Source organism: Lucilia sericata, unplaced genomic scaffold (assembly GCF_015586225.1).
Source record: "Lucilia sericata isolate MDLA Ls3-8-SP2 unplaced genomic scaffold, ASM1558622v1 Contig001321F_arrow, whole genome shotgun sequence".
Classification (NCBI taxonomy): Eukaryota; Metazoa; Arthropoda; class Insecta; order Diptera; family Calliphoridae; genus Lucilia; species Lucilia sericata.
Window position 1 is genome coordinate 1 of NW_023995266.1, and position 133,285 is coordinate 133,285.

The window sequence follows — 133,285 nt, forward strand, 5'->3', positions numbered from 1 at the left end:
TTTTTTGAATGAAACCTAAAAGGGCCATGGGCCTGGCTAAACGAATAAGACATGGGGACCAAAAGAATGAAAATCGAATCCTGGTGAGAACTACTTGGAGCCTACTTCTAACCAAAATTCGATTTTTGGAGTGAAAACCTAAAAAGTCCATTTTGCGGGCTAAACTATAAAGAGCGAGGGCAAAAAGAATGAAAAATCTGTGAGCACTTCTAGTTCCTTATAAACGAGAAACGATAAGAGCTAGGACCAAAAGAATGAACATCTGTGATCACTTCTATTCCTACCAAAATTCGATTTGTTGAGGGGAAACATAGAAAAGTCCATTTCTTCCGGCTAAAACTAAGAAGCTATAGGCCAAAAGAATGAAAATCTGTGATCACTTCTATTTCATACCAAAATTGCGATTTTTGAGTGAAAACATAAAAAATCCATTTTCGGGCTAACTATAAGAGCTAGGGCCAAAGAATGATAATCTGTGATCACTTCTATTTCCTACCAAAATTCGATTTTTTGAGTGAAAACATAAAAGTCCATTTTCTGGCTAAACTATAAGAGCTAGGGCCAAAAGAATGAAAATCTGTGATCACTTCTATTTCCTACCAAAATTCGATTTTTTGAGTGAAAACATAAAAGTCCATTTTCTGGCTAAACTATAATAGCTAGGGCCAAAAGAATGAAAATCTGTGATCACTACTATTTCCTACCAAAATTCGATTTTTTGAGTGAAAACATAAAAGTCCATTTTCTGGCTAAACTATAAGAGCTAGGGCCAAAAGAATGAAAATCTGTGATCACTTCTATTTTCTACCAAAATTCGATTTTTTGAGTGAAAACATAAAAGTCCATTTTCTGGCTAAACTATAAGAGCTAGGGCCAAAAGAATGAAAATCTGTGATCACTTCTATTTTCTACCAAAATTCGATTTTTTGAGTGAAAACCTAAAAGTCCATTTTCTGGCTAAACTATAAGAGCTAGGGCCAAAAGAATGAAAATCTGTGATCACTTCTATTTTCTACCAAAATTCGATTTTTTGAGTGAAAACATAAAAGTCCATTTTCTGGCTAAACTATAAGAGCTAGGGCCAAAAGAATGAAAATCTGTGATCACTTCTATTTCTACCAAAATTCGATTTTTTGAGTGAAAACCTAAAAGTCCATTTTCTGGCTAAACTATAAGAGCTAGGGCCAAAAGAATGAAAATCTGTGATCACTTCTATTTCCTACCAAAATTCGATTTTTTGAGTGAAAACCTAAAAGTCCATTTTCCGGCTAAACTATAAGAGCTAGGGCCAAAAGAATGAAAATCTGTGATCACTTCTACTTTCCTACCAAAATTCGATTTTTTGAGTGAAAACCTAAAAGTCCATTTTCCGGCTAAACTATAAGAGCTAGGGCCAAAAGAATGAAAATCTGTGATCACTTCTATTTCCTACCAAAATTCGATTTTTTGAGTGAAAACCTAAAAGTCCATTTTCTGGCTAAACTATAAGAGCTAGGGCCAAAAGAATGAAAATCTGTGATCACTTCTATTTCCTACCAAAATTCGATTTTTTGAGTGAAAACCTAAAAGTCCATTTTCTGGCTAAACTATAAGAGCTAGGGACCAAAAGAATGAAAATCTGTGATCACTTCTATTTCCTACCAAAATTCGATTTTTTGAGTGAAAACCTAAAAGTCCATTTTCTGGCTAAACTATAAGAGCTAGGGCCAAAAGAATGAAAATCTGTGATCACTTCTATTTCCTACCAAAATTCGATTTTTTGAGTGAAAACCTAAAAGTCCATTTTCTGGCTAAACTATAAGAGCTAGGGCCAAAAGAATGAAAATCTGTGATCACTTCTATTTCCTACCAAAATTCGATTTTTTGAGTGAAAACATAAAAGTCCATTTTCTGGCTAAACTATAAGAGCTAGGACCAAAAGAATGAAAATCTGTGATCACTTCTATTTCCTACCAAAATTCGATTTTTTGAGTGAAAACCTAAAAGTCCATTTTCTGGCTAAACTATAAGAGCTAGGGCCAAAAGAATGAAAATCTGTGATCACTTCTATTTCCTACCAAAATTCGATTTTTTGAGTGAAAACCTAAAAGTCCATTTTCCGGCTAAACTATAAGAGTTAGGACCAAAAGAATGAAAATCTGTGATCACTTCTATTTCCTACCAAAATTCGATTTTTTTAGTGAAAACCTAAAAGTCCATTTTCCGGCTAAACTATAAGAGCTAGGGCCAAAAGAATGAAAATTTGTGATCACTTCTATTTCCTACCAAAATTCGATTTTTTGAGTGAAAACCTAAAAGTCCATTTTCTGGCTAAACTATAATAGCTAGGGCCAAAAGAATGAAAATCTGTGATCACTTCTACTTCCTACCAAAATTCGATTTTTTGAGTGACAACCTAAAAGTCCATTTTCTGGCTAAACTATAAGAGCTAGGGCCAAAAGAATGAAAATCTGTGATCACTTCTACTTCCTACCAAAATTCGATTTTTTGAGTGAAAACATAAAAGTCCATTTTCTGGCTAAACTATAAGAGCTAGGGCCAAAAGAATGAAAATCTGTGATCACTTCTATTTCCTACCAAAATTCGATTTTTTGAGTGAAAACCTAAAAGTCCATTTTCTGGCTAAACTATAAGAGCTAGGGCCAAAAGAATGAAAATCTGTGATCACTTCTATTTCCTTATAAACTATAAACTATAAGAGCTAGGACCAAAAGGATGAAAATCTGTGATCACTTCTATTTCCTACCAAAATTCGATTTTTTGAGTGAAAACATAAAAGTCCATTCTCTGGCTAAACTATAAGAGCTAGGGCCAAAAGAATGAAAATCTGTGATCACTTCTATTTCGATTTTTAGAGCCAAAAGAATGAAAATCTGTGATCACTTCTATTTCATACCAAAATTCGATTTTTTGAATGAAAACCTAAAAGTCCATTTTCTGGCTAAACTATAAGAGCTAGGGCCAAAAGAATGAAAATCTGTGATCACTTCTATTTCCTACCAAAATTCGATTTTTTGAGTGAAAACCTAAAAGTCCATTTTCTGGCTAAACTATAAGAGCTAGGGCCAAAAGAATGAAAATCTGTGATCACTTCTATTTCCTTATAAACTATAAACTATAAGAGCTAGGACCAAAAGAATGAAAATCTGTGATCACTTCTATTTCCTACCAAAATTCGATTTTTTGAGTGAAAACATAAAAGTCCATTTTCCGGCTAAACTAGAAGAGCTATGGCCAAAAGAATGAAAATCTGTGATCACTTCTATTTCGATTTTTAGAGCCAAAAGAATGAAAATCTGTGATCACTTCTATTTCATACCAAAATTCGATTTTTTGAATGAAAACCTAAAAGTCCATTTTCTGGCTAAACTATAAGAGCTAGGGCCAAAAGAATGAAAATCTGTGATCACTTCTATTTCCTACCAAAATTCGATATTTTGAGTGAAAACCTAAAAGTCCATTTTCTGGCTAAACTATAAGAGCTAGGGCCAAAAGAATGAAAATCTGTGATCACTTCTATTTCCTACCAAAATTCGATTTTTTGAGTGAAAACCTAAAAGTCCATTTTCTGGCTAAACTAGAAGAGCTATGGCCGAAAGTATGAAAATCTGTGATCACTTCTATTTCGATTTTTAGAGCCAAAAGAATGAAAATCTGTGATCACTTCTATTTCATACCAAAATTCGATTTTTTTAATGAAAACCTAAAAGTCCATTTTCTGGCTAAACTATAAGAGCTAGGGCCAAAAGAATGAAAATCTGTGATCACTTCTATTTCCTACCAAAATTCGATATTTTGAGTGAAAACCTAAAAGTCCATTTTCTGGCTAAACTATAAGAGCTAGGGCCAAAAGAATGAAAATCTGTGATCACTTCTATTTCATACCAAAATTCGATTTTTTGAATGAAAACCTAAAAGTCCATTTTCTGGCTAAACTATAAGAGCTAGGGCCAAAAGAATGAAAATCTGTGATCACTTCTATTTCCTACCAAAATTCGATTTTTTGAGTCAAAACATAAGACTCCATTTTCTGGCTAAAATAGAAGAGCTAGGGCTAAAAGAATAAAAATCTGTGATCACTTCTTTTTCCTTATAAGCTATAAACTATAAGAGCTAGGACCAAAAGAATGAAAATCTGTGATCACTTCTATTTCCTACCAAAATTCGATTTTTTGAGTGAAAACATAAAAGTCCATTTTCTGGCTAAACTATAAGAGCTAGGGCCAAAAGAATGAAAATCTGTGATTTGATTTTTTGAGTGAAAACATAAAAGTCCATTTTCTGGCTAAACTATAAGAGCTAGGGCCAAAAGAATGAAAATCTGTGATCACTTCTATTTCCTACCAAAATTCGATTTTTTGAATGAAAACTTAAAAGTCCATTTTCTGGCTAAACTATAAGAGCTAGGGCTAAAAGAACGAAAATCTGTGATCACTTCTTTTTCCTACCAAAATTCGATTTTTTGAGTCAAAACATAAAACTCCATTTTCTGGCTAAAATAGAAGAGCTAGGGCTAAAAGAATAAAAATCTGTGATCACTTCTTTTTCCTTATAAACTATAAACTATAAGAGCTAGGACCAAAAGAATGAAAATCTGTGATCACTTCTATTTCCTACCAAAATTCGATTTTTTGAGTGAAAACCTAAAAGTCCATTTTCTGGCTAAACTATAAGAGCTAGGACCAAAAGAATGAAAATCTGTGATCACTTCTATTTCCTACCAAAATTCGATTTTTTGAGTGAAAACATAAAAGTCCATTTTGTGGCTAAACTATAAGAGCTAGGGCCAAAAGAATGAAAATCTGTGATCACTTCTTTTTCCTACCAAAATATGATTTTTTGAGTGAAAACGTAAAAGTCCATTTTCTGGCTAAACTATAAGAGCTAGGGCCAAAAGAATGAAAATCTGTGATTTCCTACCAAAATTCGATTTTTTGAGTGAAAACATAAAAGTCCATTTTCTGGCTAAACTATAAGAGCTAGGGCCAAAAGAATGAAAATCTATGATCACTTCTATTTCCTACCAAAATTCGATTTTTTGAGTGAAAACCTAAAAGTCCATTTTCTAGCTAAACTAGAAGAGCTAGGGCCAAAAGAATGAAAATCTGTGATCACTTCTATTTCCTACCAAAATTTCCTTCCAAAATTCGGTTTTTTGAGTGAAAAGCTAAAAGTTAATTTTTTGGCTAAACTATAAGAGCTAGGACCTAAAGAATGAAAATCTGTGATCACTTCTATTTCTTACCAAAATTCGATTTTGTTTTCAATAGTTGTTTAAGATAGGTTGAAGTTAACCTCTGAGGGAAAGTAGAGAAAATTTCTACGAAATTCAGTCTTCAATAACAAACAAAGTTCATTTTTATAAAACTTATTATAGAAAAAAATGATTACACAAATAACGCGTTAACAAATTAAACAAAAACTTTCTATTGACAGGCACACATGTTAAAATGACGTATTACTTTTTTTTAACATGCAACAGTAGTAGTGAAAATGTTGGTGTATTTGTTAACGTTATATTAAACTTACACTTTGGGTGTGTGTGTGTGTGTGTGTATTTAAGGATTTGCCTGCTTTTCCTTTTGAAACCCAAAAGACAAGAACAGCCTGCTATGACTTGTAAGTCTTAAAGAAGGGGTAAATAAATGTTTTTATAATATTATTGGCATATTACTCATGTTAGTGACATTTAGTTTTATTATGTTTTCCGACCAAGAAAATGTCGAAAAAAGTATTAAACTGTAAGTAATAAATGTGTTTTTTCATTTTTTTAGCAACAGGCTGTAAAATTGTTTTTCTTTTGATATTTAAAGGCAAAACTGAAAATGTTGTTTTAAAATTGTAAAGAAAGAGTTTTTTTTTTTTGCTTAGGATTTCTGGGTATTTACAATACTCTAGAGATTTTAGTGAATTTATTTTACATTTCCTTTTTTGTTAACAAATAAAAGTTAAGATCTCTATATGATTAAGTAAAGGCTGCAAAAGGAAGAAAATAAGACTTGCTTTTACATAACAATTGTTACAACACAGTATTTACAATGACTTTTTGCAAAGAGGGTAGAGATTTTTAAAGATAAATTGCAAAAAGCGAATAATTTGATTGATGTATTGATAAAGTATTATTTAAGACATTTAAATGCATATAAATTCCCAAGCAAATCTTTAATAATGAAAATTAAACTCCCCTAAACTCCCGTCAAGGAAGAGTTAAGAAGGAAAGACAGAAAACCTATTTAAGTTGAAAACATATTTGATGTTGAAAAGGACTGAAACAAACCGTTTGGATCCAACAAAATGAATGATAAGTCTTAAAAAAAATCGATTACATCTTCTAGTTCTGTAAAACAATTCCAACTGAAATTGATTTCAATAAATCATCCAACAAAAGCATTTCTTTCACATAAACTTTAACTGCCCTACACGTCAAAAAAAGAACCTCTTCACCTTCAATTTTAACAGTCTTAATTTTATTGTCATTTAATAATCTTGCTCAACTGTACGTGTTTTTCTATTTAAATATATTTTTCTACTAAAAAACCCATACAATTCAAAGTATGTTCTGCTTCAAGCCAATAGAAAACATTTAATAATAATCAAATTTCATTTTCAATTTCAACACACGCCTAAAAGTATACACCATAAATGTTTATAGCAATTTTGAAAGTATTTGTTTTTTTTTCCAACATTATTATTTTAAACACACTTGCAGCAATTGTTTTAAATATTAAGGGTCATTTAGTAAATTGAATTAAATATATTTTTGCAGCCATAACCAACATATGGAAAATAAATAACAAAAATCATAGCCTACCTTAAGGCTAACTTAAAGATTTTTATGTCTATTTCTATCTGTTGCCCCTAACGTTAAAATCACCTTAATAACAATAATAATTTTTGTGGGCTTTTACCACAAAACGTTAAGGATTTGAGAACACTTAAAGGCTAATGGTTTGGTTTTTAAATAAAACCATTAAGCTACAAAAAACAGGAAAATAATAGATAAAAATTACATATGAACCAACCACCACCAGGTATTGTAAGCATTATCTATAAAAAACAACAATGCCTAAAAGCTATAAATTTTGAAGATTTTATTTAAGTATGTTAGAAGAACAGGGAATAGGTCTTTATAAGGGAAGTATTACAGTGAGATATTTCTTAACGATAATTGAAAAAGGTAATCAAGATTTTAAACAATAAAAAGTATTAAAGAAATTATTATTACAAAACAAGTTAAGAATGTTTTTACAATTATTATATCCCCAAGTTTCTAAAGGAAACTGTCGCAACAAAACGCCCTAAAGAAATCTTCCATTTCTGTTCACTTCAGTTTTAGTTGAGTTCTAGATGAGTTCTAGTTGAGTTCTAGTTCAGTTCTAGTTGAGTTCTAGTTGAGTTCTAGTTGAGTTCTAGTTGAGTTCTAGTTCAGTTCTAGTTGAGTTCTAGTTGAGTTCTAGTTGAGTTCTAGTTGAGTTCTAGTTCAGTTCTAGTTGAGTTCTAGTTGAGTTCTAGTTGAGTTCTAGTTAAGTTCTAGTTAAGTTCTAGTTCAGTTCTAGTTCAGTTCTAGTTCAGTCTAGTAAGTTCTAGTTCAGTTCTAGTTCAGTTCTAGTTCAGTTCTAGTTCAGTTCTAGTTCAGTTCTAGTTCAGTTCTAGTTCAGTTCTAGTTCAGTTCTAGTTCAGTTCTAGTTCAGTTCTAGTTCAGTTCTAGTTCAGTTCTAGTTCAGTTCTAGTTCAGTTCTAGTTCAGTTCTAGTTCAGTTCTAGTTCAGTTCTAGTTCAGTTCTAGTTCAGTTCTAGTTCAGTTCTAGTTCAGTTCTAGTTCTAGTTCAGTTCTAGTTCTAGTTCAGTTCTAGTTCAGTTCTAGTTCAGTTCTAGTTCAGTTCTAGTTCAGTTCTAGTTCAGTTCTAGTTCAGTTCTAGTTCAGTTCTAGTTCAGTTCTAGTTTAGTTCTAGTTCAGTTCTAGTTCAGTTCTAGTTCAGTTCTAGTTCAGTTCTAGTTCAGTTCTAGTTCAGTTCTAGTTAGGTTCTAGTTCAGTTCTAGTTCAGTTCTAGTTCAGTTCTAGTTCAGTTCTAGTTCACTTCTAGTTCAGTTCTAGTTCAGTTCTAGTTCAGTTCTAGTTCAGTTCCAAATTTTGTTTTTACCAAAAATTCAGCTTTTCTTAGAAAAACTTACTTTTTAATTTAATTTTCTGTTACAACATCATCATGTTTTTTGCTTTAACCTTAATATATTTTATTAATATTACTTTCTACTGACAACAAAAAAACCTATTGATCTTAATAAATTTATAAATTTTTAATTTTCAATATTTAGTTTTAGCAAAAAATAAAACTTCATTTCATATTTTTACAAAATTTTCATCAATCATTTATATAAATGAGTTTTAGACACATATAGACTTAAATAAACTGCCTTAAAATATACTTTACTATTTTTTCCACCCCTCCGACTAAAAGTATGCTTTAGTTTATAACATTTAAAGTACTCAAGATAAAAATATTTTAGAAAAAAGCAAATAACTCTCATAGGAATTAAATGTTACCTTTTTTTGGACAGGCAGAAACATGTTTTATTTCTTATTTAGGAAAAGAAGAAATAAAACTAAGTTATGTTATAAATCAGGGTGAAAGAGATTTTCCAAACCAAAATAAAAGAAAGTAAATAAAAACATATTTTAAAGTATGAGTGACGTTTATGATTAAGTCTTTGTGTCCAGCAAATAATAAATATTTTTTTACAACAAACCAAAGAAACATTAGAAAAATCTTATTTACAGCCTCTTCTTGCAAGTACTAAGAGGCCATTCCTCACCCCGCTGTTTAATATGATTTCTTATTTTTTCTGTTTTATTAAAATGTTTAACAAATATGCTCTTTATTGTATTGTGTAAGTCAGCCTGTCTACCTTTCATCCTGTTTTTTTTTTATATTTAAAACTTTTGTTTGTATTCAGAGTTTCTTTTTTCTGTTTGTTCATAAACATCTTGTGATGGACTTGTAAATGTATTAAGTTTTTTTTTCTACGTTTTGTATTTTTTGAAATCCTTGAAAGTCTAAAGTATTTACAATTTACTACAGTTTGTTTTCAAAATCGTTTTAAAAACGAAACAATGGAAATTTGTAATTGTGAGTTATTTGGTTGGTCTGTTTATTTGTGTGTGTCCCTCATTCTTCATCCATTTTGGCTATTTAGCTATAGCAGTTGGAACAAAATCTTAACAAGTTTAAAAAAGTAAAAAAATTTAAGAAAAACTTTTTACATTAGCCATATGTCAAAAACATAAATAGATTTTAATTTTTGTATATTCTTAAGTCACCGAATTAAGTGAATTTGCTTTTTTCGGTTACTTTTTTGGAAGACAATATAAAAATCAGCTAAACGTAAAAGAAGTATTTAAGAAACTTAGAACTGAACAAGAACTGAACTAGAACTGAACAGAACTGAACTTAGAACTGAACTAGAACTGAACTAGAACTGAACTAGAACTGAACTAGAACTGAACTAGAACTGAACTAGAACTGAACTAGAACTGAACTAGAACTGAACTAGAACTGAACTAGAACTGAACTAGACTGAACTAGAACTGAACTAGAACTGAACTAGAACTGAACTAGAACTGAACTAGAAACTGAACTAGAACTGAACTAGAACTGAACTAGAACTGAACTAGAACTGAACTAGAACGACTAAACTAACTAAACTGACTAGAACTGAACTAGAACTGAACTAGAACTGAACTAGAACTGACTAGAAACTGAACTAGACTGAACTAAACTGAACTAGGAACTGAACTAGAACTGAACTAGAACTGAATCTAGAACTGAACCTAGAACTGAACTAGACTGAACTAGAACTGAACTAGAACTGAACTAGAACTGAACTAGAACTGAACTAGAACTGAACTACGAACTAACGAGGAACTGAACTAGAACTGAATGAACGGAACTAGAACTGAACTAGAACTGAACTAGAACTGAACTAGAACTGAACTAGAACTGAACTAGAACTGAACTAGAACTGAACTAGAACTGAACTAGAACTGAACTAGAAACTGAACTAGAACTGAACTAGAACTGAACTAGAACTGAACTAGAACTGAAACTAGAACTGAACTAGAACTGAACTAGAACTGAACTAGAACTGAACTAGAACTGAACTAGAAACTGAACTAGAACTGAACTAGAACTGAACTAGAACTGAACTAGAACTGACTAGAACTGAACTAGAACGAACTAGAACTGAACTAGAACTGAACTAGAACTGCACTAGAACTGAACTAGAACTGAACTAGAACTGAACTAGAACTGAACTAGAACTGAACTAGAACTGAACTAGAACTGAACTAGAACTGAACTAGAACTGAACTAGAACTGAACTAGAACTGAACTAGAACTGAACTAGAACTGAACTAGAACTGAACTAGAACTGAACTAGAACTGAACTAGAACTGAACTAGAACTGAACTAGAACTGAACTAGAACTGAACTAGAACTGAACTAGAACTGAACTAGAACTGAACTAGAACTGAACTAGAACTGAACTAGAACTGAACTAGAACTGAACTAGAACTGAACTAGAACTGAACTAGAACTGAACTAGAACTGAACTAGAACTGAACTAGAACTGAACTAGAACTGAACTAGAACTGAACTAGAACTGAACTAGAACTGAACTAGAACTGAACTAGAACTGAACTAGAACTGAACTAGAACTGAACTAGAACAGAACTAAACTGAACTAGAACTGAACTAGAACTGAACTAGAACTGAACTAGAACTGAACTAGAACTGAACTAGAACTGAACTAGAACTGAACTAGAACTGAACTAGAACTGAACTAGAACTGAACTAGAACTGAACTAGAACTGAACTAGAACTGAACTAGAACTGAACTAGAACTGAACTAGAACTGAACTAGAACTGAACTAGAACTGAACTAGAACTGAAACTAGAACTGAACTAGAACTGAACTAGAACTGAACTAGAACTGAACTAGAACTGAACTAGAACTGAACTAGAACTGAACTAGAACTGAACTAGAACTGAACTAGAACTGAACTAGAACTGAACTAGAACTGAACTAGAACTGAACTAGAACTGAACTAGAACTGAACTAGAACTGAACTAGAACTGAACTAGAACTGAACTAGAACTGAACTAGAACTGAACTTGAACTGAACTAGAACTGAACTAGAACTGAACTAGAACTGAACTAGAACTGAACTAGAACTGAACTAGAACTGAACTAGAACTGAACTAGAACTGAACTAGAACTGAACTAGAACTGAACTAGAACTGAACTTGAACTGAACTAGAACTGAACTAGAACTGAACTAGAACTGAACTAGAACTGAACTAGAACTGAACTAGAACTGAACTAGAACTGAACTAGAACTGAACTTGAACTGAACTAGAACTGAACTAGAACTGAACTAGAACTGAACTAGAACTGAACTAGAACTGAACTAGAACTGAACTAGAACTGAACTAGAACTGAACTAGAACTGAACTAGAACTGAACTAGAACTGAACTAGAACTGAACTAGAACTGAACTAGAACTGAACTAGAACTGAACTAGAACTGACTAGAACTGAACTAGAACTGAACTAGAACTGAACTAGAACTGAACTAGAACTGAACTAGAACTGAACTAGAACTGAACTAGAACTGAACTAGAACTGAACTAGAACTGAACTAGAACTGAACTAGAACTGAACTAGAACTAGAACTGAACTAGAACTAGAACTAGAACTGAACTAGAACTGAACTAGAACTAGAACTGAACTGGAACTTAACTAGAACCGAACTGTTTATGTTAAATATTTTGACTATTTTTTTGTTTTTTAAAACGATAAATATCATTATTTTGAAATCCATTTAAACAAAATATTTTATTTGTTATTTTTTATTTACAACTTCTTTTGCTTTTTAAATAAATGTTGATAGCGCAACAATAAATACAATATTTCATTTTAACAAAATTTAATTAAAACATTTAGTTGTTTTTTTTTTTTTTTTTACAACAACTACCATCAATATATACAGAGATTTGTTTTAGTTTATTTTCTTCACAGTGTTTTTTTGTTTGTTTTGAAATCGACCATGTTTATCAGGCATCAAACAACAAACACTCATAAGTAAATATTGGTCATAGCAATGAAAGAGCCAGGGTAACAGGGAAAAAGCGAGAAAAAACAATAACAGGGTAGAGAAACAAAAAGAAAATCTATACATGGGCTTTAAATGGAACAATATAGCAAGAGTGGCAGGAAAAATCACAGAAATAAAGAACTTACACAGATACATGCATACGTACATAAACGTATGTATACATATCCACCAACACAGAGGAAAAACTCATTGAAATGGTAACAAATCACCGTCACGTCAATAACAGTTGAAAAATTGTTAAAATTGAATTACTGTCGCAATTCATATTCCTAAGAGACTCAAAGATATGTATATACACACATACATATGTATGTATATAGTAGATACACATTTACAAATGTGTATATGTATGTTTATGTGTATGTATTGTAAATATACAACAAGTGTTCTGTTGCAGTATAGAGAAGGAGTGGGCAGAAAAAAACGCGTCCACATTTGTAACAACAAATATTGAGAAAAAAATTGTAAATAAGAATCCCTGGTTCTCTATAGTTGTGTAGAACCAGAATCAAACCAGGCTGCATTTTTATAAAACATCAACAAAACCACATAAAAATCAAAATCAATGTTGAACAACAACAGCAATACAGATATACATACACATACACATACATGTTTGTGTATCTATGTATGTATGTAAATGTAAGCTCATGCAGGCAACATGATATCCTTGCATAAATATCTACAACTACAGCAACAGTCAGAGCTCTAGCAGTTTGTATAAATCAAACATAAAAGCAACTGTAGCAATAGTTTTTTTTACCAAAAACTCTTACATACACACCAGTTCCGAAGTTTGCATATTGCTTTAGTATTTGTTAGGAGTATCTGTATCTGTTGTGAAACAAATAAATATATGCCTGCATATATGCATACAACGTTATTTTTCTTTCTACGATTTTTTTTTTCGGCGTTTATTTTATTTCCCTTGTTTTTTTTTTCCTGTAACTGCTGCTGTACACAGCCTTAGTTGCCTTTTATTTGTTTTTATTTTTGTTGTCATTGGCAGTAGCAGTATATCAATATGCCGTGCAAATTGATAAAATGATATTGATGAATTGCATGCAACATCTGCTGACAAACTAACGATGAGTAAAAAGTTTAAATAAAAAGATTTCTGTGAAAAAAATACAACACAACAGAGAAAATATTAACCGTTTTCGGGTAAACTCTACGTATGTTCGAAAAAAATACAATCTAAGAGTTATTGATACCATTCATTTATTTCCAGCAAAGGTAGGCTAACATACATGTCCTTTTACAACATCAGAAGTAGAGCCTATAGTTTATATGAGAACCATGTTCAAGGACTAGGGTAGGGGTAGAAGGTCTATTCCTAAGTTTGAAGCCGAATCAACTTTCAAAAACAGTTAATACAAACTTATATTTCCTATCATATTCAAGCTTAAATTTTTTATCGGTTCTATTCTGTTCTAGTTCTGTCCTAGTTCTGTTCTAGTTCTGTTCTAGTTCTGTTCTAGTTCTGTTCTAGTTCTGTTCTAGTTCTGTTCTAGTTCTGTTCTAGTTCTGTTCCTAGTTCTGTTCTAGTTCTGTTCTAGTTCTGTTCTAGTTCTGTTCTAGTTCTGTTCTAGTTCTGTTCTAGTTTCTGTTCTAGTTCTGTTCTAGTTCTGTTCTAGTTCTGTTCTAGTTCTGTTCTAGTTCTGTTCTAGTTCTGTTCTAGTTCTGTTCTAGTTCTGGTCTAGTTCTGTGCTAGTTCTGTTCTAGTTTCTGTTCTAGTTCTGTTCTGTTCTAGTTCTAGTTCTGTTTCTAGTTTCTGTTCTAGTTCTGTTCTAGTTCTGTTCTAGTTCTGTTCTAGTTCTATTCTAGTTCTGTCTAGTTCTGTTCTAGTTCTGTTCTAGTTCTGTTCTAGTTCTGTTCTAGTACTGTTCTAGTGCTGTTTCTAGTTCTGTTCTAGTTTCTGTTCTAGTTTCTGTTCTAGTTCTGTTCTAGTCTGTTCTAGTTCTGTTCTAGTTCTGTTCTAGTTCCTGTTCTAGTTCCGTTTCGAGTTCTGTTCTAGTTCTTTCTAAGTTCTGTTCTAGTTCTGTTCTAGTTCTGTTCTAGTTCTGCTTAGTTCTGTTCTATTCTGTTCTAGTTTTGTTCTAGTTTTGTTCTAGTTCAGTTCTAGTTCTGTTCTAGTTCTGTTCTAGTTCTGTTCTAGTTCTGTTCTAGTTCTGTTTCTAGTTCTGTTCTAGTTCTGTTCTAGTTCTGTTCAAGTTCTGTTCTAGTTCTGTTCTAGTTCTGTTCTAGTCTGTTCTAGTTCTGTTCTAGTTCTGTCTAGTTCTGTTCTAGTTCTGTTCTAGTTCTGTTCTAGTTCTGTTCTAGTTCTGTTCTAGTTCTGTTCTAGTTCTGTTCTAGTTTCTAGTTTCTGTTCTAGTTCTGTTCTAGTTCTGTTCTATTCTGTTCTAGTTCTGTTCTAGTTCTGTTCTAGTTCTGTTCTAGTTCTGTTCTAGTTCTGTTCTAGTTCTGTTCTAGTTCTGTTCTAGTTCTGTTCTAGTTCTGTTCTAGTTCTGTTCTAGTTCTGTTCTAGTTCTGTTCTAGTTCTGTTCTAGTTCTGTTCTAGTTCTGTTCTAGTTCTGTTCTAGTTCTAGTCTAGTTCTGTCTAGTTCTGTTCTAGTTCTGTTCTAGTTCTGTTCTAGTTCTGTTCTAGTTCTGTTCTAGTTCTGTTCTCGTTCTGTTCTAGTTCTGTTCTAGTTCTGTTTAGTTCTGTTCTAGTTCTGTTCTAGTTCTGTTCTAGTTCTGTTCTAGTTCTGTTCTAGTTCTGTTCTAGTTCTGTTCTAGTTCTGTTCTAGTTCTGTTCTAGTTCTGTTCTAGTTCTGTTCTAGTTCTGTTCTAGTTCTGTTCTAGTTCTGTTCTAGTTCTGTTCTAGTTCTGTTCTAGTTCTGTTCTAGTTCTGTTCTAGTTCTGTTCTAGTTCTGTTCTAGTTCTGTTCTAGTTCTGTTCTAGTTCTGTTCTAGTTCTGTTCTAGTTCTGTTCTGTTCTGTCTAGTTCTATTCTAGTTCTGTTCTAGTTCTGTTCTAGTTCTGTTCTAGTTCTGTTCTAGTTCTGTTCTAGTTCTGTTCTAGTTTCTGTTCTAGTTCTGCTCTAGTTCTGTTCTGTTCTGTTCTAGTTCTGTTCTAGTTCTGTTCTAGTTCTGTTCTAGTTCAGTTCTAGTTCAGTCCTAGTTCAGTTCTAGTTCAGTTCTAGTTCAGTTCTAGTTCAGTTCTAGTTCAGTTCTAGTTCAGTTCTAGTTCAGTTCTAGTTCAGTTCTAGTTCAGTTCTAGTTCAGTTCTAGTTCAGTTCTAGTTCAGTTCTAGTTCAGTTCTAGTTCAGTTCTAGTTCAGTTCTAGTTCAGTTCTAGTTCTGTTCTAGTTCTGTTCTAGTTCAGTTCTAGTTCAGTTCTAGTTCAGTTCTAGTTCAGTTCTAGTTCAGTTCTAGTTCAGTTCTAGTTCAGTTCTAGTTCAGTTCTAGTTCTGTTTTAGTTCAGTTCTAGTTCTGTTCTAGTTCTGTTCTATTTCAGTTCTAGTTCTGTTCTAGTTCTGTTCTAGTTCTGTTCTAGTTCTGTTCTAGTTCTGTTCTAGTTCTGTTCTAGTTTGTTCTAGTTCTGTTCTAGTTCTGTTCTAGTTCTGTTCTAGTTCTGTTCTAGTTCTGTTCTAATTCTGTTCTAGTTCTGTTCTAGTTCTGTTCTAGTTCTATTCTAGTTCTGTCCTTGTTCCATTCTAGTTCCATTCTAGTTCCATTCTAGTTCTGTTCTAGGTTATTCTTTAATTTTGTGCTAATATTCTTTCCCCTAACTAATATTTCCCAACTTTATTGTCATGCCAGAGAGTGTTACAAAACAAGCGAACAATTTTTCACAAATAAATGAAAGAACATTATTGACAAAATGTGGTTTTAAATTTTACACCAGCCATCATGGTAAAATATCCAAAAAAAAATTAATGAAAATTTTATAAACCCAAAAATCTATTTGGCAACAAAATATTTGTATGTGTTTTCACACACACACACACACTATCACAATAGCACAGGAATGCAAGTGTATGTGTTATGTTTTAGGTCTTTTTAATGACACTTGTGGATTGTTTACAAAATGTTGTGTAAACAAAACCAACCAAATTTGTTGTCATAGGGTTTGATTTGAACCTCCTGCCATTATTATTTTATACCAGACTTAAATGTTTTCCATTGTTTTCTCTTATAAATACAGTAAAATGAGTGAGTAAATGTAATCAATGTTTGGAAAAAGAAATCATTAATCACTATTTGCTTTAACAATATTTGATTAAATTTAGTTTTGGTTTTTTTTTCATTATCTACAGCTTCTTCTTTTATTTGATTGTTTTTTATAGCAACAAATCAAGCAGCCAACCATATAACATATGCTACAAATTAACAATAATCACACACCCCTAAAAGTATGCTATACTTTTCATTCTTGCTTAAAATGTTTAGCTGTTTGCAGAGAGTGCTGCTAGCATCAGTTGTTGCTTTATAGTTTTCTGTACATTGTTTTATGTTATAATTTTTGTATTGTTTTTAGAATTTTTTCCCTCAATTTTCTCTTTATGTTAGTAATAGTATGTATTGTTTATTTATTTATGTTATTTTGTGCGTGCATGTGTGATTACTCTCACATTCGTTGTATTTGCCATAAAGTCAACCAGTGTCAGCATAAATTTTCTTATTTATTAGAGTTTTTTTTTTCGTTTTAGAATTTCGTTTCATTTTTATCTAGTAGGACAACATTGTTGTTTAAGATTGAGTGGGTTTTGGCAAAAAGAAACAGTCTAAGTTGGTTTGAGACCAGCTATTGGCTGTATAAATACATATCTTTTATATTTAGCGGGAAAATAAAGATTTAAATGCTGATAGTAGAACAGTTTCTTCATAGATTTTTAAGAACTTGTTAGAAATTTTCTGCAACACGTGTGGGAAATTATGACAAGAGATGAAAAATAGGTTCATAAGCTAAATTTTCATAAATTCTATATTAATATTTAATGTTTCTTGTTCCCCAGTTTTCCTAGAATTTGTCATATTTTCATTATAATTTTTACTATTTTATATTTGTTTTGTCCAAATGTATTTCATTTCAACACGTGCGCTCATTAATGCCTTAATCGCTTTTAATCAAATTACAATTCAACTCATAATTACACGGCTCTTTAGACACAAATTGATCAATTTTATTTAAACACAATTTCTATTTAGTCTTCCTAAGCTCAGTACCCTTAACTATCATACATACTAATCTTAATCGTAAATAAAATATTTGAATAAATATGAAAACCATGGCATAAACTCATACACAGGAAACTGTAGTGTAATTATAATTAGCCATCAAAAAATATAAACATTAATGATCAGATTTCGGTGTTAAAATTTTTGGTGAATGACCATCATTACCACTAACAGCAACGAGCACTGAGCGTCAGCAACCACCACCACCAATTTGTCAAAATTGGTTTTGTTTAACAAACTGTCAGTAGTTTATTTTTCTTTAATAACTCATGATTTGAATTTGAAACCCAAAAAAACATAAAAGAAGACACATCAACTCTCATGTGTAATATGAGAGTGAAAAAGTGTGTGGCAAGTTGCAGTTTGTGTTATACAGAACGTCCTTCCGTCCGTGCATCTGTCTGTCTGTCTGTCTTTCCATCATTCATATTTGTTTTGTTTTATAAAACGCATTTCACTTTAAATATTTATTTCTTTTTCCAAAAACTATTTTTAAACTCCTCCACCATACACATAATTTGTATTTTATAGTTTACATATGTTTATGCGGAAGTTACGCATAGAGCACGCAAAAACCTCATGTTGCAGTCAAGCAGAGAAAAGCAGATTTTTATCTTTCAAACTATTTTAGGTTTTGAACGAGTGCATTGTTTTAAAATGTTTCAGGTTATTCTTACGTTCAAAATATTTTTTCCACATGATCTGAACACAAGAAATTTAGGCAACAAATTAACACAGAACAAGATGATGTGTGTGCGGCAAAGGGTTTGTTGCAAAACTATGATTGTATGAAATATGATCGATCGATAAGGATATATAGCGAATAAAATATAATATGGAGAAATGGTATATGCCACGAAATTTAAATGCGCTATTAGGAACACAACTAGAACAGAACTAGAACAGAACTAGAACAGAACTAGAACAGAACATAGAAAAAAACTAGAACAGAACTAGAACAGAACTAGAACAGAACTAGAACAGAACTAGAACAGAACTAGAACAGAACTAGAACAGAACTAGAACAGAACTAGAACAGAACTAGAACAGAACTAGAACAGAACTAGAACAGAACTAGAACAAAACTAGAACAGAACTAGAACAGAACTAGAACAGAACTAACTAGAACAGAACTAGAACAGAACTAGAACAGAACTAGAACAGAACTAGAACAGACTAGAACAGAACTAGAACAGAACTAGAACAGAACTAGAACAGAACTAGAACAGAACTAGAACAGAACTAGAACAGAACTAGAACAGAACTAGAACAGAACTAGAACAGAACTAGAACAACTAGAACAGAACTAGAACAGAACTAGAACAGAACTAGAACAGAACTAGAACAGAACTAGAACAGAACTAGAAACAGAACTAGAACATAACTAGAACAGAACTAGAACAGAACTAGAACAGAACTAGAACAGAACTAGAACATAACTAGAACAGAACTAGAACAGAACTAGAACAGAAATAGAACAGAAATAGAACAGAACTAGAACAGAACTAGAACAGAACTAGAACAGAACTAGAACAGAACTAGAACAGAACTAGAACAGAACTAGAACAGAACTAGAAACAGAACTAGAACAGAACTAGAACAGAACTAGAACAGAACTAGAACAGAACTAGAACAGAACTAGAACAGAACTAGAACAGAACTAGAACAGAACTAGACAGAACTAGAACAGAACTAGAACAGAACTAGAACAGAACTAGAACAGAACTAGAACAGAACTAGAACAGAACTAGAACAGAACTAGAACAGAACTAGAACAGAACTAGAACAAACTATAACGAACTAGAACAGAACTAGAACAGAACTAGAACAGAACTAGAACAGAACTAGAACAGAACTAGAACAGAACTAGAACAAGAACAGAACTAGAACAGAACTAGAACAGAACTAGAACAGAACTAGAACAGAACTAGAACAGAACAGAACTAGAACAGAACTAGAACAGAACTAGAACAGAACTAGAACAGAACTAGAACAGAACTAGAACAGAACTAGAACAGAACTAGAACAGAACTAGAACAGAACTAGAACAGAACTAGAACAGAACTAGAACAGAACTAGAACAGAACTAGAACAGAACTAGAACAGAACTAGAACAGAACTAGAACAGAACTAGAACAGAACTAGAACAGAACTAGAACAGAACTAGACGAACTAGAACAGAACTAGAACAGAACTAGAACAGAAACTAGAACAGAACTAGACAGAACTAGAACAGAACTAGAACAGAACTAAACAGAACTAGAACAGAACTAGAACAGAACTAGAACAGAACTAGAACAGAACTAGAACAGAACTAGAACAGAACTAGAACAGAACTAGAACAGAACTAGAACGGAACTAGAACAGAACTAAATGAACTAGAACACAACTAGAACAGAACTAGAACGAACTAGAACAGAACAGAACTAGAACAAACTAGAAACAGAACTAGAACAGAAACTAGAACAGAACTAGAACAGAACTAGAACCAGAACTAGAACAGAACTAGAACTGAACTAAACAGAAATAGTACTGATTTAGATTTTTTAAAAGCTGAGTGTAGAGTATTTAAAAAGTATATTTTTGAAGAACATTTTTCATTGTATTGTTGTTTGTGGAAAATGCAGATGTTTTATATTTTTGTAATATGCACCATCACCATATGAATACGCACCACATTAAATAACAACATAAACAACAACACTAACACTATAAGGTAATTTCGTTGTTGCACTGCATTTCATGCATTTACTGTTAGGGGTCAGTGAGCTGCTGCGGCTGCATTTCAAACATTCAACACATGTAAATAGACATAATTACATACAAACATCTAGCTATGCACTATTTGGTACAAAAGTGCATTCAAACATACTGACATTATTGCCTGTTTGGCTCTCACTGCATGTTCACTGTTTAGCTGTCAGTCAGTCTCCTCTACATTTGACTGACTATTTGCTTAATTAGTCTTTATGATTTCTATTACAATTTTTTCTCTACAGTTTTGTTATAAATTTTTTTGTTGTAAATTAAAAACTTGTGCTGCATTATTCCTGATACATCCTTAACACAACTCTTATTCTAACCACTAACAAACAAATGCAACTCAAACAGGATGAACTAACAATTCTTACTCTTGTTGTGGATTATTTTTGAAACCCCAGCAAGAGGTTTATTACTGAAAGTGGACTTGTTTATAAAAAAAATGTATGTAAGTGCAGATTTAGCATAGTTATCATGAGAGTATGCTTTCATTCATAATTAATTTTTCTTTTTTTCACTCATTTGTCGATGATTATTGTTCCTCCGATAATATTTTTTTTGTTCTTGCTTTTGTAGTCACTTGTTTAGTTTGAAGAGGTTTTTTGTTATTTCGAGTAATTCGCTATTTTCTTCTCTATTTGTAGTTGTTCCTACACACTTCTTTGTTTTATACAACAACATTTAATGTTTATGTATAACACATCACGTGTTTGTTGTATGTTGCATTGTTTACACTTGATTTGTAAACACAAGAGTAATTGTTGTTGCTTTTGTTACGATTTTTATGCAAATGAAATGTTGTTGGGTATATGTAGCATGCCACATTTCAAGTGTTGGAGTATTTAAAAATAGATTTCCATTTAGTTCTTTCTAATATTTCAGTTGTTTTGTGTTTTTCCAATTTTGTTTTTGCATTTTGAAAAAAAGACTCCACCAATGTATTGATGAGATATTATGAAGGGGTCATTGGTATGTATGTATATTTAGACAGATTTGTGAATTATAGTCTAAATACTATTTAGTAAATTTGTAGAAGATTAGTTTTCATTAAATGGTTTTGAATATTTGAAAGCTAATCATAAATATGGAAAGAATATAGAATTTAATTTAAATTTGTAATAGAAAATATTTTTCTCTAAAAATTTTATATTTAGTGGATGCAGTTATTTTTTAAATATATTCCGTTCTATAAAATGAAATTCTATTCTACTTCTAGTTCAGTGCTAGTTCAGTTCTAGTTCAGTTCTAGTTCAGTTCTAGTTCAGTTCTAGTTCAGTTCTAGTTCAGTTCTAGTTCAGTTCTAGTTCAGTTCTAGTTCAGTTCTAGTTCAGTTCTAGTTCAGTTCTAATTCAGTTCTAGTTCAGTTCTAGTTCAGTTCTAGTTCAGTTCTAGTTCAGTTCTAGTTCAGTTCTAGTTCAGTTCTAGTTCAGTTCTAGTTCAGTTCTAGTTCAGTTCTAGTTCAGCTCTAGTTCAGTTCTAGTTCAGTTCTAGTTCAGTTCTAGTTCAGTTCTAGTTCAGTTCTAGTTCAGTTCTAGTTCAGTTCTAGTTCAGTTCTAGTTCAGTTCCAGTTCAGTTCTAGTTCAGTTCTAGTTCAGTTCTAGTTCAGTTCTAGTTCAGTTCTAGTTCAGTTCTAGTTCAGTTCTAGTTCAGTTCTAGTTCAGTTCTAGTTCAGTTCTAGTTCTAGTTCAGTTCTAGTTCAGTTCTATTTCAGTTCAGTTCAGTTCTAGTTCAGTCTAGTTTGTTCTAGTTCTGTTCTAGTTCTGTTCTAGTTCTGTTTCTAGTTCTGTTCTAGTTTCTGTCTTAGTTCTGTTCTAGTTCTGTTCTAGTTCTGTTCTAGTTCTGTTCTAGTTCTGTTCTAGTTCTGTTCTAGTTCTGTTCTAGTTCTGTTCTAGTTCAGTTCTAGTTCTTTCTAGTTCTGTTCTTGTTCTAGTTCTGTCTAGTTCTGTTCTAGTTCTGTTCTAGTTTCTGTTCTAGTTCTGTTCTAGTTCTGTTCTAGTTGTGTTCTAGTTGTGTTCTAGTTCTGTTCTAGTTCTGTTCTAGTTCTGTTCTAGTTCTGTTCTAGTTCTGTTCTAGTTCTGTTCTAGTCTGTTCTAGTTCTAGTTCTGTTCTAGTTCTAGTTCTAGTTCTGTTCTAGTTCTGTTCTAAGATTTCTAGGTCTTTCTACATCTGTTCTAGTTTCCTGTTCTACATCTGTTCTAGTCCTGTTCTAGTTCTGTTCTAGTTCTGTTCTAGTTCTGTTCTAGTTCTGTTCTAGTTCTGTTCTAGTTCTGTTCTAGTTCTGTTCTAGTTCTGTTCTAGTTCTGTTCTAGTTCTGTTCTAGTTCTGTTCTAGTTCTGTTCTAGTTCTGTTCTAGTTCTGTTCTAGATCTGTCTAGATTCTGTTCTAGTTCTGTTCTAGTTCTGTTCTAGTTCTGTTCTAGTTCTGTCTAGTTCGTCTAGTTCTGTTTCTAGTTCTGTTCTAGTTCTGTTCTAGTTCTGTTCTAGTTCTGTTCTAGTTCTGTTCTAGTTCTGTTCTAGTTCTGTTCTATTCTGTTCTAGTTCTGTTCTATTCTGTTCTAGTTCTGTTCTAGTTCTGTTCTAGTTCTGTTCTAGTTCTTGTTCCAGTTCTGTTCTAGTTCTGTTCTAGTTCTGTTCTAGTTCTGTTCTAGTCTGTTACTTCTGTTCTAGTTCTGTTCTAGTTCTGTTCTAGTTCTGTTCTATTCTGTTCTAGTTCTGTTCTAGTTCTGTTCTAGTTCTGTTCTAGTTCTGTTCTAGTTCTGTTCTAGTTCTGTTCTAGTTCTGTTCTAGTTCTGTTCTAGTTCTGTTCTAGTTCTGTTCTAGTTCTGTTCTAGTTCTGTGCTAGTCGTTCTAGTTCTGTTCTAGTTCTGTTCTAGTTCTGTTCTAGTTCTGTATTCTAGTTCTGTTCTAGTTCTGTTCTAGTTTCTGTTCTAGTTCTGTTTCTAGGTCTGTTCTAGTTCTGTGCTAGTTCTGTTCTAGTTCTGTTCTAGTTCTGTTCTAGTTCTGTTCTAGTTCTGTTCTAGTTCTGTTCTAGTTCTGTTCTAGTTCTGTTCTAGTTCTGTTCTAGTTCTGTTCTGTTCTAGTTTCTGTTCTGTTCTAGTTCTGTTCTAGTTCTGTTCTAGTTCTGTTCTAGTTCTTTCTGTTCTAGTTCTGTTCTAGTTCTGTTCTAGTTGTCTGTTCTAGTTCGTTCTGTTCTAGTTCTGTTCTAGTTCTGTTCTAGTTGTTTCTTTTGTTCTGTTCTGTTCTGTTTCTTTAGTTCTGTTCTGTTCTGTTCGTAGTTCTGTTCTAGTTCTGTTCTAGTTCTGTTCTGTTCTAGTTCTTTCTAGTTCTGTTCTTTCTAGTGTCTAGTTCTGTTCTAGTTCGGTTCTAGTTCTGTTCTAAGTTCTGTTCTAGTCTGGTTCTAAGTTCTGTTTCTAGTCTGTTCTGTTCTAGTTCTGGTCTAGTTCTGTTCTAGTTCTGTTCTAGTTATGTTCTAGTTCTTCTAGTTGTTCTAGTGCTGTTCTAGTTCGTTCTAGTTCTGTTCTAGTCGTTCTGTTCTAGTTCGTCTAGTCTGTTCTAGTTCTGGTTCTAGTTCTGTTCTAGGTTCTGTTCTAGTTCTGTTCTAGTTCTGTTCTAGCTCTGTTCTAGTTCTGTTCTACTAGTTCTTTTCTGCTCTACTTCAGTTCTGGTTATCGATTTCGCACCCTGTTTTATTAAATTTTGTATTTGTAATGACTAAACAAATTTATAGGGTACTTCTAATTATTTCCACTCATCAATAACATATCACAGCTTCACATATAAAAACCATATGAATCCCTCTCAAATCCGAAAAACCAACAACAAATATTACTTAAGAGAGAAAAATTTCATTCCATAAAATTGGAAAATTCCCTAAAATAACAGAAGCTAACATACATAAAGCTATTGGAAATATAAAGAAAATTTATAAACAAAATTTCCATAGAAAAGAGAACAGGAGAGAACAGAAAGGAATAATAGTAACGGTTATTTATATTGTGGAAGGTTGGAAAATTTTATAGAGAGAGCTTTGGGAATATAACACCAACATGCTGGTGAATGAATTGGAATTCAACAACAGTTAGTGTACTTTCCAATTTGGAATTTATGGAAATTTCCCCTTTTATTGGAAACACGTGAATTTTTCGCCGGATTCACAGTAATTGTATTTGAGATTTCCATTAAGAGCTTTTTTGTAGTTTATTACTGAGACTCTTAAATTAATGCTTATTTTGAAAACATTCAAGAGTATTTTGTTATTTTCAAGTAGGGAGTAGGGAAAACAGGCAAATAAGAAAAAAACAAGAAAAACTGTAACAAATCTGTGAGAAAAAGTATCTAATATTATAAGTATGTCATAAAATATCTTACAATATGATGAGGACGAGTACTCAGCCTTTTATATAGTATATGAATGTATATAAAATGTTGTTATATATAAGAGTTTGAGCTTTTATATACAAAAACAACGTTTTTTTTTTTTATATAGAGGTATATATATAATAAATATAGAAGTTTGAAAGTATGTTTTTCAGCAGTATATATACGGTATCCATGTGGATACCACGGGTACCGCCCAAATGATTTTCCACCACAAATACGTAGAAAAATATATAATAAATAGGGAGTCCCTACTAATGTTGTGTGAGTATGAATGTGTATGAGTAGGTGAGCATGTGTGTGAGTTGGCTTGTGTGAGAGTATTTAGGGAATATTTGTTAGAAAAATTAAAACAATGTAAATTCATTGAGAAAATTGTAACACTAAAATCTTTAAAAACTATAGTTTAAAGACTTTATTAAAGTGTTTATTAAGTCTGTTTAAAAGTAAACAGTTTTTTAAATTATATTTATCAATATTTTCTATGGAGTTCTTGTTGTGGCTCTCACTCTCTACAGGATTAGACTCATTATCGTTTGTCATTTTCTTTGAATGAAGTTGTTCGTTTTGTAGTTTTTTTTTTCTTCTACAGTTTTGTAAAAGTCCTTACGCCATCAATTTCATTTCTATGTGTTTGTTTACTAGACAGTTACATAAAATTACACACAGATACTTACACATACACGACAGACATAGACACATTTACAACTACCAATACATTTAGTACAATTGAGGAAAATAACAAAAATCCTTAAAAAATAAACAAGACATTTCGTCATTTTCGCTGGCATTATACCCCCAGACATATTGATGACAAAATGATTATGATGACAAGCCACAAGCCTGTCATCACGTTGCTAGTACAACTACAGCTACAACAGTTGCTGTAGTAGTGACAGACAGAGATAGAGATAAAAGTTTTAGTTTAAAAAGCTGGCACAAGTATAAGATAATCAAATCATATAAAAACTGAATAAAAAGAAAAGTAATTTTATTTGTCTCCGTTATAATATACAAAAAAAATTTTCAGCATTTTTCTCAGCTAAATTTTAAGGATAATTAAGGATTTGTTTGTTTGCCTTTTGTATGTCAGAAGTACCAACAATTATATACATACAACAAGTTGTGAATATTTAACTTAAGACAACCATTGATAATTTATGATAAATTCTTGTTTTCTTTTATTTTTTTTCTTTGTATTTTATGGGACAATGACTTGTGACAATAGCAAGCTTAATGTAATAATGTGTCTTTCGAAAATCACAATTACCGATGATGAGGAAAATAACAAATCTATTAATGATTTAAATAATACAAGGGATATAATGAGGATAATTCAGCACTTTTTTGTAGATAAATTTTTTGAGGAAAAGCTAAAATCAATATATATATGGTGGAAGCCAAATTTGGACAAACTTTTCTAAAGAAAATTTTATGCAAATTTGGACTTTTCTACAGAAAATTTGATGCAAATTTTTAAACTTTTCTATAGAAAAGTTCATGCAATTTTCTATGCAAAATTAGGCCCAAGTTAAACTCAAATTTTTATAGAAAATGTTGAATGTTTTCAGTTCTAGTTTAGTTCTAGTTCAGTCTTATTTCAGTTCTAGATAATATATAGTTCAGTTCTAGTTCAGTTCTAGTTCAGTTCTAGTTCAGTTCTAGTTCAGTTCTAGTTCAGTTCTAGTTCAGTTCTAGTTCAGTTCTAGTTCAGTTCTAGTTCAGTTCTAGTTCTAGTTCAGTTCTAGTTCAGTTCTAGTTCAGTTCTATTTCAGTTCTAGTTCAGTTCTAGTTCAGTTCTAGTTCAGTTCTAGTTCAGTTTTAGTTCAGTTCTAGTTCAGTTCTAGTTCAGTTCTAGTTCAGTTCTAGGTCAGTTCTAGTTCAGTTCTAGTTCAGTTCTAGTTCAGTTCTAGTTCAGTTCTAGTTCCGTTCTAGTTCAGTTCTAGTTCAGGTTCTAGTCAGTTCTAGTTCAGTTCTAGTTCAGTTCTAGTTCAGTTCTAGTTCAGTTCTAGTTCAGTTCTAGTTCAGTTCTAGTTCAGTTTAGTTCAGTTCTAGTTCAGTTCTAGTTCAGTTCTAGTTCAGTTCTAGTTCAGTTCTAGTTCAGTTCTAGTTCAGTTCTAGTTCAGTTCTAGTTCAGTTCTAGTTCAGTTCTAGTTCAGTTCTAGTTCAGTTCTAGTTCAGTTCTAGTTCAGTTCTAGTTCAGTTCTAGTTCAGTTCTAGTTCAGTTCTAGTTCAGTTCTAGTTCTAGTTCAGTTCTAGTTCAGTTCTAGTTCAGTTCTAGTTCAGTTCTAGTTCAGTTCTAGTTCAGTTCTAGTTCAGTTCTAGTTCAGTTCTAGTTCAGTTCTAGTTCAGTTCTAGTTCAGTTCTAGTTCAGTTCTAGTTCAGTTCTAGTTCAGTTCTAGTTCAGTTCAGGTTCTAGTTCAGTTCTAGTTCAGTTCTAGTCAGTTCTAGTTCGTTTAGTTCAGTTCTAGTTCAGTTCTAGTTCAGTTCTAGTTCAGTTCTAGTTCAGTTCTAGTTCAGTTCTAGTTCAGTTCTAGTTCAGTTCTAGTTCAGTTCTAGTTCAGTTCTAGTTCAGTTCTAGTCTTCTAGTTCAGTTCTAGTCAGTTCTAGTTAGTTCTAGTTCAGTTCTAGTTCAGTTCTAGTTCAGTTCTAGTTCAGTTCTAGTTCAGTTCTAGTTCAGTTCTAGTTCAGTTCTAGTTCAGTTCTAGTTCAGTTCTAGTTCAGTTCTAGTTCAGTTCTAGTTCAGTTCTAGTTCAGTTCTAGTCAGTTCTAGTTCAGTTCTAGTGTCAGTTCTAGTTCAGTTCTAGTTCAGTTCTAGTTCAGTTCTAGTTCAGTTCTAGTTCAGTTCTAGTTCAGTTCTAGTTCAGTTCTAGTTCAGTTCTAGTTCAGTTCTAGTTCAGTAGTTCAGTTCTAGTTCTAGTTCAGTTCTAGTTCAGTTCTAGTTCAGTTCTAGTTCAGTTCTAGTTCAGTTCTAGTTCAGTTCTAGTTCAGTTCTAGTTCAGTTCTAGTTCAGTTCTAGTTCAGTTCTAGTTCAGTTCTAGTTCAGTTCTAGTTCAGTTCTAGTTCAGTTCTAGTTCAGTTCTAGTTCAGTTCTAGTTCAGTTCTAGTTCAGTTCTAGTTCAGTTCTAGTTCAGTTCTAGTTCAGTTCTAGTTCAGTTCTAGTTCAGTTCTAGTTCAGTTCTAGTTCAGTTCTAGTTCAGTTCTAGTTCAGTTCTAGTTCAGTTCTAGTTCAGTTCTAGTTCAGTTCTAGTTCAGTTCTAGTTCAGTTCTAGTTCAGTTCTAGTTCAGTTCTAGTTCTAGTTCAGTTCAGTTCTAGTTCAGTTCTAGTTCAGTTCTAGTTCAGTTCTAGTTCAGTTCTAGTTCAGTTCTAGTTCAATTCTAGTTCAGTTTTAGTTCAGTTTTAGTTCAGTTCTAGTTCGGTTCTAGTTCAGTTTTAGTTTAGTTCAGTTCTAGTTCTGTTCTAGTTCAGTTCTAGTTCAGTTCTAGTTCAGTTCTAGTTCAGTTCTAGTTCAGTTCTAGTTCAGTTCTAGTTCAGTTCTAGTTCAGTTCTAGTTCAGTTCTAGTTCAGTTCTAGTTCAGTTCTAGTTCAGTTCTAGTTCAGTTCTAGTTCAGTTCTAGTTCAGTTCTAGTTCAGTTCTAGTTCAGTTCTAGTTCAGTTCTAGTTCAGTTCTAGTTCAGTTCTAGTTCAGTTCTAGTTCAGTTCTAGTTCAGTTCTAGTTCAGTTCTAGTTCAGTTCTAGTTCAGTTCTAGTTCAGTTCTAGTTCAGTTCTAGTTCTAGTTCAGTTCTAGTTCAGTTCTAGTTCAGTTCTAGTTCAGTTCTAGTTCAGTTCTAGTTCAGTTCTAGTTCAGTTCTAGTTCAGTTCTAGTTCAGTCTAGTTCAGTTCTAGTTCAGTTCTAGTTCAGTTCTAGTTCAGTTCTAGTTCAGTTCTAGTTCAGTTCTAGTTCAGTTCTAGTTTCAGTTCTAGTTCAGTTTAGTTCGTTTGTTCAGTTCTTAAACTAAATATTTTATGGAAAATGTTTAATGTTTTCTATGATGAATTCATTCTTCAAATTCTGCCTTTATTGAGCATTTTTTTTTTGGTATTGAATCCTTCATCAATAACACACACACTCCTTAATCTAACAAAATCTATTAACTTCTATATAAATATTTATTTTGTTCGACATTTTATATTAACTATAACTTAAATTAAATTTAATAATGTTTAAATTTAATTAAACTAGCCGTAACCTATATATTTTAAGCTTCAAAATTTAATTAATCTGTTTTTCATACAATATTTTTTTCGTATATGGTGTGGCAGCAACACCCACGTAAACGTAAATTAATATCGATATTATCAAATGTATAAAAGTATGTATATTATTGATGACATAAATGTAATATGTATGTATGTATGTCTATATGTTTGGGGTCTATGTAAGCTGATGATATTAAATTTTCCTGTCAAATTAATAACATTATGTAAAAAGTTTTATTATACGTTTTTTTCTGACAACGTTGTTGTATGATATTTCGCTTTTGTGAAAATACTATGAGCAAAAAAAAAAAACACGAAATCAACACAACGGCAACAACTATAATAACGCTACAGCAACAACAACAACAATAAATTGCATTTTCAGAGAAAAGTTTTTGTTTTGACAACAAAATGAAATTATATAGCATACCTTTAGGCATTTAAACAAGCATAGATGATATGATATACAAATACATGTTCACACACACACTCACTTATGTACATACACACACAAACACTCCTATATATACTAAGTAAATATATACACACAGTCACTTACATATAAACAACATCCATATTAATTAACTATCAATTTCAATAATCAACTGAACAAACACACACACACTCATATACATTCCTACACCTCTTTCTACCACTTTATTTAAATTTTAGTTAGTTGTTGGGGAAAATGTTATAAAAAGGGAATTTGTTGTTGTTGTATTTTGATTTTTTGTTGCTGTATAAAAAAAACTGATATGTTGAGTGTGTTTGATTATAAAATAATTACATAAACAAAGTATTTTGTTGTTGCTACACTCTGACAGATTTCGTAGCTATTTTGCCAAAAGGATCTACTTTAGTTTTGTTGAGTTGTTTTATGACATTTGTCATCATCTATCAAAAAATTTTTGTATGATATTTGTTGTTATTATTGTTGAAACATAATAGTTTTATTGTATGAAACAAAAAATTATGAATAAAAAATTACGATATAACCCAGCAAACATTTTAAAATAAATGACAAAGTTTTTCTCAAATTGGAAGACATACAATTTTCTATAGAAAAGTCTATGCAATTTGCATACAATTTTCTATAGAAAAGTCTATGCAATTTGCATACAATTTTCTATAGAAAAGTCTATGCAATTTGCATACAATTTTCTATAGAAAAGTCTATGCAATTTGTATACAATTTTCTATAGAAAAGTCTATGCAATTTGCATACAATTTTCTATAGAAAAGTCTATGCAATTTGCATACAATTTTCTATAGAAAAGTCTATGCAATTTGCATACAATTTTCTATAGAAAAGTCTATGCAATTTGCATACAATTTTCTATAGAAAAAGTCTATGCAATTTGCATACAATTTTCTATAGAAAAGTCTATGCCATTTGCATACAATTTTCTATAGAAAAGTCTATGCAATTTGCATACAATTTTCTATAGAAAAGTCTATGCAATTTGCATACAATTTTCTATAGAAAAATTCTATGCAATTTGCATACAATTTTCTATAGAAAAATCTATGCAATTTGCATACAATTTTCTATAGAAAATCTATGCAATTTGCATACAATTTTCTATAGAAAAGTTTATGCAATTTTGCATACAATTTTCTATAGAAAAGTTATGCAATTTGCATACAATTTTCTATAGAAAAGTTTATGCAATTTGCATACAATTTTCTATAGAAAAGTTTATGCAATTTGCATACAATTTTCTATAGAAAAGTTTATGCAATTTGCATACAATTTTCTATAGAAAAGTTTATGCAATTTGCATACAATTTTCTATAGAAAAGTTTATGCAATTTGCATACAATTTTCTATAGAAAAGTTTATGCAATTTGCATACAATTTTCTATAGAAAAGTTTATGCAATTTGCATACAATTTTCTATAGAAAAGTTTATGCAATTTGCATACAATTTTCTATAGAAAAGTTTATGCAATTTGCATACAATTTTCTATAGAAAAGTTTATGCAATTTGCATACAATTTTCTATAGAAAAGTTTATGCAATTTGCATACAATTTTCTATAGAAAAGTTTATGCAATTTGCATACAATTTTCTATAGAAAAGTTTGTGCAATTTGCATACAATTTTCTATAGAAAAGTTTATGCAATTTGCATACAATTTTCTATAGAAAAGTTTATGCAATTTGCATACAATTTTCTATAGAAAAGTTTATGCAATTTGCATACAATTTTCTATAGAAAAGTTTATGCAATTTGCATACAATTTTCTATAGAAAAGTTTATGCAATTTGCATACAATTTTCTATAGAAAAGTTTATGCAATTTGCATACAATTTTCTATAGAAAAGTTTATGCAATTTGCATACAATTTTCTATAGAAAAGTTTATGCAATTTGCATACAATTTTCTATAGAAAAGTTTATGCAATTTGCATACAATTTTCTATAGAAAAGTTTATGCAATTTGCATACAATTTTCTATAGAAAAGTTTATGCAATTTGCATACAATTTTCTATAGAAAAGTTTATGCAATTTGCATACAATTTTCTATAGAAAAGTTTATGCAATTTGCATACAATTTTCTATAGAAAAGTTTATGCAATTTGCATACAATTTTCTATAGAAAAGTTTATGCAATTTGCATACAATTTTTTATAGAAAAGTTTATGCAATTTGCATACAATTTTCTATGGAAAAGTTTATGCAATTTGCATACAATTTTCTATGGAAAAGTTTATGCAATTTGCATACAATTTTCTATAGAAAAGTTTATGCAATTTGCATACAATTTTCTATAGAAAAGTTTATGCAATTTGCATACAATTTTCTATAGAAAAGTTTATGCAATTTGCATACAATTTTCTATAGAAAAGTTTATGCAATTTGCATACAATTTTCTATAGAAAAGTTTATGCAATTTGCATACAATTTTCTATAGAAAAGTTTATGCAATTTGCATACAATTTTCTATAGAAAAGTTTATGCAATTTGCATACAATTTTCTATAGAAAAGTTTATGCAATTTGCATACAATTTTCTATAGAAAAGTTTATGCAATTTGCATACAATTTTCTATAGAAAAGTTTATGCAATTTGCATACAATTTTCTATAGAAAAGTTTATGCAATTTGCATACAATTTTCTATAGAAAAGTTTATGCAATTTGCATACAATTTTCTATAGAAAAGTTTATGCAATTTGCATACAATTTTCTATAGAAAAGTTTATGCAATTTGCATACAATTTTCTATAGAAAAGTTTATGCAATTTGCATACAATTTTCTATAGAAAAGTTTATGCAATTTGCATACAATTTTCTATAGAAAAGTTTATGCAATTTGCATACAATTTTCTATAGAAAAGTTTATGCAATTTGCATACAATTTTCTATAGAAAAGTTTATGCAATTTGCATACAATTTTCTATAGAAAAGTTTATGCAATTTGCATACAATTTTCTATAGAAAAGTTTATGCAATTTGCATACAATTTTCTATAGAAAAGTTTATGCAATTTGCATACAATTTTCTATAGAAAAGTTTATGCAATTTGCATCAAATTTTCTACGAAAAAGTTTGCTGGGTTATTGTTTTGAATTCACATGTATGTCAGTATATACATATCTATAGTTTGTTTATCTCCCTTAAGGAATTTTTGGGATTTTGTGTCAAACCATTTTAGTGTATCAGCTGGGGCAAGTATTTATGTGTGTGTGTGTGTTTGTAGGCACATTGATTATTATACTGGCGTCTGATGTTGGGTAAAATGTCATCAAAAAATCTCTTGTGGTTGAAATTAATGAAAATTTCATAAACTTGCCAAAAATTATAAACTCATGCTGATGGTGTTGATAAACAAATACGCATTGGATAGACAGACAGACAAACATACACTCACGCAATTGAACTTACAACAAGGGAACCCAGAAAACCCAAACACACATGAGCCCTAAATTATACGCATGTTGAGGTTGTTAATAACTTAATTATTATCTGCTGTTTGTTTTTTGATAAATTTCTGTGTTGAAAAAAAAACTCCCAAACTTAAGCCTAACAGGAAATAATAAACGTAAAAGTTTTAAGTTTTGATGAAAAAAAAAAAAAAAAAAAACTAAAGTGAGAAATTAAAACCAAATTTTTTTTGCCTTTTGTGTGTTTGACCACAAAAAAAATATGAATAGGAAACATATGGGAATATCATTCATAGTTATATAGAGCCATCAGTTATATGGCAAAAAAATGTACGAAAAGGAATCATCATTAACAACCCTTTGTTGTATTAAGGGTTTTTACAGAAACTTTACATAAATATATTCTGTGTAGTATACTTTAGGGGATTGACAATCATATTTTGTTTTCTTAAAATTTTTCAAACTCTTCAATAGACTGGAAAAGAAAACTTATTTATATTGTATTCAACTTATTTCCACTATTTGATTTATTATATCATTGTATGTGTGTCTCTAAACTGTTTTCCATATGTATATAAGTATGTGTGTGCTATAATTGTGGTAGTTGTTGTTGTAAAACATGTTATAGTTGTTTTTAATAAGTCTTAAGGGATGCGCCACAGTAACATACTTTTTTATATTTGTATTGCTTACTTTAACAACAATAACATTAATAATAAAAAAACCATACGAATTGGAAAAAGGACACTATTACTGATTCTTTTTTTTCGAATTCCTGTTGTTGTTATTGTTGCCTTAGTTGTCATTATTATCATCATCGTTGTTGCCGTTGTTTTCTTCATCAACAACATCCTACGCCTTATGTTAAAGTTTGTACAACTCAACTTTAACCCAAAAACTCACACCACCACCATATGACCATCTCTACCGCCACCACCATCACCAGTTTATAAACTGGTTGTCAGCCAGTGGATTGGTTTTACGAATTGTTCTACTTATTTTTGTTACAACATTGTCCTTCTTTATACTTATTCACACACACACACACACACATATACACACTTTCAGTTCATTGTATTGTCTTGTTGTTATTGTTTGTGCCTCTTTGTGTTTTAAGGACTCACACTACATTACTACAATGTTGATAAATTGGCGACAGCATATAAATTAAGAAATTGTGCACTAATTGCGTAAAAAAAGGATACAACTACATAAAATTATCTTACGTCCTGTAAACAAAGACTACTACTTGGCAGGCAACTTAATATCGTACAGAAATGATAGTAACCACAGGAGGAAGGGGAGGAGATAGGGAGAATAAATTTAAAGTTGATTTTGTTACAAAGTTAGTTGTTTTTTTTTTGGAAAAGGACACACAAATATTTTTTGTAGCCTACTTTTAGGTAACGTTTACAGTTTTGTTACTTAAAGACTTCAACAAAGCTGTTACTGTTTCAGTGAATAAGATTTTCTTTAGACAAGTTGATGAGAATCTTAACCTCTTTTCTATAGAAATGTTAATGAGAATCTCAATCTCTTTTCTATAGAAAAGTTGATGAGAATCCCAACCTCTTTTCTATAGAAAAGTTGATGAGAATCCCAACCTCTTTTCTATAGAAAAGTTGTTTGGGAAACTCAACTACTTTTCTATAGAAATGTTGTTGGGAAACTCAACTACTTTTCTATAGAAAAGTTGTTGGGAATCTCAACTACTTTTCTATAGAAAAGTTGTTGGGAAACTCAACTACTTTTCTATAGAAAAGTTGTTGGGAAACTCAACTACTTTTCTATAGAAAAGTTGTTGGGAAACTCAACTACTTTTCTATAGAAAAGTTGTTGGGAAACTCAACTACTTTTCTATAGAAAAGTTGTTGGGAAACTCAACTACTTTTCTATAGAAAAGTTGTTGGGAAACTCAACTACTTTTCTATAGAAAAGTTGTTGGGAAACTCAACTACTTTTCTATAGAAAAGTTGTTGGAAAACTCAACTACTTTTCTATAGAAAAGTTGTTGGAAATCTCAATAGTTTTCTATAGAAAAGTTGTTGAGAACTTTTACTACTTTTCTTATTAGGAACCTTAACTATAGAAAAGTTCAGTAGAGAATCAGTTTCTTTGCTATAAAAAAGTTGTTCACCATGTTACTAAACAAGTCGAGAACATGTTGCTTAACAAATATGTATTAGAAATGTTGCTGAAGATGCTAAAGGTATTTGAAAAATTTTTGCAAATCGCAAAATTCTTTCATTTAATTTTCAAAAAATTTCCATTATTTTATCTACTTCATTTTAATTCTTTCATGTATTAAAACAAAAATAAAAAGAAATCTTTAAGACAATACCAGTTATTAAGTAAAACCAGGCCTTATTTTAATAACACTTTAAACTCCTTAAAGTATAGCGCGTTGTGTCCTTGGTATTTGTTTATGTATTTTATTTTATTACATTTTATTATCAAATTGTTGTGAGTTTTTATTACTAAAGCGTTACAAAGAAATAAAAAACCAAGACGACTTTGGAACGTAGAAAACGTAATTTAATGGGCATTTTATTAAACTTATTACAACTGACATACAGACAGACAGACAAACTGACTGACAGACAGACAGAGTTAACAGCAAATGACTAAGTGAATGTTTGTCTTTAGGTGGCTAAAGAAAAAAAAAAGAGTGAGTTAGTAGAGCAACAAATAAAATCTTATTACATGTTGCCACAATTTATATACATAAGTATATTTATATGGTTTTTATTTCTCTGTTGTATATAAAGCAACAGTTACGCCTAAATGTATACTATACATTTTCTTTTTTTTTGTTGGTTGTTATATAAATTTACGCACTGTGTGTTGTGAGTATAACAACATAAATTTAATATCAATGCCAATAAATTTGTTCACAAGCCAACTGTCAGCACATAAAGTAGAAAAAGTTATTTACTCTTTTATAAAAATGAAAATAAAACGAAATATTAAGTAAATATTATAGGTTAAAACAAAAAATAGCAAAAAGAAAAATAGGAAAAATTCTACTTTTAAAACGCCTTCTTGGCTGCCACCCACGTTTTTGGTTTATTTTTTTAGAGACTTAAAATTTGTTTGTTGAAAAGTCTTTAATTTTTTCTATATTATCTTAAGGCAGCCTTCTTTTTCCCAGAGATTTTTTTGCCTTAAGAATTTTTATTACTGTTCAAGCTAATTTGAATTTGTGGTTTTTCTTTTAGAAAATCCTTTAAAAAAAAACTTTTTGAAAACAAAATCCTTTTTTTCTTTGGTTAAAAGAAAAAAATCTATATAAAAGTTGTTTTCAACAACAAATTTTCTTGTCGGTGTTTTTTATGATTATTTTGTATTCTGTCTAATGTCTGAAAAATCGATAAATCATGTTTAACATTAACAAGGACCTTAACCAATATACTTTTAGATACCGACAAACACATATATACATAGATTTTAAATTTACTCTCTCTTAAACAATACAAGTGGTTACTTGTAGTAACACGCTAGTTGACTGACAAACTGTATTTTAATGATGGGGGAACAAAAATTGGTTAAAGAGCTTTAGAGTGCCAGAGATAGAAGGGTACTAGTCCTCTAACTGATGATGAGGATGTTGTGCAGAAAGATGAATATGAAAACTACAAAGTGAAAATTTTTAGGGAAAAGAAAATTTGAAGGAAAAAAGTATTTAAGTAAACGTTTTTTTCTATTTTACCCTTTTTTATAGGGAAACTAACAACACAATAAACAAAAGTTTTTAAAATTATTAAAATATATAAATAGAAACAATGTAAACTTTACAAAAATTGCTGACATTAAAAACAACAACAATTACAAACATATACTATAGATTCTCAGTAGACATTCTCATACACTTAAGCATATTCCATAGAACTTTTCTATAGAAAAGAAGAAGACTAATTCATTAACTTTTCTATAGAAAAAAGTCTATAGTCTAGTCTATAGTCTAGTCTATAGTCTAGTCTATAGTCTAGTCTATAGTCTAGTCTATAGTCTAGTCTATAGTCTAGTCTATAGTCTAGTCTATAGTCTAGTCTATAGTCTAGTCTATAGTCTAGTCTATAGTCTAGTCTATAGTCTAGTCTATAGTCTAGTCTATAGTCTAGTCTATAGTCTAGTCTATAGTCTAGTCTATAGTCTAGTCTATAGTCTAGTCTATAGTCTAGTCTATAGTCTAGTCTATAGTCTAGTCTATAGTCTAGTCTATAGTCTAGTCTATAGTCTAGTCTATAGTCTAGTCTATAGTCTAGTCTATAGTCTAGTCTAGTCTAGTAGTCTAGTCTATAGTCTAGTCTATAGTCTAGTCTATAGTCTAGTCTATAGTCTAGTCTATAGTCTAGTCTATAGTCTAGTCTAGTCTATAGTCTAGTCATAGTCTAGTCTATAGTCTAGTCTATAGTCTAGTCTATAGTCTAGTCCTATAGTCTAGTCTATAGTCTAGTCTATAGTCTAGTCTATAGTCTAGTCTATAGTCTAGTCTATAGTCTAGTCTATAGTCTAGTCTATAGTCTAGTCTATAGTCTAGTCTATAGTCTAGTCTATAGTATAGTCTATAGTTAGTCTATAGTTAGTCTATAGTCTGTCTATAGTCTAGTCTATAGTCTAGTCTATAGTCTAGTCTATAGTCTAGTCTATAGTCTAGTCTAATGGTCTAGTCTATAGTCTAGTCTATAGTCTAGTCTATGTCGTAGTCTATAGTCTAGTCTATAGTCTAGTCTATAGTCTAGTCTATAGTCTAGTCTATAGTCTAGTCTATAGTCTAGTCTATAGTCTAGTCTATAGTCTAGTCTATAGTCTAGTCTATAGTCTAGTTTATAGTCTAGTCTCTTGTCTAGTCTATAGTCTAGTATATAGCCTAGTCTATAGTCTAGTCTATAATCTAGTCTAGTCTATAGAGTTTATAGTCTAGTCTATAGTCTAGTCTGTAGTCTAGTCTATAGTCTAGTCTATAGTCTAGTCTATAGTCTAGTATATAGTCTACTCTATAGTCTAGTCTATAGTCTAGTCTATAGTCTAGTCTATAGTCTAGTCTATAGTCTAGTCTATAGTCTAGTCTATAGTCTAGTCTATAGTCTAGTCTATAGTCTAGTCTATAGTCTAGTCTATAGTCTAGTCTATAGTCTAGTCTATAGTCTAGTCTATAGTCTAGTCTATAGTCTAGTCTATAGTCTAGTCTATAGTCTAGTCTATAGTCTAGTCTATAGTCTAGTCTATAGTCTATAGTCTAGTCTATAGTCTAGTCTATAGTCTAGTCTATAGTCTAGTCTATAGTCTAGTCTATAGTCTAGTCTATAGTCTAGTCTATAGTCTAGTCTATAGTCTAGTCTATAGTCTAGTCTATAGTCTAGTCTATAGTCTAGTCTATAGTCTAGTCTATAGTCTAGTCTATCTAGTCAATAGTCTAGTCTATAGTCTAGTCTATAGTCTAGTCTATAGTCTAGTCTATAGTCTAGTATTTAGTCTAGTCTATAGTCTAGTATTTAGTCTAGTCTATAGTCTAGTCTATAGTCTAGTTTATAGTCTAGTCTATAGTCTGGTCTATAGTCTAGTTTATAGTCTAGTATCTTGTCTAGTCTATAGTCTAGTATATAGCCTAGTCTATAGTCTAGTCTATAGTCTAGTATATAGTCTAGTCTATAGTCTGGTCTGTAGTCTAGTCGATAGTCTAGGCTATAGTCTATATTCTAGTCTATAGTCTAGTCTATAGTCTAGTCTATAGTCTAGTCTATAGTCTAGAATATAGTCTAGTCTATGGTCTAGTCTATAGTCTACTCTATAGTCTACTCTATAGTCTAGTCTAATCTAGTCTATAGTGTAATTGTCATAATCTTTTCTATTGAAGAGTTGTTAATGTTGTTCTCAACTTTTCTATACAAAGGTCGTTGATATTATCATCAACTTTTCTTTGAACATGTTGCTGTTTTTTCGCTTTACAACAAGTTGCTAATGGTCCCATAATATTATCTAGAGAATTTTGTTTTAACTTTTTCTTTAAGTGTAAAATTTAATTTCTAATTTCTTTATTGATATTTACAATACGAAATGCTTTATTTATTTTCCTTCTTTTTTTTGCGTCCTTCCTGCTATTGTCTTCCGCTCTCTATACAAAAGGTTAACTATCCTAGTGACACACATCCTTTTGTATTCACAATGATGTTTTTTTTCTTTCGTTGTTGTAGATTCACTAACGAAACTTTCTATGCGTAAGGAAGGAAAAAAAATAAATATAATATAGACAAAAATAAAAGAAGTTGTTTTTTTTTGCACTGTTAACTTAAAACGAAGCATATTAACAAGGATATTTAGTAGAAAAAATAAAAAAACAAAAACTGGTGCGTATTCTGGAACTATGGATTGACATTAGCACGTTCTATTTGACGTCCAGTCGTGCGTTTTTTGGTTTATTGTAGGGAGGAAGTTTATATGTAACAGTGAAAGCGACTAAAAGTGAGACAGTTGGTTGGTATGTTATTTAGTTTGAAATTAAAATAAAAGATAAGATTTAATCTTTAAAGATGTTTACAGAAAGATTAAAGTTTTAAGGGGTTTTGTAAGGGAAAAGGAGTCAAAGGATATAAAAATTTAATTATTTTAAAAACAAACTAAAAACACTTTAATTTGTTAAAACATTTTGCCCTTAGAAAAGGAATTTGATTTAGAAAATATTGATTTTTTCTTGTGATTTTTTTTTATTGAGAAAAAGAAAAAAGTTTCCTTTTTTTATATGAAAGCAGCACAGTGATACATTTTGTACATATTTACTTGTAATGTGTTTTTAAATAAAGCTTTAAATCAGTTTCAGTACATAAGCCGGTTTTTTGTTGTTTTGTTATTTATTGAAAATTGTTGCTTCTGATGTGAAAATAACAACAATATTAACATAAAAATACTCATAAACACAAACTCCTTAAACAAATGATACACACACACACACTCTCGCTCTCTTACTCACACTCAATTTTATTGAAAAGAACAAAAACAAAATATGCGTAAGTTTTCTATGAACAAAAAACTCAACGCATTTTTTTTAGCCCCCCTATAAAAAAAACCAAAGAGAGTTAACGAAACCAGAGAGAGAGCAAGCTTAGTAAAAAATACTCTTGTTTTTAATAACTCTCTACAAAATAGCAGACAGCGAAAACCAAACACATGTTTTTGTTTGTGTTTTTTCCTCTACTCTTTTGCTAGCTGCTCCTTCTGGTTTTTGGCAAGCTGCTGCATGTTTGTGTTTACATTTCGAAAATAGCGGCAAATTGATTCATATTCACAATAATTACATATTGATGTTGTTGAAATTTTTTAAAATTGATTGGAATTTTGCAAACACCGTCAGTATAATTTCTCCTCTTTAATGGAATGTTGCTGTTAATTTTACCCAAAACGAACAATATATTTCAACTAAAAGCTAAATAAATAACGAAAATTTGAAAACAAAAAGGAAATGTGATAAAATAGAAAAAATTTTTTATAAAATAAAAAAAAAGAAAAATAAATAAAACTAAAGTTATAGCGGGTGGGTGTTAATGTTTACTTTAAAATTGTGAATTGTGTGTGAAAAAAATTTCAAATAAAAAAAAGAAAAAATAATATCAAAATCAAAAGGTATGGAATACGCAAAACATCAACTACAACAACTAAATATGGTGAGTATTATTTTTGCTTACATTCTAACAGATTGTTGTTAATGATTTCTTCTAACATCGTAATAAATATGTAATCAATCAATCAAAAAATTGTACGGAAAAATTGTCAATTATTTAATAGCACGAAAAAAAATTTTGAACAGCGGCAGATTGTTTAGATTAAAATCAGTGTTAATATTTTGAGGGATTTTCTTAAAAATCATCAAAAGTCTAAAGTTCAAACAATAATGGTTAATAATTATGTTTTAATAAAAAAATAAATAAAATAAAATAAAATAAATACTTATACTACTCCTACATTCAAAAAATTCTCTATAAAAAATATAAAAATTTTACAATAGTAATATAGCTGAGATTCTCAGCAAAATTGTCTATGGAAATGTTGCCAAGAATCTCTGAAACATTTGCTAAGTGTCTCAGCAGCTTTAATACTGAAACGCCATAGAGAAACTAAGCAAAATGTTCATAGAAGTATTACTGAGAGTTTAAGCAACTTTTCTATAGAAAGAATGCTAATTTTCTATAGATTATCATCCAATTTTATATAGAGAAGAAAATGAGATTCTTATCAAAAAAGATGAAGATATAATTGTCTTGAAATTTTTTGAAAGAAAATTATATTAGTTTCATACCAAGAAGATAAGTTTCTCATTACTTTTCTATAGAAAAGAAGATTACTTTCTCCTCAAATTCTCTGTAGCAAAGAAAATGAGTTTTCATCACTTTTCTATAAAAAAGAAGATGAGTAAGTTTCTTAGCAAGTTTTCTGTAGAAAAGAAGATGAGATTCTCATCAACTTTTCTATGGAGAAGAAAACGAGTTTTTATCACTTTTCTATGGAAAAGAAGATGAGTTTCTCATCAACTTTTCTAAAGTCCAAAAAAGCGATTCTCATCAACTTTTCTATAGAAAAGAAGATGACACTCTCATTAACTTTTCTATAGAAAAGAAGAAGAGATTCTCATAAACTTTTCTTTAGCAAAGAAGATGAGATTCTCATAAACTTACCTTTAGAAAAGAAGATGAGATTCTCATCAACATTTCTATAGAAAAGAAGATGAGATTGTCATAAACTTTTCTATAGAAAAGAAGATGAGATTCTCATCAAATCTTCTATAGAAAAGAGGGTGAGATTCTAATCAACTCTTCTATAGAAAAGAAGGTGAGATTCTCTTCAGATTCTCTATAGAAAAGAAAATGAGATTGTTATTAACTTTTGTGCAGAAAAGAAGACAACTTTTATACAGAAAAGAAGTCGAGATTCTCATCAACATTTAAGAAGACGACATTCTCATCAACTTTTCTATAGAAAAGAAGACGAGAATCTTATCAACTTTTCTATAGGAAAGAAGATGAGATTCTTTTCAACTTATCTATAGAAAAGAAGATGAGATTCTAATCAAGTTTTCTATAGAAAAGAATGTGAAATTCTTATCAACTTTTCTATGGAAAAGAATATGATAATCTCATCAACTTTTCTATAGAAAAGAAGACGAGATTCTTATCAACTTTTCTTTAGAAAAGAAGATGAGGTTCTCATCAAGACTAGATTCTCATCTATAGAAGAGAAAATAAGATTCTCTTCAACTTTTCTATAGAAAAGAAGATGACATTCTTATTAACTTATCAAGATGAGATTCTCATCAACTTTTCTATAGAAAAGAAGATGAGATTCTCATCTTTTCAATAGAAAATAATGAGAATGTCATCTTCTATCCTATAGAAAAGAAGATGAGATTCTCATCAACTTTTCTATAGAAAAGAAGATGAGATTCTCATCAACTTTTCTATAGAAAAGAAGATGAGATTCTCATCAACTTTTCTATAGAAAAGAAGATGAGATTCTCATCAACTTTTCTATAGGATAGAAGATGACATTCTCATCATTTTCTATAAAAAAGAATATGATATTCTCATCAACTTTTCTATTGAAAAGAAAACGAGATTCTCATCAACTTTTCTATAGAAAAGTAGATGCGATTCTCAGTCCTCTCTAAAAAAGAAGATGAGATTCTCATCATCTTTTCTATAGAAAGGAAGATGAGATTCTCATCAACTTCTCTATAGAAAATAATATGAGATTCTTATCAACTTTTCCATAGAAAAGAACATGAGATTTTCATCAACTATTTTATACGAAAGGAGATGAGTTTCTCATCAATTTTTCTATAGAAAAGAAGATAAGATTCTCATCAACTTTTCTACAGAAGAGAAGATAAGATTCTCTTTAACTTTTCTATAGAAAAGATGATGAGATTCTTATCAACTTTTCTATAGAAGAGAAGATGAGATTCTCATTAACTTTTCTATAGGAAAGAATGTGAGGTTCTCATCAACTTTTATATAGAAAAGAATATAAGATTCTCGATAGCTTTTCTATAGAAAAGAAGATAAGATTCGTTTCAACTTCAAAGAATATGAGATTCTAATCAACTTTTCTATAGAAAAGAAGATGAGATTCTCGTCAACTTTTCTTTAGAAAAAAAGATAATATTCTCATCAACTTTTCTATAGAAGAGAACTTTCCTATAGAACAGAATACGAGATTCTATCAACTTTTCTATAGAAAAGAAGATGACATTCTCATCGACTTTTCTATAGAAAAGTAGATGAGATTCTCTTTAAATTTTTTATGGAAATGAAAATAAGTTTTACGGTTTCTCATACCCTTTTCTACAGAAGAGATTGTGGAACACTTTATTGAAAAATTTCTTTGATCCACTTCAATCCATTATTTTCTTCTCAATTAATTTCACTTTATTTAGTGCATCCTTTTTCTCAATAGTAAATTATATCCTTTTTGATTGTTTAGTTTTTCTCATAGTTTTTTTTTTTTATTAATTCAATGTGTACAACATTTTATTTTTAAATTAATTTAATTTATTTATTTAATTTTGTTTTCTAAATAACAATTTAATAAAAATGTTAGTAATGCCAACCTTCTTTCTGTGTTATTTTGTTGTCGTAGTTGTTTTTCAACTTTTCTTTTTTGTTTTTGCACTTTGTGGCAAATTTCCTTTTGCTCTGGTTTTTGTTGTTGGTTCATTCAGTTGTAGTTGTAATGTTTTTCTTTTCAACAAAAAAAAAGAAAAACAACTAAATGAAAAATAAAACTATTGCCATTTCTTTCTAACACACACAAAAAGCCAAAAGGTACTCTTTTAATTTTATCAAAAAGAAAAACAACAACTATAACAGAACGATGAAAAGCAGAAGACCGAACACATGCAAAAAGGAAGAAGCAAATCAAAAAAGTACGGAACAAAAAGAAAAAAACAACAATAATATCAAAAAGTATACTAACATACAATATAAACAACAACGACTACTAGCATGATAAACAACAACAACAACAACAAAAACTACTACAATAATAATAACAACAGAGAAAATTTAACTATAACAGAGATTCATTTTTACGGGTTCATAACACCACCGAACAGCAACAACAACAAAAATTAGAATAACACAATTACAACTACATACAACTACGACTAAGTTAAACAACAACGAACTACGACGACAACAACGAACAACAACGACACCGACTGACGACGATTCAATGAAAATTCTACTACAACTCACATGTATGTGAGACTGGAAAATTCTCTTCTTCTTCATCTATTGCTGGAGCATGTTGTTGTTTTCATTTTTATTATTTTGTTATTTGTATTTTTCCTCCGAAATTCTACAAGTTAGTTTGTCTGTAACATGTTGGGTGTCGTGTGAGTGATTGTACATGAATGTTGCATTGTGCAAGCACAAGAGAATTAGCGAATATTTTCCAACAATTTTCCTTTTAGAAAATTTGTGTACGAGTGGGTGAATGCGTCTGCCTGTTGTTTGATGCATGCTCCAGCAACAAAAATTCTCAACGGCCTCCTCACATCATTAGTTAGTTGTATGATTATCAAGTTGTGTAGTGTCTTAGTAAGGGTTTGTTTGATTGTCAGCTGTTTTTCAGGTTTTTCTTTTTGTTTTTGTTAAACAGGGATGAAAAATGTTTCTCATAGGAAGTGTACCCAAATAGTACTTTCTGCTGAAGAATTGTATTTAACAAACTTGTTTTGAAAATTATTGAAATTTATTACCGGCATCGTTTAGAGCACGTGGCATAAAAATATTTTTGCTTAATGACTTCTCACTTTAGTGAGATCAAATAAAAAAATGTTAAAAAGTTTCTCAACAAAATATTTTATATTCTATAGAAAAGTTGATGAGAAACTCACCTTCTTTTCTATAGAAAAGTTGATAAGAAACTCATCCTCTTTTCTATAGAAAATTCGATGAGAAACTAATTTTTTTCTATAGAAAAGTTTATTAGAATCTCTTTTTATTTTCTACAGAAAAGTTGATGAGAATCTCATCTTTTTTTCTACAGAAAAGTTAATGAGAAACTCACCTGCTTTTCTGTAGAAAAATTGGTGAGAAATTCACCTTCTCTTCTTTTCTATAGAAAAGTTGATGAGAATCTCATCTTCTTTTCTATGGAAAAGTTGATGAAAATCTCATCTTCTCTTCTATAGAAAAGATGATGAGAATCTCATCTTCTCTTCTATAGAAAAGTTGATGAGAATTTTACCACCTTTTCTATAGAAAAGTTGATGAGAAACTGATCTTTTTTTCTATAGAAAAGTTGATGACAAACTCATCCTCTTTTCTATAGAAAAGTTAATGAGAAACTAATTTTTTTCTATAGAAAAGTTTATTAGGATCTCTTTTTTATTTTCTACAGAAAAGTTGATGAGAATCTCATCTTCTTTTCTACAGAAAAGTTAATGAGAAACTCACCTGCTTTTCTGTAGAAAAATTGATAAGAAACTCACCTTCTCTTCTTTTCTATAGAAAATTTGATGAAAATCTCATCTTCTTTTCTATGGAAAAGTTGATGAGAATCTCATCTTCTCTTCTATTGAATAGTTGATGAGAATCTCATCTTCTCTTCTATAGAAAAGTTGATGAGAATCTTACCACCTTTTCTATAGAAAAGTTAATGAGAAACTGATCTTCTTTTCTATAGAAAAGTTGATGAGAAACTCATCCTGTTTTCTATAGAAAAGTTAATGAGAAATTCATCCTCTTTTCTATAGAAAAGTTAATGAGAAACTCATATTCTTTTCTATAGAAAAGTTGATGAGAGACTCATCTTTTTTTCTATAGAAAAGTTGATGGGAAACTCATCTTCTGTTTTATAGAAAAGTTGATGACAAAATCATCTTTTTTTCTATAGCAAAGTTGAGGAAAATCTCATCTTCTTTTCTATAGAAAAGTTGATGAGAATCTTATCTTCTTTTCTATAGAATAGTTGATGAGAAACTCAACTTCTTTTATATGGAATAGTTGGTGAGAATCTCATCTTCTTTTCTATTGAATAGTTGGTGAGAATCTCATCTTCTTTTCTATAGAATAGTTGATGAGAATCTCATCTTCTTTTCTATAGAGTAGTTGATGAGAATCCCATCTTTTTTTCTATAGCAAAGTTGAGTAAAATCTCATCTTCTTTTCTATAGAAAAGTTGATGAGAATCTTATCTTCTTTTCTATAGAATTGTTGATGAGAAACTCAACTTCTTTTATATGGAATAGTTGATGAGAATCTCATCTTCTTTTCTATTGAACAGTTGATGAGAATCTCATCTTCTCCTCTATAGAATAGTTGATGAGAATCTCATCTTCTTTTCTATTGAACAGTTGATGAGAATCTCATCTTCTCCTCTATAGAATAGTTGATGAGAATCTCATCTTCTTTTCTATAGAATAGTTGATGAGAATCCCATCTTCTTTTTTATAGAAAAGTTGGTGAGAATCTCATCTTCTTTTCTATAGAAAACTTGATGAGAATCTTATCTTCTTTTCTATAGAAACGTTGACGAGAGTCTCACCTTTTTTCTATAGAAAAGATGATAAGAATTTAATCTTCTTTTCTACAGAAAAGTTAATGAGAAACTCACCTGCTTTTCTGTAGAAAAATTGATGAGAAACTCACCTTCTCTTCTTTTCTATAGAAAAGCTGATGAAAATCTCATCTTCTCTTCTATAGAAAAGTTGATAAGAATCTCATCTTCTCTTCTATAGAAAAGTTGATGAGAATCTCATCTTCTTTTCTATAGGAAAGTTGATGAGAATCTCATCTTCTTTTCTATAGGAAAGTTGATGAGAATCTCATCTTCTTTTCTATAGGAAAGTTGATGAGAATCTCATCTTCTTTTCTATAGAAAAGTTGATGAGAATTTCGTCTTCTTTTTATAGAAAAGTTGATGAGAATTTCATCTTCTTTTCTATAGAAAAGTTGATGAGAATCTCATCTTCTTTTCTATAGAAAAGTTGATGAGAATCTCATCTTCTTTTCTATAGAAAAGTTGATGAGAATCTCATCTTCTTTTCTATAGAAAAGTTGATGAGAATCTTGTCTTCTTTTCTATAGAAAAGTTGATGAGAATCTCATCTTCTTTTCTATAGAAAAGTTGATGAGAATCTCATCTTCTTTTCTATAGAAAAGTTGATTCCTCTTCTTTTCTATAGAAAAGTTAGGAGAATCTTATCTTCTTTTCTATAGAAAAGTTGTTGGTAATTTCTTCTGTAGGAAACTTTAGTTTGAAACTTTTCCTTGGAAAAGAAACAAACTTCCAACAAAAATACTTTAGGAGTTGTTCATCATACTTTCAGACTTAATGTTATTGCTCTATTAAATTAATAAATATCTTATCAGTTTTTCCTGATAGCATGATTTATTCCCTTAAAAAAATAAAGTACTTTTCATTCATCAACCCCTTTTATTTTTATACACATGATGATGATGATTATCATGATGTAAGTGATGTTGTAAACATTAAGGGGTTTGTATGATTAACAAATGTTGTAAAGTAAAGCCTAACAAAGCAACATCAATAACAACATGTTTGATAGGATTTTCCTTAACATAAACGAACTAGTTGTTATTACTGTAACAACAATTCGTTAGTTTTTTTATTCGTTTGTAAAAGAAAATTTTTGCGAAAATTATTCGTTCGTTTTTGCTTTTACGCTCTAAAACGTTTTATGCTCTCGTTATTTGGCTAGAGGTTCGTTAGTTCGTTTTTGTATACTCGCTGGCTGAATCGTTTGTTTGATTTAATTTTGGTTGGATTTTTGTGTTGTGTTGGGTTGTGTGTTGTTGGCTTTAGCTGTAGATGACTGGTTGGTTGGCTTGGCTGGTTGGTTGGCTGCTATTTCTACTGCTGCTCGCTGCTGGCATGTCTGTGTCTATTTGTGTATAACAACAACTCAACTGGACGACTGACGACTGGCTTTTTCAGTGTTTTTCTTGTTAGAGTTTGCCGTCCTTTTTCAGTATGAAATTGAGTTTTGTGTAGTTAAGTCAGCAAAAGTTTCCGTATATAATTATAAATTCTTAAACATTTTCAACAAACGTGTGAGAATTACAAAAAAAAAAATTAAATAAATTTTCCAATTATAAAATATATTTAATATTAAAACAAAAACAACAACATCAAAAGTTTTTTTCAAATCTTAACAAAAAAACAAATTTAATTAAAATTAATGAAAATATTATTAAAATAAAGTAAAAATATTGTTTAAATATTTAAGTATTAAATATAAAAATATAATTAACAAGCAGTAAATTAAATTTATAACAAAACAAAAAATCAAACTTTAAAAAGTAAATTTAAGATAATTAAATAAAAATTAAAGTGTAAAACTATTTATTATGAAAACAAATTAAAATTACCAAAAATTATTATTAAACTTAATTATAAAAATAAATAAAATAATTTAAATTTAATAAAAAAAAACCTCAACATCAAACAAAAACAAACAAAACAACCTTTTAAACAAATAACGGTATTTACTGATTCAAACCTATTTGAAAACATTTTAGAATTATTTCACATTTTAAGTTATTTTTAACAATTGTTAATTGTTGTTGTTGCTATTGTTTTCAATTATAAACAACAAATCAATTGAATTAAACAACAATAATAAACATTTTTTTTTAGGATTTTTTTTAATATAAACAACAATTTTTCGTTTTTCACTTCAAATGTTTTTTTAAATCTTTAGTTTTTTTTTATAAATTTTAAAATTATTTTATTGCTTTACTAAACTTACTCATAGATTTTTCTTGAATTTTTTTTGTGAGTTTAAACATTTGAAATTGAAAATGTGTTTACAAAAAAAAAGTGTTCTTGTGTTTATATTTTAAATTGTGAGCGAGTGTGTATGTGTGCGTTCAAAAATTTCAATTGTTTATTTAAATTAAAGAATATGTTTGGTTTTTGAAACGTATTTGGAAAAATTTTATTTTAATAGATTTTCTTTTGTTTACTTTATTATTTCATCTTATTGTGCGGGAGAAAAAATCTTGCTTTTCTTTTGTATAAAAATCTTTGGGTAGAAAAAAATTTATGTTTTTGTTAATGGATTGAAGGTAAATGTTTAATTAAATGAAAATTTTGTTCCAAATGAAGCTTAGAGAAAAGAAATAGCATTCAAAATTTGTTTTGTAATCATACAAGTGTAATAAGAATTCAAAATTGTTCACAAAAAGTTAACATATGTTAAGGCTTTTAAGCAATTTTCCCTTAAAAAGTTTTTTAAAGTTGAAGTAAACCTGTTAAAGTTACTTGAAATGTAAAGGAATTTTGTTTTAAATAAGTTATAAAAAGTCCACAAGCCAAACGTATGCTTAGAACTCTTAGAACTTAGAAAAAATGTAGTCTACTTTTAGGCAGAAAAGAAAAATAACTTAAATACTATGAATTCGTAAAGAGCTAAAAGTTATTTAAAGGAATTAAAGGAAAAAGACTTTTGCTTGAAAATCCCACATCAACAACTTGAAAAGTGTAGTCGACTTTTAGGCATAATAAAAGTACGACTTAAATATAACAAATTCTTGAAGAGTTTTCAAGAAAACTTCTATTTAACGGAAATAAGATACAAATTATAAAAAACCCAAAATCAAACTTCAGTTTGAAACCCGAACTTAAACATTTAAAGATATACTTCAGAAATGTAGTTTACTGTTAGGCGTAATATAAACATGATTTCAAATTTATTATTTACTGAAGAATTTTCACAAATTTTTTCAAGCATTTTTGTTTAAATAAGCATTTATTACAAAAATTTTACTATTTAAATGTATTTTTTTAATTTTTGAACTTTTTTCAAAAAGTGTAGCATGCTTTTAGGATTTTTAGGCTCTTTAGTTAAAAATGTATGAAAAATTTTAATAACATCTTCAATAATTTATAGAAATACAAAAATAGCAACATTTTCCATTTTTTAACTGATATTGTCTTTAAAATTTGAGAAATTTTTGAAAAAATTCTAGCATACTTTTAGGTTTATTAGATTATTTAGTCAGTTGTAGGATAATATAACTAAAATCATAAACATTTTGTAATAATACAAACAGAAAGGTAAAAAATGATTCACATAATCAGTACACAAACATTATTTTAAGAATTAAGAAAATGTGAAAAAAACTTGGCATAATTTTAGGCCAATTTTAGAGTTAGCAAAATATAGAATGTTTAAATTGTAGAAATTCCTTAAAAGTTTTAGTATTTTAGTATTTAGTCTTTAGTATTTTAGTCTTTTCAAAATCATAATTTTAAGGAGTTTTTATATGTTTTCAAAAAACATTGCCTACTTTTAGGCCTTTTTGCTGAAAATTAACAAATTTTACAAAATTTTAAATAGTTTTAATAAATAATGCAACTAATCAATAAAATTTTTATAACTTTAATTCGAAATTAAAAAAATTAAAACAACTAGTTTAGTTTTAGGCTTTTAGTAAAATGACTTCGATTTCATTGAAATTCTTTAAAAGTTTTAGTAAATTAAATAGTATTATGAAAACTAATAAAGGGGTCTTTTTACAACAATTACAATTCTTCTTTAAACTAAACTTTATCTTATAAACATTGCATACTTTTAGTTGCTGCACAGAAAATTTTATAAAAACTTCAATAAATTTAGTATTGTTTTTCAAACACTGGTGATCTTTATAAAATAATAATTACTTTTTGCAATTCCAGACCAAAATTGCAATAAAATATTTTAAATTTTGAATTTTTAATCAAATGAAGATATTTTTGAAAAATATGGTATAGTTTTAGGCTTTTTAAAGAAAAATCGTAAATGCAAACTAAGCCCTAAAGCCTTGTAGTAGGATTTGCTTCACAAATCTTTAAAAATTATAGAAATATTGCTTTAGATAAGTTTTCTCTTCATTTCTTTTTAGTTTTTCTTAATAATATAGCATAGTTTATGGCTTTTTGGTAGGGAAAATTTAAAATTAACAAAATATGTTAATGAACAATAAAAATTGAAACAGAAGTTGCTATGAAAGCATAATACATAAGAAATCTTTAGTTTTTAGTAAAAAAATATGTAGCCTACTATAGGGCTTATATAAAATACTTAAATTTAAAAGTAAAAGGTTGCATACTTTTAGGCTTTTAATAAACATTTTAAGCTTAAACTTGCTTTTAGTAAGCAAGAAGTAAAAATTAAACATTTAGACTCTTAAAAGCAATTAGATTTAGTAAGAAGACAAAAGCTTAGGTGTTTAAGTATTAGTTAGTGTTAAAAAACTCCGCCCAAGTTGAGCAGGAAGCGGGCAAATTATGAAAGACTTGTTTTATGACATACTAACTATAATTCACTCTAATTCACAGCTTAGGTTTCTACTTAAATAAAATATTTAAAACATTTTCATCAATAACACTAATCGGCACACATTTAGCTAAAATGATAGCATAGTTTTAGGAGCGTAGATAAAATGTGGATATTTTTAATTTAAATTAGAAAGTTATCAGCTTGTTTTTTGTGACCCAGTAGGTTCAAGATAAATAAAAATAAATATTCTTTGTCCGTCCTTCTGTCTTTCGAAAGTGTGATAGGAGTCAAGCAAAAAGGGCTAGAGAGCCTTAAATTGTTACAAATATTCTTAAGTATTGGTTTTAGGCCTATAGAAGTTGATTTATTATAGATTCTTATTGGATTCTAAGACCATCTAGCCATGTCCGTCCATCTGTTTGTTGAAAGTACAATAGGAGCCAAGAGAACAAGGGGCAAGAGAGCAAACACTCTTCAATATTAGCCTTTACTCTTTAATATTGGTCTTATAAGCTTCTAGACCGATCTAGTCTTGTCCCTACTTCTGTCTTTTGAAATCGCGATAGGAGTCAAACTAACAGGGCTAGAGAACTCTAAATAGTTACACTAACCTATAATTTTGGTCTGAGGTTTACAAAAGTATATTTATTCTGGTTTTTTATTAGATTTTAAAATTATCTAGCCATGTCCGTCCTTCTGTCTGTTGAAAGCTTAATAGGAGCCTAACTTGAGGGGGAAAGAGAGCAAATACTCTTTAATATTAGCCTTAGATCTACAAAGGAACATTTATTCTGTGTTTATAGTAGTGGTACGATCCCAACATGTCCGTCTGTCTATTGATAACAAGATAAGAGCCAAACTGAAAGAACTATAAAGATGAAAATTTCTAGAAGTAAGTTTGTTAAGTTTGATTCTTATTCATTAGAAATTCCATTTAAATCCCACATTTTTTTTCCAGAAAATTCCTTTAACAAAACTCATTAGCATATCAACATGAATTTTCTTTAATATGAAAAACATGTCTACATTCTTAAAAAAAATACTCAAAACACTTTTAATTTTTATTATAAATATTCTTTATCATAAATAAGCTTTATATATTTAAACAAATTATTGTTTTTTCTTTAATTTTCAATTATAAACTTTTGTTGCTTTATAATTTAAATCAATCACTGTACGAAACATTTTCCCAAAAAAAAAAAAATAAATTCAATTTATAATAAAACGCCTATAATTTTCTTATTCTTCTTTCTTTTCATCTGGCTACTAGCAAAAACAAAAGTGTAAAACGACATCAAAATAAGCTGCAGGCAAATAAAAATTAACGTAAAACCAAAAGTTTAATAAAATAAAGTAAATTTGAACAAATACACCGAGAGAAAACTGAAAATAAATCAAAACTTAAAAATAAAACATCAAAATAAAAACTCAGCTTGAAATTAAAACAAAAGTTACAAAAACTTAAATTTAACAAAAAAAAATTAATTGAAAATTATTTTCTGCAAAAACAAAGTGTTAAAAATTTAAACATTTTTAAAGTGTAAAGTGTTTTAAAGTTAAAAAAAAAATCAAACAACCAGTGTAAAAACCAAATAATCTTCACAAAAAAAAAAATTCCAACAAATATTTTACCAAAAAAGAAAGAATAAAAAGTAATTGTTTATTTTGGCAAACGTTTTAACAACAAATCATTCCATATGGTTCATATTATTGAATTGGTCGGTCAGCCGAAGGTTGAGTTTGCTCAACAAGTTACTGTGAGTATAATTTTTCATATAAAAAATATAAAACCAAAAAAAAGCAAAAATTATTAGCAGACAAACAATCTATATAGAAAATATAAAACACAATAGAGATTTAAAAGCAAAAAACACAAACTACTCCCCCTTCTCCAAAAAAGAAAAAAAAAACACTGACAAAAAAATAATGTAATAAATCTTGTGTTTGTAGTCACGTAATGACAACATAATATGTGACTTTTTGTCTCCCTATAATTTGGTTCTCTTACTCTTTATGAAAAAATATGTATTTTTTTTTTTGTCTCAAATAAAGTTATAAACAAACTATAACCCAATAACATTTTTAACAACAACAGCTTTTTTAGTTTGCTTACAAATTAAGGCCGTAGGAGGGGTGCTCGAGGTGTGAGTGTAAATGTTTATTACAATTTTATGAGTTTGTCTACCGGTTCTTTATTTTGGTATTTATCTTATAGGTCCTCTCTCTCTGTCTCTCTACACACACACACTAACACTGTTAGCATATCCCATGTGTATAAGTTTGCCAAATTTTCCCTTAACCAAGGTTATTTTTTTCACATGCATGTATGTAGTTGTTTTTGTGGTTAATGCTGATAATTAATCATTTCATATATTTTTTGTTTGTTTGTGGAAAAAGAGACATTTTTGGCAAAAATAATGAATAAATTTAGTAATCAAAGTTGAAATAGAAATTAAGTTATTAAAGCATATCGTTAAGGGGCGGTAATATAAGATAAATGTAAGGCATACTTTAAGGGATTTTAAGGAAAATGTTCAATTAAGCAAAATGTATAGAGGTTTTCAAACAATTTTCTTTAAGGAAAAGTCTTATAAAGTTGGTATAGAAATTAAAGCATATCTACAGGAGGGCGATAATGTGAAATAAATTTAAGGTATAGTTTTAGGTATTATATGTTATTAATTAAGGAAAAACAAAGGATTTTGACAGGAATTTTCTTAAAGGAAAGAAAGAGTTTCTAAAATGGAATTGAAATTTAAGTATTAAAGGAGGTTTCAATGGAATTTTTTTAAAGGAAAAGTATTCGTAAGTTGTAATAGAAATTGTATTGCCTATCTACAGGGACAGAAATATGAGCAAAATTAAGGCTTTTTTCTTAAAGAAAATGGGTTTCCATGCTGGGTGTTCCATACGGTTGCATTATTTAGAAGGGTAGTTTGTTTGGGGGCTAAATGAAATCGTGGACTAATATAGAATATCTGTAGAACATTTTAGCTCTCTAATTGCTCTCGTTAAGGCGCTACAGTGCTTTCAAAAGGCAGGCAGATGGACAGACAGTCAGTTAGTTAGATGGACGGACAGACAGTTAAATAGACGTGTCTAGATCGGATGTGGCCAGATCATCTTGTAATCCAAAAAGCAATCATAATATACAAACTTTTTTAGGATATACAATATTCGCTCTAATAAAAACAATGTCCATCTATCCATTTTAGAAAAAATATATTCCAAATGTAAGACTCATTAGTAATGAATGATATGTCAGTTCTTGAACAATTAAAAAAGCTTTACAACATCAGCAATATCCATGTCATAATTCAGTATCAATATTGATCTCCAATTTCTTTTAGACTTGTCCGTTTGTCTGCCTATTTTAAGTTCAAAATTGTCCGTCTTTCCGTTTATATAATAAGATCACATTCCTAAGTTCCAAATGTAAAATTGATTTGCAATAAATGTCATGTCAGTTGTTGCAAAACTCAAAAAGCATTACATTACCAGCCTAAATATCAGCAATATAATTGTCATCATTTAGTATCAATATTGATCGGCAATTTCTTTTAGACATGTCCGTCTTTCTGCCTATTTTAAGATCAAAATTGTCCGTCTTTCCGTTTATACAGTTGTTAAAATACATTCCTATGTTCTAAATGTAAGACTGATTTGTGCAAACAAATCAAATCAACTTTTGCACAAATTCCAATTTACAACATCAGCAGAAGTATCACCAATATCATTGTCATAATTTAGGATCAATATCGCTCATCAAATTCTATTAGACTTGTCCGTCTGTCTGCCTATTTAAGATCAAAATTGCCCGTCATTTCGTGTCAGAACTCAAAAAGTTTTACAATATCAGCAATATCATTATCATAATTTATGATCAATATTATTGATCTGTAATTTCTTTTAGACTTGTCCGTCTGTCTGCCTTTTTTAAGTTCTAAAGAGTCCGTCCTTCCAGTTATATGTTAGAATAATCTTTTTAAACAAAGTATTGCAGCAAATTAAATAATATTCAAAAATTTTCACAATTTGGTTCAGCAATAGAGGCCAAACTAAAAGACCCCAGCTAAAAGAAAAACTCATTCAAAAGATTTATTTTTTAAGAAAAAAAAAAAAAACAATTTTGTTGTAATGAAAGTATGTAGAGAATCTTTATAAAGCTGTAATATCCTCTTTCTTTAGTTGGGTTCTCATTAACATTGAAATTTAATTTAAACCTGTCCGTCTGTCTGCCTATTTAAATGTCTGCCATGTCCATCTTTTCATGTGCATACATTTTCAAAGCCAGAGTAATGGTCACATACTTATATATATATATATAAATTTCCTTTAATATATTTCTTTGGATGTTAAGAAATTTGTGGCTGAAAATCAATAAAATCATTGAAGTAGAAAAATAGTTATAAAACGAAATATGAAAAACAACCTCAAAGAAAATTTTGATATAATTTTCACATTTAAATCTCAACTTTAATAAAGTGAGAGAAGCTATTCGTTTTCCTTGCTTCTGATCTGCTAATTGGAATGAGCGCCGTCCTTCTGTCTGGAATTTTAAAGTTATTTATTTTAGAAGTTAAATTATCAAACTCAGTTTAGAACCTTGGAAATATTCCTTAAGATTTCAATAGACACATTTTTATTTGCAACAAATTACTGTTAATATTTTCTTATAACAACAGCTGTTTTATGAATTCAAAAATCATCTTAATTTACACTAACACAAATAAATATTTATATATATGGATACACAGCTTAAAGTCGCCTAAAAATATGCAAATTATTTCTTTTTTTTAACATGTTTTGTAAACAAAACAAAATGAAAAAAAGAAAATTTAAATTTTTGCTCTTTCAACATCTTAGAAAAAAACCCCTTTGGAAAAAGGGATTTTATTCTTTTTACACAACAACAATTTAAATAAAAATCAAAGGCATAACAACAAATGGCTATAAACCCTTGTTAATATATGTTAACGACTTTGCTCTAAATTTACAAACAAAAAAAGGCAACAAAAAACATATACAATACGCTACAACATTTCAAAATCTTACTAACAGGCAGAAGAGAAAAAAACTGACAACAAAAGCAAGAAAAAAATTAGAATTAAACTCCTAACACAACCCAAAAATTGAAAAAAAAAAAAAAATATTCACACACTTTAATACAAAAATGTATAAATAAAATTGTAAAATCCCAGCCACAATACACAAAACACTAACAAAATAAAAGCCAAAGACCTGGCACCAGTTTAAGAGAAGTGGTGGATTTTTAATAAGATAAAAATACTGAAAAAATCCAAACAAACGAACAAACAATGTGTGTCATCGATTTACAAGCTGGCAAGTGTAGCCGGCCTAACAGTTATAACGCCAAATCGACAGACAGACACATACCCACCAAATTTGTTTATGAACGTGAAACATCCCTTAGAAGCTTAAAGAAGAGCAAAATTCTAATAGTGCTGACATACGCACAATGTGACAAAAACAACAACAACAGTAACACAAATAATAGAAAAATCGAAAATGTCCAAATAAACATTTGTAGGCTCTGTTTTGGTTTAGCTTTTTCTGTCGGTCTGTCTGTCTGTATGTGTGTGTATGAGTTTTTCAAGTCTATTTAACAAAAGAAAACCTAGAAAAGAGTATTTGAAAATATATCTAGAAACAAAACTGTTCACAACATGTCAAATTTTGTGTCTATTTTTTTTCCTCCTTTTTTTTTTGTTAAATTTACACTGAAATGCTTTTTAAGCAACTAAAAATAGGCTTTAAATTTTTTTGTTAAGGTTTGAAAAAACGTATGGAAAGATATTTAGCAAAAATGCGTAGTAGACAGTGTATGATTTTAGCCGCAAAAAATCGATGTTAGATAAATATTAGAAAAAAGGTAGAAGAATACAATTTGTAGGGAATTAAGGTTTTTTAATAAGTCTGTAATGAAAGGAAAAAGCCTAAAAGTAGACTATAGTATATAGTATATTATAAGCTTTACATGCTAAAGCTTAATGAGTTTCTTATACTATAAAATTGATTAAGTAAAATTGAAAACTTTTTTTAAATCTTAAATATGGAAAGCAAACTTTATATATCTTTATCTTAAAATTCTTTACTCAAGGTTTTTTGCCTCATTGACACGCCCTCTACTTTTCGAAATCTTTTAATACCCTTAGCTTCTCTCTTTAATAAACATTTTCATATTAAATCAACAGTGCTCACGTTAAAGTAGGGTAACAATAATAATACAAAAAAAATCTCTGTTCTTAATAGCTAATAATTTTAGATGTAAGTACCTTGTTTATTGTTAACACATACACTCATAAAATCCACTAAATATCTACACTAAACAATGGCAAAAACTTAATAAACACAAAACATAATATTAGCATACATATGTGTATGTATGTGGGTTTATATATACGAAATAAAATACATACATATAAAATGCAAAAAAGTGGGAAGTATAACCCTTAAGCGAACTCGCCCGCATAGTAAAAAATCTAAACAGATTTTTGATGAAATATCAGAGCACAGGTCTAACCATTTTGTTAAAACAAACGTAATGATTTGTCTTGAACATTATCCACAGTTTTAAAAAGAAATCTAACTAAATCTTAAACTAAAGCATACTTTGAGGCCATAACCTTAATTTATGAATAAAAAGGCGCTTCTTTGTATTAAACACAAATAATTTCTTCTCACTTAATATTATACCCCAACATTTGCAAGTAAAAATAGTTTAAATTTATTTTCTTTATTTAAATAATTTGCCTTAGTTTACCTTCCCACTTCATTACTTTTCTTACCTCCCATACATACATACCTACGCACATACATATATAGTGTTGATATTTTATTAATAAATATTACATTTTTCCTGTTACACACATTCATTTCATTGCTTTTTGCAATTTATACTTAGTTTTCATTTCTCTTGTTGTTGTTGTTTATTTTTCCACTTTTCCTTATTCCTTATACATTTTCATACTCATTGTTAAACATTACGCTTTTCCTTCATTTACTCTAATGCAAAAAATATTTCTTTATTGTTGTTGCTGTTAATGTGTAAATTTTTCTAAGTAAATAAAATATGTATGTATGTGTATATGAAAGTGTGTGTGTTAAGAGTCCTGTTTTACTAAGATTTTCTTTGAGCAAAAAAATTATAGGCATACAATTTTAAGCTTTAACTACGAGGGTCTTATATTAGAGTTGACATTTTTATTACACTGCTAACGGCCTTTAGTAGAGAAAAACAATAAATATAAAAACACTAAAAGCAAAAATAAAACACCAAAAAGGAAAATTTTTATACTAAACAATTGTTGTAATGTTTGTTGCAAAAAAACGCTTGGCGGTCTTCTGGGTTTTTAATAATGAAAATGGTGATGATGATGGTGGTTGGGTGACTTAGCGGTTGAGAGGAAAAGTTAGAGGTTTTTATTTGAAAAAAAAAATCACCCTTAAATATTTTATATGATTTAAGTAGTTTTTACAACATTTTTTGTTCTTTGTTTTGCTATGAATTTTCATAATAAAAAGTAAGGAAAATTAAGAAAATTTTGTTAATAAAGAAATTCTGGTTATTTTAAAAATTTTTTCAAGATTTCCGTTTTCTTTTAACTACAACAGTATTAGAACAGAACAGAACTAGAACAGAACTAGAACAGAACTAGAACAGAACTAGAACAGAACTAGAACAGAACTAGAACAGAACTAGAACAGAACTAGAACAGAACTAGAACAGAACTAGAACAGAACTAGAACAGAACTAGAACAGAACTAGAACAGAACTAGAACAGAACTAGAACAGAACTAGAACAGAACTAGAACAGAACTAGAACAGAACTAGAACAGAACTAGAACAGAACTAGAACAGAACTAGAACAGAACTAGAACAGAACTAGAACAGAACTAGAACAGAACTAGAACAGAACTAGAACAGAACTAGAACAGAACTAGAACAGAACTAGAACAGAACTAGAACAGAACTAGAACAGAACTAGAACAGAACTAGAACAGAACTAGAACAGAACAGAACTAGAACAGAACAGAACAGAACAGAACTAGAACAGAACTAGAACAGAACTAGAACAGAACTAGAACACAACTAGAACAGAACTAGAACAGAACTAGAACAGAACTAGAACAGAACTAGAACAGAACTAGAACAGAACTAAAACAGAACTAAAACAGAACTAGAACAAAACTAGAACACAACTAGAACACAACTAAAACACAACTAGAACACAACTAGAGCACAACTAGAACACAACTAGAACACAACTAGAACACTACTAGAACAAAACTAGTACAGAACTAGAACAGAACTAGAACAGAACTAGAGCAGAACTAGAACAAAACTAGAACAAAACTAGAACAAAACTAGAACACAACTAGAACACAACTAGAACACAACTAAAACACAACTAGAACACAACTAGAGCACAACTAGAGCACAACTAGAACACAACTAGAACACAACTAGAACAGAACTAGAACACAACTAGAACACAACTAGAACACAACTAGAACAAAACTAGAACAGAACTAGAACAGAACTAGAACAGAACTAGAACAGAACTAAAACAGAACTAGAACAGAACTAGAACAGAACTAGAATAGAACTAGAACAGAACTAGAACAGAACTAGAACACAACTAGAACAGAACTAAAGCATAAAAGAAAATTTTAGATCATTTGTTTCCAAAAATGTTTTTATAATTTGTTGCAAATAGCTTTTGAAATTTATTTGCTATTTCTTAAATTCTTCTAAATTTAATAATTTTTATAAATTTGTTTATTTCCTGTTATATTTTTTCACTTTTATGGTTTTGAAATTTCAAATTTTATTTGCTTTTTGGTTTTCATACACTTTACGCTCTAACCCACTTAAGTTTTTGGTTTGAATATAAATTGAAATAAAATTGTGAGGAAATTTTAAACAAATAAGTAAAATTTCAAGAAACAATATTTCCACTTGAATAAATTTAAAAGATTATTTATAAGTCCAAATAACCAAAAGAAGGTGTTGCTTATATTAAAAATTATACTATACAATTGTTTTTCTTTAATGTTTCTTTTTTTCTGAAATAAAAAATCTTTTGTTTATAAATTTTTTTTATATTTTTGGTTTTGCTCCAAAATTTTTTTTACACTCCAAAGAAAACATTTTTATAGGAAAATGTTTTCAAATCTATAAATAAATTGGAAGAACAAAAATTAAATTTTTTTATTAACATTATTGTGCGGAATGAAAAAACTGGCTATAAATTTGTTGGCGAAATTGGGGGAAATTTTTGTGAAAATTTTAAGCAAAAATATTAAACAAAAATTGCCATTAACTGCAACACGTTTCAAAATTTCTTGAACTTTTGTTTGTTTTTCTTAGCAAATTGCATGGCAGTGAAACAAAGTTGCAGGAAATTTTAAATTTCTAGAAGAAAAAAAAAATTTCCAAAAATTTTTTAACAATTAATTTGTTTAGTCCAAATAGTTCCCTTCTAATACCAAAATACTTTAATAAAATAATTTTCTATTTTCCCATAAAAATTTACTTTTCGTTTTTGGCAAACTTGTCAACAAGTCTTTGCTCTTTAGTTTAGGTCATAAATCATAAAAACACCTTCACAGTTCATATAAAAAAAACATGTGCTAGTACTTAAAGTAACGCTTTTTATTTCAAATTTGTTTTCGAAAAACAAAACATAAATTACCCTAAAATTGCTGCTAACACCTAATAATGCATTAAAGAGTCTAATAAACCTAAAACACTTCCGTTTCAAATCAATCAAAATTTACCAAAAAAACACACACATACTACCAAAAAAAACTCCTAAAAATATAACATAACATGATAAATGAAAACGAAAGAAACCTTAAATATAAAGAAAAATTAGTTTTTAAATAAAGCTGTTTGGCAGCTCATAAAATATAATGTTTAGAACACAATCAATTCCCCTGCTACCAAAGAAAAAGTAAAACACATACACTAGCAAGACCTAATAACAATTGTACAAGACCTTAAATATATTCCTAAATTTTTAGTCTACTTTAGGGGTTTTACCGCACGGTTTAGAGAGGAAGTCAAAACACAAGTAACACACTTACTTCCGTCACAGCTAGTAAACATGTCATATGACAGGTAACAAATAATTTAAATATACTACTTACACACATTCGTTCATAAGTTCGTTCCTTAACTGAAAATCACTTGTTTTATTAAACATAAATTTTCGTCACTGCTGTTGGCTTTAGTTTTGTAGCAAATTGTATAGCAGCGAATGTAATGTTGCTTATAAATTGTTGTGACACACATACACACGATTTGCATGCAACACTTAATTAATAAAACAATATAAGAAAACAAGCTAACTTGAGTGTAATTTCCCTTAACACCCAAACCGCTCTTTAATTTATTGTTGGTTTATGTAAAAAAAAAAAATAAAATTATGTTTATTAGTTTTTTTTTGTTCTACTAGGAAAACTATAGTAAAGAAAATTTTGTTAACATTTAGCTAATAAAATCGTTAATAAAGAAAGTTCTCGTACTTATACAAGGAACATATTACACAGAAAGAAATTTGAGAGGAAATTAATGATCATATTTCAACTAGAACAGTACTAGAACCGGGCTAAAATAGAACTAGAATAGAACTAAAACAGAATTAGAACAGAACAGAACTAGAACAGAACTTGAACAGAACTTGAACAGAACTAGAACAGACCTAGAACAGAACTAGAACAGAACTAGAACAGAACTAGAACAGAACTAGAACAGAACTAGAACAGAACTAGAACAGAACTAGAACAGAACTAGAACAGAACTAGAACAGAACTAGAACAGAACTAGAACAGAACTAGAACAGAACTAGAACAGAACTAGAACAGAACTAGAACAGAACTAGAACAGAGCTAGAACAGAACTAGAACAGAACTAGAACAGAACTAGAACAGAACTAGAACAGAACTAGAACAGAACTAGAACAGAACTAGAACAGAACTAAAACAGAACTAGAACAGAACTAGAACAGAACTAGAACAGAACTAGAATAGAACTAGAACATAACTAAAACAGAACTAGAACAGAACTAGAAGAGAACTAGAAAGAACTAGAACAGAACTAGAACAGAACTAGAACAGAACTAGAACAGAACTAGAACAGAACTAGAACAGAACTAGAACAGAACTAGAACAGAACTAGAACAGAACTAGAACAGAACTAGAACAGAACTAGAACAGAACTAGAACAGAACTAGAACAGAACTAGAACAGAACAGAACTAGAACAGAACTAGAACAGAACTAACAGAACTAGATCAGAACTAGAACAGCACTAAACAGAACTAAAACAGAAACAGACTTAAACAGAACTAAAACAGAACTAGAACAGATTTTGAGAGGAAATTAATGATCATATTTCAACTAGAACAGTACTAGAACCGGGCTAAAATAGAACTAGAATGGAACTAGAATAGGACTAAAACAGAACAGAACTAGAACAGAACTAGAACAGAACTAGATCAGAACTAGAACAGAACTAGAACAGAACTAGAACAGAACTAGAACAGAACTAGAACAGAACTAGAACAGAACTAGAACAGAACTAGAACAGAACTAGAACAGAACTAGAACAGAACTAGAACAGAACTAGAACAGAACTAGAACAGAACTAGAACAGAACTAGAACAGAACTAGAACAAAACTAGAACAGAACTAGAACAGAACTAGAACAGAACTAGAACAGAACTAGAACAGAACTAGAACAGAACTAGAACAGAACTAGAACAGAACTAGAACAGAACTAGAACAGAACTAGAACAGAACTAGAACAGAACTAGAAACAGAACTAGAACAGAACTAGAACAGAACTAGAACAGAACTAGAACAGAACTAGAACAGAACTAGAAAACAGAACTAGAACAGAACTAGAACAGAACTAGAACAGAACTAGAACAGAACTAGAACAGAACTAGAACAGAACTAGAACAGAACTAGAACAGAACTAGAACAGAAGTAAAACAGAACTAGAACAGAACTAGAACAGAACTAGAACAGAACTAGAACAGAACTAGAACAGAACTAGAACAGAACTAGAACAGAACTAGAACAGAACTAGAACAGAACTAGAACAGAACTAGAACAGAACTAGAACAGAACTAGAACAGAACTAGAACAGAACTAGAACAGAACTAGAACAGAACTAGAACTAGACAGAACTAGAACAGAACTAGAACAGAACTAGAACAGAACTAGAACAGAACTAGAACAGAACTAGAACAGAACTAGAACAGAACTAGAACAGATCTAAAACAGAACTAGAACAGAACTAGAACAGAACTAGAACAGAACTAGAACAGAACTAGAAACAGAACTAGAACAGAACTAGAACAGAACTAGAACAGAACTAGAACAGCACTAAAACAGAACTAGAAACAGAACTGGAACAGAACTAGAACAGAACTAGAACAGAACTAGAACAGAACTAGAACAGCACTAGAACAGCACTAAAACAGAACTAGAACAGAACTAGAACAGAACTAGAACAGAACTAGAACAGAACTAGAACAGAACTAGAACAGAACTAGAACAGAACTAGAACAGAACTAGAAACAGAACTAGAACAGAACTAGAACAGAACTAGAACAGAACTAGAACAGAACTAGAACAGAACTAGAACAGAACTAGAACAGAACTAGAACAGAGCTAGAACAGAAACTAGAACAGAAACTAGAACAGAACTAGAACAGAACTAGAACAGAACTAGAACAGAACTAGAACAGAACTAGAACAGAACTAGAACAGAACTAGAACAGAACTAGAACAGAACTAGAACAGAACTAGAACAGAACTAACAGAACTAGAACAGAACTAGAACAGAACTAGAACAGAACTAGAACTAGAACAGAACTAGAACAGAACTAGAACTGAACTAGAACTGAACTAGAACAGAACTAGAATATAACTAGAATAGAACTAGAATAGAACTGGAACAGAACTAGATAAGAAACGGAACAAAACAACGTTAAATTTGAATTTCTCAGTTTGTTAAAAATATTTTTAAATTATATGTATTTATTCCTGTTCGAATACCTCCCCTTAACGACTGTCACTGTTACGACAAATAATCAATAAAATATTGATGAAATCATTGAACCAAAACCACATTCTTATTAAAAAAAGGAAAAAAATAAAGCCAACTACCTTTACTAATACCAACACTACACAAGATGACTACATACAAACGAAAAGTGTCAATAAATAAAACAAACGGCGATAGAGTGTCAGGGAAATAACACATACACAACACTTCAAAATTACCCAAAAACAAACTCTAAGCCCCCACAAAAAAATTTTTGACGAATTCTAACAAAAAAAGGGAAAATCTATTACAATACCTGCGCTAATGATAGAACTACACGCGCGCTACTGCTTTTTTATAAAGTACAAAACATCCGAAAAAAAGGACTTCAAATATGCCATAAACAAAGACAAGCCGGCAAACAGTAGAAGGACAGACGTTTGTTAAAACGGATAGACAGACACTTTACGTTATTTGCTTAAGTATGTAAAGAGAAGACAACACCTGGTTTCGGTAAATTTACAAAATACATACTAACACTCTGTGTAGTAGTAGTAGTATGGATGTGTTTTTTTGTATTGTCAGAGTTTTCAAAGTAAACATTCGGTTTTATTCCTCGTTTTTGCGTTTACCACGTCTGTACGTTTTTCAATGAATGACATTGTCAATGACATTATTGAGTCAACACTCAGGAAATTGTGATTAAAGACATTGGCGTTTGGTTATTATTAAATATTTAATAATATTAAGTGTGTTTTTGTGTTTTTTTGGGGGGTATTGTTTAAAGGATTCTAAATGTGAATAGAGGGAAACTGAATTGAGTGGGGAAATCGATAGGGAAAGAGCTGTTGTTTTAGGAAAAGTTTAATGAGTTAAAATAATTATTTTAAAATAAATTTTTATGGTATAATGAGATCTGTTGTAAAATAAAAATATCGTTTAAAAGTTGGTCCTTCGAACCCAGATTTGTTTCAAATTTTAGCCTCTGTCTTTTAGCTTTAAGTTTGATGACAAACGTTTATTAATTTTTATTAAGAAAGACAGCCATTAATTAAACTGATTAGTCCTACAAGTCATTTGAGGTCTTTTAACTACTTTTAATAATTGGTCCTACGAACCGCATTAAATTTTTTTTTATAAACTCTATTCTACAAAATGTCTTAAATAACATTTAGGAAGAATCAAATTGTATAGGTTTGTTCCCTGTTTTTCGCTGTGTTCTTTTTAGGTTCCTAAAAAAAGCATTTTTCATTTTGCATATTTACAATAACTAAAATAACAACGAAAAATATGAAAAATACACAACAAAATGTATTTATTTCCATCTATAAAAAGTAAAATATTTATTTTGTTGCTTGCTGCTGTTCCAAAATTGTAGGGTCCCAACAAAGGGGGTAGCAGAGCTTTAGATACTGGAAATTTTTGAAAATTTCGTTTACATTTTTTGTTTCTCAATTCTATACACATAGATAAATATTACGGCAAACAAATATTTTGCACATAAAAAACAAATAAATACCCGACAAAATATTTTACATATTTAAACACAAAACACTCACATACAATTTGCTACAAATACTTACACTTGCAGTGAGTCAGAGATACAAAATAAATGTTATTGCAATATATACATACATATGTATGTGTGCACCATTTTCTAGATCAATACATTATTCGATGCATTTGAATTTTTACGTTTTATGCAATGAGAAAAAAAAAAACAACTATAATAAAACATATTGACACTAAACAGTGGGCCTGAATAAAAAACAGAATAAAATTTTTGTGTAAAAACAAAACTAAATTTGTTCATATTTTAATCTTTGTCTCAAATCTTGTTTTCACTCCACTGTTCCTTGCACCTCCTACATTTGTAATCTATCACTTGTAGTATATAGAGAGAATTTCATAGTAGTTCCATTTTCTACTTTTACAGAATTCAAAGAATGAATATTTGTTTTATTCTTTTTTTTATTATTATTATTATTTATTTATTTCCATCTGTATGTATGTTTTGTGAAATAAAAATGTACAAAAATATTTTTCTGTATTGATCTAAAGTATAATAAAACTAAACTTCCATATGGTGTTTTGTACTAGTGTATATAAAAATGTGTACTTGTGTGTGAATTTTTACACATATGTTTATTTAAAGTTTTATATCCTAAACATATACTCACTCATATAAAACTGTAAATATTTATGTAATATTTTCAAGTCATAACTTAAAAATTATAGCAAAGCAATTTAAAATTTATATTAGGAACATTTCAATAAACGCTTCGGCTTATTTAAATAAAAAATATCTTAAAAGGAATCCTTTTTACAGAACTAGAACAGAACTAGAACAGAACTAGAACAGAGCTAGAACAGAACTAGAACAGAACTAGAACAGAACTAGAACAGAACTAGAACAGAACTAGAACAGAACTAGAACATAACTAGAACAGAACTAGAACAGAACTAGAACAGAACTAGAACAGAATTAGAACAGAACTAGAACAGAACCAGAACAGAAATAGAACAGAACTAGAACAGAACTAGAACAGAACTAGAACAGAACTAGAACAGATCTAGAACAGAACTTGAACAGAACTAGAACAGAACTAGAACTGAACTAGAACAGAACTAGAACTAGAACAGAACTAGAACTAGAACAGAACTAGAACAGAACTAGAACAGAACTAGAACAGAACTAGAACAGAACTAGAACCGAACCTAGAACAGAACTAGAACTACAACAGAACTAGAACAGAACTAGAACAGAACTAGAACAGAACTAGAACAGAACTAGAACAGAAACTAGAACAGAACAGAACTAGAACAGAACTAGACCAGAACTAGAACTACAACAGAACTCGAACAGAACTAGAACAGAACTAGAACAGAACTAGAACCAGAACTAGAACAGAACTAGAACAGAACTAGAACAGACTAGAACAGAACTAGACCCGAACTAGAACAGAACTAGAACAGAACTAGAACAGAACTAGAACAGAACTAGAACAGAACTAGAACAGAACTAGAAAGAACTAGAACAGAACTAGAACAGAACTAGAACAGAACTAGAACAGAACTAGAACAGAACTAGAACAGAACTAGAACAGAACTAGACAGAACTAGACAACAGAAGAACATAGAACAGAACTAGAACAGAACTAGAACAGAACTAGAACAGAAACTAGAACAGAACTAGAACAGAACTAGAACAGAACTAGAACAGAACTAGAACAGAACTAGAAACGAACTAGAACAGAACTAGAACAGAACTAGAACAGAACTAGACACTAGAACTAGAACAGAACTAGAACAGAACTAGAACAGAACTAGAACAGAACTAGAACAGAACTAGAACAGAACTAGAACAGAACTAGAACAGAACTAGAACAGAACTAGAACAGAACTAGAAACGAACTAGAACAGAACTAGAACAGAACTAGAACAGAACTGAACAGCAACTAGAAACAGAACTAGAACAGAACTAGAACAGAACTAGAACAGACTAGACAGAACTAGAACAGAACTAGAACAAGAACAGAACTAGAACATAACTAGAACAGAACTAGAACAGAACTAGAACAGAACTAGAACAGAACTAGAACAGAACTAGAACAGAACTAGAACAGAAACTAGAACAGAACTAGACAGAACTAGAACAGAACTAGAAACAGAACTAGAACAGAACTAGAACAGAACTAGAACAGAACTAGAACGAACTAAAACAGAACTAGAACAGAACTAGAACAGAACTAGAACAGAACTAGAACAGAACTAGAACAGAACTAGAACAGAACTAGAACAGAACTAGAACAGAACTAGAACAGAACTAGAACAGAACTAGAACAGAACTAGAACAGAACTAGAACAGAACTAGAACAGAACCAGAACAGAACCAGAACAGAACTAGAGCAGAACTAGAACAGAACTAGAACAGAACTAGAACAGAACTAGAACAGAACTAGAACTAGAACAGAACTAGAACAGAACTAGAACAGAACATAAACAGAACTTACAACTAGAAACTAGCAAGTTACAGGTATTAAACGTGGTCCAGGGAGCCTTCCAAACTATCTTTATTTTAATAATCAATCATGAATATTGTTTGAACTATTAAAATTCTCGCTCTCTTTTTTACTATAAACACCAGTTATTTAATTTTTCCCTGTGTTTATTTTGCATTTAATCCTCGCCACATTTACTTAAGCATATGTTAAGGCTGGAAAATTAATTTCTAGTTTTAAACTAAAGTTCAACAATAATTCATAAATAAAACAATCCAACAAATAAATAAAAATAAAACATGCAACAAACATCTAACTATACTTTACACTTCTTTTTCACAATGTTTCATATTCATTACAATTTACAATTCTTACTACAAAATAATAAAAACATGCAACAAAAATCATACAAAAAAAAAGAAGGAGGAGCGCTTGCAGTCCCTTACCAAAAACTAAAAAAATAAAAAAAAACACATGACCAGAAAACTAGGAGTTTTGGATTTATACATTCATATAGCTTAAACTTTTTTGTAGCATTTTACTTATATTGTATGTAGTTGAGCAAGGACTTTGTTGCTGCCAATGTTTTTTTCTTTTCTTCCTTTTTGCATCATATTTTTGCCGAGTTTAATTCACATCAAATAAAAGCAAAACTATATTTCATGCGCATACTTTTAGGGTAAGAGAAAGAGAGACTCTAAAGTAGAATCCAACCACCACTAGCACAACTAAAACAATTTCTATATACATTTTATTTAATACATATACTTATATTTATATTGTAGTAGTAAAATTTTCTCGTTTATTAAAGATGTTGTAGTTGTTAGCATCCCTAGTTTTATGCTTGTCGTTTATTTCTGTTTATTTTTATGTTTTTCGCTAAGCCTAAAAGTAGACCATCATACAATTTTTATTTAAAAGTAGGCTTTGCAATTTCTATATTTTTATTGTTTTTGTTGCCGTTCTTTCTCTATTTATATGTATGAGCTCCACGTTGTCGTTTCTCTTAATTTTTATGAGCGAACAACGACAGCTAAAACAATTTCTACCGGGCTGTGTGCAATAGTGTTGCTATTTTCACCAGAGTTTATTTGTTACATACTAACACGCCTTTTGTATAGAATGACATGGCGTAAAATATATGCAGAATGTGAGTTTGTGTGTATATATAAAGCATACTTTTAGGTGTACGTGTTGGTAAAAATATGTTGTGTGTATGTGTTTTTTCTTCACACGTTATTTTTTTCCATTTTTTTTTAATAAAGCAACAGGTTTAAAGTGATTTTTTCCTGGTAAAAATTAAATTTTATAAAATTTAAGAAATTGTGTTTAAAATTGTGAACTAGAACTGAACTAGAACTGAACTAGAACTAGAACTGAACTAGAACTGAACTAAAACTGAACTAGAACTGAACTAAAACTGAACTAGAACTGAACTAGAACAGAACTAGAACAGAACTAGAACAGAACTAGAATAGAACTAGAACAGAACTAGAACTGAACTAGAACGGAACTAGAACTGAACTAGAACGGAACTAGAACTGAACTAGAACTGAACTAGAACTGAACTAGAACTGAACTAGAACTGAACTAGAACTGAACTAGAACTGAACTAGAACTGAACTAGAACTGAATTAGAACATAACTAGAACAGAACTAGAACTAGAACAGAACGAGAACAGAACGAGAACAGAACTAGAACTGAACTAGAACTGAACTAGAACGGAACTAGAACTGAACTAGAACTGAACTAGAACCGAACTAGAACTGAACTAGAACTGAACTAGAACTGATCTAGAACTGAACTAGAACTGAACTAGAACTGAACTAGAACTGAACTAGAACTGAACTAGAACTGAACTAGAACTGAACTAGAACTGAACTAGAACTGAACTAGAACTGAACTAGAACTGAACTAGAACTGAACTAGAACTGAACTAGAACTGAACTAGAACTGAACTAGAACTGAACTAGAACAGAACTAGAACTGAACTAGAACTGAACTAGAACTGAACTAGAACTGAACTAGAACTGAACTAGAACTGAACTAGAACTGAACTAGAACTGAACTAGAACTGAACTAGAACTGAACTAGAACTGAACTAGAACTGAACTAGAACTGAACTAGAACTGAACTAGAACTAAACTAGAACTGAACTAGAACTGAACTAGAACTGAACTAGAACTGAACTAGAACTGAACTAGAACTGAACTAGAACTGAACTAGAACTGAACTAGAACTGAACTAGAACTGAACTAGAACTGAACTAGAACTGAACTAGAACTGAACTAGAACTGAACTAGAACTGAACTAGAACTGAACTAGAACTAGAACTGAACTAGAACTGAACTAGAACTAGAACTGAACTAGAACTAAACTAGAACTGAACTAGAACTGAACTAGAACTGAACTAGAACTGAACTAGAACTGAACTAGAACTGAACTAGAACTGAACTAGAACTGAACTAGAACTGAACTAGAACTGAACTAGAACTGAACTAGAGTCAGTATTAGATTATTTAATAAAATATTATAAACAAATACTAAATATTCTTTATGAACAAAACTTTACATACAAATCAGGAGAAAAAAACTAAGGGGACCCGTCGAAATTAAAGAAAACATTGTTGAGTAAACAAAAATATGTTTTGAATCTTTGCTGATTGTTAGCCACATTTAGCTGGTACTTTTTTCTTTCATTTATAAACTCCAATCTTTTTTACTTTTTCTATAACAACATACAGTTTATTGTTAAATAACATCCAGTTTAAAAGACACAACCAGCAAAAAGTAAGGAAAACCCCAGCAAGAAAAAGCACTAAAAGAAACCAAACTTTTTATATGTCTTTTGTACAAGAGTTTTCTTAAGTTTTTTGTTGTCGTTTTCTTCACTTTTTAGTGGGTTTGAACACTGGTAGTTGTTCATCATTAAAAAGTTTTTTGGTGAGTAAATTTTTCTTTTATTTTTTTTTTTTTTTTTTTTTTTTTTTTTTGTTTCTTTTGATTTTATAAAAGTTGTCAATTCTTTCACAAATATGCTGTATGTGTAACTTTTTTTTCTTCTTTTCAACTACACCCCCTTCTCACACTTATTTTAACACACATTTGCGAAAACATGCAAGTTATTTTTACAACTTTTAGTTTTTCTTAGTATTGAGAAGTTGTATGTGTGTTGGTGGCCGGAAACGTTGTAGTAGTTGGAGCAAAAACCTTTAACAATATTTACTAACATGTGTTGCGACAAATTTTGTAAGACCAAGCGAACGACCTCCTTTAGTTTAAGTTTGTGTTGTAGTCTTTTGTTAGTAATTAAGGTTATTCTAAAGGGGATTTAAGGATATAACCAAATAATCAAAATTTCTTAGAGATAAAGTTGTTGATATCCTCCCTGGACACCCGCCACGCCTGCCTGTCACTATGTTTTATCTATAAACACAGACTTAATTGGGAAAATTGACAACCATTTTATTTGTAAAGATAATATACATATAAGAGGGGAGGGGTGTTCTCCTTTTTATATGGAACATAAATGATGATTAATTTTTGTACCTTTCACTAGTTTTAGTTCGATTCTAGTTCAGTTCTAGTTCAGTTCTAGTTCAGTTCTAGTTCAGTTCTAGTTCAGTTCTAGTTCAGTTCTAGTTCAGTTCTAGTTCAGTTCTAGTTCAGTTCTAGTTCAGTTCTAGTTCAGTTCTAGTTCAGTTCTAGTTCAGTTCTAGTTCAGTTCTAGTTCAGTTCTAGTTCAGTTCTAGTTCAGTTCTAGTTCAATTCTAGTTCAGTTCTAGTTCAGTTCTAGTTCAGTTCCAGTTCAGTTCTAGTTCAGTTCTAGTTCAGTTCTAGTTCTGTTCTAGTTCTGTTCTAGTTCTGTTCTAGTTCAGTTTTAGTCTAGTTCTGTTCCAGTTCTGTTCTAGTTCTGTTCTAGTTCAGTTTTAGTCTAGTTCTGTTCCAGTTCTGTTCTAGTTCTGTTCTAGTTCAGTTCTAGTTCAAGTTCAGTTCTTATTCAGTTCTAGTTTAGTTGTGGTTCAGTTCTAGTTCACATCTAAATGTTCTAGTTCTGTTCTAGTTCTGTTCTAGTTCTGTTTTAGTTCTGTTCTAGTTCTGCTCTAGTTCTGTTCTAGTTCTGTTCTAGTTCTGTTCTAGTTCTGTTCTAGTTCAGTTCTAGTTCAGTTCTTATTCAGTTCTAGTTCTGTTCTAGTTCAGTTCTAGTTCAAGTTCAGTTCTTATTCAGTTCTAGTTTAGTTGTGGTTCAGTTCTAGTTCACATCTAAATATAGCTGCTAAATAAGATCTCTCCCTCTGCTGTTATCTTCAGACCTTCTAATTTAAATTTTATTACTTTTCCTCTCTTTTTATATCCATATTTCGGGGTTTCTTTATAACCCAATAAATCACTCTCTAAATAGCCCTCGTTTTTCTTAAACAACCTAAAAGTATACTACGTTTACTCACACTCAACCGACATGATATTCATGTGCCTGATTAGATTATTTAACAATAAAATAAACGAAATTTTATTATACATATTTTTAGACATGCTACAAACTTTCTTTAAAAGGGTATCTTACGAAAGAAAGGGTAAGAAGCATTTTTGCCGATAACATGCTATAAAATGTTTTTTAATGTTTTTATAGCATATTTAAAGGCTCGCTGTATACAACGATAAAATATAAATAAACATAAAATAAGCGAAAAAACAACAAATAAATACAAATATTTTATACTCGTATATAGCATACAAGCCTGTAAATGTTTTATGAACTAATAAAATCAATCATTGTTTAAGAATTTTTGATGTGATATTAAATAAATACAAGAAAATCTAAAGCATACATATAGGGGTAACAAAGAAAATTGATGTTGTAGAGTAAAGTAATGATTTAATGTTAACAATTTGTTTTGAATTTTGCTTTAAGGCTGTTTACTCAATTAAAAAGTAAAGTATACTTCTAGGCTTAACTTGAAAAAAGTTTTATAATTGTATTGCTTTTAATTTAAACTAGTTTCTATTTTATCTGCTTTAAATTTGCCAATCTTTCTATTGTATCTCTTCCTCATTTATAACTTAAAAAGAAAACTTTTGAGTTCAAGCCTTAAAATCCTTTTTCTTTAACATGTTTTTAAACTGTCATTAAACTTTTTATAACTTCTTTTAGCTCGTTTTTATTTTTAACCAAATATTTTATTGCCAAGTATTGGTTGCATTATAAATAAATGCTGTATATTTGTTTTGTCTTCAACTTTTTGTTCGTATTGTGTTTCCATTTTTATTTCACTTTAAATCCCTGCCATCAAGGTATAGAAAAGCGAGAGATGCCGCACAAAAATTTTTCTTTTTGGAAAAATGTCAATGCAATACACAATTGTATTCTTGTTACAATAAATTGTTCAAAAGAATAAAAATTCAGTGGAAAAAAAAAAATAATGAAAACAAAATACTTTGGTAACAGAAAACAAAGTTTACTTTTTTTTAAAAAAAATTTCTCAATTTACTTAAAAAAGTCTTTTCCTTACAATTGCAGAAAATGCGGGTTATTTTTTTTATAAAACAGTGGCAAACGGTAGCTCTGAGAAGCGGCTTTATAACAACATCAAAATGTGGGGTTATAACAATAGTAAATCAGGTTTGTTTCCTCCGTAGTCGTTGTAGTGGGTATTGTGAAAAGTTTTGGGGTTTTTGAGGCTTTAAAATTGTACATATATGTAAGAAAATAAAAATAAAGCCTAAAAGTAGACTTAAATAAGTTTAAATAAAAGAGCCTAAAAGTATGCTATAAAAATTTTACTAAAAAAGAAAGTCTACCTTTAAGGTTTCTAAAGAAATTGTTCTTGTAAAGCAAAGACATTTTTAAAATCTCCCAAAAATTATTGATTTTATTAACACATTTGTACTGGGTTTGTTTTTATATAAAAAATAATATTGCATATTTTTAGGATCTACAAAAAGAAAATAAAACAATTTATGCAGAAAAATCTTTATGGTTTTATTATCATACTTCATTCTTTTTTGAAAACCCACATAGTGTATTTATAAAACATAAACTTATTTTTAACACCTTGAACCAGTGCATACTTTTCTGCACTCTACCAACGATATTTTGCTTTTTTTTTGTTTAGGTGTTAAAAAGGACTAAGGAAATTGTTAATTTTTATAGCATCATAAAATATTTTGCTACGCTTCCGTGATAAAAAATATTAGTCTTTGGAAAAAAAAAGAAGAGTGCGTTTGGGGGTCTTTTTGGGTGAAGCCTGTATGGTATGCTATACACTGGTCTATATATAACTTTGTGTTTTTAGCTCTTAAATCATACTAACACTTTCCAAACAATGTTGCATTTGCTTTTATGGCCCAGGTTATATTTTATATTGGCTGTTTTGTTTTTGTTTCGTTTTATGTATACCTAGAGATTAAAAGCCTAAAGTTTTTGAAAAGTAATAAGAAAAAAATAATAAAATCGGGCAATATTTTTAACTATAGAGAGGGGAGTTACTTAAAAATTCATAAATGAGTTTTTGGGGAGTTTTGGTTAAGAACTAACAACAAATGTGTATTTTTGTTCGAAATAAAAGTAAAGCTTATTTTAAAGGTTAATAAAACTAATAAATTATAAAGCATACTTTTAGGGTTATTTAAGCAAATGTATAAACATTTAAGAAAAACCGTGAAAGAAATTATTTTCTGGAGCTAAGTTTTACTTATTTAAGAAAATCCTTAAAATTTCCCTGAATTTCAGTTATTAATTACAATTTATTATCTAAAGCATATTTTTAGGTGCTTAATCTTGCTAACGCCCTTAAAAAAAGTTACAATTTCTTTCGTTTACTTGAAAAAAACTTTTTCCTTAAGATTAAAGTTTTAATTTAAAAATAAAACTACTTCCCTCTTTTTTCACTAAAATTTTTCTTTTACAGCTTTGTAAAGTTTTTGTTTTTGTAGTTGTTGTATATTGAAAACTTTTTTTTATATATAACAGTTATGAGGAGTTAAATGGTTGTCGATAACTGTTAGCTGTTGTTATTTTTGTTTGCCTAACAATTTCAGTTTTTACTTCTTTGTTGTTGTTGTTGCTGCTATAAACACCCTTCAATGATGAAACACTCTCTTATGAGAAGTGGCTGTTGTTTTTGTTGTTGTTGCTGCTGTTGGTTACAGTATTGTATTGTTAAAAGTGTTGCATACTTCTAAGTGAGTTTATAGTGTGCTAACAAAATCAATCGATACTTAATGGAAAATCGTTATTAATGAAAAAGTTTTCAGTTTATTTTTTTTTCTGTTTTGTATTGTTTTGTAGCAGTTGTTGTTGTTGTTCTTCCTGCTTGTTATGTGCATTGCTGTTATTGTTGTTGTTGTTGCATCAACTAACGTCTACTACGGCAAGTGGCAAAATTGTGTAAATTTTAAAAGGAATACAATTGAAAATGCAGTCAGCCATGCGTTAGAAAACAATGATAAAGTGCAAAGCCAGTGCTGAGTAAAAAGTGCACGTAATTTTTTCATGCTTTTTTTTCTTCATTCGATTTTGTGTTTGTAACTCTGTATTAAAAGCATTGCTAGAAAATAAGTTAAAGTTTTTTGTATTGTTCGACAGGAGAGTGTTCGGAAAGAGTGAGACTAAGAGGGATGCGGTATGAAAAGTATAGAAAAGAACTTAAAAGTTTGCCAAAAACCCTTAACAACAATTTGTAATTATAATATGGGAAGTGTGAAATGTTGTACTATTAAGTGAGTGTTTTTTTTTAAGCTAAAAGTTGTATGTTGAAAATATTAAAGTTAAATAGAAAATTAAAGCATAATTTAAGGCCAAAAAACAGAAAACGTTATTACATTGCATAGCTTTAGGCTGCACAAATTATTAATTTCCATCCTTTCCCCATTTTCTTTAAAAAACCATTTGAAACCCTGGCTTTTTTTATCTAACCTCACCTACAAATATTTATTGAAAAATCATTAAAATTTATATGCAAAACCAAAAATCAACACAATATACAAAGTTTGTGAGAAATTTCTTGTGATTTTTTTTTAAATGTTCAGTTGCGTCAACCACAAAACAATTTGAAAATTTTGTTATAAACCACAAAAACCTCAGGAAAAGTATGCTATGGAAATGTGTAATTAAAAACAATTAAATACAAAGTAAAGAAATGTGTAAGAAAAAACAAAAACAGAATATGGAAAAAAACTATGACAAATATTAATTTAAATTAAAGAATTTTAGGAAATTAAACACAGCCGTTTAGAAATTCGGAGAGGACTAAAGTATAACTAATAATTACAATTTGTGGAGATTTTAAAAAGTTCGAAGAACTGAATTTGGTTTTTCTAAAAACCTAGAAGTAGCTTTATTTAAGCTTAGCAAGGACTAGCCACTCTTGATGCTTACATGCGACAAACAAAACTGTCAAATTAGTCGATAATTTGCTATAAAGGAAATTTACTTTTAATCTTTGTTAAAATGAGATTAAGCTTTTGGATTGAGACTTCTGTTTCGATTAGCTAAAGGCTCTACAAGTGTAATAGACAACAAACCTCAATAATTTTTTAGTTGAGGCAAGACAAAGCCGCTCAATTATTGAGATCTGGTTTGATTAGTATCGCTGAAGACTATATACTAGACAACAGACTAGACTATAGACTAGACTATAGACTAGACTATAGACTAGACTGTAGACTAGACTATAGACTAGACTATAGACTAGACTATAGACTAGACTATAGACTAGGTTATAGACTAGGCTATAGACCAGACTATAGACTAGACAATAGACTAGACTATAGACTAGACTATAGACTAGACTATAGACTAGACTATAGACTAGACTATAGACTAGACTATAGACTAGACTATAGACTAGACTATAGACTAGACTATAGACTAGACTATAGACTAGACTATAGACTAGACTATAGACTAGACTATAGACTAGACTATAGACTAGACTACAGACTAGACTATAGACTAGACTACAGACTAGACTATAGACTAGACTATAGACTAGACTATAGACTAGGCTATAGACTAGACTATAGACTAGACTATAGACTAGACTATAGACTAGACTATAGACTAGACTATAGACTAGACTATAGACTAGACTATAGACTAGACTATAGACTAGACTATAGACTAGACTATAGACTAGACTATAGACTAGACTATAGACTAGACTATAGACTAGACTATAGACTAGACTATAGACTAGACTATAGACTAGACTATAGACTAGACTATAGACTAGACTATAGACTAGACTAGTAGTCTAGTTAGTTAGTTAGTTAGTTAGTTAGTTAGTTAGTTAGTTAGTTAGTTAGTTAGTTAGTTAGTTAGTTAGTTAGTTAGTTAGTTAGTTAGTTAGTTAGTTAGTTAGTTAGTTAGTTAGTTAGTTAGTTAGTTAGTTAGTTAGTTAGTTAGTTAGTTAGTTAGTTAGTTAGTTAGTTAGTTAGTTAGTTAGTTAGTTAGTTAGTTAGTTAGTTAGTTAGTTAGTTAGTTAGTTAGTTAGTTAGTTAGTTAGTTAGTTAGTTAGTTAGTTAGTTAGTTAGTTAGTTAGTAGTTAGTTAGTTAGTTAGTTAGTTAGTTAGTTAGTTAGTTAGTTAGTTAGTTAGTTAGTTAGTTAGTTAGTTAGTTAGTTAGTTAGTTAGTTAGTTAGTTAGTTAGTTAGTTAGTTAGTTAGTTAGTTAGTTAGTTAGTTAGTTAGTTAGTTAGTTAGTTAGTTAGTTAGTTAGTTAGTTAGTTAGTTAGTTAGTTAGTTAGTTAGTTAGTTAGTTAGTTAGTTAGTTAGTAGTTAGTTAGTTAGTTAGTTAGTTAGTTAGTTAGTTAGTTAGTTAGTTAGTTAGTTAGTTAGTTAGTTAGTTAGTAGTTAGTTAGTTAGTTAGTTAGTTAGTTAGTTAGTTAGTTAGTAGTTAGTTAGTTAGTAGTTAGTTAGTTAGTTAGTTAGTTAGTTAGTTAGTTAGTTAGTTAGTTAGTTAGTTAGTTAGTTAGTTAGTAGTTAGTTAGTTAGTTAGTTAGTTAGTTAGTTAGTTAGTTAGTTAGTTAGTTAGTAGTTAGTTAGTTAGTTAGTTAGTTAGTTAGTTAGTTAGTTAGTTAGTTAGTTAGTTAGTTAGTTAGTTAGTTAGTTAGTAGTTAGTTAGTTAGTTAGTTAGTGATTGTCTACTTCGATTTGTTTAAACACTTCTCATAAATGAATAAACAAACGTATTTGTTTATTATATTCAAAAATGTGTTGCCTACTTTAAGGCTTCTTTTAATTTATTTAGTAAAGTTTAGTTATTATGCTTTATTTGTCCCTTTTAAATGTTTTTTGTTTTAATTTTCTTTGATTTCTTACCCTAAAGCAGACAATTCGATAATTATTCATTAAAAATTCATTTGTTTTTGTTTCGAAAATTCTCCAACTAGTACTTACCCCCCAATTCCAAAACCTGTTTCAAAAAACAATTTATTCAAATTGATTTTAGTCATAGCATTTTAGTATTGACCTACTATCAACATTAAAACACCCACTCTGTTTTACATATAAAACTTAATAAATTTATTTCCTTTTTTTACTCTTTTTTTTTGGGGGGGAGGACTATATATCTTGTTCAAAAAGTTGGGAACTGAAAAAACTGCGTGTGGTTTATTTTACATAAAAACTCAATAAAAATAATGATGAGTTTTTTGTTGTTGCTGTTTTCCAGCAACTACGTAGTATAATAATAGCAGTTAAAAAAAGGACATAGAATGTAAAAAAAATATATATAAATAAACAGGTTAATGGACATTAAGAGTCCAACATGTCTGGCCAAAAAGAACTGAGTAAAATTATCGTAAATATCAACAAGATAGCTTTTTTTTAACAACAACAACTGCTACTACGTCAATAATAAAAAACAATTTTTATAGAGAAAACTTTGCTTTGGTTGTTCTATCAAATGTATTTGAATGTATGTTTGAGCTCAATAACTTATTGCTTAAGTATTGGTAACGTATCTTATAATTTTTTTTTTTGTTAAACTTTCTTTTTTTTTTTTTTGGTTTTTATTAGTGTCATGTATTTTTATAGTTCAAAGGACATTTGAATGATTGAATGAGCGCATGATTTCATCCCTTTTGGGGGTTGTGTAGTATTTCTTTTCAGTTTTCTTTTTTTTTCTATAGAAAAAAGTTTCTTGGTTTGGTTTTTATTTTTTTTTTTCGTATCTTTTTGGTTTTGTTTTAGGTTTTTTAATGTATGTGTATAGTTTTCAGCATGTTGGTGTGGTCTTCGTTAAAGTTCATGTTTTCTAGTCATGACAGTATATCAAATTACTTGGCCCACTCCAACAAAACATATATATATATTGGCATACTTGTAGACAGACAGAAGGACGGACACTTCAACAAACAGATACATCAAGTATAAAGAAATTCAAAAAGATAGTGCTAGTAACAGTATTACTAGTACTAGCTGAAAACTCAAGTAACTATAAGTTGGTCCCTCTACTAAGAGGAAAATGCGCTGGTTTCCATAACAGTGAATCTACAGACTTAATAAAACCCAACAAAGCTACTGGTCCCTTTATAATCAAAGAATATTATTTTCACATTTCCTTTTTAACATATTCTTACTTTTGTGCCACTGTCGCTTAACATATACATCTAACTCATGTTTTTATTATCAGGTTACTCACGTTGTAATTTTGATGATAATGATGATGACGATGACGACGTTGTAGTTGTAGATGATGATTGTAATGGTGACGTTTTACCTTTTTTTTCAATCCTCCAACACTTATGTATATAAATTCTTGTCATTTTATTAAGTACATAAAAAATCAATATTTATTAGATTACTTTAGAATATTTATGTGAAAAAAATATTGTAAAAAAATAAGGACAGGCTCTTGAATTTATAAATAATTTCGTTTAAATACAAAATTTAATAATTACTTTTTATTTCTTTTCATTTTAGGTAAGTGTTTGTGATAAACAATTAATGAACTACGTAAGTAATATATTTTTATGAAAATTATTTAAAATTTATTTTTAAATTTTACTTATAGAAATTTTCTATAGAAAAATTTTCATGTCAAGACAATGACCAAAACAATTTCTATACACAATTATTTATAACAAGACGTTGACCTTTACAGTTTCCATAACAATTTTTCATGTAAAGCTATTGACCTAAACATTTTCTATAGAAAATGTTTCATGTTAAGACATTGATCTAAACATTTTCTATAGAAAATTTTGCATGTCAAGACATTGACGAAAACATTTTCTATAGAAAATTTTTCATGTCAAGACATTGACCCACACATTTTCTATAGAACATTTTTCATGTCAAGACATTGACCTAAACATTTTCTATAGAAAATTTTTCATGTCAAGACATTGACCTAAACATTTTCTATAGAAAATTTTTCATGTCAAGACATTGACCTAAACATTTTCTATAGAAAATTTTTCATGTCAAGACATTGACCTAAACATTTTCTATAGAAAATTTTTCATGTCAAGACATTGACCTAAACATTTTCTATAGAAAATTTTTCATGTCAAGACATTGACCTAAACATTTTCTATAGAAAATTTTTCATGTCAAGACATTGACCTAAACATTTTCTATAGAAAATTTTTCATGTCAAGACATTGACCTAAACATTTTCTATAGAAAATTTTTCATGTCAAGACATTGACCTAAACATTTTCTATAGAAAATTGTTCATGTCAAGACATTGACGAAAACATTTTCTATAGAAAATTTTTCATGTCAAGACATTGACCTAAACATTTTCTATAGAAAATTGTTCATGTCAAGACATTGACGAAAACATTTTCTATAGAAAATTTTTCATGTCAAGACATTGACGAAAACATTTTCTATAGAAAATTTTTCATGTCAAGACATTGACGAAAACATTTTCTATAGAAAATTTTTCATGTCAAGACATTGACGAAAACATTTTCTATAGAAAATTTTTCATGTCAAGACATTGACGAAAACATTTTCTATAGAAAATTTTTCATGTCAAGACATTGACGAAAACATTTTCTATAGAAAATTTTTCATGTCAAGACATTGACGAAAACATTTTCTATAGAAAATTTTTCATGTCAAGACATTGACGAAAACATTTTCTATAGAAAATTTTTCATGTCAAGACATTGACGAAAACATTTTCTATAGAAAATTTTTCATGTCAAGACATTGACGAAAACATTTTCTATAGAAAATTTTTCATGTCAAGCCATTGACGAAAACATTTTCTATAGAAAATTGTTCATGTCAAGCCATTGACGAAAACATTTTCTATAGAAAATTGTTCATGTCAAGCTACTGAACTAAGTCTATTCTATAGAAAATGTTTCATGTCAAGACATTGACCAAAACATTTTCTATAGAAAATTTTTTTATGTCAAGACATTGACCAAAACATTTTCTATAGAAAATTTTTTTATGTCAAGACATTGACCTAAACATTTCCTATAGAAAATTTTTCATGTCAACATATTGACCTAAACATTTCCTATAGAAAATTTTTCATGTCAACATATTGACCTAAACATTTCCTATAGAAATTGACCTAAACATTTTCTATAGAGAATTTTTCATGTCAACATTTTCTATAGAGAATTTTTTATGTCAAGACATTGACCTAAACATTTTCTATAGAAATTTTTTCATATCATGACATTAAACTAAATATTTTCTGTAGTAAACTTTTCATATCAAGCTATTGCCCTACACTTTTCTATAGAAAATTTTTCGTGACTAAACTTTATAAGAAAATTTCTTTATGGAGAATTGTCCTCTTTAAGATTTTTTAATTTAGTGTAAATTTTAGTGTTTTCATTAAAAAATTATTTCAAAAATTCTTGTTACTTCATCAACAAAATTCTTTAGACTTCATGAAAAAAATTTTACGCTGTTGTGGCTGTTGGAAAATTCACTGACACCCACTTATGTGTTCTCCACATAGATTTTAAAACTTTTCGGAAATGAACTTTATAAACAGTTTTTATTTTTTTAAAGGTATTTAAAGCGCCTGCACATTTTAGCCTTATTGTAGGTTTTTGTAACTTATTTTTAAACATATGCACTGTTGCCCCCGATAATGGTGATGCCTTATGATGATATTGCTAGTGTTGTTGTTATTGTATGCAATTTATTTTGTTGCTGTTGTTGTTGCTGATGTAGAGTATGCTCGTCGTCAATGTAATAATGATGGTGGTGGAGACGACGATAATGATGAGGGTTGAAGTTAATTTTCTGCCGCTAAATAAACTACACTTTACCACATGCACACAATCCCCAAAAAAATTCCCAAAAAATAACTCGCAACAACACAAAATGCCAGCAACAATAATAAACAGATATAGCAAGCAACAAAAATTGAAATGGAAAATGAAGAACGTATGAACAACAAAACAAAAAAATTGCTGAGTTTAACCAAGGCCCGCTTATACAGTATAAATGCTGTTTTTATAATGTTAAACACCAACCGGCTCACATGTATGCGAATTTTCAAAATCTTCCCAAAAAAATGTTAATTTTCCTCTACAGCAACAACAGCAAAAAATATTTGAAAAAAAATTCTTATTTTTTCTTTAAAAATTGTTTTTACTACGAAAAACACATCATTTTGTTGGGTAGCACACACACACACACACACACAGATTGAAAGTCAGGTAGGTGGTGAGGTGGAGTAAAGAGTAGTTAACAACAATTTACATTTGTGTTTCCCCTTCTCAACCTCTAGAAAAAAAGCAAAGGATAAACCTACACTTCATGTATATTGTTACAGTATATGTAAAGTATAGTTTGGTTGTACCTCTACTCTTGTGATGAAAATATGGCTAGAGGTTAAGCTTGTGTTAAAGTTTGCATACGAGCAAAAGGATATTCTGTTACATACACATACATATATGGTTTTCATTATTTTTCCATATCCATAACATATACACACACATACATATGCATGTATATGAAAATATATTTTGTTTTTTTTTTTGGGAGTATTTAATACAGCAGCTGAAAATTATGCAAATTATTTACACTACAGGAATTTTTATGAAACAAAAATTATAACTTCTTGCCCTGAGTACGACGAGTAAATATAACAACAACAACACATTGCTTGATATGAAAAAAATATTTTGGAAAAAAACAACAAGTAAACAATAACAAATATTAAGTGTATGTAAATAACATACAACAAATATCATTTAAAGTTCAAATTGTCTGAAAAATAAACTGACATTTTGGGCCAAAAAAAAAGCAGACAGAATCAGTCTACGTAAAGGGAAACATAAAAATTCCCAAATAAATTAACTCTTACTTGGCCTTTAACAATTTATAATAGTTTTTGTAGAAACAAATTTCATGTCAATGTCTTGACATGACAAATTTTCCATAGCAAATGCTTAAGTCAATGTCTTGATATGAAAAATTGTCTATAGGAAACGTTTAGGTTAATAGCATAACATGAAAAATGTTCTATAGAAAATGTTTAGGTCCATAGCTAGACATGAAAAAATTTCTATAGAAAAAGTTTAGACCAATGTCTTGAAATAATAGGTTTACTATAGAAAATGTTTAGGTCAATAGCTTGACATGAAAAATTTTCTACAGAAAATGTTTAGGTCAATAGCTCGACATGAAAAATTTTCTATAGAAAATGTGTATGTCAATGTCTTGACATGAAAACTTTTCTAAAGAAAATGTTAGATCAATAGCTTGACACGAAAACATTTATATAGAAAATGTTTAGTTCAAAAGCTTGACATGAAAAATTTTCTATAGAAAATGTTTAGGTTTTGTTTCTTTTTAATTTTTATTCAATTTCTAGCATTAATGGGGAGGAGGAGGAGGTTTTGCTCTTTTATGTTCTTTAATCTTCTTAACCTTTAAACTCTTACAAAAATTGAGTGTGAATAAGTTAAAATATTATAACTATTTAGTTACCTTCTTCAAAAAGTTATAAGTAATTTCATTATAATTTCAATGAATTCTTAAGAATATTTTTTTTTGTAAATCTTTTACTCTGGCCTTTTCTGTTTTAATGTATTTTTTTTATCATACTAATATGGGCCTAAAGAACATTACAACTCAAGGTTATAAATTATACAATATTCTTGTTGTTATAAATAATTTGTAACATTAAAAACAAACAAATAAAAAAAAAATATCCCTAGAATATATTCACATTCTACTCACAAACAAATTATATACAAGAATAACAAATAATAACAGCTGACATCATAAATATAAAACTCTAAAAACACAGCAAAAAAAAAAAAATCAAAAATTTTACATCAAATAAATATATGAGAGGTATACGAAACAACATCATTTGTGCACTGACCCTTGTTCCAAAATGACCTTTAGATTTTTCATTTTAAGTAATTTTTTTTGTTTTAATTTTTTTGATTTTCAAATAAATGAAAACAATAAAGTACAAAAATATAAACAATTTTGCCCAAGTGGTTTTAGGTTTCAAAGAAAAGGAAAAAGGTAAAGGACGACTCTATGAGTTAAAGGTAAAGGGAATAATAAGCAGTTGTAACTTAAAACCACAAATATAAAATAATAAAAAAAGATGGCAGAAATTTAATAAAGCTACAAATAATGCTAACAAAACATTAGCAAAAAAGTAGGCAACATTTTTTGTATGAATATAAATTCATATAAAATTGCCAAAAAAAAAGAAGAAAGAAGGAAGGACAGACAGGATAGAAGGACGGACAGACAGACAGACAGACACAGGACAATAACACCAATGTGAGCTCATTTATATGTAAATTTCCTTAAAGGAATATAAAGGTATTGTTTGCCAACTAACTTAACTTACCTGGCCCAAAAGGAAGCAACTCTCTGCCCACTCGCGTTTAAATAAAAACAAAAAAATTGAAAACATTAAAATTAAAATACTACAATTTAGTGGTTGAGCTTGTATTTTGTTTTCCATCATAAAAATTAAACACAAAAAATCTACATAAAATTTTTAAAACTGACAAAGAACAGACTGTTTCCTTTTCCCTTCTACTACCACATCTAAACTTCTCTTTATTTCGATTTTCTGTCCATTTTTTTACCTAAAATATAAACGAAATTTACTTTGCTTCCTTCGCTTACAACAATAAAAAACGTGGTGTGAAATGAAATTATTAAAATGAAGCATACACCACCCACCCTATAGAAAACGTTTTGTTTTATGAAGCATAATTTAAGGTGATGGCTTAATTGAAAATTGCTTTTAGGCGGTTTTTATTATTATTCTCATGTATTTCGTGCTTGAAAAAAAAAAAACGAAAACCACAAACAAAATGTTTATTAATTTTTAAGTACGTTTTTTTTTGTGCTGCATATTTTGCTTGAACAGCTTAAAGCATTGATGTGAAAATAAGCGCCCCGAAAAATATGCAAATAAATTGTAATTAAAATTTTTTACTTAATCTTTGAGTACAACAACATCAATAACGTAAAATAAAAAATTATAAAATCTACAACTTTTAACTATAATTAAGATATTTTAAATATGCATTAAATATCTGTAATTAATTTTGGAAAAAAATTAAAGCATATTTTTAGGGGATTAAAAATTAAACTTTCTTAGATTTGACTTAAATACAAAAGTGAAACTTTTATCCTGAAAATATAACTTTCCTCAAAATAAAAAATATGGCAATAGCTTGACATATTTTTCATGTTAAGACATTGTTATAAACATTTTCTATAGAAAATTTTTCATATCAAGACATTGACCTAAACATTTTCTATAGAAAATTGTTCATAACAAGACATTGATGTAAACATTTTCTATAGAACATTTTTCATAACAAGACATCGATGTAAACATATGACCAAAACATTTTCTATAGAAAATTTTTCATGTCAAGACATTGACCTAAACATTTTCTATAGAAAATTTTTCATGTCAAGATATTGAACTAAACATTTTCTATAGAAAATTTTTCATAACAAGACATTGATGTAAACATTTTCTATAGAAAATTGTTCATGTTCTATAGAAAATTTGTCATGTCAAGCTTTTGACCTAAACATTTTCTATAGACAATTTTTCATGTCAAGCTATTGACCTAAACATTTTCTATAGAAAATTTTCATGTCAAGATATTGACTTAAACATTTTCTATAGAAAATTTTTCATGTCAAGACATTGACTTAAACATTTTCTATAGAAAATTTTTCATGTCAAGACATTGACTTAAACATTTTCTATAGAAAATTTTTCATGTCAAGACATTGACTTAAACATTTTCTAAAGAAAATTGTTCATGTCAAGACATTGATGTAAAAATTTTTTATAGAAAATTGTTCATGTCAAGACATTGATATAAACATTTTCTATAGAAAAAGCCATTGATGTAAACATTTTCTATAGAAAATTTTTCATGTCACGACATTGACCTAAAAATTTTCTATAGAAGATTTTTCATGTCAAGACATTGACCTAAACATTTGATATGACATTGATATAAACATTTTCTATAGAAAATTTTTCATGTCAAGATATGTTGACATGAAAGCTTGTATGTTTATGTATTTTCCTCTTTAATTTCTTCACTAAATGTGGACCTTGAAATTATTTGAATTTATTTCTTATTTCATATTAATTTTTAAGTCATGACACAAATTATTATCCTTAGATTTTGAGCTAAAGTAGAGTTATCCTTTTTATTACAAATATTTGAAATATTTTCTTAATATTGTGGCCAAACAATTGCTCCCCCATTAACCTTTTTTCTTCAATCCCTTGCACCCGCTCCAATTTTATTGTTTTGGAATTTTTTCTGTTCCACTTTGAGTAATTTTTTCCACAAATAAGTAAATTAAAAATACTTGTCTTAATATCCTGTCTTGTTTTCCTTTTACTAAACTGCTGCTAGTCTTTTTTTCTCCCTCCCTTTCTCTTTCTCTCACACACATTCTGTCGTTTTTAATACACTTAAAGCAGTATGTGTGTTAATATACACAATTGTAATAAAAAAGCAGCATATCCTTCCGTTATTGTTCAACTGTTTTGATGTTTTAGCTGTTGTTGTTAATGTAGTACTGCTTAACTCTCTCTCGCTGTTTCTCCCTGCACTACTTGACTATATTTCATCGTTTGTCATCTTATAAAGATGATGCCACTTCTAAAATATAAAATATTGTAATGTTTATGACTTGCCTTTGCCACTTCTCTTCTATGTTCCACTGCTTTGGCTTCCTCTTTACATATCCTTCGTTTTTATTGTGTTTTGTACTGCATCTATAGTAAATTATGTTGAAACGTATAATTCCTCTGACTTATTTCTTTAGAAATGTTTTACAATGCCCCTTTAGGGTTTGTCACAGAGGTTGGAGGGTACGAGGGTTTTAGGAAATATTTTTCCATATTTATTTATGATATAATATTTTGTTGTTGTTGGAGTTTTTTTTTTAAAAGATGTATGTACTTTTTACACAAAACATACTACAAATACAGAAATATTATATGAAATGATGAAATTTATGCACATACTTCATTTGCAAAAAAAAAAAAAAAATACTTCAACGTACTTGAGAGAGTTACTTACGGCATTACGCTTAAGTGCCGTCATATGTATGAAGGAAGATATAATACAAGAGCTGGGGGTTATAGCAGTTAACCCATGAGGTCGCAAAAAGGTTCACCAAAAATCAGCTTAGTTTCCCCAAAAAAAAAAAAACTTTTACTAATGTAGTGACATGAACATTTTCCTAGAGAACAACGCTTTGTTTATGTCATGACATGAAAATTAAATATTTAGGTTAATAGCTTGACATGAAAAATTTTCTATAGAAAATATTTAGGTCAAAAGCTTGACATGAAAAATTTTCTATAGAAAATGTTTAGTTCAATAGCTTGACATGAAAAATTTTCTATAGAAAATGTTTAGGTCAAGGTCTTGACATGAAAATTTTTGTATAGAAAATGTTTATGTCAATAGCTTGACATGAAAAATTTTCTATAGAAAATGTTTAGGTCAATAGCTTGACATGAAAAATTTTCTATAGAAAATGTTTAGGACAATAGCTTGACATGAAAAATTTTCTATAGAAAATGTTTAGGTCAATAGCTTGACATGAAAAATTTTCTATAGAAAATATTTAGGTCAAAAGCTTGACATGAAAAATTTTCTATAGAAAATGTTTAGGTCAAAAGCTTGACATGAAAAATTTTCTATAGAAAATGTCAAGGTCTCGACATGAGTAATTTTCTTTAGAAAATGTTTAAGTCATAAGCTTGACAAGACAAATTTTCTATAGAAAATATTTATGTTAATGTCTTGTTAAGAATAAATTTTGAAAGAAAATAATACGATCAATGTCTTGACATGAACAGTTTTGTTTCTCGAGGGTTTAAGATTTATGTTTTTAGCAAAAATGTTTGAATATGTTAAGGGGAACATATTCATTGACATTTTTGCTTTTAATAAGACCAAAAGTACATTAATGTTGGCTTATACACAGTAGTTGGAAAAAACAGGAGAATAAAAGAAAACAAGAAAAACAGAAAACGTTTAAATGTACAACACAAAATTCAAAACCAATTTCTTAATATTTACAACTACAACTTATACTTACTATAAAAGTATGCATTCATTGCTTTATACATTAAGCAAGCAACCAGTAGCTTTACTACCGCAAAGACTCCTTACACGTTTACCAAACAGGCCAGCACCACCAACATGTGTGTACTGTTGTTTGGGGATCTAACAAGTAAGATTTGCTCAACCATATCTTTTAAGGATTCAGAAAAGAACACAAAAAGGAGCAGCAGGAATAACCAACCATATTAGTAAGAAATATTTATAACAACAGATATACAATCTAGTATTTGTATGTCTTGTCTCCCCTGTCCCTATTTTCCCTAACATCCTTTTCCTTTATATTTATTTCCTTCTTTCTTATCTTGCTTCTGTGTGTGCGTGTGTTTGTTTATATGATACATGTTATTTGTAACCTTCTGCATTTGTTCAGCTCATATATCAAAGTTCTAAATGAAAAGCGACAGCATGGAATGCAATTTTTAAATTACATTCATTTTATTTGGAGGGGAGTCCTTCCCTTTCCCCCATTCCTTTCATATACAATTTATAAGTAAAATATGGCAAATATGAGGGAAATGTGTGGAACGAAAAAAATAACAACAAAACAACTTGAGAATTACGCAAAATATGTTATTGTTTAAGTAGAAATTCGAGTTAACTTAAGGAAATAAATAAAAAATTTATAAGCTTTTATTATGCCATTTGCGTGTATTCATTTTTTTGTTTTCTTTTCCTTCTCCTGGTTGTTTATTACTTGTACCTTTTCTTAACAAATTATAGAAGTCCTTAGAGTAGAGGGTTTTTGAAAAGAGCATTTTCTTTTAAAATTATATTTATAAGAATATAACAAAAGGTCAAAATTATTTAAAACAAGTGCCAAGTTATTTTTAAAATAAATTGCTTGTTAAAGAAATTGAAACGGCCAGCACTCTGTTTTAGAAATATCAAAATTAAAAGCATACTTTTGGGGTAGACAATATGTAGAACAAAACTTTCCCTAACTATGTATATCTGGACATGTAAATAGAGTTATTTAAAGATGATTTTTCATATCAACATATTGAATTAAAGATTTTCTATAGCAAATTTTTCATGTCCAGACATTGACCTAAACATTTTCTATAGAAAATTTTTCATGTCAAGCTATTGATCTAAACATTTTCTATAGAAAATTTTTCATGTCAAGCTATTGATCTAAACATTTTCTATAGAAAATTTTTCATGTCAAGCTATTGATCTAAACATTTTCTATAGAAAATTTTTCATGTCAAGCTATTGGTCTAAACATTTTCTATAGAAAATTTTTCATGTCAAGCTATTGATCTAAACATTTTCTATAGAAAATTTTTCATGTCAAGCTATTGATCTAAACATTTTCTATAGAAAATTTTTCATGTCAAGACATTGACCTAAACATTTTCTATAGAAAATTTTTCATGTCAAGACATTGACCTAAACATTTTCTATAGAAAATTTTTCATGTCAAGCTATTGACCTAAACATTTTCTATAGAAAATTTTTCATGTCAAGCTATTGACCTAAACATTTTCTATAGAAAATTTTTCATGTCAAGCTATTGACCTAAACATTTTCTATAGAAAATTTTTCATGTCAAGCTATTGACCTAAACATTTTCTATAGAAAATTTTTCATGTCAAGCTATTGACCTAAACATTTTCTATAGAAAATTTTTCATGTCAAGCTATTGACATAAATATTTTCTATAGAAAATTTTTCATGTCAAGCTATTGACCTAAACATTTTCTATAGAAAATTTTTCATGTCAAGCTATTGACCTAAACATTTTCTATAGAAAATTTTTCATGTCAAGCTATTGACCTAAACATTTTCTATAGAAAATTTTTCATGTCAAGCTATTGACCTAAACATTTTCTATAGAAAATTTTTCATGTCAAGCTATTGACCTAAACATTTTCTATAGAAAATTTTTCATGTCAAGCTATTGACATAAATATTTTCTATAGAAAATTTTTCATGTCAAGCTATTGACATAAATATTTTCTATAGAAAATTTTTCATGTCAAGCTATTGACATAAATATTTTCTATAGAAAATTTTTCATGTCAAGCTATCGACCTTAACTTTTTCTATAGAAAATTTTTCATGTCAAGCTATTGACCTAAACTTTTACTATAGAAAATTTTTATGTCAAGACATTGATTAAAGTTTTTTTTATAGAATATTTATCTTGTCAAGACATTAGTTTTTTAGGAAACTTTTCACGTTAAGACATTAGCCTAAAGATTTCCAAGAAATATCATAATTTACCTAGAAAATTATTACATTTTCTTACTAATAAGAAACGAACTCTGCTGTAATTGAAGAAACTTCAGTAAAATTTTCTTATTTCCTGCTAATGACCTTAAAAAATAATATTTCACCTCATTATTGTAATAAACGTTTATTATTAAGAGAAAACAAAACAATTCTTACTTACGCAATTTAGCACTTTGTATGGGCTAAAGAAAAGCAACTTTTTCTTTTCATTACAACTTTCTACTGTTAAAGACAGTCGTTCCGTTCCCTCTCCTTTGTAAAACAAACAGTTTAGTCTTAAAATCTCTCTGAACGCACATTTTCATATATGAATTATTAACGAAAATTTTAGCTACATTAACAAAAAAGCCAGATACTGACTGTATGAGTTACAAACAGACAAAACCAAACCACACATCAACATTTTTCCTTAGCATACATTTGGGAGTAAGATAACAAGTGATTTCTTACATTAGTATTGTTTGTTTGAGAGTGGTGGTGGTAAGGGAAGAAAGGAAATCAAGTGCATTTTAAGCAGCATTATAAAGGGCCGCGTTTAAAAAGCATAAATTTAATAACAACACACATTGTATGAGAGCTTCCACTCTAAAGATTTTCCTTACTTTTTATATGACTTGAGTTTAAGGTACAACAAGTCATAAAAATCTTTAACATGTTATAACAATATCTTTTAACATTTATTTGCCAAATATAAGGGGAATTTCATTACAATGTTAAGGTAACAATGTCTTAATAATTTGAGTTTTTTTAAGAAATCTTCTAAAAATGTAACGTCCTTTAAAGAAAGTGTAGAAAAAAAACAAGGTCATATTGTGGTTTTACTTACATGTTTAGCTAAAATACTAGTCTTATCTAATTCATATAATATTTTAACTTTTATTGTAGTTTTTTTTTCGCCCTATCTCTAGACTTCATATTACTTTATTGTTAACGTGGTTACAGCAGAACATGTCTGTGTTTTACCAACTTCTCCCTTAGAGGTTTTTAACTTGGTTTTATATGTAAGTTATAAAAAGTGACTTACTTACCTTTATTTTTAGCTAAAACTGTTAAACGTGCCCTTAGAATAAAAATTTCGTATAGTATCAGCTAAACCTCCTCGTCCTTTCACTTTAACATTCTACAATCATTAATAAATAAAACGGCTTAAGATGTTTTTCGTACAAATATCTTAACTTGAATTCATATTTCAGAAACGTCTCAACATTTAAGTTTTTCTCTTATTTTCTAACAAAACAGTTTGCTGTTATGTGAAACAATATCTTATTCAGAACATTTGGGAATTGTTAAAAGAAGCTGTAATAAAAATTATTTTTACAAAGATAATAAAATTATGAAAATTGTTTAAGGTTAATAAATGAAGTGAAAATTTCTGAAGTAAGATTTATTGTATGTTAAAGAGACAAAGATAAATTAATAGTTTTAGAAACTAAAGGAATCGAACTAAATAAAGAAAAAGACTTTTTAAAGAATTTTTTCTATATCATAACATTTATGTCAAGACATGAAAAATTTTCGATAAAAAATGTTTAGATCAATAGCTTGACATGAAAAATTCTCTATAGAAAATGTTTAGGTCAATAGCTTGACATGAAAAATTTTCTATAGAAAATGTTTAGGTCAATAACTTGACATGAACAATTTTCTATAGAAAATGTTTAGGACAATGTCTTAACATGAAACATTTTCTATAGAAAATGTTTAGGTCAATAGCTTGACATGAAAAATTTTCTATAGAAAATGTTTAGGTCAATAGCTTGACATGAAAAAATTTCTATAGAAAATGTTTAGGTCAATAGCTTGACATGAAAAATTTTAGGTCAATGTCATGACATGAAAAATTTTCTATAGAAAATGTTTAGGTCAATGTCTTGACTTGAAAAAATTTCTATAGAAAATCTTAAGGTCAATAGCTTGACATGAAAAATTTTGTATAGAAAATGTTTAGGTCAATAGCTTGACATGAACAATTTTCTTAGAAAATGTTTAGGTCAATAGCTTAACATGAAAAATTTTCTATAGAAAATGTTTAGGGTAATGTCTTGATATAAGAAATTTTCTATAGAAAATGTTTAGGTCAATAGCTTGACATGAAAAATTTTCTATAGAAAATATTTAGGTCAATGGCTTGACATGAAAAATTTTTAGGTCAAGATGACTCTATGATGTCAAGACAACGTTTCATGAAAAATTTTCTATAGAAAATCTATTAAGATATCTAGATTTATACTGAATACTGCATTGACTATTGAGTGGAGTAATATGTATTGCCTGTTTTTAGGCGGTTTTAAATTGAAATTATTCTCTAAGTTAAACTAAAGCCTTGATTAACGGAAATGTTGTACAGTGTAAAGCGAACATTGAATTAAACTTTTTTAAAAACGAGTTTGTCTACTTTTTTCTAACATTAAATTGTATTCAATATACAAAAGCTGCCTGTATATATATTTTGGAGATCTTTATTGAGATAACTAAGTATGGGTCAGTTTATTTAATAACCAGTTTTTGTTTCCTTCTAACATAAATAAACCCTAAATCTATGCTTTACATATTTGACATATAACACGTCAAAAACAAAACCGGAAATCATTTTTATACTTTTCCTTTATGTCATTTAAACAAAAGGTTTAAAGGTCAACTTTTCTGTTGTGACATATTTATGGCCTGAAATTAAAATTTCTTGCCTAGTTTTAACCCTTTTTTTAATAGAGAAATTTTCCTAATAAAACTAATTTTAATAGAGAAATATAAAAATATAATTAATAATTCCATAAAAAATACTTACAACTATATAAGAGGAATACAACCCTTTTTTTTTAGATATAGAAATGCATGTGCATTAGAAATCCCTTGTTAAAGTAATAAAAAAAATTATTTTAATTTAGTTGTGCGATAAAGAAAGGCGGCTGGTTTTTTTTTTTTTGAAATAAGCGGCACGCACACGTGCCTAAGGGAAAATTACATGTTTAGTAAGAAGGGAAGTTGTTAGAAGAAAATAAAATTTTCTAATTGGAATAGATTTTCTGCGAAAGAAATTTTTTGTGAATGAATAAAAATTAAAACAACCCTAAATGCAGGCCTCTAAGCAAAGCACTTGAAAAAGTATTAGATGTATAGAAAACAACACATTAGAAAAAAAGGACTAATTGCTGAATAAAAAAACAGGGTTGTGGACAGGCTATAAACAGCAGTCATAAGATATTTTGTTCATTATGCAATAGAGGAATAATGAGAAAGAAAAAAGATAAATTTTATTGAATTGAAAAAGGTTTTTTCCTTATGATTAATTTATACTTTAATAAGGTGTTAACTAGGTGTCAATTACTTTAATCAATACAACAATAGTTAAAAGAAATCTTTGGAAACAAATACCTTCAATTATGTAAATATGTCTTTGCTTCAAAATATCTTAGCTTTATCTTGTAGTTTTGGTCACGTGTCAACATTTAGTGTGCTTTTCCCCTTAATATTGTAAACATGTGTGTCTATCTTTTAATACTATTGTTGTTTTCATTTCCATTGCTTAATTATAGTATTTAAATATTTTATGCTTTTAAGCCTTAATCAAATACAAAATGTTAATATATTTCTAACAAAACAAAAAAAAAAAAAAAACATAAATTATAGCTTTTGTCCATTCTATAAAGGAAAACAAGCCGACAAAAACCCTTATATTTCTCCAGCAAATGACAGTTTGTCTTCTACAACCCTTAAGAAATCACGTAATAGAATTTTCCAATTGATTATATATTATTGCATTATCTCAATGACAGGATTCAAGTAGCAGTAAATGTATAAAAATATGTTAGAATTTTAACAGAAATCTCAAGTTTAATACAATTTTCTAGTTGTCTATCAATCAAATGTTAATGATATTCTCTAAAATGGTAAATATGGCCTTTTATCATAAGGGAGGTAATTATTTATAAAGCTAAATGTAATATGTATTATTATATATTCAGATTTTTTTAGAGACAAAAAAATTTTCTTTAGAAAACATTTCATATCATAACATTGATATAAAGATTTATCATATCAAGACATTGAGCTAAAAGTTTTCTATAGAAATTTTTCATATCAAGACATTAAACTAAAACTTTTCTATAGATAATGTCAAGTCTATCTAAAAGCTTTTTCATCTTTGAAATACTCCAATAAAAAAAATGTTTAAAATTTTATTATGATCTGTAAAAGGCTTAAGCCTAAACAGCGGCAATGATTTTTATTTCGCCTTAAACAAAAAATAAACATATTAACATTTATGTTATATATTTTTCAAGTAGATTTTATGAGATTAGATTTGTTAAACATTAAATTTATATACAACTTACATACTCTACTTTAGGGTAGCTAAACAGCCTTAAAGTAGGCCATAAGTTTTAATACCCAACATCTTTAAAAAAGACTTTAGTTTAAGCATAACATATAAAAGTAACTTTAAATTGAACGTTAACAGTTTTATATGTTCCTTCATATTCATTTCATCATTTTCCAACCATACATAAAAATTTCAAAAATTTTAGAAACAATTTTTATAGCATACTTTTCAGCTGGCCATAAAATATTATATAATCATAAAAATATCTATAATAAAGAAGGGTTAGTAGTGTGATGTGGTTATAAAATATGACGCGTCTTTCTTATTTTTTTATTGTCTTTATAAAATAATAATCCTTTAAAAATAAAAATTTAAAAATTTTGTTAAATTTCTTTTCTATATACAAATATATGTATGTTATTAGTGGGGTAATTGTTTAGTAGAAAATTTAAACAAAAACTTATTTCAGCTTTTTATAACTCTTTAACAAATATAATAAACTAAAGTTTTTTTGTTTTTATCATATACTTTTTGTCTTTCTGCATTTTATGCAAGTACTTTAAAATAATCTACAATATTTACTCAGTTTATAAAAGTAGTTTGAAATTCAAATTGAAAATTCTCCAAAAAAAATATTAAAAAACAAGAAATAGAGTATAAAAACAACACAAAAACTAAACTAAATCACTTTGTGCAGTAGAATATGTTTATAAAAACTAGGAATAGAGTTTTTTCTCAGAATTTTTGGAAAACTGCTAAAATTTTAGGGGATCCCTTAAAAATAGTTCTAGTTTTAGTTCATTTCTAGTTCAGTTCTAGTTCAGTTCTAGTTCAGTTCTAGTTCAGTTCTAGTTCAGTTCTAGTTCAGTTCTAGTTCAGTTTCTAGTTCAGTTCTAGTTCAGTTCTAGTTCATTCTAGTTCAGTTTCTAGTTCAGTTCTAGTTCAGTTCTAGTTCAGTTCTAGTTCAGTTCTAGTTCAGTTCTAGTTCAGTGTCTAGTTCAGTTCTAGTTCAGTTTCTAGTTCAGTTCTAGTTCAGTCTAGTTCAGTTCTAGTTCAGTTTGTCTGTCTAGTTCAGTTCTAGTTCAGTTCTAGTTCAGTTCTAGTTCAGTTCTAGTTCAGTTCTAGTTCAGTTCTAGTTCAGTTCTAGTTCAGTTCTAGTTCAGTTCTAGTTCAGTTCTAGTTCAGTTCTAGTTCAGTTCTAGTTCAGTTCTAGTTCAGTTCTAGTTCAGTTCTAGTTCAGTTCTAGTTCTAGTTCAGTTCTAGTTCTAGTTCAGTTCTAGTTCTAGTTCAGTTCTAGTTCTAGTTCAGTTCTAGTTCTAGTTCAGTCTAGTTCTAGTTCAGTTCTAGTTCTAGTTCTAGTTCAGTTCTAGTTCAGTTCTAGTTCAGTTCTAGTTCAGTTCTAGTTCAGTTCTGTTCAGTTCTAGTTCAGTTCTAGTTCAGTTCAGTTCAGTTCTAGTTCAGTTCTAGTTCAGTTCTAGTTCAGCTCTAGTTCAGTTCTAGTTCAGTTCTAGTTCCTTAGTTCAGTTCTAGTTCAGTTCTAGTTCAGTTCTAGTTCAGTTCTAGTTCAGTTCTAGTTCAGTTCTAGTTCAGTTCTAGTTCAGTTCTAGTTCAGTTCTAGTTCAGTTCTAGTTCAGTTCAGTTCTAGTTCAGTTCTAGTTCAGTTCCAATTCTGCTTCTTTCCCTTGATTTTCTTAATTGCAATGTTCGCCCTAATTTAAATACACTACAAGTTTATTGGTAGTAACTTTTTATATGATTTTATTGGTCTTTGTTGCTGTTTGTTTTCTACTTTCTCACATTTATACATGATTTTACAAACATATAGATATTTCAAAGTATTTCGATGTGTTTTTCTATATGTATATTTCTATGCAAGTGTATTTGTTAAATTTTCAAAAACATACCCAAGCACAAGCTTATGTTTTTACACATGACTACATGCATAGAATGGTTTGTGAAACGTACAAATAAAGAAAATCGTTTTTAGAATTTCAAATGTTATGAATTTTCAAAAAGCAAATGTCACTTGCACATACACAAGCAAATGTACACAAAATACATACATACTCATACTCATTGCACTAAAAGTTTGAACTGAAAAAGGATATGGCCAAAAGTATATTTTTAAAGCTTCTGTCATTTTTTTGTTTTTCAGCCTAAAATGTATGCTAAAAGTTTTTGTTTTCAAATTAAAGTGTATTGCTTTTTTGAGCTCTTGCATATAAGCATACATATTGTATTTGTGTTTGTTTGTATGATATTTGAACTTCAATTAATTAGTTGGAAAATTTGTTAGATACAAACAAAATTTTGTTTGTATGCTTTAACTAAAGCTAAACATAACAAGCTCCTTAAAGTAGGCAATGAGTTTAAAACAAAAATTTTTTAGTTTCTGAGAATTTTTTGTTAAATTTTTAAAGAATATAATTAGCATTTTTATAAATTGAGAATAAAAATCAAATAAAATGTACAAAAGAAGAGAGGGAGGTTAGTTTTCGGAATATGTATGATGCAAGCAGCCTGTTGAAATACTTGTTGAGCTACAGTAGGCCAAAAGTGACCGCCTTGAAAAATTTGGCAACATATTTTACACTTTTAAAAAGAAGCTAAAATGTATTTAAAGAGTCTTTAACAATTTAGAGAAAACAATACTCTGTTAACCAACATTTACATTAAAGTCTTAAGAGTAGGCAATACTTTATTTTGTTTTGCAAATTTATCTTCTAAAACATTTTTCTTTAGAAAAATCTGCTGTAAATAATTAAGGATTTATATGTTCTTTAATATGTCCTTAAATTATGCTTTAAATTTTTTAGAATTTAGCTGATTTTTTCTCTTTTTTTTCATTGAACTCATAACAAATACAACAAAAAATTGAAGAGCTTTAATAATTCAATTGTGAATTTGTTAGCAATTTTCTCTTGATCCAATTTTTTATATGATTTTTTTTCATCTTCAACTGCTTTATACAACTCGTTGAAAAAAAAAAAACAATTTTTTTTTCTTGTTGAGTAACAATTTAATGCTTAACTGCATTTGCTAGCATACTTTACAGCATATCGAGCTAAATAGATTTTCGTGATTTTCCATCATATGGCTACAATACATACATATAGAACAAAACAAAAAAGAAGAGCAGGATGTTTTACAAAAAAAACAAACACACATACACACACAACTTTTATTTTTCTGTGTTCATTTAGTTGTGAGTATATGTATGTAACTGAGTATATTTGCTTTCAAACTCCTCACGATTTTCCAATTGAACTCACATGTGTACATAGAGTAAACACACATACATGTATACCAGTAAAAAAGGAAAAAAAAAATATCCTTACATACACACAACATGTTCGAGTATAATCATGCACATTCGTGCATGCAATCGATACGTCGTCATACTCATCATCATTATTATCAGAGTTTAAAAATTGAGTCCACATTCATACACTATGATTTCAATATAATATTGGTTTTGAACATCATCATATTAAATGAACACTGTGGAAACATATTTGTTTTTTTCTTGCCATAGCAATACCATCATTACTACAACTGCAAGACATCAAAAAGCATCCATAGTTTTTTTTTTTGGGGGGGGGGGGGGGGGGGGGGGGGGTGGTAAACGTCATATATATTGTATTGTTTTCTACCATATTTGTAGCATATTTTTGGGACTTTTGTAAAGGGGTAGTAGTAATAGCTGTTAGTAAAATGTAGTTTTGTGTTGCCTTTTTTTTGGGAGGCTCACTGCCTCGTATCGTATCATCACTCTGATTGTGTTTGGCTAGATATCAATTAATATACGTGATGTGCATAATCAATAATACAAATATAGAAATGTTTTATAAAATAAAGATAGTATTTAGAAAATGTTTTTAAATTTATATTTTTTGTTATTAAATTTAAAAATTTAAAAAAATTAAATATAAAAACTATTGAATAAACTTTAATAAAGGTATTTATCTTTTTTTTATAAATTCATTTTATTTAAATTTTTCTAGAAAATGCCTGTTTAAAAATAAATAATTTTTAATAAAAATTGCACTACAATGCGTATGAGTACTATTAATTATATTGTGATTATTTCAAATGATTATAACTTCAGCAAGCATTAAGTAGTTAGTTAGTTAGTTAGTTAGTTAGTTAGTTAGTTAGTTAGTTAGTTAGTTAGTTTAGTTAGTTCGTTAGTAGTTAGTTAGTTAGTTAGTTAGTTAGTAGTTAGTTAGTTAGTTAAGTAGTTAGTTAGTTAGTTAGTTCTTAGTTAGTTAGTTAGTTAGTTAGTTAGTTTAGTTAGTTAGTTAGTTAGTTAGTTAGTTAGTTAGTTAGGTAGTTAGTAGTTAGTTAGTTGTTAGTGTAGTTAGTTAGTTAGTTAGTTAGTTAGTTAGTTAGTTAGTTAGTTAGTTAGTTAGTTAGTAGTTAGTTAGTAGTAGTTAGTTAGTTAGTTAGTTAGTTAGTTAGTTAGTTAGTTAGTTAGTTAGTTAGTTAGTTAGTTAGTTAGTTAGTAGTTAGTTAGTTAGTTTAGGTTAGTTAGTTAGTTAGTAGTTAGTTAGTTAGTTAGTTCGTTAGTTAGTAGTTAGTTAGTTAGTTAGTTAGTAGTTAGTTAGTTAGTTAGTTAGTTAGTAGTTAGTTAGTTAGTTAGTTAGTTAGTTAGTTAGTTAGTTAGTTAGTTAGTTAGTTAGTTAGTTAGTTAGTTAGTTAGTGTAGTTAGTTAGTTAGTTAGTTAGTTAGTTAGTTAGTTAGTTAGTTAGTAGTTAGTTAGTTAGTTAGTAGTAGTTAGTTAGTAGTTAGTTAGTTAGTTAGTTAGTTAGTTAGTTAGTTAGTTAGTTAGTTAGTTAGTTAGTTAGTTAGTTAGTTAGTTAGTTAGTTAGTTAGTTAGGTTAGTTAGTTAGTAGTTAGTTAGTTAGTAGTTTAGTTAGTTAGTTAGTTAGTTAGTTAGTTAGTTAGTTAGTTAGTTAGTAGTTAGGTAGTTAGTTAGTTAGTTAGTTAGGTTAGTTAGTAGTTAGTTAGTTAGTTAGTTAGTTAGTTAGTTAGTTAGTTAGTTAGTTAGTTAGTTAGTTAGTTAGTTAGTTAGTTAGTTAGTTAGTTAGTTAGTTAGTTAGTTAGTTAGTTAGTTAGTTAGTTAGTTAGTTGGTTAGTTAGTGTGAAACTTATTACAGGTATTGATTTCCACAAAAAAATACACAGTGCGTATGAGTTACACAAAAACATTACAAAAATTCTAATATAACTCATACGTTCAGTAGTAATTTTTTCAGTAATTAGTTTTAAGGTTTTATTTCAGTTATTAAACGCTTTTCTAGCCTTAAGTATTACTTAAACCGTTTTCAAAAATTGATAACACTCATACGTCCTGTATGTCCTTTTACATTACATTCACTTCTTTCATGTTTATTCTACTTTAAAATTCTTTAAACTATTCCCTTAATTTATAACATTTTCTTCTTATTAAAATTTATTCAAATGAAAATTTGTAGCATTTTTTTCCTTTCCTTTTTAACAACTTATAACATATAACATCTACCTTAAGTTGCCAGGTAACCTTTCAATAATTGTAATGGTGACTGAGTACAAAGCAGCTTTCATTTCAGAAATGAAAATTTTCTTACACATTTTTCCTTTCTCCTTAAGTTACTAAAGATTCTGTTCAAGAACAGTAGTTCGAATTTTCATATCTTTAACTTGATCATCAACATGTTACATATATGTAGATACATCCATATGTATGGTTGTAGTTTGTTTGTATATTTATGTTAAAATGACAACCAATATGCTTGTCATGCAAAAAAAATACAACAAGTTTTAAAAAGAAAACTAATAACACATCATATGCATACACTTAATGAAAGTTATATACCAAGCAACCAACACCACTGTGAGAGGTCTTTCTTGACTTAATTTTGTTATTATACAACAGCAACCACCACTATATACTTTGCTTATACATATAAATTACTACTTTTCATCTTTCTTTATTCCATTTTCTTTTTATAAAAGTCATTCATATTTGTAACACTTGGGGTAGAGAGACATGTGGGACACAAATAAACATACATGGCAGCCATGTATGTTTACAATTTACTGTCCTGTTTGAAGTGCTAGTTTGTTATATAGAATATTTATTATATTTTTTTTTCCTCTTACACATTTTCTACTTGTTATATATTTCTTATTACTTTTTGACATTTTTGTTATATTTGGAATATTTTCTACAATTTTATTGATATTTTATATACACTTTTTGATAAAGGTATACTTTCAAATAAGATGACAACAAACAAAAAAAACCCAGTATATTTTTTTTTTCTGATGAGTGTGTTTATTGAGTATCTGCTTTTGATATTTTGATTGGCAACGGAATAGGCAAAAAAGTGTCTTGTGTATATATAAATGATTTTGAAAAAGGCAAACATATACACAAGATTCTATACAAAAGTTTTTCGAAAAAAAACTTCTAGTCTTTTTGTGTTTAAATGTAATAATATTGATTGCCTGTATAAAAGCTGTAGATAAAGATCTAAGCAGAACATTTTGAGGTATATTAAAGCAAAGGCAGGGGAATTAAATTTAATATACCTAGATGACATATATCATATATGAAAGAAAATAAAACCTTTTTGATGTTTAAATTAACAAAATGAAAACAAAAATTTTTTTGAAAGACCCTTAAAGTAGGCATAAGTTTTTGTGAGAATTTTTCCCTCAAAAAATAAGAAATTAAATTAAATAAATGTTATAAAATGAAATAGTTTTCTGTAGAAGATAGAAATTTAGGTTAACACAAAAACATAGACAAATAATTTCAAAAAAGAATACCTTAAAACTAAACTATAACAAACTAAAAAAAAAATTCATAGTATACTTTTAGGTTGTTTTCTAGGATAAAAAATTGTAAACAAAAACTTTTATATATAAATTTAATTTCTACAAATAAAGTTAAAAAAATTAATAAAATGTGGAATCTCAAACGAAATATGGTTCTGATAAAGCAAATGCAAACATTGCGTAATTAAATTATTGAAAAGTTAAAGAAATATTTATATATATTTTTAAAATATGCACTACTGTGCGTATGAGTATTATTATTTATGTACTATTTTCTTTAAAATCTTATAACTCCAATAGTTATATAACAAAAGCCTCAAGTTCTAGTTCCTTTCAATTCTAGTTCAGTTTTAGTTGAGTTCTAGTTCAGTTCTAGTTGAGTTCTCAGTTCTAGTTCAGTTCTAGTTGAGTTCTAGTCAGTTCTAGTTCAGTTCTAGTTCAGTTCTAGTTCAGTTCTAGTTCAGTTCTAGTTCAGTTCTAGTTCAGTTCTAGTTCAGTTCTAGTTCAGTTCTAGTTCAGTTCTAGTTCAGTTCTAGTTCAGTTCTAGTTCAGTTCTAGTTCAGTTCTAGTTCAGTTCTAGTTAGTCTAGTTCAGTTCTAGTTCAGTTCTAGTTCAGTTCTAGTTCAGTTCTAGTTCAGTTCTAGTTCAGTTCTAGTTCAATTATAGTTCAGTTCTAGTTCAGTTCTAGTTCAGTTTAGTTCAGTTCTAGTTCAGTTCTAGTTCAGTTCTAGTTCAGTTCTAGTTCAGTTCTAGTTCAGTTCTAGTTCAGTTCTAGTTCAGTTCTAGTTCAGTTCTAGTTCAGTTCTAGTTCAGTTCTAGTTCAGTTCTAGTTCAGTTCTAGTTCAGTTCTAGTTCAGTTCTAGTTCAGTTCTAGTTCAGTTCTAGTTCAGTTCTAGTTCAGTTCTAGTTCAGTTCTAGTTCAGTTCTAGTTCAGTTCTAGTTCAGTTCTAGTTCAGTTCTAGTTCAGTTCTAGTTCAGTTCTAGTTCAGTTCTAGTTCAGTTCTAGTTCAGTTCTAGTTCAGTCTTCTAGTTCTTCTAGTTCAGTTCTAGTTCAGTTCTAGTTCAGTTCTAGTTCAGTTCGTCAGTTCAGTTCAGTTCTAGTTCAGTTCTAGTTCAGTTCTAGTTCAGTTTAGTTCAGTTCTAGTTCAGTTCTAGTTCAGTTCTAGTTCAGTTCTAGTTCAGTTCTAGTTCAGTTCTAGTTCAGTTCTAGTTCAGTTCTAGTTCAGTTCTAGTTCAGTTCTAGTTCAGTTCTAGTTCAGTTCTAGTTCAGTTCTAGTTCAGTTCTAGTTCAGTTCTAGTTCAGTTCTAGTTCAGTTCTAGTTCAGTTCTAGTTCAGTTCTAGTTCAGTTCTAGTTCAGTTCTAGTTCAGTTCTAGTTCAGTTCTAGTTCAGTTCTAGTTCAGTTCTAGTTCAGTTCTAGTTCAGTTCTAGTTCAGTTCTAGTTCAGTTCTAGTTCAGTTCTAGTTCAGTTCTAGTTCAGTTCTAGTTCAGTTCTAGTTCAGTTCTAGTTCAGTTCTAGTTCAGTTCTAGTTCAGTTCTAGTTCAGTTCTAGTTCAGTTCTAGTTCAGTTCTAGTTCAGTTCTAGTTCAGTTCTAGTTCAGTTCTAGTTCAGTTCTAGTTCAGTTCTAGTTCAGTTCTAGTTCAGTTCTAGTTCAGTTCTAGTTCAGTTCTAGTTCAGTTCTAGTTCAGTTCTAGTTCAGTTCTAGTTCAGTTCTAGTTCAGTTCTAGTTCAGTTCTAGTTCAGTTCTAGTTCAGTTCTAGTTCAGTTCTAGTTCAGTTCTAGTTCAGTTCTAGTTCAGTTCTAGTTCAGTTCTAGTTCAGTTCTAGTTCAGTTCTAGTTCAGTTCTAGTTCAGTTCTAGTTCAGTTCTAGTTCAGTTCTAGTTCAGTTCTAGTTCAGTTCTAGTTCCGAGTTCTAGTTCAGTTCCTATTTCAGTTCTAGTTCAGTTCTAGTTCAGTTCTAGTTCAGTTCTAGTTCAGTTCTAGTTCAGTTCTAGTTCAGTTCTAGTTCAGTTCTAGTTCAGTTTCTAGTTTCAGTTCTAGTTCAGTTCTAGTTCAGTTCTAGTTTCAGTTCAGTTCTAGTTCAGTTCTAGTTCAGTTCTAGTTCAGTTCTAGTTCAGTTCTAGTTCAGTTCTAGTTTCAGTTCTAGTTCAGTTCTAGTTCAGGTTCTAGTTCAGTTCTAGTTCAGTTCTAGTTCAGTTCTAGTTCAGTTCTAGTTCCAGTTCTAGTTCAGTTCTAGTTCAGTTCTAGTTCAGTTCTATAGTTCAGTTCTTAGTTCAGTTCTAGTTCAGTTCTAGTTCAAGTTCTAGTTCAGTTCTAGTTCAGTTCCTAGTTATCAGTTCTAGTTCAGTTCTAGTTCAGTTCTAGTTCAGTTCTAGTTCAGTTCTAGTTGAGTTCTAGTTCAGTTCTAGTTCAGTTCTAGTTCAGTTCTAGTTCAGTTCTAGTTCAGTTCTAGTTGAGTTCTAGTTCAGTTCTAGTTCAGTTCTAGTTGAGTTCTAGTTCAGTTCTAGTTCAGTTCTAGTTCAGTTCTAGTTCAGTTCTAGTTCAGTTCTAGTTCAGTTCTAGTTCAGTTCTAGTTCAGTTCTAGTTCAGTTCTAGTTCAGTTCTAGTTCAGTTCTAGTTCAGTTCTCGTTCAGTGCTAGTTCAGTTCTAGTTCAGTTCTAGTTCAGTTCTAGTTCAGTTCTAGTTCAGTTCTAGTTCAGTTCTAGTTCAGTTCTAGTTCAGTTCTAGTTCAGTTCTAGTTCATTTCTAGTTCAGTTCTAGTTCAGTTCTAGTTCAGTTCTAGTTCAGTTCTAGTTCAGTTCTAGTTAAGTTCTAGTTCAGTTCTAGTTCAGTTCTAGTTCAGTTCTAGTTCAGTTCTAGTTCAGTTCTAGTTCAGTTCTAGTTCAGTTCTAGTTCAGTTCTAGTTCAGTTCTAGTTCAGTTCTAGTTCAGTTCTAGTTCAGTTCTAGTTCAGTTCTAGTTCAGTTCTAGTTCTAGTTCAGTTCTAGTTCAGTTCTAGTTCAGTTCTAGTTCAGTTCTAGTTCAGTTCTAGTTCAGTTCTAGTTCAGTTCTAGTTCAGTTCTAGTTCAGTTCTAGTTCAGTTCTAGTTCAGTTCTAGTTCAGTTCTAGTTCAGTTCTAGTTCAGCTCTAGTTCAGTTCTAGTTCAGTTCTAGTTCAGTTGAAGTTCAGTTCTAGTTCAGTTCCAGTTCAGTTCTAATTCAGTTCTAATTCAGTTCTAGTTCATTTTTAGTTCAGTTCTAGTTTACTTCTAGTTCAGTTCTAGTTCAGTTGAAGTTTCCTTCTAGTTCTGTTCTGGTTCTTTTCTAGTTCAGTTAAGTTATGAATATTTTTAAAATAAATTACACCCTTAATTTTTACTACTGTTTATAAATGAGGAATTAAAATATTTAAAAAAATACTGATATTATTAAAACCATCGAAATAAAACGTAATATTTTTCTGCTTTAATGATTTTGCTGGTTTTTTCATCCCCACCCCATGTAAACCTAATTATTCCACACTAAGCCTAAATACCTTAAAATTAGTTACAGCCATAAATATAAATATTTAAATATAAACCATTTTCAAAAACATTTTGACCATAAACAAACTGGTCAACTACTACTCACACAATACAAAAAGCTACAACCGCTAAATAAATTTATAAAACACCGAAAAATATTAAATGAAAGCATGTCTACCGTTGTGTTTGTGTATGTAAAACTATAGTTTAAATAATTAATAGTATAGTAATTAAGTTAATTTTGGGACAATTAAAAATTCAGAAATGGAAAAAAAAAACGCACACATAATAAACTTATAACGCCAGCAACTAGGAAAATAAAGTTATATTAGTAGAATAGAGAAAAAAAAAGCACCCACTGCTTTGTTGGAAACATTTAAATTATATTATAACAATATAATTTATGGCAATTTAAATACGTTAAATGATAGAAATTAAACGCAAAGTAACTGAATTAAACAAATATTTAAATATTTTTTAATAAAAGACAGAAAATAAAGAAAACGCCTAAAATTGGGCAATAGAAAATATGAAATAAAAACTCCTGCAGGCAGGCTATACCAACTATATTTGTGATATTTTTTTAAAGAGAAAGACCTTCCCTAATTTGTTTTATTTTAATAAAAATGTCATTTAATGCTGGTAGGTTTACACATTAGTTAGTAATTTATTATTTTAACCAAAACAATTTGCATATACTTTTAGGCGTTTATAATAAAATAATGATTATATTTTTAGGCTAATCAATATACAATTTTGGTTTTATTTTTAATTTTTTTCTTCCATTTAAAAAAAAAGTAATATCGTGTTATAGCTGTTAGTATGTTTAAAACAGGGTATGGTTTATTGTTTGGTTTGCTGTGTAAAAAGATTAATTTGTTTTACACGCCTGTAATTAGGCTTTATTTAACGTTTTTGGGGTTAGATTATAATAATATTAGTGGAAATTTGGAACAAAATGAATAGAAAAGTCAAATGAATTAATTACTTAAAAGTTAATATGGGTTAAATTAAAATATAAAGCATACAACGGGGCGTTTTAGGAAGCAAAACAATAAAAGGTTTATATTTATTCTTTTAGAAAATAATAGATATAATAAAAATATAAATATTTAAAAGAGCTTAATATAACGCTACTTTTCAATTTGGAAAACTAATTGTAAAGTCTACTTTTAGGCTTTAAATACTAGTTAAAATATATATTGGTTCTTTGCCATAGAAAATACTTGCTCTTATGTTTATTTAATTACACTACCTTTGTTTATTTAACAAATATGTTTACTTTTTTTGTAATTAACCAAAATTACCTTGTTTTTACTTTGCTGAGCTAATTACATTGCCTACTTTTAGGTTATAAATATAAAATTTGTTTGCTGTTCATAATTTAGCTGACTTGACACTTTTTTTTCATAATTTTTACTCTTGCATTTTAACACCACTAACTACTAGTTTAGCATACAAGTGTTGGGGTTTTCACTCAGCCTAAAAAGCTGCTAATAATGATAATTAACTTTGCTGTTAGCGCGACAACAAACAGCAACATTATTCTCACGTGACTTGGCTAAATTATAGAAATATATAACTAAATTAATAAAGCATTAAATAAACACTTACCTTAAATGGGAAACATTTTAACAGGTTTTTCAAATTAAAGTGAAAAATTAAAGCATATTTAAAGGTGCTTGAATAAAAAATTAAAACCAATACAAATCCTATTAAAATGTCTTAAATTCTTCTTAAATTTGTCTTTCATTTCTAAAACAAGAGATTTTTTAAGAAACAACTTTCAACAAAAACTGTAGCCTACCTTAAGGCGGTTGTTAAAACAGCATATTCTTTTTCACTAAGCATTAAATAGACAACAGAACTAAGGCAAAGACAACATAAAACACTATAGCTTTTACAAAACTCTAGTAAAGTCAATAACACAACAAATCAGTTGAAATTTTTTTATTTAAAAATTTTCAACAAACAAAACTCTACAATACAACAACTTTTTTTCAGAATTAAAATGATGATGATGCTGCTGTTGGTGTTGTAGTTATAGTTGTTTTTTTTTTTCTGTTGTAGGTTTTATTAAGTACTATTTGCTGTAAAGTCCATGAAAGAACTAACAAAACCCCACCATATGTGATTGAATGATGATGCAGTCTACTCCATATACTATATGATGATGCTTTTGTTAAACAACAACTGCAGCTGGTGCTTTCAAAAGCAAAAAAAAAAAAAAAAAGAAAAAAACTTTGTCGTCCATAAACTGTCCGCACAAAACTTTCACTTAACTTTTGATTAAGCAGCATTTATCCATGTCATACTCAATACAATTTGTTAAGGATTTTTTTTGTTTGATTTTTTTTTCAACAATTTTTTTCTATATGTTTTTATGGATTCCATTTTTAGCTAGTTTTTTCCTCTAGCGCGTAACTACTATCTATTGTTTTGCTTATACAATTGCAGCAAATGATGTTGCCTTTGGTAACACGAAAAATTCAAGTTAAGTGAAACTTTTTTTCTTTTTTCCACTCACTCTCTTTCTCCCTCTCTAGGGTTTTTAATAACACAAACGAATGTTTTATGTTTTATATATAGATAGGAGAAAAAAAGAAATTGAAAATATTTTATTGAAAAATGATAATAAAAATATTATTGATTATGAAAGAAAAAACTGAAAAGATAAAACTGGGAAAACACAGTAGGGTGTAGTAGAAAAAGCAGAGAGTCTTAATTTATGAGAATTTTTTTTCTAAAGAATATAGTTTACAATACTTTAAGAAAACCTAACTTGAAAAACTTCTTTTTAGTTTGGAAACTAAATTTTTAGTTAAGATTTTTTTTATATATCGAAAACAGTTAAATGAAGAAAATTTTTGTAGAAAACGTTTTAAAGAAAGAACTTTTCTTTGGAAAACTGTTTAACGAAGACACTTTTCTATAGAAACTGTTAAATAAATACACTTTTCTTTGGAAAACTGTTCAATGAAGATACTTTTCTTTAGAAACCTGTTCAATGAAGACACTTTTCTATAGAAAACTGTTCAACGAAGACACTTTTTTATAGAAAACTCTTCAATGAAGACACTTTCTTATGGAAAACTGTTCAATGAAGACACTTTTCGGTAGTAACCTGTTCAACAAAGACACTTTTCTATAGAAAACTGTTCAATGAAGACATTCTTCTTCAGAAAAATGTTTAATGAAGAAACTTTTTGTAGAAAACATTTTAAAGGAAAAACTTTTCTATAGAAAAGTGTCTTTATTGGTTCAATGAAGACACTTTTCTATAGAAAACTGTTCCATGAATACACTTTTCTATAGAAAACTGTACAATGAAGACACATTTATATAGAAAACTGTTCCATGAATACACTTTTCTATAGAAAACTGTACAATGAAGACACATTTATATAGAAAACTGTTCCATGAATACACTTGTCTATAGAAAACTGTACAATGAAGACACATTTATATAGAAAACTATTCAATGAAGACATTTTCTATAGAAAACTGTTTAATGAAGACGCTTTTCTATAGAAAACTGTTTAATAGAAACCTGTTCAATGAATACACTTTTCTATAGAAGACTGTTTAATGAAGAAAATTTTTGTAGAAAACGCTTTAATAAAGAAACATTTCTATAGAAAACTGTTTAATGAAGATCTTTGTATATAGAAAACTGTTCAATGAAGACACTTTGCTATAGAAAACTGTTCAATGAAGACACTTTGCTATAGAAAACTGTTTAATGAAGACACTTTTCTATAGAAAACTATTCAATGAAGACACTTTTCTATAGAAAACTGTTCAATGAGAACACTTTCACAATTCAATGAAGACACTTTATTATAGAACTCTGTTCAATGAAGAAACTTTTCTATAGAAAACTGTTCATTGAATACACCCTTCTATAGAAAACTGTTTAATAAAGAAACTTTTTGTAGAAAACGTTTTTAAGAAAAAACGTTTCTATAGAAAACTGTTTAATGAATACACTTTTCTTAAGAAAACTGTTCAATGAAGACACTTTTCTATAGAAACCTGTTCAGTGAAGACACTTTTCTATAGAAAACTGTTCAATGAAGACACTACTTTAAGAAAAGTGAAGTTAAAAAATTTCTTTTTCGTTTTGAAAGAAACTAAATTTTTAGTTAAGATTTTTTTAAATAAAATATGTTAACAACTTTAAAATAGTTTTACCGTGAAATTTGCTTTCAACAAAGGCTTGTAATATATTTTTCTAGTTTCTGTATTATATTGGCTTTTTTCTCTATTCGGTTTTAAAAGTCTAGCTTTAAAACTATGGCAGTTATAGGAGCTTTAGTTACCATGTCCATAATTAATAATACTCATACGTACTGTAGTTTTGTTTTTTAAAACTTTGAAATCGTTAGAAAAGTTATAATTTTTTCAAAAGTTTTCAATAATTTGAAAGTTCTATTTATGGTTGTTATAAATAAAAACTTATATATAAGCCAAGTATTTAATATTTAAATTAATTTTAATTAAAACTTAATTTGGGTCATATTTTCTTTAAAAAATTATAACAACAAAAGCTGGGATATTGTATTTATAGTTTCTATATTCTATTAGCTTTTATACCAGATTTGTTAGAGTTATCTCGCTTGAAAACTTTGGGATTTATAAGATTTTTAACAAATTTACTCACAATTAATAATACTCATACGCACTGTGGTAAAATTTATTAAAATTTTTTATAACTCTTAAACGTGTTGAAATTTTACAGTAGTTCTTTATATTTTCAATACTTTATAAAGAAAACTAATAAATATATTAAATTTAAAGATTATAAAATAAATTCTCCCTCTCTAATAAATAATTTTCTGATAACAAAAATGTTTAGCTGATATTTTCCGTACAGTATTTTATTACATAACGTTTTAGATATTTTTGCTACTCTTTCCTCTCCAGTACACAGTTCAATATTAAGCTGTAGATTTTGTTTGTTCAGGCTATCATCACTAGCATATGTAAACTTTCAGATATAGAGTAAAATATATATGTATAAGAGTGAACATATAGAGAGTGAACAATCAGATGATGTAAACAAGATACCATAGTTTAGTTGTTTAAACTACACAAACATACCTTATCAGGTGGTTCCCTTTTCCCTGCCCATTTGCCTCTAACACAATAACAAAAACTCTCTATATTTTTCATAGTTTTTAGAGGATGCAATTTTTATTTTAACAATGAAAAACACTTTTTACAGCTTTATATAATGGTGTTGCGAAAAAAACAATAAGAAAAAAATTGGAAAAAAATCTAAAAACAAAGCAAAAATAGTGCCACATACTCTATAATAAAGCTTTGTTCCCTTGGCCACTGCTACACAGCTCTGAAAGATGTCGGTTGAAAAAACAAAAAAAAAAAAAAAAACAACAAAACACTAGCAACTAGAAATAAAAATCTATACATTTATTGTGTGTAGATGATTTTCTGCACACGTATGTTCATACTACAACGAGTACATTTGGTTTCTATTCACAACGTAACAATAACAAAGCCATAAAACGTATTTTTAATTGCATTTTCGTTTTGCCATTTTATGTAGTTAAAATTAAATGGGAGAGCAAAATAGAAAAACAAAAAAAGAAAACTAGAAACACTAAAATACAACAACATAAATATATAATAATAAAAACAACAACAAAACAAAAAAATCCAAATCAACAACATTCTTATTGTTTAAAGGGAATACAATACAGAATTTCTAGTGAAAAATTTTGAGAAAAAAATACATTTAAAAACTACAATATAAACAACTTAATATAAAATATTTTATAAAATAAAATATTTTATAAATATTGTTTGGTATAAACAATACCAAAAAAAATATAAGGGGTTAAATATAAATATATTACCTAAAAGTATGCTATAATTTAGGTATTTGTTATAATAAATATTTTGGGGAAATGAGAGCCTTAAATTACAAAAATCTTTATTAAATAAAAGATATATTAGAGAAATCTTAAGATATTAATAACAAATTATTAAAAAAAAATTTGTTTAAAATGTTTAGCCTACTTTTAGGGGAGCTACAACTAAAAACTAAAGCCTAGCTTGCAAGCTTTAATAATCTCTTAAAGAGAGTAAACATTTTTATTGAAATTTATTAGCAAGTTTGCAATCGATTTTTTTTAATTTAAAGCCTACTTTTAGGAGCGTTTTAACAAAATTTAATAAATAAATGCGAAAATATAATTACAAAATATTTTTAAAAACTTTCGACAATAACACTTTTATATAGAAAACTGTTCAATAAATACACTTTTCTATTGAAAACTGTTCAATGAAGAAACTTTTCTCTAGAAACTGTTCAATGAAGACACTTTTCTAGAGAAAATGTTCAATGAAGACACTTTTCTATAGAAAACTGTTTAATGAAGACACTTTTTTTATAGAAAACTGTTCAATGAAGAAACTTTTCTATAGAAAACTGTTAAATGAAGCCATTTTTCTATAGAAAACTGATCAATGAAGACACTTTTCTATAGAAACCTGTTCAATGAGGACTTTTTTCTATAGAAAGCTGTTCAAACTACTCAATGAAGAAACTTTTCTATAGAAACTTGTTCAATGAAGACACTTTTCTATAGAAAACTGTTCAATGAAGACACTTTTCTATAGAAAACTTTTGAATGAAGACATTTTTCTATAAAAAACTGTTCAATGAAGACATTTTTCTATAGAAAACTTTTGAATGAAGACACTTTTCTATAGAAAACTGTTTAATGAAGAAACTTTTTGTATAAAACGTTTTTAAGAAAAAACTTATCTATAGAAAACTGTTCAATTAAGAAACTTTTCTATAGAAAACTGTTCAATGAAGAAACTTTTCTATAGAAAACTGTTCAATGAAGACACTTTTCTATAGAAAACTGTTCAACGAAGACTAACTCATATAGAAAACTCCCACTTTTCTAAGGAAAAATGTTCAACGAAATCACTTTTCAAGAGAAAATTGTTCAACAAGCATAATTTCTATAGAAAATTGTTCAACAAAAACATTTTTACATAGAAAAACTATAGCAAAACTTTTCTATATGTTAAAAAAGTAAAACGTTAAGTTGAAAATTTTAAATTTAATTATAAGTCCCCTAAAAGTATGCTTTAATATTTTTTTTATTCTTATCAATACAGAACTTTTAAAAGCTAAACTATTTTGTAAACCCCCATTGCATTCCAATTAATAACCACAATTTAGAACATAATTTTTAACTTTACTTCATCATTTCCCTAAAAATTTCACATTTAACGCCTAATTTTATGCCCCTTATTTTAACACAATAATTTTCATTTAAAATATTCCTGCTGCCCTTTTAACAAAATTTTTGCGAAATTTTCTTTTTACAGTTTATACTTTTAGTTAATGTTTACTAATTAAATGTTAATTTCTAAGTCATCTCCCTGTCTCTCTCTCTTTCTCTGTCTCTTTGGTAGTTATAGATTCACTTTAGCTTGCATACATTTAGTCATTATAAACCTAAAAGTATGCAAAAAGTTTTTATTTTCAATTCTTTTTGCTCGTTTTATGTATTTTAACAACTGTGTAATTAGTAAAAGCTCTATGTATTATGCAAAACAACAACTTTATTATATGGTTATAGTTTAGATTTTACTTCTTTTTTTTTGTTGGGAGTAAAGAAAATTTTTTGTACATTTAGCTGTCTGCCTCTTGGTTGGCTTGCTTTTCAATTTGGGTATTAGAGAATGAATATAAAATTTTTATTTCATGTTATTTTTTTTTTTTGGTAGAAAATGGGAAACCGAACAAGTATGTTTTGAAATAAAATTTTGTGTACTTTCAACTCTGGCTGACTGCACTGAATAACACTAAATGTTAATTATATGAAATTTACAATTATGGATGAATAAGTTTTCAAGAGACCGAGAGGGAGAGAGAGGGAATTAAATAAATTTGTTAGCCCCAAAAGGCAAGAGGGAGATATGGGACAAGAAAAATGTTAGCTTGAGAAATGGAAAATTTAAAACCTTCATTGCAAATTGTTTCCTTTTCATTTTCATTTCTCCATTTACTTATTTGTTCCTGAAATTATGCTTTATTAAATTTTGCACAACATGTTCAAATTGAACCTTTTTATATTTAATTTAAAATCAATATCATGACATTAAATTTTCACTAACTGCTACCAGAAAATTACATTATTTTAAAACTAAATTCTACAAAGTTTGTTGTTTTTGCTTGTTTTTCATTTTATTATTTTGTTTAGACTTTCCTGCACTTAAATTCACTTAATTTTCTGTTGTCCTGTCCCTCCCCACTGCAAACCTTCTGAAACAGAAATCTCTAGCAACTAAAACACATAGACATTAAATAACATTACCCGACATTTACAACAAGCAAAAATGCTTTTAAACTAAATGTAATCAAGCGTTTAAGTGCAATAATACAAAACAAAATTTTCCAATTTATTGAACGCTAACAGCCAACTCATACTATATACAGTACACTGCAGTTTTAAAACAACCAATGAACGACAATTTTTTTTTCCCATACATACCCCTTAAACATACAACAACAAATATCAATCATTTGGAAAAAAACCCAAATGTACTACTACTAAAATGTTGCATACAAACAGGGTAAATTATATGAAAGTATACAGGAATATTGAAATATTTTCTTGCAGCCTTTTTAACTTTCAGTTGTTTCTTTTATTTTTGGTTACACTATTTTTAATTTTATTGATCAGCTCTAGTATCTCATTTAGTATTTGTGTGTGCCTATATGGCATTAAAAACAAATTTGCGTTTAACAAATTTTAGTTTTTATTTCGTAAAATCAGTCTCTCTCTCGCTTTACTAACCATGACTATGTCCAGGGGGTTAACAGTTAATGGAATTGAAAAAAAGTTTCAAAACCTAGCAAGTAATTAGCACTTGTAATAGTAATTTAAGATAATTAGTACAACGAAAATTTTTTTGAATATAAAGCTTTAAAGCTTTTTAACAAGAAATTAGAGACAAAAGCCCAAAAGTATGCTTTCGTATTTAACATTTAAGCGCTAAAAAAAGTATACAATACATATTTAAATTAACTCTTTAATATTTGTAGTAGTTTCCTCACAAACTATTCCAACATCCAAAAGTATGTAAATTTGAGTTTTTGGGGAAAGTGTGTGAGAAAAATTATTTTCTATAGAGTTTCCAGGAGAGAGTGAGTTTCACACAAGAGAGGCAAAATTTTCTATAGAAAAAGTTAGTTAATTAATTAGTTAGTTAGTTGGTTGGTTGGTTGGTTGGTTGGTTAGTTAGTTAGTTAGTTAGTTAGTTAGTTAGTTAGTTAGTTAGTTAGTTAGTTAGTTAGTTAGTTAGTTAGTTAGTTAGTTGTAGTTGTTAGTTAGTAGTTATAGTTAGTTAGTTAGTTAGTTAGTTAGTTAGTTAGTTAGTTAGTTAGTTAGTAGTTAGTTAGTTAGTTAGTTAGTTAGTTAGTTAGTTAGTTAGTTAGTTAGTTAGTAGTTAGTTAGTTAGTAGTTAGTTAGTTAGTAGTTAGTTAGTTAGTTAGTTAGTTAGTTAGTTAGTTAGTTAGTTAGTTAGTTAGTTAGTTAGTTAGTTAGTTAGTTAGTTAGTTAGTTAGTTAGTTAGTTAGTTAGTTAGTTAGTAGTTAGTTAGTTAGTTAGTTAGTTAGTTAGTTAGTTAGTTAGTTAGTTAGTTAGTTAGTTAGTTAGTTAGTTAGTTAGTTAGTTAGTTAGTTAGTAGTTAGTTAGTTAGTTCGTTAGTTAGTTAGTTAGTTAGTTAGTTAGTTAGTTAGTTAGTTAGTTAGTTAGTTAGTTAGTTAGTTAGTAGTTAGTTAGTTAGTTAGTTAGTTAGTTAGTTAGTTAGTTAGTTAGTTAGTTAGTTAGTTAGTTAGTTAGTTAGTTAGTTAGTTAGTTAGTTAGTTAGTAGTTAGTTAGTTAGTAGTTAGTTAGTTAGTTAGTTAGTTAGTGTAGTTAGTTAGTTAGTTAGTTAGTTAGTTAGTTAGTTAGTTAGTTAGTTAGTTAGTTAGTTAGTTAGTTAGTTAGTTAGTTAGTTAGTTAGTTAGTTAGTTAGTTAGTTAGTTAGTTAGTTAGTTAGTTAGTTAGTTAGTTAGTTAGTTAGTTAGTTAGTTAGTTAGTTAGTAGTTAGTTAGTTAGTTAGTAGTTAGTTAGTTAGTTAGTTAGTTAGTTAGTTAGTTAGTTAGTTAGTTAGTTAGTTAGTTAGTTAGTTAGTTAGTTAGTTAGTTAGTTAGTTAGTTAGTTAGTTAGTTAGTTAGTTAGTTAGTTAGTTAGTTAGTTAGTTAGTTAGTTAGTTAGTTAGTTGGTTAGTTAGTTAGTTAGTTAGTTAGTTAGTTAGTTAGTTAGTTAGTTAGTTAGTTAGTTAGTTAGTTAGTTAGTTAGTTAGTTAGTTAGTTAATTAATTAGTTAATTAGTTAATGAGTTTGAAAGGAGGATGTATATATGTACAGCAAATCCGATGAATTACACAGGTGGGAATCGAACCCACCACCTCTATAGAAAATATAAGTCTCTTAAAAGATTCTCTTTAAAGAGAGACAAATTTTTCTTTAGAAAATATTAGTCTCTTAAAAGAGAGAAGAAGTGAGCCTTACAAAAGGAAAGGGAATTTGTATTAATTTTTGTATCTTCTGCTTTTGATTTCTTTTATAAATTGTTAATTAATTAAAACCATTACTCTATGTTTTTGCCCTAAAATAGGCTTTAATATTTCATAATTAAACCATTTACAGCACCAGCAATTTAAATCAATTTCTTAATCCCCATACCACTTCCAATACAATTTTATGCAATATTTTGTTTCAATAAACTGTTGCAAAAATGTTTGTGTTGGAATAGAGTTTGACTTTCTAACTAATATATTTTACTTTATATTTCAAAGTAATTAAAACTGAAAAACCATTAAAATCAAATACAAATACACCACCACAAACATTTTGCAATATCACTTAACTATAAAAGGCAGAGGGTTAGGATACTCCCCCTTCCCGCGCTCTAACACTCTTCCAAACATTTGTATATATTACAGTGACTTTATGCCCATAGTGTTGTTTGGCGGATGTAAGTGTAAAAGCGAACGATAGTGTGTGTTTTAGGCATGAGTATGTTTACAGCATTTCAATAATAATCAATGAAGAGTAATGTTTACCAATGGGAGACCAAACATGAGGCACTAAAGCATCAACACTAACGTCAACAACAATTTCGTAAAACCAAAATATATACACTAATCATCATATACATACACACAAAACCCAGAACAGCTAACCAGCAACCAACTAAAAGACCGAAAGAGCCAACGTATGACCAAACAATATTGCAACAACCAAGAATATTTTACTGTATAAAACAGTCAACTACAATTCGTAGTAAACGACATCAGTTAAAAGCGTCAACAGCAGCAGCACCAAACAGCATCAGCTTTTAGCATACAGTCCAGCCAGCAACAAAATTTAATGACGCTTTTACTACAAACTTTAGCTAGAAGCTGTTGTTGTCCTACATCTACATAAGAATACAAACAAATACACTTATACTGAAGCACACACATTCAAGTAATTTCGATATGACTCTGTCATGTTTGTAATTCAATTATGTTAATGATTGGACAACATTTAACGTATTTACATTTAATGCATAATGAATAAGTACTCATAATGTTCTTTAAGCACACACAAACACTTACACATAGTTGAAATGCAGTATTGTCCACACCACCATATTTAAAACAGTCAGCAACATCCCCATCATCATCATTTTCCAGCCAACTAAGGCCGTTTCTCTTTTACCAAAATCACTCAGTCAGCCATCAGTAACTAACCGAAAAAAAAAAGAAATCATTTTATATATTTTTACAAAATCAGCAAAATCTATAAACGTATGCAGAAAATTATTTTTTAAAAACGTGGATAAATGGTAGTGCAACTGGGGGAAAAAACACACACATACACACACACTTAACATTATGTGGCAAAGTGACATTGCCCTGACATTGATTAAAATTTAATTGAAAATAAAAATTGTTTGCAACTTATGATCGAATAACAGCTAAAAGGGAAATGTAAATATATTGAATATTCCGTTTAAACATAAAATCTATAGCGAAACACATACATAAAGTAAATTAAGCAGAAAAACTGTTGGGTAATTTGTATCTCGTTGAAACAAAGAGTAAATGTTGAAATACAAATTGTTTTAAAGCATACTTTTTGGGTGTTGAGATAGAACATTAAAGTTAAAACATATTCTCTAAACAGAGACAGAATTCTATAGAAAATGTGAGTCTTTCGAAAGAGAATAACAATTTTCTATAGAAAATGTGTCTCTCAGAAGGACAAAATTTTCCATGGAGTCTCTCAAAAGAGAGAAAAATTGTGAGTCTCTCAAGAAAGACAAAGACAAATTTTCTATAGAAAATGTGAATCTCACAAAAAATGTGAGTCTCTTAAAAGGGAGACAAAATTTTCTATAGAAAATGAGAGTCTCTTAAAAGAGAGACAAACTTTTCTATAGAATATATGAGTCTCTTAAAAGATAGACAACATATTCTATTGAAAATTTGAGTCTCTTAAAAGAGAGACAAAATATTCTATAGAAAATGTAAGTCTCCCAAAAGAGAGACAAAATTTTCTATAGAAAATGTGAGTCTGTTAAAAGAGAAATTTTCTCTAAAAATGTAATCTCTGAAATGTGAGACAAAATTTTCTCTAAAAAATGTGTGTATCCCAAAAGAGAGACAACATTTTTCAAAGAAAATATGAGTCTCCCAAAAGAGAGACAATATTTTCTCTAAAAAATGTAAGTGTCTTAAAAGAGAGACAAACTTTTTTATAGAAAATGTGAGTCTTCCAAAAGAGAGACACAATTTTCTATAGAAAATATTAGTCCCTCAAAAGAGACACAAAATTTTCTATATAAAATTGAGTCTCTCAGAATGGAGGCAATGTTTTACTATTGTAAATGTGAGTCTCCAACTTCCACTTTATCTCATTTTAAATAATTCCATATCCTGCTACTCAATAGTTGTCCCTTTTCTTTATATGCACATCATTAATTTGCTAGAATTTTAAAGCATACCTAAAGGAGCATATAAATAAAACTAAATTTAACTCTTTCCTTTTTGCTTGTGTCATTTATTATAAACACCAGAAACCCCGTAAATTTGCCAACATCATTGTTAATAAATTATTCAAGGATAAAGGATAATAACATAAACTACCACAACAGCAACGACAATAACAACAACATCGAACATAAAATCACAAACAAATCATGTCGTAACAATCAATTTTATTTTAACAACCCAATATTAACTTTGTTTTTTTTTGCTTACAACTTTAAATAGATTAGTTTCGAAGAAAACCTTTGACTTTAGAAAAATTTATAAAATTTTCTTTCTTTTTCTTTTAGATGAACCGCGGTTTACAGCTCAAGCCAGCTGATAGTGAAGGCCGCAGCGGTAAGTTTGGATTTTTATTTGCAATTTAATTATTTTCTAACATTTTTAACTCTAGTTTTTAAAAATTAATTGTTTTTTTTTTTTAATGGTATTAAAAATTTTAGTACTTTAACCTTGAATTAAACAAAACAATTTATAGAAATTTAAGTTTCTTTAAGTGTGAAAGTGCCTTTTCTTTATAAATGTGATTAATTTTTATTAAGTGTCTAAAATGATAACGGAAATAATAGGTTTTTATAAAAAAATTCTAGAAATTTTTGAAAATATTGAAAATGTTGCAAAAAACACATTTCAAAATATTAAAAAAATTATAAAAAAAGTTAGAGGTTTGAATATATCAAAAAAAAAACTTGATTTATTGCCTACTTGTGAGGGTACGAGTGAACCCATAAAGTAGGCAACACTTTTTTACTTTGTTAGCAATAAATATTGCCATGACTTAACAGAAAATCATAAGAACTTTGTTTAAAACAGCAATATTTGACAATATTTTGAAAAAGCCTTTAAGTAGGCCATACTTTCTCTTAGAAAAATTACAATATTTAAAGTCTTTTTTAAGGGTTTAAACGAAAATCTTAGATTTATAATTAAATCTTTTAATAAATATAATTTTATTGCAGATTTATAAAAATTTTTAGGGCTATTTTTTAAATAAAATAGATTTTGCCTGAAAGTAGGCAACACTTTTTGTTTTATTATAAATAAATAATAATTGATGTCTACTTTTATGATATAACCGAAAACTGTCTTGGAAACAGCGATTTTTAAAATGTTTTTTTTTTTTTTCAAAATCCTATAAACACCCACAATTTTGAGATTAAAAACTTACTTTTTAAAGTCTACTTTTAGGCGTTTTCCTCTTTTTATTTAATACAACCAACTAGTGTTAATTAGTTTTGAACTTTTTAACCTTTAATTCCTTCATTAAATTCTCTTAAATGACCTTTACACTTTAACAAAGGTTACAGCTTGAAACTAAAATTGAAACTCATTCCTATTGCTACTTATCGAATGCCACATAGAACATTTGGCATTTAGTGTTGCAAGTAAAGAAACCCTTCTTATCTAAAACTAAAAGCTGATGCTATTTAGGAACTTATCTTTTTTATATTTCTTAGCTGCTGTTTCATCAGCAGTTGTCGTCTACGTCGTCATCATTGCAATTTAAAGTTTGTGTTTTTTAATCCTTAAAGGAATTTAATTTGCCTCTTTGTTAGAGTGTATGAGTATAAGATTTCTTTGCTTTCTTTTATATGTTTCTTATTCATTTAGCCAAATGAAATTAAAGCTTAAAAAGTTTTTTCCTTCATTTTTTTCTTCTTGCTTTAACAACGTTAAGATTTCAAATTTCCAAATTGTTTTTTGGCTGCTTTTCGTCTTTTTTTTCTTAGTAGTAGTAGTTTTTGTAGATTTCCCTTGCTGTTGCAGTTTTATTGTTAAAAGCAAAAAAAAAAAAAAAATAAGGCTTTATGGCAAAAGTCTTTTGGCTTATCTTAAGCAATTTGCTAAAAAGTTGTTGCATTATACGTATACAAACTCTTAGTAAGAATGTAAACTGCAAAATGGTTTGTATGTTTATGTATGAAATTTAAGTTTGTATTTTCTTCTTCTATTTCTTTTATTTTCTTTGGTATTAAACAAGTCTGTAAATTTCTTAGTATGTAGTAGTAGTTGCTGTCTTTAAGTTAGGACATAGAGCTACATTTGTATATGTTGCTGTTAAATGCCAATGTGAAAATGCAATTATTGTGACAAGTTTAATTGCTTGTGGTTAAAGCGGTATGGTTTCTTTAACTCTAACTCTTTTTTGGCTTTTGAGTTGCCTTTTTTTGGCAAAAAGAAGAGAGTTAAAATAAAATAAGAAAAAGGAATATTACCACTTATTTTGATCTAAGAAAGAAAATGTCCTTAAAATGTTGTCTTTTTCAAATGAGTTCATTTTTTGAAAAGTCTGCTCTGGCAGCAGCAATGACTTGTTTTTCTTATTAAATTTTTCTATTTTGTAATAATTAAGTCTTAGATATTTAAAATGAAGATGTTTAATATAATAAAATAAAAATTCTTTTTAAAGAAAATCTTGTTCTAGTTACTATTTAATAGTTTCTGCTAACTATTACCCTTTGGAAACTGAAATCTAGATATTTGAAGCCTACTTTAGGGCATGAACAATATCAGAAAGTATTATTTCCTGCAATATTTAATTATCTATTATATTTATTCAAAACCAACGTAGTTTCTCGAATTTTAGCAATTTATAGTATACCTTTAGGAGCGCTATAGTTTCTAAAGTCTACTTTTGAGCTTAATCTTTCAATATTTAATAATCTACTTAAATTAAACAATTTGTAACCTAAAGTTTGTAAAAACTCTATAGTTTCCTAATGTTTAACCTTTATTAAAAAATATAGCATACTTTTAGGAATATTATACTTTCTGAAGACAACCTTTGACCATAATCAATAGCAGAAAGTACTGCTTACTACAATATTATCTATTAAATAAATATATAAAGATGAATTTACACAACAAGTTCTAAAACTATTACGGAATCTTACCAAATTTTAATATACATAGCATACTTTTAAGCTTTTAAACACAAAAATAGTTTCTGTAAGCAATTTGTAAAGAAGGCACATGTGTTTGAACACTTTACTCTTACTTGTGAGTTTTTTTTTTTAATTTTAGCTATTGTAGCATAATTATAGGATTTTCATTATTTCATAAAGTGTAGCATACTCTTAGGATTAAAATGCAGAAAAATGTAGCATGCATCAGGGACTTAAATGATAATTATTCACAAATCTGTAGCCCAGATAAAGGCGACAACGGTAATCTATCAAAAAATAGTATATACACATGCAAACAAATAAACAGTTAACGAAATTTTCAGATTTCTATTAGTATAAAAAGTGTAGCATACGTTTAGGATTCTAAACATAAAGCTGTAAACAGAATTTAAAGCATACTTTTCAGCTTTAAAATAATTTATGCAACTAAAACCTATTTCTATAACACATTTCTTAATCTAATGCTCACTCAAAAAAAAATACTATTGTTCTAAATATTTCTTATAACATTCCTTCTTCATTCCATTATAAATATATTAACTTCATATATGTTGTAATTTAAGCGTTGAAAGCTTTATAATAGAAACAAAAAGCTAGTTCATCAATTCTAACTTAAATTTAGGTTTTTTTTCTTCCAACTTAATGTTTTGTTTTCTTATCATCTAACAAACACATTATATACTCCAAGTCCAGGCACATTTATATAAACTTTAGACATTAACACACACACACACCCCCCCCTCTACCTGAAACCTGCCCCTAAAAATCTACTATTCTTCAGCAATCTTATTTTCTAATGTTAAGAATTATATCTTACCTTTATGGACACGTGTGTGTATGTGTGTTAGTCTTAAACATATTATTTTTGTTTATTCCTCTACATATTTTTCATCATTATAAATCTATTTTTTTCCCTCAAAGAACACGACAAAAAAAAAAACAAGTTCAATCTCCTGCTTTTATTTTAGTTTTTCCTCTAAAAACATATATTCTTATTATAATATAATAAGATATTTTTTTCCTTTCTTTCTTATAAAACATACATGTTTTTATATTTTTCCTTACAACGCTTACATTGTTGTTTGCTGCTGCTGCTTTTTTTTTTGTCGACTACAAAACAATAATGTGTAATTTGTTCTTGTCTTTAGTTTGACGTTTTAGTAAGGTTGTTGTCACGTTTACATTTCGTGATTTTCCTTACAGCTTTTCAGTCATATTGTTACAGGAACATGAAGAAAAAAAAAACTCCAATGTATTCTGGGGGAGTCAACAAGATTGAATTCAAATGTGTAAAGAAAGAAAAAAAAAGTGAATTCATTTTAACATGCACGCTAGTAGAGAAAATACACATTTTTAAATTCATTTAGCATGAAATTAAAATTAAATGATGCCTAAATTGCACGTTTCAGTTGATAAAGTTAAAAAGAGAGAGAGAGAGTGAGCAAAAAAAAATTAACGGTTTTTATTAAGAAATGCATTTACAGCTTGTTTTTCTAAAATGAAAATTTGTCTTCGTTCTTAAAAATAACGAACGAAATTGGCTTTACGTTTTTGTAACGAAAAAATAAATTTTCATGTGAGTGGCAACGAAAGAGCTTTATTTTTCCATATATTTTTGGTTTTTAGAAAATGAATTCGTTCGTAATAAACGAAAGAAATGTCAGAAATAGACGATAGGCAAAAGCCTTTCGTTTGCCCAAAAAACAACGAAAATTTTACCAAAATACGTAATAATATGTGGCCATTTGAACCAGAATGTAATTCGCAATACAAACCTTTAAATTTCTTGAGACATTGCATACAATTTTCATGTTGTTTTTAAAAAAAAACATTTTTTCATAATTTCAATTTTTTTCTAAAATTATTTTATTTTTGTTTATTTTTTAGGGTTAACACCAAACACCTTATTACTACATGAAAAAATATTTAAAAATTCAGAAATGAAATACATAGGCAATAATGTTCTGTTACGATAGAAAAAGCTCATTTCATTTTAGACATTTTTAAACGAAAACTTTCAAATGTTTTATAAAAACCTAATTTTAAACTTGATCGTAATAAAATGAAATGTTCGTGTGAGAACTAAATTGTTTTAGAAAAACAGGCTGTTAGAGTTTTGTTACAATCCTTAAAATATGCTTTATTTTTTTTTAACTTTTTATAAGCTGTAATGAGAGGAACTAAATTAATTTAATTTTGTTAAGAGGGTTTCTTAACTTGAATGCTTTATATTTAGACAAAAGGAAGGATTTAAAGGGGTTTTAATTATTTTTTTATCCTTAAAATAGGCAATACATTTTTCAAAAATTATTTTAAAGATCTAATTGATTATAAAACGTTCATATTTTCAATAAGTTATAGAAATATTGTATGATTTTTACGATTTCTTTATATATTGCTTTATTTTTAGCCTTAAGATATGCAACTCTTCTTTAAATACTTCCAAAAGTCTTACTACAATTAATTTAAGATGCAATGATACAATATTTATTATAAAAGTATATATTTTTGCACGATTTTTATAACAATTTCTTCAAATGCTGCATTTTTCATCCCTAAGGTAGGCAACACTTTTTAAAAAAATATCTCATAATGATATTGTAATGAAGAATTTGCTATTAATGAATTTGCAAATAAAACATATGCATTTTTATATGTTCTAAGCAATTTATATTATTTTCATCCCTAAGATAGGCAACACTTTTCTAAAAGTGTGCCCTAGATTGAGAAATTTATAATAAAGTGGTTATTTTTATTATGAGTTACATCAATTTTGTACGATTTTCTTGGTAATGCCACATTTTAGATTATTTTATCCTAAAGATAGGCAACACATTTTGAAAAATTTACTTATATGCCTAAATAAAGACCAAATATGATAGATTTATGATATTATGTTTAGTTTTAATAAAAAATTATAACTTTCGTTAGTTTTTTGTAATTTATCCTTAAGATAGGCAACACTTTTTGAAAAACTTTAGTTTTATGCCTAAATGAAGACCAAATATGAGGAATTTTTGATATCAAAGTTATTTTATTACAAAGGTTATAACTTTCGTTAGTTGTTTGTAATTTTTTCATATTTTGAACTGTTTTCATCTATAAGGTAGGCAACACTTTGTGAAAAACTAAGCTAAAGTCTTTAAGATGATAAATTTGTATAATAAAATCATTATAATTGTTAGAAAATATATTGATTTCTTAAGATATTTTTGACTTACTAGGTATTGACCTTTTCACCCTCCTTAAAGTAGGCAACACTTTTCGTAAATAATGCTTTTTAATGGAATTTTTTCGTCTAAACTCTTAAAATTAATAGTTTAATTATAAATTACTTTTTATGGTGTAAAATAAGCAATTTTAAAAAGTGTTGCCTAACTTAAGGCTTTAACAAATTATTTAAATTTCAATATTAGGCCTTAAATTAAGCGTCAAATTTTCATTGAAACTTAAATCTTTTATATTATTTCAAATTTTCTATAAAGTAATTATACTTATCAGCTACTTTTGTGTTTACAAAGGTCAAGGTTTATTTGCAATGACCTAAAGCTAGCACAACTAAAAGTATGCTTTAATTATTTGAAAATTTTGCTATAATAGCAGTAGCTGCTTGCAATGCAATACTCTTTTCACAATTACAATTTATTAACCTTAAAGACCTTTACAGTTGTGCCCAGTTTCGCCAACGTCAACATATCGTTTTCAATTACTTACAAAATAACGCTTTCTTATTTAAGCCATTGTACATTATACTACAACGTCATCATCAATATCCTTAACAATTTTCTATAACCTTATTAGTAATTTTACAACAGCAAAAAAATACGTTTCTATGGTTGGCTGAATGTCTAACGCAACAACACAATTCTATACAATTTAGAAAGCTTATTAGCAGGAATATAACGAATGTACATACACTTCCATACAAATAAAAAGCATTTTGTTTTCTAAAGGAGGCTTAAGTTCTTTAGTTATCTTCCTTCCAATACCACTACTTTTGCTACTGCTTTAGCTAGAATATGCTGAAAGGTGGTTTTATATGGTAGTATGTGTGCTATATATAATGAGAATGTTAGGAATTATCTACATGAAGCTCCTAAAATGTTGTCATATACTACAATATATGTATGAATGAGTACGTTCTAATATAATATATATTTACAATTGTTCAAATACCAGCCATAATAATAATGATGTATAATAAAAAACCATTATTACTAAAGAAACCAATCATCATCAAAAATATATATAGAATGCTTAGCGTTACATATAAAAGATGAAAAGAGAATCACAACAAACAACATAAAGAAGAAGAATAAAACGAAAATTACATTTTATTTTACAATTGAAATTCATATAATTTGAACACAATTGTATGGTTTTTTTGCGTCGTGCTTTTTCATCTTCATATGGACAAAGCTGTTTAATATGGTTTTTGATCTTATAATGAAAAATCAAAGCATACTTTTGTGTGCTAAGAGAATTGTATTAAAAAGGGGGTGGGCTTTTAGGGGCGGTTAGTTAATTTATAGTTATTAAAGCATTGAATTTAATCAAGAAACATATATTTTAAGAATTTTGTACTTAATAAAATTTAAGTTTTACTTACTTAAGGGGATTCTGAAACTTTAGCTTTAGATAAATAAATTCTTATTATTTTATTACTGCTTTTCTTCAAGTTTTTAGAGTTTTTTGATTATTTCCACTTTCTAATCCTAAACTTATGCTTTAGTTTTAGCTAAACTAAACTATAACACAATTATCCTTTAAGACCAATAGATTTGTTTAAAAACTCTCTAGCTTATTGTCCCCTATAAAAACAATTTTTAAGATTTAATTTCTTTATGATGGTTTTTATATCTACTATACTCCGCCATACAGCATAAAGTAACCGAAAAAAAAACCCATAATGTCTTTATATTATTATTGATTTTACGTAAATTAAAAATACAGAAAAAAACACTATGAAAATAAAAGGTCCTTTTTATTTGTGTCCTGCTGTGAGACATTTATTATTACTTTATGGCTTTTGAGAACACAACGATTGCTTCCAAATTTTACTACAATTTTGCTGTTGACCTTAATACAATTGTTTGTTTGAGGGGGAAAGCTCGAAGCTCTCTGTGGTATATGATGACTAAAATATCTAGATTTCTAAATTATATGAAGCGTATTTTGTGTGACAATTGGTGATTTTAGATAATTTTTCTTTTTAGTTGTTTGTTTTTCACTTCTTTCATTTTGAAAAGTTATAAAAATTGCATGTCATTTGACCACAAACATTAAGGCTAATAGAGGTATACGAAAAAAAAGACGAAAGACAATAATCTAAATGTTTGTTGGAGGGATTTCTTAAATTAAATAAACAACATTTTTTTTAAATATTTCTAAGAAAATGTTTGCATATTTCAAGTACAATTTAGCATGTTTTGCAGGCAATAACTAGAACTTTAAATATTCTTAATAAAAATTAAGGTTTTTCCCATTTGTTTTAAATATTAATTTTTAAATAATGACAATTGCTAAAGGAAATAAACATTTAGATTGTTTAAGATAAAGCAAAAGAAAAATCATTTTAGCCTTGAAGTATGCTTTAGTTTTTGTATTAAATTTAACCTGAAAAGTATGCTTTAACTTTTCTAACTTTAAGATTTTTACAAATTTAGCTACTTAATCCCTTTTTCTGTTTTATTTCCTCAATATTTTAAAATCATTAAAACTTTATTTCGCAAAAAAATCATTTAATCCTTGTTATCCTTATAAAAGTATAAAAGTTAAAAGAATTAAAAGAAAAACTTTTTTAATGAAATAAAAGTCACATCATTATATAGATGCTTTTTTTCAAAGCCTAAAAGTAGACTTTAAAAAGCCAACTGAGTTAGCAAATTTCATAAAAGAAAATAACAAAAGAGAACAAAAGAAAAAAGTTCTAAAACACCAAATATCCTTAATCAGCTTAAATTCACACTTATTGATGGAATTGTTCAATTTAAAGAAAAAATCATTTCAATCAGTTATCAAAAACAAAAAAATTAAACTCTTTATTCATTGTTTTAAACCATTTAAACATTTTACAAAATGTAAAGTCTATTTTTAGGCTGTAAAACAAAAAATTAACCACATTTTGCATAGAAAATTGCGTGTTCAAAGGTGTTTAGTTTAGCTTGACAAATAATATACAACAACAATTTGTTATTTTAAAAAAATCCTTACACCGGAAGCGGAAACGCACAATTTATACTGCGCGCATTTTTAAAAAAGCAAAACCTTAAAATTTTTGTTATTGTCGTTCTTTAAATTCGAAAAAAAGGTAGGGAAACCCAAGACTACTTTAACATTTTTTAATGTCTTTATTCTCTGTCTCTTTCTCTCACTCTCTATATTACTTTACCTTCAGTTGTTATAAATGATGTTGCATGGAAGGGGCCTGATGGGCATGCAGGCAGTTGTCTATGGGCAATTGCTAACGAAAATGTCATTACTTTTAGATGTTTGTATTAGAGCTGGTTATTTATCAAATAATTTTAAAAGCGTGAGAAGAGTAGGGTCGCTTAGAAGAAGACATTAGAAAAAATGAAACGTTAAGAAATATTGAGTTTTATTTTCTTGTTTAGATAATGACAATAAACGGAAACGGAAATTGCAATTTGACATAAAGTAGAGCGCAAAAAAAATGTTTAATTATAGACCAATATTAAGGAGTTTTTTACTTTTTGTATAGTATTTGAAACAATATAAAGGTGGAAAGGGGAAAATATTTATTTGTTAAAGAATTAGCCTGAGCTTTTGGGACAAACAGCCGAAAGAAATTGTATGAGGTTCCCGGAAAAATTTCCTTAAGAAATTCAGTTCTAGTTCAGTTCTAATTCATTTCTAGTTCAGTTGTAATTCAGTTCTAGTTCAGTTCTAGTTCAGTTCTAAGTTCAGTTCTAGTTCAGTTCTAGTTCAGTTCTAGTTCAGTTCTAGTTCAGTTCTAGTTCAGTTCTAAGTTCAGTTCTAGTTCAGTTCTAGTTCAGTTTCTAGTTCAGTTCTAGTTCAGTTCTAGTTCAGTTCTAGTTCAGTTCTGTTCAGTTCTAGTTCAGTTCTAGTTCAGTTCTAGTTCAGTTCTAGTTCAGTTCTAGTTCAGTTCTAGTTCAGTTCTAGTTCAGTTCTAGTTCAGTTCTAGTTCAGTTCTAGTTCAGTTCTAGTTCAGTTCTAGTTCAGTTCTAGTTCAGTTCTAGTTAGTTCTAGTTAGTTCTAGTTCAGTTCTAGTTCAGTTCTAGTTCAGTTCTAGTTCAGTTCTAGTTCAGTTCTAGTTCAGTTCTAGTTCGTTCTAGTTCAGTTCTAGTCAGTTCTAGTTCTAGTTCAGTTCTAGTTCTAGTTCAGTTTTAGTTCAGTTCTATTTCAATTCTAGTTCAGTTCTAGTTCAGTTCTAGTTCAGTTCTATTCAGTCTAGTTCAGTTCTAGTTCATTTCTTATTCAGCTCCAGTATCCAAATTCTCTTAAGAAGTGGTACATATTTCACCTTTTCATTAAAAGATTTACTTCTTCAGATTTTTTAATTATTTAATATTAAAAATTCATCCTTCTTAAATGCTTTATGAAACACTTATATACATATATAAATAAGTATGTAATTTTAAAAATAATGAACTTTTAACTTTAAAGTGTTTTATTTTTTTATATATTCTTATCAGCCTTAAAATATACTACAAATAATAAAAAAGTATATTACACAAGTGTATGCAAGTAAGTGTTTTGCAATTTTTCATGACACTTCAAATTAAACTTATCATTTTTTTATAATACATACTTCATTATTTCATTTTTTTCCAAGCTGTCATGTCAAGATAAACATCAATTTGAATTAAAAAAAAAACATATTATTTTCACACTAAAGGGAAACAACAAAAAACAATATAAACAAGTTTAAACTGTTGGCAGAGGGGAAGGAGAAAAGTTGTAAAAAAAGGACTTCATTAAATAACATGACCAACATGGCTTCATAAAAATAATCAAGATTATTTCAAGATAAAAAACACCCTTAGGAACTTTATTTGTTTATTATTTAACAAATAAAGAAAAAAAATAATAATCACCATAAACACTAACGCTATGTGAAAATATATATATATTAAGGAAAAGTTCATTAAAAAAAGCTATATTAAATAATTACTAATAAACAAATATTGATATATAAAGAAAAATGGGAAAAAATGTTGATAAATGTTATAAAAAGCGCTTTACATGTAAAGTGGAAAATGTTGTTTTTATATATATTTTTCCATTTTCTTTTATTTGTTTTAATAGCAAACCATTTTTCTAATTGAATTTTTTTGCTGTTTTATAACCATTCTCTACCCTTTTGTTGTCATTCGATAAAATATTAGTTTATTTTCCGTTCGTTTCTTTTTTTTCTACTCTATAGAACATTTTAATAATGAGTCCCCGTTAATATTTTATAAACAAAAAACGAGAATAGAAAAGATAGTAGAAATATTAAGGTGTGTCCTTTTGCTTAGCTGTGCAGGTATGTATGTGTGTGTTTTGATAGATAATAAATTGTTATTGTATTAGTGTTTAGACAATATACTGACTCATACTTTTATACTCCTAAACACACACAACACTTTTATTTACAAAACAATATTGAAATTGTTATTATGTTTGTCTTTTACCCTTCCTCTTGTTATACACTCCTACTCTCTCTTCAGCTCTGCCATTATGTTAGAAATTATTATGGTGGAATGTTAACAAAATATGATAAGATCAAAAATTGCATTATTGTTGCATTATTATTACTATTATTATCATCATTATAGAGGCGATGATGACGACAATGAATACGTTTGTTGATTATGTGTATTGTTTGATTTTTGGATACAACAAGTTCAAATGTGTTCTATTGTTCTGGCCAAACTTGTGTTTTTATGTCATTATTATTAAGGCGCTTATTGAAGGAGTATTATGGTTATTAACTAAGTTTGTGGGAATGGGAAGTTGGAATATTTAATTACAAGGCGTTCGCTTTAATAAATTTAAAAATCAGTAAAGAAATTTGCTGAATATTTCAGGGGTTTTAATATTTTCAGCCTTAAGTTAGGCAGTGTGTTCATTGAAATAATTTAAACTAATCATCCTTAAAGGTAGGCAATACTTTTTTAATAATTTTAATGAAATTAGTTCTACAGAAGTTCTAGACCAGTCTTAGCACTTGGTTATCTTGTGTCTTTAGAAAGGAATAATACATATCATCCTTAAAGTAGACTACACCTCTCTAGTTATTTAAATTAATTTAGTTCTGTTTTAGATCTGTTTTAGTTCTGTTCAAGTTCTGTTCTAGTCCATGCCCAGCCAAGCTTTATCTCATCTAGTTTTTAAATAATTATTTGCCTTTTTTTAGGCGCTGTTAAAATTTGATGTTGAATTTGCTCCCCTACATAAACAAAACTCACTCTATTATTTATTTTATTTAAAATCATCCTGATTTAATTACCATTTTAAAATAAACATAAAAAACATCTAACAATTAAATGTTGCATACTTTTAAGCATTAAAAATATGCAGACATATAAATAAATATTGAAACTAGACCATTTAAATATTTGTTAGCTATTTGAAAAAAATACGAAATGAATTTCTATATAAAATACATTTAAATTCCTCTAATATGAAATAAAATTAAAATAAATAATAATAAAATAAAAATAAATTTTATTTCTCTACTATTAATCTTCTTTTTGTTTATTGTTATTATTGTAGTGTGTTGTTGCTTTAGTTGTTTTGCTATTTTCATAGTTCATTGATTTCAATTGATAGATGTCTATAAGAATGGAAAATAACACAAACATAAATAGAAAGATAGTTACAAAAACAAACCCATAGTATATTTAAGAGTATACAACAGGCGTTAAGCTAGGCCGGTTTTACTCTTTTTATATTCAATGCCTTTGAACACAAACATGTGTGTAGTATTTATAAATAGAAAAGTTTTCTAGAGAGAGTTTTTTTTTTTTTTTATTTGAGTGATTGTTTTGCCTGTAGAATTAATGGTGTATATAACAATATTAGAGTCTGTCTGTTGTATAGAAATCGATTGAAGTTCTTTACCAATTGTTGTGAATTTAAAGCAGATAACATTAACATTTGTTTTGCCAGAGACAAAACCTGATAAGAGTTTTGTAAAAAAAAATATGCGGGTTTGTTGAAAAGAAAAATTAATATAAGGGATCTGTTAAACAAAAAAATTTAAATGTTTTACATTTTATTATTTGTTAATTTTAAATTAGCATATGTATTGAAAATTTTCTATGTTTGTTTATAATTTAAACTTTATAAAGTCTATAAGTATTTTTTCTTTTTGTTTATGTCACATTTCACCTAATAACCTCCATAAAATATGCTATATCTTTTGATTTTTTTTAATTTTTCATGGGTATACGTATTTTGTTTATGTTAGAGCAAATTTTTTTTCATTTTCCTGTCAGGTTTGTTAGAAGCTTTAACCCTTAAACGGTCTAATGCTGTTAAATAAAAATTTAAAGCATATTTTTTAGGCTTTGAAAACGCTTAACTAAAAGTTTAATACAAGTTTTTATTTCGTAATTTTCATGATCATATGTATCCCAAACCTAACTTAAACACTATTTTATTTAATTTTAAACTGTTTAATATTGTGGCATTATTAAAGTGTCCTTACAGTGCCTAATAGGGTTAATCATTTATCTTCTGGTTTATTTATTTTTCTGTTTTACAGCAAAACAAAAAAAGTGTAAAGCGTTAATGAACTTTTTTTATGCTTGATGTCTTATAAAGTTCAGAGTTAATATTTGTGTTATAATAAAATACCCCTAAAAATATACAAACATTTATTTATACATCCAGTATTAAAACACCTACATATAAAACATTAAATAAGTGTTAGTTATAACAGGGTATGTGTGTGTGTGTCTGTGTACATTTTCAGAATATGTACACCTGTCTTGTGTTGAAATTTATATAATTTATCATTACAAGGTGATATGTATAAGCAATTTTTTATAATGTTGATTTTTAATCTTTAGCAATCATTTTAAGTTATTGCAACAAGGGATTCCATATCATCTTTTGAACACTTACTCTGCAAAAACACATTTACACACACGTGTTTGATGACACTACATTACACACCCTCTATTACATATAAATTTATTTATAAAAATAAAATTCAGGGTTTTTTCCTACCACCTAGAACCTGTTTGTTTTCAGGCCAAGAGGAGCCAAATGCTGCTGGGAAAAAAGAGGAGTGGGAGAGAAGGAGGGCTAATATGTTAAAAGTTATACAAAAGGAAATGAATATTTATGAGTAAGATAAATGATGTATAAAGGTGTACAAAACATTTATTGTATTTTATTTTAAATGAAAATGTTTGTGTTTTATTTTTTGTTGTGTCTAGATGGGTGTGCTTTTCTCTTTCAAGAGATGAAAAGTTATTTATGTTTTGTATAGAGTTTTGTTTGTTTGTTGGGAACAAAAAAAAAAATTAAACACCCAATAAAATGTTCATATACACAAAATGTGTTTTGTATTTATAATAACATGAAAGCACCTAAAAATAGGCAATAAATTCATTAAAACTAAGTTATGTAAAAGATAGGCTATACTACAAATTTAGTATATTGCTGCATATTTTAAGGGTAAAAATTAAAACCTTGAAATAACTCAAAAAATATAAAATTGATCTTAAAATAGTATTTCTATTTCTGTTCTAGTTCTACTTCTGTTCTAGTT

General features: G+C 28.7%; 1 protein-coding gene and 1 long non-coding RNA gene across 2 annotated transcripts; one reads left to right on the forward strand and one right to left on the reverse strand.

Moving 5' to 3' along the window:
- Positions 1–39,613: 39,613 nt before the first annotated feature.
- Positions 39,614–43,125, reverse strand: LOC119610952. Its single transcript, XR_005232028.1, has 3 exons — positions 42,982–43,125; positions 40,336–40,524; positions 39,614–40,076 (listed from the first exon to the last, which is right to left on the reverse strand). It is a non-coding gene; the product is annotated as an uncharacterized LOC119610952 (long non-coding RNA).
- A 9,336-nt stretch (positions 43,126–52,461) lies between these two features.
- On the forward strand, positions 52,462–119,168 carry LOC119610951. The gene is made up of 3 exons (XM_037966375.1): positions 52,462–52,693; positions 79,946–79,978; positions 118,921–119,168. Exons 1-3 carry the CDS (start codon positions 52,634–52,636, stop codon positions 118,996–118,998), a joined length of 171 nt encoding a protein of 56 aa, XP_037822303.1. The 5' UTR covers positions 52,462–52,633; the 3' UTR covers positions 118,999–119,168.
- Positions 119,169–133,285: the final 14,117 nt, after the last annotated feature.

Coding starts and splice junctions, on each gene's coding strand:
- LOC119610951 (XM_037966375.1), top strand. CDS start 52,634: ATGGTTCATATTATTGAATTGGTCGGTCAGCCGAAGGTTGAGTTTGCT. Junction 52,694..79,945: donor AGTTTGCTCAACAAGTTACT/GTGAGTATAATT, acceptor TTTTCATTTTAG/GTAAGTGTTTGTGATAAACA. Junction 79,979..118,920: donor ATAAACAATTAATGAACTAC/GTAAGTAATATA, acceptor TTTTTCTTTTAG/ATGAACCGCGGTTTACAGCT.